Below are 144179 nucleotides of genomic sequence, written 5' to 3'. Positions count from 1 at the left end.
AAGGCCAGAAAAGCTGGTGTAAATTAAGTGTCCACCCTAACATAAACCACTTCAGTCACATCATTCTTCTAACAGCCTCACCAGATCTGAATCAAGAAGATTTCATATATTTATGTTGCTGTTGCTCATTTTGTCTTTCTGCTTTCCAGCTGTCAACACAGCAAAAAAACAGCAGCCTCAGCCACTGTCGGCGCTTTGCGGCGATCGTTTATCTTCACATTTTCTCATGTCCAACGTGTGTCTCTGTCTGCTAAACTACAGTCAGGCAAGGCTGGTGAGTAGCAAGAGGTTTCATTATGAGACACTCCGCAGAGCTCCAGCATACAGATTATAGGAGGAAGAATTGCTGCACTTTGACAGCCCACATGATGGGGGAAAATGACTCCTTGTGACAGTGATTGCAGGAACGGTGGCTGGTTTCTGCCACGATGGTAGGCCTCCCTCCAGCCAGCACTTACAGCTGCTGTGCATTTCAGAAGGACACATGGCCATCCACCAGAGTAGTGGTTGGCAAGGAAACAAAACACAGCTTCTTTGAATGAGGCTAATGCAAACAGGAGGCAAACTTTTGCCAACTCCTCAAAAACAGTGACAAGCCGACTAGTTTGTAACGCCACCTCCTGCCATGAAATCATTTTGTACAGAATTAGTTTTGGGCCTAGATAGTGAAGCCAGGGATATTTTATTTACATTTAATTTATTATTTTTTTCACATTTTTATACTGACCTTCTTCCAAGGAGCCCAGTGGTTCCTTCCCTCCTTTTGTCCTCACAACAACCCTGTGAGGTAGGCAAGGCTGAGAGAGAGAGAGAGAGAGAGAGAGAGAGAGAGAGAGAGAGAGAGAGAGAGAGAGAGACTGGCCCAAGGACACCCAGTAAGCTGCCAGGATGGATTTCTGTACTTGGGCTTAGGCTCTAAGTCAGGGGTGCCCAAATACCAGCCCGGGGGCTGTTTGCAGCCCTCAGGGACCCCCAGTCCAGCCCATGGGGAGCTCTCAGTCTTTAATGAGCCTCTGGCCCTCTGGAGACTTGCTGGAGCCTGCGCTGGCCTGGCACAACTACTCTCAGTGCAAGGACCGACTGTTCGAACTCTCGCATGAGCTGCGGGCCAAGGGCTCCCTCCACTGCTTGCTGTTTCATGTTTGTGAAGCAGCAGCGGCAGTGAAGGAAAGGCTGGTCTTGCTTTGCCCAAGGCCTTTTATAGGCCTTGAGCTATTGCGAGACCTTCATTCATTCATATAAGTTCCATCTCTAATATATTCATTTATGTAAATTGATTCTTTTTTCCCAGGCCCCAACACAGTGTCAGATGATGTGGCCCTCCTGCCAAAAAGTTTGGACACCCCTGCTCTAAGTGACGGACTTGTTTGTCTGGGGTTGGGAAGGTATTTTCACCACAGCTGAAAGAGGGGGAAACAGTTTGTTCACGCTTTGTACTTGAAAAGCAGCCTTTGAAAAAGCACTTTGTAGTTGAAAAGCATCATGGGCTCTGTGATGAATTCACAGTGACAAGACCTGCTCCCCTGATGGAGGAGGCATGCTGAGCAACAACCTGTGAGCAGCCAGTGCCCTAATGCTTCTACAAACTATCAACCAGTAAGATGGAGGGAGTCACAAGCACCCTAGTGTTGAGTCTGAAACAAGGAGAGCGGCAACAACTAGGAGGTCTGTGTCGCAAGTTGGAAAGTGACAGAGTTTATTTAAAGGAGCCCCACTCCCCAGGAATTGGGGAGGGAAAACAGTCCAAGCGATGTAAAACCCAGAGAACAAAGTCAAGGGAGAGAACATTATTAAAGCACACAGCCTGAGGGAGATTCTGAAGCAGATAGGGCTTGTCAAACATAAAATGGTCCCCTTTGAGGTGCTAGGAAGAAAGCAAGCAAGGGGAGGGCGGGAAGGGGCATGCAACATGACACCTGCAATATGTACAGGTACAGGCCTCGACAGCTGGCTTCTTTGCCCCTATTTCAGCTTCCCATCTGGTCCAAAAACTGCCAGGGAGCTTGACATGAAAGGCTGGCTTGAACAAAACACACAACCGTTTTTATTTCTGACTCATAACCCAAGAGGATGAAAACACAGTTTGAGGAGAACAGGAGGCAAATTGATCACCTCAGAATAAATTTGATGCTGAAGTACGCCATTCCCAAAAAATAATGAACAAGCACAAGAAAACAATTAAAGGTCATGTTGTCATGATTTACGGTTTTGGTAACTGAGCTGGCCACACTGTAGGTGGAACTTCTTTACAGGAATAAACATGCCGTACTACCAAGGAAGTGACACCAGAAAAAGTAGCCTATTTCAAAGCTGGGAAAAAGCAGCCTATTTCAAACCTGTTTACAGGGTAGCTAAGCTCGTGTCAAAAACAGTGCATACTAACAAGAATCCCATCAAATTCACAGCGCAATCCTAACTTGAAGCTCCGCTGTCGCGGCAGTCCCTGTGCTGGTAGAAGGTGTTGCAAATGTGCCTTACGGCATGTCATGACACCTATGGAGTAAGCAGCGCTGGTGGTGTGGTCTGTGCTGCCCTGCCAACACTGTATCCAGCCTGACAGCCAATGACAGAGGTAAGATTTGCGCCAGGTGGCAGAGGGCAATTGCAACCTGGCCCTGCTGCCGCCCAGGGCACAGGAATGCAAAATGCCACCCCTGCCCCCCCAAAATGGCACTTCTGGTTTTCTGCCAAAACTGGAAGTGAAGTTTTAATGGATTGAAGAATTTCCTCCCCAGCCCCTAAAAAGCCTTCTAAGGCTTTGAAAACACACCCAAAAATGGGCCGAAAAAAAGGCAGTGGGGAAGGGTCACAGTATTGTCCACCTGTGGGGTGCCACAGGGAGTATTTCTCCTCCCCTGACCCTCCCACGTATGCCAGTGGCTGAGGGAGTGTGGTTTAGAGGGGCATTTTAGGATAGGGGAGGGTGCAACAGAGGGTGGATCAGGCCCAGGAGGGAGCAGGACCGTCGGAGACCTCCTCCACCATAACCAAATCCCTGCCCTGGGCTTCTGAGCTTTATACTTGGCTGCTTGGACATTTGCCAGCTAAATAACTGGTGGAGATCAAGAAGCCCCAATAGGGCAGGCTGGGGCATTATTCGAGATAAGGGGGAAAATATCCCTTTACCTCAAGGAGACCTCAACTCTGCTCCCACACTGTGTTAGATGTAGTGGAGGCGATGCTGTCCCACTGTGCTAGTGTGTCTTAGGATCGGGCTGCCCATTTCATAAAAACAGTAGCTGGCCGAGGTCCCCTCCTCCCAACAAGACAATTATTATAGTTACATTTTCATTTTCCAATTGCCTGTCATGGGCGGCTGTTAAAAGCACAGGAGCCAGGCCAAGACAAAAAAGATGGAACCTACAGTGGCCAACCATGAAGCATCCTGAGCCCTATAAAGGAAAAGGCTTTGTGAAACTGGAAGCTAAAAGACCACCTTGTGAGGATAACCACAGTCAGCAAGAAGCAGTAAAATGCCAGCTAACATTTGCATGTCAATCTCCACCACTTCAATAATGAATGTACCCACTGAGGAACAGAGTGGCTAGAAATAAATCCCAAAGCTTTGCAAGCTGTTAATGCCCCCCCTCCCCGGTTAACTCTAAGGTTAAGAGCACAGTCAGATGCTCTGTCTCATGATACTGATGCAATTCTGGTTACATCATATATGACATCATATTGCTCTCTGCAAGCACCTGACACCTAGTTAAAGTAGCAAGGGAAGTGAACAAAGCCATAAAGCAGAATAAATGAATTTCATTCTTAGCTAATTACAGTATCTATGATTTTTTGTATTGGCTATAACTTGAACACATAGTTCAGCAAATGGAGGTCATAAGAGTTTATGGAGACTAATATTTGGCTTCAGCAGCAATGTAAATGTTTACTTTAAGAAGATATAAATGTGTGTATTTAATAGTCTTATGTGCAGTTTTTTTTAATTTTAATCATGAGTGTACATGAGGGTACAATCCTAACCAACTTTCCAACACTGAGGTAAGGGCAATGCAGCTCCGAAGTAAGGGAACAAACATTCCTTACCTTGAGGAGGTCTCCGTGACTGCCCCCCCCAACTGCAGGATACAGCACATGCCCCCTTTGCACAGTTATGTCAGAGCTGGACAGTTGGTTAGGATTTGGGCCTGTCACTTGAGCTAATCACATGGGTAGAACAAATGAGTTTTGACCACCTCTCTCTCCCTCTCATCTGTTGTTTTCCTTGAGGCTATCTAGCCTGTAAGCCCCCTGGGGCAGGGACTTATCTTTTCATTCTACGTTATGCAGCCTGTACATTGAAAGTACTATATGCATAATTGTGGTCAGGGCAATTGGGCCAATTGGGCCAAACTGGGCCCCGTGCCTGGAGGGGACATGCACTGGGGCAGCGAATGGAGTGCCTGCAGCCTGCACCATGCTCTGTAGCTGATGCTCCAGCATGGAACCTTCCATGCTAAGGTGTCTCAAAGAGAGCATGGCAAGCAGAGCAGTGCCGCTGGACAGCCCTTCCTCCAGCCTGCTCCTAGGACTGATAGGCTTGAAATTCTCCCCGAAGTTAACAGAGCTGCAAGCTGCCTCTCTGCCACCACTCATCCTGGTGAATAAGGGCGACCTGTGGGGTGGCGGGCACCACAAAAAAGTTTTGCATAGAGCCCCTCCGCTCCTAAGACCAGCCCTGATTGTGGTTTAACAAAATGCTATCTAATACCTGCTTTCCGTAATAGAATAATAGATTTCTTCTCCAGTCTAAGTAGAAATGAAATGCGGTATTTTCAACAACTCTGTGTAGATCTAATATATGTTAGAATTTACAACTAATGTTAATCACAACCATCTTAGTAAGGCAAGCCACCTGCAGTAATGCTTTTTGCGACTCCTGCTAGCTGATGCTTATTAATTGCACTGTGGACTGGAAGTACTAATTCCTCTGCAGATTTTCTAATTAAATCTGCAGCTGCTTAAGAAAGAATTAATTAGCATGGCCAGATATTTCCTGTGGGAATCTATTAAGCTGCCACCTTCTCCAAGAACTTAGTTGAACCCAATACTGTCCAACAGATGTTGCAAGTAGGATGAAATCATACTTATCAGCAATCATGGAGACCCACCCTCCCTATTCAGGGCAAAAGTCAAGAGAAACGTACCAGCTTGTTGATTACTGAGTAATAAAACCTTCTGGGTGTTTAAGAGAACACAACATGATTTTCTCATTCTCGTATTCCTGGACGTATTCGTATTTCCCCTGGGGGCTGGGGGATAAGAATAGGCCCTCAGTTTGGCTGTACTTGTCCTAAGAGGTGACTAAACAGCCACCGGGTAGATGGGACTCATTAGCCTGGGAAGGCAGCTCATCTGAGATAAGGAAATCTCTGATCCCAAACCTCCACTGCCTTGTGGCTACATCCAGTTATGGAAAAGGCTTCAGGAGTCAACCTCGAGGCAAAATCCGGAGCTGGAATCCCTGAGGCAGTTCATGGCTGAACACAGTCACGTTCTGGCAACTCCTGTGATGCCGCTGGAACCAACCATATTGGCCTCTGCCTTTCCATTGGACCATTTCAGTGACGTGGATAGGCGGGATTTGCTGCATGGGCAACAGTCTATCCTCCATATCTACTTTACCCAGGCTTCGCGCACTGGAGAGGACACTGTTCCAGAACACTATTCAGAGCGTGATACCACAGTCTTCCGAGACTGAAGGATGCCAACATTCCTGGACCATACCGTCTTCTATACGTACATAGTTCTCCTAATGAAGGGCTTTCTGTGGCTTAAAATGTTTTATTGGGGAATTCTGGGAACTGAAGTTCTAAGAGGCAGAAGAAGACTTTCCTGTAATAGAATTCTCAGCACCCTCATCAAACTGCAATTCTTAGGTTTCCAACAAAAAGAGCAGAATTGGGGTAATGCACTTGCAGTGTCTCTTGACTCAGTTATTTCACCTGACCTAATCGCATGAGCAAAGCAAACAAAGTCTTAGCACATGCTGGAACACGATGAAACAGAGGAACTGTAGCTCTGAAGTAGAGCACTTATTTTGCATGTAGAAGGGAAGAGGCTTCTCCAGTCCTTGGAAGGCTTTTTAAGGTCTTAAAATGTTACTTCCAGTTTTTATGAAAAGCAGAAGTGACCTCCCAAGACCTCCCAGCAGCCACAGAAGGCATTCAGAGGGCTGGGGATGTTGCGCATGGCCTCCTTGATCCTCAGAACATCCTCTGGAGGCGAAGGGAACACAGCTCCCCTCACCTCTGGAGGGTTACAGGGCCCCCCAAACCCACAGATTTTATTATCCACGTTTCTTTATCCACAGGTGGTCCTAGAAGAGAGCCCCTGTGGATAGTAAGGTTGGCCCTATACTCACTATTTGTAAGGGTGATGAAACTGATCTCTGCTCTTTCTGAATTATTTTGCTGTGGTATTTCGTGAATCTAGTATCACCCATCATATTTATCACTCTTTATTGCTGTTGCTTTTTAGGGGATGAATTGTCAGTAATGGACCAGCCCCTGGGGCAAAGGTCTGCGATGCTACCCACCCACACCACACTACCCCAATACTTACCCAGCTCAACAGAGCCTTGCTGCAGACCAGTCGGAAAACCTTGTGAAGCTTCCCACACGGTCTTGAACAGTACTTCCGGGAAACCTCACAAAGCTTTCTGACTGGTCTGCAACATCGTGTGACATGGCACTTGCCCCCCTGTTCTTCCTCTAGGCCCACCACTGTGAGCTGTTATAATCAAAAGAAAAATGAAATGAGGGGAGGAATTGCGTTATATTTCCACTGAATGTTAGATTATAGGTCTGTGTCAATATTATGCTCAGGAGTCGCTTAAAATGTATTTATGGGCTATACTGATCCCAACCATCTTCAATTCAAATTTGATAAAGGTAGCTGAAAAATCACCATAAGTTCTTATTCAGCCTTGTTCCACTGGTGATCTTAGGAGATTCTGCACAAAATTAAATCCAGAAAATATTTGGATGACTGCCTGGTTTCACATCTTGAGGCCTTTTGAAATTGTAGGAAGGGAGATGGAAAAACTTGGAGGTTAGGCAAATTGTCTTTTCTGCTCCAGTACTTCAAACTGTAGGAGTAAGCTAGGAGTTGATGAAACTGCTCTGTGAAAAAGCTCTGTCACACTATTATTTCTGTGTCATCTTCCCTTCATTTCCAATGCTTTCATCCAGGAAGGACTAATTGCATGTGTATGTTTTCAAGGTCATAGCAAGACAGAGCACCAAAACAAAGCACTTCATGTACTAGGACATTATTTTTAAAATGCTTTATTATTATGTATTTTGTATTTGTGCCTCATTAATTGCAAATAGCAGTGCACTCACATTTCTTCATAGTATGCAATTTTTGCAGAGTAAATTCATATTGTCTACTCAGAGGCTTGATTCAAAAGTACAGTTAGATGTGTAAACAAATGTAACCTGTGCAGGTTTCCGCGTAATATTTGAATCAGGTTGCTGCCAAGTTTTATGAGTGCAATATTAGTACACATACATCATGAGTGCCTTGACTGTGATTCCTGGCATGCTAATAGGGCATGCCTGATATAAATACTGGCTTGAAGCTATAATATGTGCATGATTTAAACTGGCCATTTTTTCCCCATTCTTTCTATGGGTTGGTGGTGGAATGATATGAATTCATAGTGATGTAAGTGCTACATTTGAGTAATGGTAACCCAGTAAGAGTCCCAGAAAACTAAACAAGAATGAGAAAGATATGCATGAAAGAAGAACTTGGCCACCATGTGGGACTTGCCATTTTAAAACTGAATCCAATATACAATTCTGTCACTATGGAGGTCATTTCCCCACCTAACCGTATAACATTGCATAGCAAGGCTTAAGTCTAAAATTCAAACTAATTGACTCCAGTACACGTCTGTACATACTGTACCAGCAAAAGCCTGTGTACAAGTATTTGTTTCCCTCTGATGTGGCTAAGATCCATAATGCTCTGTTCTCTATGGATCTCTTTAAAGCGTTAATCAATTGCAAACAGGCCTGACTCTGCAAATTGCGCTTACAACAAGAAACCCAGTTGGATTTGGCTGGCTTGAGACTTTGCTGAATAGACATCAAACAAAGCTACGCGCAGCTTCAGCTGGCTTCAGAAAGAAAAGCACACTGAGATCTCATGCCTTCCAGCAAATTATAAAATACGAGTTGTGGTAAACGAAATTATGAATTACAAATGCTGTGGTGAGACTTCAAGGGGAAAAACAGTAGGGCAATTTCCCTGTGTATAAAAGGTGGTCTGTTTTGGCCGAAGATGAGAAAAAAACATTGGTTATTTTTTTCTTCCAGGGTCTGAGAGGGTTTTATTCCAATCTTCTGAAGCTTGTGGATAGTTTATGACCTCTGGGTAACAACCATACTAACACTATCTCCAGCAATTCATCATACATATTATCCTCCAAAGATCAATACAATTCTAGCCATTTTATGTTATTAAGGCTGCAACCCTATACAAACTTACCTGGGAGTAAGTGCTACTGACTTTAATGGGACTTATGTTTGAGCTGACATCCATAGGGTTGGGCATGGGCAACCCAATCCTGAGCTCCCTGGTATGTGGGGCTGTAGCTACTGCTACATCCAGTGCACCCCAGGCAGTTGCTACTGCCTCCTTGGGACAAGGGGACTTTCGTCCCTCTCCCCTAGATAAGGTGAGTAGTCCTGCAATGGGGCTACTCGATTCTATGGTGACTCAAGGGTTGGTGTAGAATTTAGAGTCTCTGTGTTGGGCAAGCGGCCTGATACGGAGGCTCAGGATCCAATGGATCAAAGCTCCAACAGTCCTGCCTCCCTCCGCCTCAATCCCTCCCCTAGCATGCTTCCTCTCCCCCCTCTCCCTGCCCGCCCTCCACCTCCCCCTTCCACGGAATGCCTCCTCTCCACCTACTCCCACCCACCTCTCCACTGCCTGACGGTCTGCACGACAACTGAGTGGCGGAGCTCCAGTGCTTCACCGGCACTAGCTCAGCGCCAGCCAGCATTGGGCTAGCACCGGTGCTCCACTGGCACGAAGGGCTGCAAATGTGCCTTACGGCACTGCTGTAAGGCCGTGCTGGCTCATCGCCAGCACACACTGCATAGGATCGGCCTAAATGATTTTAGTTTCCATCAGAAATCCTTGTTCCTTCTAGGATCCATTATGATTACATAATGGTGTAATCTAGAGGTCAAGAATCTCTTGAATTTTTATTCTTTGATGATCACAATCTTGTGATCAAGATTGTGGGTGTTTCTTGTCCCATTGGAAATCCAAAGCATCTTATGGCACCTTCAAGTTTAACATATTTATTCCAGCAAAACCTTTGTGGACCACAGTGCATTTGCTGCAACAGACTAACATGACTTCCCCTTTGGAAGTCCAGTGGGGTGTCAAATGATGACAAGATGTTTCCCCTTGGCACTATATATAAAATAGTCTCTCATTATAAGAGCCTGTTTAACCTCCTTCTCTCTGACACTTTATCCAATATTAACCTATGTGCAGTTTTCTCATTTTCACAATTTTGCTACCCCTTCCTTCTTGTTCACGACACAGGATATGTATTATTTCTTTACATATTTTAGAAATGTAGGGAATGAAAAGGACCAGAAAATGTAATAACGATAAAGGTGAAGAATATTCAGCACAGCAATAAAGAAGCATTCGAAAATGACCTAGGTTTTGGCACTGGGGGCTTCAGGAGAGTATTAATGAAATAAAGGATTTTCAACAAGTCTTGGGTAGATGTAATAATCTTCTTACAGTTCAACTCTAGTTTCTAGCCCTCAGGTTGTGTAGCCTTACCGAAAAGGCACATACTGTATCCAGTGCATAGGGTGGTGGTGGAGATCAGGAGACTTCAGCAGACCCCTGCCACAATGTACGAGGTGCTTCCCACTCGTATGTGGGAAGGTTTTGGCCTTCTTGCCGGCACTTGGGCAGCACATTGCTTCATGTGCTGCCAGAAGTGCTTTTATGACAGCAATAAGCAGGTAGCACTGGTGGAACACTTGTTCTGCCAGCACTATGAGCTCCCAGAACTGGGCTATTAGACTCATGGGCAGGGCCTGAAAATATAGATCATAAACAAGATATAGATTCACTGGAACTGACTTGGGTTGGAATTCATATACAGGTTTGGACTTTGCAATCACATCTCATTTGGTTAGACACTTCCTTCACACTTACTGCACAGTACACAGTGCGCTCACTCAATAATGCAATAACACTGCCTGTCAGATTTGATATTCCAGCTCTAGTAACATTATCCTATGTTAATAAATCACATCTTTTGCTAAAAGGTAGATTTCCCCCCTTATTTCCAAACAAAAGACATGATTTATTAACACCACCTGATGGGAGGAGGATCATGTGCTACTACTTGAAGGAGAAACATTGGAAAGGGCTCATCATATATCAAACATAGTCATCTGGCCTCAATCCTATGTGCTCAGAATGATATCAAACAGAATGGGATTTCCTTGGAGTGTGTCTTGGAAATCTCGACAGTTTTCTGAGGCATCTGATGTGCATTTGCTTTGACATCTTTTATACTGTTTTATGACATCTTTCAAGGCTGTAACTTCACATAGTCATAAACCATGGATTTGAGGGTCTTTGAAAAAGATTAAACTAGTTCCCAGCAGGTAGCTGTAGACTTATATCTGACATATGGGCATTGGATAAAGTTGACAATTTGTAAGGAAGTTGGAAAGCCAGCAAATACCCTCCAGTAATGATGATGCAAGGCAAGATTCTGGCCAAAAAAAAGAAGTTTAAGAGTTTTGTTTTTTTTCCTGTTCTGGGATTACCCCACATTTTAGCTCATGTTGAGATTTTGGAAAACCTGTGAAAACATCTGGTTAATCCTTATAACACTACTACAAAGTGAGTGCATGTAAAATACAACCCCCCCATGTCTGAAGAATTCAGACGAACTATTTCTTTACGTGAAATGGGTACTCACATTCAAGCTTTTTCCCCACTGAATTGGGCAGGAAAGTATTTTTGTGGCTGGTGTAAGAGAAGCAGACAGGTGTGGGGGGATTCTTGGTCCCTGTCATATGATGGGAGTTAGGTGCTTCCAACTGTGAATGTTGCTGCATGAGACAATCAGTCAACACAAAGAAGTTTTATAGGATTTAAAGTCCTGGTGTTTTCCTTCCAGTTTTGTTTGAGCAGGACTCTTCCACTAGGAGCAACCTAAGCAATCTGCTACCTGAAATGGCCTGGATCTGCTCCCTCTTCCAGCATGCACGCCTCTGGCAATTTCCTCCTTTTTGTCTGTTTTTGCATGGACACCCTGCCACTGCTGCCGCCACTGCGTCCTCCTTGCCTATCCAGCTGTTTATTAAGGAAGCAGCCGAGCAAGCAAGGAGAAGGGCGAGCAAGAGGAAGGGAAGCTTGATTCACAAGTTAAGATTAATGAGAGGCAAATACAAACTGGATGGATCAGGAGCTAAAGAAACCTTCAGTTAAGAGGCTTTCAACAGGCTTTTAAAGTCTGTCTATGACTTTAAAAAGAGAATATAAGAAGAACCCCATTGGATTAGGCCAAAGGCCAACTCACAGTGGCCCACCAGATGCCTCAGGGAGCACTCAAGGCAACAAGATACCTGCATCTTGTGCCACTCTCTTGCAACTGGCATTCTGAAGTAGCCAACTTCTAAAACCAGGAAGTTGCATACACTCATCAATTCTTGTAACTTGAGAAGAACTTTACTTCCAGAAATATGTCAAATCCCCTTTTAAAGACATCTATGCCAGATGCTATCACCACATCCTGTGGCAAGGAGTTCCAAAGATTAATCACATAGTGGCTAAAAAATGTTTTTTTATCTGTTCTAACTCTCTTGACATTCACTTTTAGTGGATGTCTCCTGAGGGTAATAAAGAGGGTAATAAAAACTTTATATAGCAATAAATAGGGATATATGATATGTTAGAAATGTACACAATCTGCTTTCTTGTTGTGTCTTATTTATCAGTTGTAGAAATATTTTAGATAGTCTATAACCTTTTCAAGCTACTGAATTTCTCAATTGATCTTGGGCAAGTATAGAAAATTGACAAAACTGGTTCTAGGGTAATATGCTGTATTGTAAGATTCTTAATTTAAAATAAATTTGATGTAGGCTGAATAAGTGACATTAATAATAAATGACATTCACTGAATAAATGACATTCTTTCTACAATACAGAAAGGAAAGGGAGAGAGAGGGTGCTGCGGTGGCAGGAGTTTTTTTCCTCTCTCCCTATATGTTGTCAGAAGAGATCCAGAATTAATAAAGAGGGTGTTTTTTTCTTTTATGCTTTCAGAGCTAAAATAAGCCAAGCTGTTGAAAACAAGGATTTTGCTTTTGTATAGCAGGTGTGTGCACGCACGCATGTGTGCAATCTTTCTATTAATAAGATGTATAATTTTTTTTAATGACACAACAGGATTGGTTCAGAACCTTTCCTGTTCCAAATCAGAAAAAGAGCAAGCCTTAAATAAAGATGTGATGTCAGACGAGAATTTAATAACTATCTGAAGCCCCTTTTGAAATGCCATTTGTTTTAAAATGCCAGCTGATATCATCTTGCAGAATGGTTTGTTTTTATAGACGTGCGTCTGGCTCCAGTCTTTCTTTAAGTTTCCTTTTAGCAGAATTTATTCTCAGGTGTAAAGACTTCATTCACATCTCTTTCTGCCTACAGGTGCATATTCTTAGGTTTTACTGTTCTTAAGCTGCATGAGCGTCAACAGCTTGGCACCAAAGTGTCTTAAGGGCTATGTTGTGCTACCTGAACCTGCCCATCCAGTGAGATCCTATAGGGAAACCATCATGCCAATGTGATTACTCTGTCAGTTTCAATTGGCAATGACCCAGGAGAAGGCCTTCTCAGTGGTAGCCCTACACTGTGAAATTCCCTGCCTTGTGAAGTGTGGCTAACACCTTCCATGCTGGTGTTCTGGTGCATGGCTTTGCTAAAGCTGATGTTTTAACCCTCTTATGACTTCTATTTTATGTTGTTTATCACAAGTATTTATTTTATGGTTTATTCTGTTTTAATTTTTTTTTAAGTTATAAGCCCCATTTAATCTGATGACATGGACAGGATATAAATGTTTATAATAATTTATGGAGGTTGAATTGCTATGAGCTAACCAGCTTCTTCCAGCTTGTTATTTCTAGCTTATGTAGATAAGGGGGTTAAACCCATTCACATTAATCTGATTTACAGCATAATCCTATGCATGTCTACTCAGAAGTAAGTCCCACTGAGTTCAAGGGGACTTACACCTAGGTAGGTGCATATAGAGTTGCAGCCTTAAACATACTTAAGGCCCAATCCTATCCAACTTTCCAGAGCTGATGCAGCCACAACACAGAACTGAGGTAAGGGAACACATGTTGAATTAGCAATAGAAAGTTGGATAGGATTGGGCCCTGAATTTTAGTTGGTTCATGTCCTGATACTCTACTAGTACTATCTAGTTCTGGCCACCCCCTTTTCCTTGTTTGATTTGAAATTGGGAGTTATTTCCTCCCAAATTAGAAGATTATGGTATTAATTCCATGGAGCAGGATTGGAATGAACATGAGAACATTGTGGTGCGACCTTATGCATTGCATTTGTATCCCCATGGGGAGATAGGTAGGATAAAAATACAGTAGTAACAATAAATGGTATATTGCACAGTCATTATAAAAAGATTACAGTTGAAGGTTAGTATATCATATGAACTTGCATCACTGGCCTTGTGTCAGGGGTGGGGCTCCCCACTGTTGGTGGTCTGCTGCAACCTGCCAGTAGCCTGCTACCCTTGGCATGGCCTCCTACCATGGCATTTGCCCTGCGCCCACTGCTGCAAGGCAGAAGCATGAGACAGCCTCCCAGAGGTGCACCTGGGGTTCATCTAATGGATGCAGCATCTGGATCCTGGGTGGGTGGGGCCATATATGTGGGAGGAGAAGGAGGATGCATAGGCCTAGCACCAGGACATAAAGGTCTTATCATTGGTCATTGTCCTCAGCTGCCTGGGAGAGTGTGTGTGTGTGTGTGTGTGGGGGGGAGTGGCAATCCCCTGCCTCTCTCTAGGAGTAACTCAGCTGGCCCAGCTGAGTAAGCTGTGGGAAAGGACTCACTGAGTGGCAGGCTGGTCTCACACCAGGTTCCCCAATGGTTGCCCCATTTGCACTCCTTTCAAGGAGGGGATAAGGCCCTACACCTTGAAAATGATACAACACTGATGAAAGCTCCTCCTGCTGGTGCTGAAGTGAAGCATATCTGCAGGATAGTGTTGGAAAACATTTGAAAGGAACACATTGGAGCAGGATCACAGGATTCAGAGATGAGGCTGAGAAAGAACTCTTTGATGGGTTGCAGTCACATTAATTTTATTCAGAAGACTGAATGAGTGTGTACTCTTCCCTATTGTACATCAATATAACTGTTAAAGGGTTGAAAGACAGGCAATCCGGTGTGGGGTACACTAATCAGCAACAAAGTAGTAGTAATCTGGGAAAAAGTCTGAAAGCAAAACAAGTTCAAAAATGAGAACACACAATTTTTAATGCTCTCCAGATGAAACTCCTTCCTGGAATTTGGCTTTATGCTGTCTGAGACTTTCTCACCAATGATGACTGTTTCTAGAATTTTCTGGCAAATTTACAGTTCCCATCTTTGAAGCTGTGTAGGCTCCTGCAACATTCTTCCAAATCACAGTACATGGCCATAAGGGGCTCGGTATGGTCTCAGTATGGAATGTTATATCTCATTATACTTAAATGCGTACCAGTGCTGGCTTTCTAATTGGCTTGACATCCTTTAAAACCCAATCCTATCCAGATGATGGTACGATGTATATCATATCCTCAGCCCAACCAGAAAGGGTAGGGGAGAAGGGGAGACAGAGGAACTTTAGTGACATCCTACTAGTGTAGTCAACTTAGCAACAATGCTGGGAGCTCTGGCAATCATGACACCACTCAGATGCTGTCACTGGCCACGGTGTCAGAGTCACAAAGGCTATGCAACCAAGTTATGCATAAGTGTCGGACACCCAGCGACCAAGTGACGCGGCACAAACATCCTTATTACTGGGCAGTACATGTGATCACCCCAATGATCAAATAATGCTGCATGGACAACACTGTGACCTGCCCGCTAGACAGTCAAAATGCCTGCCAAGCCAGGCGTCTGTCCTATTCCCCTCCCCAAAAGCAAGCATACAAGTCATCCCAACAAAGCCAGCCGAGCTGCAGCATCCTGAAGAGGCTCTATGAGCCACGATCCCAAACTCCTGCAGCCCAGCTTGCTGATGGCTCAAAGGAACCCACATATGGCATTGACACACTTGCACATGCCATGCCCTTGCACATGTCTGCCCCATGCCACTGTGAGACTGTACATGGAATTCATGGGGGAGGGAGAAGTTAGGAGGGGAGGGAGGAAGTTAGGAGGGGAGAAGATGGAAGAGGAGCAAGGAAAGAAACAGGGAGATCATAAAAACTTCATCACTGTACTGCCCAGGTGTTCAGATAGCGGCCACCAGGCACCATCTCAAATACAGAGCAGTATCTGAAAGAGAAACAACCAATTGGTATTCCCAGAAATCTCCTCCTAGCAGGGCTATTATGCCATTGCAAGTCAAAATCCAAGACAGCAAGTGATCCAAGACAGCCACGGAACAGGTGCCAGGGAAGTCTGGTTACACCTGTTGGTTCACTGTCTACTATGGTATTTGCAAAACCACAGGGGCCTGACTGGACAGGATAGGTCAGCAACCTATTGCTGAGCAGCAGCTGAGTGGTCACTGGTCCCTGTAGGCAGGTGGGCTATAGGCATCCCTTGGGGTGTGCATGATATCTTTACATTTGGGACAGCTGCCTGTGTTGGGCTTCTCTTCCAGCAGGATTGCACTGGCCTGTAGCTGTGTCCAATTTATGGCACTTTTACATCTGTGCCATATCCATTGGTGGAGGGGGGGAATTCTGCAATATGGGTGTCATTATGTCATCATACTTGTGTATTTTATGGACGAGATTGAGTCTGTAGTGAATCAAAGAAGAAAGCTTTAGTTTTAGGACATAACAAGTTTGTGCTTCAAGCACAATGAACAGAAATTCAACATACAAAAACAAATTATGCTCTTGGACAAAACCTGATTACACCATACATATACAAGCACTTTCATTTTGATATCGTCTTCATATGTCTATTGACCATCAAACTGTTCTGGGCAGAAATTAAAAGTGCGAGTACCAGTAAGTCACATAGATGCAGTGATTTAACAAGCCACTGATTGAAGATTGTGAAACTTGGTTCTCATGTGTAGCCAACTGTATGACATCCCTTTGTATAAGATGTTCCTTTATAAAGTTTGTAGCATTCCTTTGGGTGATTTACATTACATTCGATTTCCACTTCCTCTGGTGGCTGAAAAGAGCAATCTCAGATCAGAAGAACCTGCCACAAGTAACACATAACTTTTAGTGAGTAAATGATTAACATCCTGTTTCTGACAGCTCATTCTTGCTCTGGAGCCGTGGGAGAGATTTCTCATTACAGCTTTGTGTGGTCCAGAGTTTATGATGTTAGGGGATTCCATCTGCCAGAACTTCCCATCCATTGACATCTCAACATTTCTTATGTCTGTGGACATGCTTGGTGACCTCTGAGGGTATTTTTAGCTTTGGGTGTGTTACTATAGACAGAGTCCAGTTTCTTGATCTACAAAGATCTACAAAGCAAACTGTACAACAATACAAATGACATGAGATTTGCATATGATGACAAAGAGCCAGAATAAGAACTTTGATTTGATATTTGAGAGATGTTCTACATTGCAGTGTTTCTCAAACTTTTAGCACTGGGACCCACTTCTTAGAGTGAGAATCTGTTGGGACCCACCAGAAGTGATGTCATGACTGGAAGTGACATCATCATGCAGGAAAATTTTTAACAATCGTAGGCTGCAATCCTACCCACACTTACCCAGGAGTAAGTTCCATTTACTATCATTGTTAAAAGAATATGCAGCCTGTTAAAAATACAGATCTATAACATTTCCCCAGTGCAGTCCCATGACATGGTAGCATCAAGTGTAATATATTAAAAATAAAATATTGAAATGAATGGGGACCCACCTGAACTTGGCTTGTGACCCACCAGTGTTTGAGAAACACTGAAATCCCATAGAATCTACAGGATTTCAGTAAAGACATACAGAAAATCATTGCATCTTAATATCTTTCACAATTTCTAATTACAAGAGCATAAAACAACTGTGGATTGGTTTGGATTATACTTTAAACTCTGAACTAACTGAATGAGAGTTCCCCTAATAAAATAACTTTTAAAATGGCATCTGAATAGACATAAATTGCTAAAAGCTTGTTCATGTACATAAACCAAGTTCCAAGCATGCTGTGTCATTGAGTTCAGATACATTTGGAGCCTCTCAAGCTTTTGCAAACTGCAGTGTTAAGAAGTCTCAAGATGTGCATGAATGAAAAATTCAATATTAAACAAGGAGCAATACTCCTACATACATTCTATGAGTCCAAATTAACAGTTTTGGAGTTATGCTCTCTTACCTGCCTTATAACAACTGTTGTGGAAACCTCTTAAGCTGATGACCCTGTAAGTCACAATGTGGCATTGTCACCCTGTGGCGTAGTTCAAGGGGCGCAAAGCACTAAGTTCAGCAGGGAGCCTCACCGCAGCGTGCAAACAGCCCCTTGCCTCCCCTTTGGAGCCATTCGAGCAGGGGGGAATGCCTCTGTTTTGCTCCCCCCATCCACAATGGCTCTGAAGGGGAGGGGCCACTTGCACACTGCAGTGAGGCTCATTTCAGAACTTAGTGCTTAGCACCCCTCTAGCTATGCCACTGTTGTCACCATTAAAAAAACATTTACAAGGTCACATTATTACTTTTTAAAAACAAAATATTGGAAAATACATCTCATGCTACTAATAAACTTCAGTTACTAATAGAAAATGCAGGAGTAGAAAAGCTCCACCGAGATCAGTGCAATGTAGTGAATGAAGAAAAATGGATCAATGAATAAAGCTAAACAATGACAATTCGATTGTGATTATTTCTCACCATTTAAATAATGTTTTTAATTTGTTTCTTTTTGACTGAAAGAACTAACATATATTGTTTCAGCCAAGATGTAATGGAGATACCTTCTGTTGGCAACCTTCAGTCTCAAAAGACTATGGCATCGCGCTCTGAATGGTGGTTCTGGAACAGCGTCTAGTGTGGCTGAAAAGGCCGATTCGGGAGTGACAATCCCTTCCACACCGGGAGCAAGTGCAGTCTGTCCCTGGTCTGTCTCCCTGGCTATGGGCCTTCCTTCTTTGCCTCTTTGCCTCAGACTGTTGGCCAAGTGTCTCTTCAAACTGGAAAAGGCCATGCTGCACAGCCTGCCTCCGAGCGGGCTGCTCAGAGGCCAGGGTTTCCCACCTGTTGAGGTCCACTCCTAAGGCCTTCAGATTCCTCTTGCAGATGTCCTTGTATCGCAGTTGTGGTCTACCTGTAGGGCGCTTTCCTTGCACGAGTTCACCATAGAGGAGAACCTTTGGGATCCGGCCATCATCCATTCTCACAACATGACCGAGCCAACGCAGGCGTCTCTGTTTCAGCAGTGCATACATGATAGGGATTCCAGCACGTTCCAGGACTGTGTTGTTTGGAACTTTGTCCTGCCAGGTGATGCCGAGAATGTGTCAGAAGCAGTGCATGTGGAAAGCGTTCAGTCTCCTCTCCTGTTGTGAGCGAAGAGTCCATGACTCGCTGCAGTACAGAAGTGTACTCAGGATGCAAGCTCTGTAGACCTGGATCTTTGTATGTTCCGTCAGCTTCTTGTTGGACCAGTTCATAAAAATCATCAACTTTCTTAATGTGAGGTAACCGTGAAAGAGAAACAGAGTGTTAATAAAGGAAATCGATAAGCAGGATGGCAGGCGCATGACTCAGACAATGTACGCTTATAGTACTTTTCATTCTTTACTAGTATATTTTGTGGTGGCTTTCTTTAGTCAGCTTCGTAATGGAGATTCCTGTGGATGTAAGGCTGCAATCCTATAACACTTACCTGAGTATAAGTCCCATCGTGTGTTCAGCCAGAGGTCTGATCAAAGGTGTACATAACTTTATGCCTCTGAACTTCTCACCCAGTTTATGTTGGGCCTTTGATCAGCCCATGAGTTGAACAAATCATAAGACCTAGACTTGTGTGCATGTTTGAGGTGAATGTAGAAATGACAATGCTTGTGTGAATTTTTACTTAAGACAGTTTACCACATAGTCTCACTTTTTTGTGCAGTAGATTTCAATCAACCATGAACACAGATCTAGTCAAAGGAGCTTGTTCTGGTGTTGAGGTTTGTTATCACAGCAGCATGCATGTCTGAGAACCACATCCACTGAAAACATAGAAGACACATGGCAAAGTCCTGGTTCTACACCGCTTCCCAACAGCCCTGTGCTCCAAGATCCAGGCACTGACAGAGGTGTCACTAGCGTCTGTGTCAGCCAGTACAAGAGTTCATTGCTTCATCCCCATGATGGACCTCCTCCCATACCAGACCATGCAGAATAAATTACAATATCATACACACGACCCCAATGCAGTGGAATCATTAGGGTTGGTGTAAAAAGAGTTCTAAATCAGGTGTGGGAAGACTTTAGGCTTCTGCTTATAAAAAAAAAAAAAAACACCCTTAAAACTCCTTTTTTGCCAACTTCTTGTCAGAATCATGCTACTGGCATAAAATGGTAGCTTGGGAATGTAGATCTCTTTGCAAAATGGCCATATGAGGGGTGGAGTCAGTCACAAAATGGGAAGCAACAGTACAATTTACATTTTGAGGTTGTCTTCACACCCCATCCACAATCCTCCGTAGCCGCTTTGCTCAGCATTCCACCATGCTCCAAACAAGGTTGGACTGGGATTCTTGGGAGAGGAGAAGATGCAAGTAAAACATTCAAACCATCAAGGGGCAGTATCATGTGCCCCCAAGTGGCCTGAGCACTTTCAAATGACACCTCTGAGTGCATTCACTCCCATCCGTGAAGGGGTGGATGGGCAGGCGGATGGAAGCATCCACCTTTCCCAGGGGCTGGACTCCAAATTGCTTGTCCTTGCCTATTTCAAAGCACCAAGAAAGTGAGGAAAGATGGTTCGGTGTCATGGCAGCCTCCCCACCCCATAACTCTTTCCAGCAGCCCAGGAAGAGAAAGAGGCAGCCATTGCTGCAACCTGCTTCCAACATTCTCCCAGCAAATTAGAAATGGATCAGAGAGCCCAGTGGAGCAGCAGCTTGGAGAGGGTGGCAGACAGATATGCTGGGGGCTCGTCCATTTGCTATCCTCCTAAGGGTGCCCAAGGTGCCTCACCACATGATCATTTCAGGTTGGTTCATGGCAAGTGCAGCAAGGAAAAGTTCAGTAGCAATTTAGGTCACAGTCAGGGCTACTGCTGGAGTGACCTTCTGCCCTGTGAACTTCTCCATGTTATGGCTTTGCCACTTTACGTAAACTTGGCATAACCTTATTATTTGGGGGCATGTTAGTATTGTTCCATGAATGCAACATCAGAACATCTTGGTCATTTCTTTTCCATTAGCAAAAAGAGCAGAGAATATTTACTGCCCTTGATGTATTAGAAGAACTGTTCTTAACCTAACAATATATGACACAGGCTTGTGCTGGGCTTCTTATGAGAAATGGCTCTCTTGGGAGGGGGGGGGATGTTAAAGCAGTAGTTCCTGGAAAGCAAGAGCAAATTTTTTAATGTAGGAGAGATTCAATAATCAGTAACAGTCCAATTTTCTTTGAGCTGTAATTAGCCTGTTCCTTCATTGGATTCCTTCATGTTCTCAAATATCTTACACAGCCACATGTGAAGAAAAAAATGACTGAAGTTTAGGAACTAAGAAAATACGACTGATGACGAACTCTGTTTTACTCGTTGGGTGTGTCATGGTATTTTGAAAGAGTCAAGATTATGTTCATTTGCAACAGAGAAACTCAGCTAGGAGCCCAATCCTAACTAAGGCTGCAGTCCTTTACACCTACTCCCAGGAGTAAGCCCTGTTGAATACAAAGGGGCTTACTTCTGAGTAGACATGAATGGGATTGTGCAGTAAATCTCCTCCCGCCAATGCAGCTGCACCAATGAAGCAGGCTCTGCATCTTGTGGAGGGGAAGTCCCAGAGGCCTCCTCAAGGCAAGGGAACTTTTGTTCCCTTATCCCCAGGTAAGCTTCCACTGCTCCAACAGGTCTGCTTGGATCTACAGCAGCCATTTAGCTTGTGCAGAACCGAGGTGAGGAAGGAGGAGGGAACAGTGAATGAATGTAATGAATGTAATATCGGAAGAGCTTCTGTCACTGATAACTGCCCCCTTCCCACCCTCAACACATCCCCTCTCAGTCCCAGTACTTACCTTGTTCTTCCTCCTTCCTGTCCTTTTCCACCCACTCCTCCACCTGCCCCCCATGCCAAATTACCAGTACTGGGACATCTTTGAAGGCTGCAGTCATGTGTGTTTCATAATCTGCCAGTATAATGCTGGGGTGTTGAGGAATGTGAAGTGTTGTGCCAGTTCCTAGCAGAGTGCAGGGGATTGCTAGCTCCAAGGGCATCGAAGAAGTCCCAGGAAGAAGGAACACAGACAAGGCAGATGTCCACCACCAACTATGAACAGATAAGCAGTCTCTCCAGCAGCAAAACAGCAAATGTATTTACAGCAACTCTCCAATACGGACTCCTGCTCTCTCTGACTCCACAGAACAACCCACAACAATAGGTTGTACTTGCCTTCCTTATATACCACAGTGCACCAATCACATTTAGGATGACCTCATCCTCTTGTGACTGATTGCATCGGTTCCCATGGTGCACTAGTCACACTTTTCCATTAACTTATGGACGGCTGATTTGGGGGGGGGGGGGGGGGAAAGATGGCAGCCATGATCCCCAGATCCTATTCCCCTTTCCTGGCCTGGACCCAACCCAATGGCTCCTCAACATACAACTGAGGAGCTGGCATAGGTCTGAGGAGACTCATTGGGGACCAGGCAGTCTATGGAAAAGTAAGTCACATTTTTCTTTACTTACCTCTCTGCTGCTGCCTTGTCCCTGACCAGTCAAAGACACCCAGTACATGTTGCATCAGTTGTGCTGCACACTCTGGGCCAGCCCTGCATAGGATTGCACTATACATTTTTTGTTAAAAATGCATAAGATTGTACTCTGCAGCTTAAGGCAGACTTTGTCAGTTGTCCTAGTTAAGAGTTTAGAATTTAAAACATGTACCCTACTAAACATTGATCCCAGCCTTCAGTGTTGCCTGCTGAGGTAGAAGATGGGAGCTGAAAGACAAAAGGAAAGTGTGGTGCATGGAGTTTAAGCTTTAAATGAACACAACATGTGGGACCACAGAACATGTTGACTGCTTGCACAAAAGTTAAGGTGGGCACTTTAACTTACAGTGTCCATGCTTTTTGAAATACGACTGTATTTATAAGGTCTTTAACTCTTTCAGAGTTTTAGGTTTGTTTTGTTTGGGCTTTTTAAAAAAAAGTCTGGAATGACATGTGAGGCTGCACCTTCAATATCATATGACTAAGATTCCAGGCATTAATCAGGAGTCAAAGTTTCATGTTTTGCAGTGATAATAAACATTTTTTTGTTACCACTGCAAAACATAACAACGTCAGCGTGGCTAGTTGGGTTTCCTTCTGGAGCCATTTTGACACTGGTGCGTTGCTGTAACTGGGAAGGGACTTTTGCAGCATAGATACAAAGCGATGGGAAAAATTTCACTGCTAAATTCATATATTTCACACTGCTGTTAAAGACAGAGAAACCAGGCCAGTGAAAAAGTTACCTATCCCAATAGCTGGGATAACAATGTCAGTTGTCCTGAACATTATGCCAATTTGGCACAGAAAACTCACTTGGAGCCCAATCTTATAATTACTGTGGAGAGCTGCCTGTCCTCAGTTCTTCTTATGCAATTGTGCTGACTGCCATAAAGCAGTCAGCTCCTGTCGCAAAATGCTCTGGCAGTGTGCTCTGGAAGTGCGCAACTTAGTGCACTGCTGGGAGTGACGACAGGAAGGCCTGCATCTTCCCATCCCCATCGTTGGCAGTTCTCCCACTCACCAGAGGAGGTAAGATGAAGGGAGAGGCAGGAGGGATGGCAGGAGGGCAGAATGGGGGGCTGGAAGAGGGTGAAGGGATAAGAACATAAGAACAGCCCCACTGGATCAGGCCATAGGCCCATCTAGTCCTGTATCTCCTTCCCTTTCTAAAGAATGGTGTGACATTTGCTATTCTCCAATCCTCTGGCACCGTGGCTGTTTTGAAGGACAAGTTGCATATTTTAGTCAAGAGATCAGCAACTTCATTTTTCAATTCCTTAATAACTCTTGGGTGGATGCCATCAGGGCCCAGTGACTTACTGATCTTTAATTTATCAATGAGGTCTGAAACATCTTCTCTTTTAATCTCTATCTGACATAATTCCTTGGTCAGGATGGGCCATTTGGGCAGCGGTATCTGCCCGAGGTCTTCTGCCGTGAAGACAGATGCAAAGAACTCATTTAATTTCTCTGCCATCTCTAAGTCTCCTTTTATCTCCCCTTTCCCTCCCTCACCATCCAGAGGGCCAACCGCTTCTCTGGCAGGTTTCCTGCTTCTAACATATTTGAAGAAGCTTTTATTATTTCCCTTAATGTTGCTGGCCATGCGTTCCTCATAGTCTCTCTTGGCCTCCCGTATCACCTTCTTACATTTCTTTTGCCACAGTTTATGTTCCTTTTTATTCTCCTCATTAGGGCAAGACTTCCATTTATGGAAGGAAGCTTCCTTGCCCTTTACAGCCTCTCTAACTTGGCTGGTTAGCCATGCAGGCACCCTCCTGGATTTAGTGGAGCCCTTCTTCCTTTGTGGTATACACTTCTGCTGGGCCTCTATTACTGTTGTTTTAAGCAGCATACATGCACTCTGGAGAGACTGGACTCTTTTTAACTTCTCTTTCAACCTCCTCCTAACCAGCCTCCTCATTTGAGGGGAGTCCGCCCATCGGAAGTCAAGGGTTTTTGTGAGAGATTTGCCCAGTATTCTTCCCCCGATGTGCATGTCGAAATGCATCACAGCATGATCACTGTTTCCCAATGGCTCCGTAACATTGACATCTCTAACCAGGTCCTGAGTACCACACAATATTAAATCCAGTGTCACCAGTCCTCTGGTGGGCTCCATGACTAGCTGCTCTAAGGCACAGTCATTGAGCATGTCAAGGAATCCAGTCTCCTTTTTGTGACCAGAACACAAATTGACCCAGTCAATATGAGGATAATTGAAGTCTCCCATGATTACAACCCTGTCCCTCCTTGTCACCTCCCTGATCTGTTTCCTCATTTCAAGGTTCCCTTCCGGTTTCTGGTCTGGAGGACGATAGTATGCCACCAGTATTACATCGCTCCTCAGGCCTGGTAATTTAACCCACAGAGATTCTATGGTGGAGTTGGACCCACCTTCAATCTCTACCTTGCTGGATTCTATCCCTTCCTTAACATAAATGGCCACCCCACCTCCAACACGCCCCTCCCTCTCCCTCCTGTAGAGTTTATAGCCCGGGATTGCGGTATCCCACTGATTCTCTGCATTCCACCAGGTTTCCGTTATGCCCACTATGTCAATGTTTTCCCTTGTCACCAGACATTCCAGTTCTCCTATCTTTGCTGGGAGACTTTGGGCATTTGCATAAAAGCATTTGTACATGGAATGCCCCAGGATGGGCTGCTTATTAGCTCCTTTGTCCCCACATCCTCTCATTGTGCCAAACCGTCTATCACATCCCATCATGCTACCATTTCCAATTTCTTCTCCTACTCTGCCTTTACCTTGTTGTTCTCTAACCTCCCCATCCTCATCCCATTGGGATGAGGAGTTCCGAACCATATGCCCCTTGGCTCCTGTCGGCTTTCCCTCAGGGATCAGTTTAAAAGCTGCTCTGCCACCTTTTTAATGTTATGTGCCAGCAGTCTGCTTCCATTCTGGTTCAAGTGAAACCCATCCCTCTTGTACAGGCCCTGCTTGTCCCAAAACGTTCCCCAGTGTCTAATGAATCTAAAGCCCTCCTCCCTACACCACTGTCTCATCCACGCATTGAGACCCCTGATCAATGCCTGCCTAGCTGGCCGTGCATGTGGAACAGGTAGCACTTCCAAGAATGCTACCTTTGAGGTCCTGGCTTTCAGCTTCCTACCTAGTAGCCTAAATTTGGCTTCTAGGACCTCCCGGCTACACTTGCCCACGTTGTTGGTACCGACATGCACCGCAACCACTACCTCCTCCCCAGCACTGTCTACCAGCCTGTCTAGATGAGAAGTGATGTCCAAAACCTTTGCACCAGGCAGGCAAGTCACCGTGCGGTCCTCACATTCATCACAAACCCCCCCTTTGTGTTTCTAATAATCGAATCCCCCACTACAAGAAGCCTCTCCTGCCGAGGAGTATCCTGAGTGCGTTTGGATATGGACCCGTCCCCTGGAGAAGGGGTCCCCCCTAGGGGATTGTTTCCCTCCTCTCCAGGATGATGTCCTTCTGCCCCAAGACTTCCCACCTGAGCTGCACGCCTGAGGTTGGGACAAAGGCTGATCGTCCCTGGAAGTCTCCCCATGGTCCTTCTCTGCCTGTCTCTGCTTCTCCAGGTTGGCCACCAAGGCTTCAAGGGAGCGGACGTGTTCCCTGAGTCCCTGGAGCTCCTTGCACCAAGGACACACCCATGCCTTATGCCCCAGAGGAATATAGGCACTGGGGCAATATAGGAATACATGTGGCACTCAATGCAAAACACTGGATAGCCCCCACCCTGCTGCTGGCTGTCTGATTGCATAGTTTGTTTTTGTTTGTTTGTTTAGGGGTACTTAAAAAACCCTACACTGGTTTGGTGCCCTCTTCTCAAGGGAAGAGAAGGGCAATGTCTGGGGCCCTGGCTTCCTTGCCCTGCTGCTGAACTCGCACAGAGGCTAAACTCACTGTGCCTCACCTGGCACTTTGTTCTGGAGCCACTGGGTTCCCCAGAGGCCCACGTGGTGTCAGGCACTAGCTTTATACCCCTAGCTGGTTCCTCCTCCCTCCCTCCTTGCTGATTGAAAGGGGGTTGGTCTTCCCAGGTGAGATTACAAAAGATCAGGAAGACAAAAGGCTGCTGATGGGCTTAATCTACTCTGCAGGCTCTTGAATGGGGTGTTTGGATTTGCCTAATGGGGCTCTTATCAACTCCTAAAGGACAATGACTATGCTAAATTGCCCTGGCTAGCTGGGAACGGGCTCTTCATAGGTTCTTACCCTCCTAATTCAGTTCTCTTAGGCTGGACTGTTTTTTAACCTCAGTCTGCTTTTTATTTGAGTTTAAACTGCACTGGTTGAAGTGTTTTGGGGGCTTGGCAGAACTTACACACTAAGGTTTAAATCCTGTTTTGTCCTGTTTATAAAATAGACACCAAGTGTGCTTTCTCCCCCTATTACTCTCTTCTTTGTTTAGTTTGGGCTCTCGCTCCCTATCTAAATTATACCTCCTGTTTTTATTAAGTGTTTACCTTTATTTATTATTTATTTATTTCTCTCTCCTAGATCCTGTGTCCCAATTTACTGAACCTTTAGATTATGTTCTAACTTAGATTAAGTTTAACTTGGGTTAAATATAGGGTTAATTTAAACAAAGTAGAAAAACTTGCTTTCCACTTTATCCTCCTATGTTTTATTTACTTTTCCAAGTGCCTGTACCTTGGGTCCTTACTCATGAGTAGGACTCTGCCCCTGCTCAGAGTAGACCTATGTACACACTTATGTATTTATTTTTATTACCCTCACCTAGCTCCTGTGCCTCAACTTGCTGGTCGTTAGAATCCCTCCCTCTGGTTAGATTATGTGCTAACTGAGGGAAAGCTTAGGTAAAGCTAAACTAAAGGTAAAGCTACATTTCAATGTTGATTTAAGGTTGATTTAAGGTTAGAAGACAGAGTTAGAAAGACAAAGAATTAGAGTACACGTACCTTCTCCTTGTCATCATCTTCCTCCTCCTCTCCTCTTCACAACTGAGAGAGTCCTCCTTCTTGAAAACTCAGAGGTCCACTTGCCTTCTCCTCGCACAGAGGCTAAACTTGCTGTGCCTCACCTCACACTTTGTTCCTGAGGCACTTGGTTCCCCAGAGGCCACGTGCACTTCTGAAGGCAGGGAGGGAGCGGGAGATGGGCAGATAGGTCCCAAGAGGGGGCAGGATTGGCACCACCAGTGCTACCAATATTCTAACCCCCTTCTTTGGCCTGATCCTATGGGGTGGGTCAATGTGAACTCACAACAGCTGTTTGCAGATCTGAGCAGAACTTCTGTGCTACGGAAGCTTACCTCCAAGAAAGAGAACATAAGAACAGCCCCACTGGATTAGGCCATAGGCCCATCTGGTCCAGCTTCCTATATCTCACAGTGGCCCACCAAATGCCTCAGGGAGCACACAAGACAACAAGAGACCTAATCCTGGTGCCCTCCCTTGTATCTGTTGCCTTACCTAGAGGAAACCTTTGCAACTGCCCTCCTCTGCCATCAGATGCAATAGTTTGCCATTTGGCATTGCTGCAGCAATGGGGGCTGAAAGAAAAGGACTGGGCCCTTGAAATGTTCATTCCAAGTGATTTGGTATGCTGATGCCTGTGCTGCTGGAGGAACATTTACAAACCTGGAGATGTGGCACACTTTAACAGATGGCACCATTCATTATCCGCATAACCTTACGTCACTTGTGTGCATCGTTTCAAATATTCCTGTGAAGGGAAAGCTGTCATAGTTCTGGCAGCTAAGTGAGAAATAAGTATCTTCTGCCTTAAAATCCATTTTAATTCACCAGGTGATTGTGTGAGCTCTCTTCAGCACCTGCCTGTCTGGGAGTAATCTGAAATTAATGGGTCCAGCTTGACATATGCTCCTTTCTTCATTCAGATAAGTTAAATGAACACAGATAGAGGTCCGCTTGAGTTCATTAGTCTATCTGTCCTCATTATGTTTAGCTATATAATTGAGAGTGTGGAGTGTGGACATGGAAAGAGCAATATTTGAGCTCCTGATGGGCAGCACAGTATGTTAATTGATGGTATGCTACTTTTATAACTGTTCATGTGATACATAAATGTCATTGCCTGTGCAGCCCTTTATTCATTCTGACACATTTTATAACAGATTGGCGTAGAGCTGAAGGCTCGTGCCTTTGTAAATACTTTGTGTCTCTCTTAAATATTCTGTATTTATTTTAAGTTACAAATTAATTTTTTAATGCAACCGCATAATGGATGGAGAGGGAAGTTAACAGAGGTGAGAAGGAGTTGATTATTCCACTGAGTGCCCCAGTTTTTTTTTTTTCCAATCTATGTGGTAAGGCAGATTATGATATTTCTGATAGAAAAGTGTGAGAGTTAAAATCAGAGTTGCCTGAAGTTAAAAACTAAGAAAAATCAGAACTCTGAAAGCTCAACATTTTGGTTTGTCTCCAAATTCAAATAGACATCTTGCTTTATGCAGTCAGAATGTCATTATTATTATTATACTTTTCTAGCCCATTCTACAGCTAAGGCTCATAGTAGATAATCATTCCTTAGTTCAGCGTTTCTCAAACTCTCAGGGAGAGCTTGAGAACGAGTGAAAATGTTTGTGCAGGAAGGGATAGCAACACAATCACAATTGCACCACTGCAGGGAAGGAAAGGGATTTTTAAAAACTTACCTGGGGGTTGCTATGGCTCTCTGGAGGGACTGGGGAGCTTTCGATCCCTCCTGTGGCCTTACCAGTGCCTCTAAAGTACTGTAAAAAGCAAAAAACAAGCAAGCAACCACTGCTAGTTTTTCTCATGAAACTGGAAGTGAGTTTTTTCTTTTTCTTTTTTGCTTTATACAGTACTTTGAAGGCATGGGGAGGGCTACAGAGCAGGTCACAGGCTCCCTGGACCCTCCAGGGAGCCATAGAGACCATGGGTAAGTTAAAAAAAACCCAGCACGAATATGGCAGTCATGCTGCAGACCTGTTCCAGTAAAGTAGCTGTTGCAGGTCTGAGTGGACCAGGGAAGATAGATCAATGCTGGGAAGGGGGATAGGATATTGGTGCTGCCACTGTCACCAATACTGTGCTCTTTCTGGCCTCAATTCTCCCTCCGCCTTGCCTCATTCCCCACCTGTTTCTCCCCCTGCACCATTCTGCTCACTCTGTCTCCCACCCACCCCCACATTGATTTACCAGCACTGTGCCTCATGGAAGGGCTGCTGTTAAGTGGCCACAGTCATGCACCAGTAGCGGTGGCGGCCCAGCTATGCAAAATGGCATTTCTCTGTTTGCAACAGCCAAAAGGAACATGAGTTCCAGCAGTGTATCATGCCCATACGACTAGGCTATTTGTTCTCAAATTGAAATAAGATGGATAAAGGGTTTTTTCCCCACTATCGGGTAGTTTATGATCATGTGGAAGAACTTTATCGCATCATGTGATGTACTCTCATGCCATTGCTTTCTATCAAGCAACAATTTAGGAGGAAATATTATAGGGAAAAATGAGACATTTCTTTCCAATGATTAAAAAAGTGAAGCATTAGTGAAAATTAGGCAATTTCTGTATAGTGTTTGCAGATATTCCCAACTTCGTTTGCAGCATGGGTAGCCCAATCCTTTTGTGGGCTTACAGTGGTGAAACAATCCACTGCGGTAAGTCCTGGTACAGCATTGTAAAAGGCAATCTGCTGTCATGTTCTTTGGGAAAGAGGTGCACAACAGTGGCAAGCAGAATCTTTGCTGGACCAGGTAAGGGGGTGACAGTGGCCTATGAACGTGTTCCTATGAATCCATCATAAATTGGGTTACTTCAAAAAATCCCAAGTGGAGATCACTGCAAGAATCTCTATTTGATTGGTGAAAAGGCGGTCATGTGCCTCTACCCGTTCTCTGTTCAGTAACTCTTAGGAACGCATTTTTCTCACCAGTCTGAGAAACTAAACCCAAACATCTGGAATTCCCACACCCCTGAAAGGGAGATGAATACCTGAGTATTCACAATCCAAGTTTTGTATATGCCCTTCAGCAAATGTTCTGTTGTGAACATGTATATTAGCAGGCAATGCAGATTTCAGAATTCTGCACTGAGCCTTCATCTGCTCAGTAGCCAGAAGACCTGCAATTTTGGAGTAATTTTAAATGTAAAATAAATTCTCATTTTCAGAGTGTGGGAATTTATGTTCCGACAGCATCCCACTACACGACAGCATCCTACTACAATTTGGCAAACATTTTTCTTCCCAGATGCTGAATGTCAGTAAGCTGGCAATCAAAACTGTAGGCTAATGTGTTGTTAAGTCAAAAGGAAATGAATGAAAAGGCAATTAAGTGCTCTTCTTTATTCCTGTTGCCTTCAGAATGGATGGCTTCATTTCAAGAGAATTCCTTCCAAACAGCATTGGTTGTTTTTACAGTTTCTTTAAATGCTACTCGGAGTCCATATTGCATCTGTTTGTAGAGGGACTCATAATCTTCTGTTTTTTGTAGTTCTTGGCCTGAAGTGATCCAGCTGAAAGTTATTACACAGCTATTCTGTTGGGAAGTTACCACTTTTAGCTTCTCTCCCCACTTAAAGCATTTTATTGGATTGCGAATTGTAATCAGATAACAATTGTAACACAGGCAGTACACATCTGGGAAGCTGGAAACCATTTTTTTTAAAATTAATGTTCTGGTATTTAACAAATTGTTCTCAGGCCTTTTTGAGACTCTAAAGGTATTCCCCCTCCCTTTGGCTTTTCCTTGGACTTAAGCCCAAATTCTAACCAACTTTTTCAGCACTGGCATAGCGGTGCCAATGGGCTGCATCCTGGGTGTCACTCATGGAGGCCTCCTCAAAGTAAGGGAATGCTTGTTCCCTTACCTCAGAGTGGCATTGCCCTTATATCAGTGTTGGAAAGTGGGTTAGGACTGTGCTCTTACTCATATAGTTACTCATAACACTACAGAAGGACAGCCATGGGGAAGACCATTGCTGGACAATAGAACTGTGCGTTACGTGCTGTGCGGAATCTCTTGGCCTCTAGTGTGGAAGCAGCCTCAGTCTGAAGTGGTATATAAAGCAAGTTTAAAGAAAGCTAAACATGCCTGTTTTATCTCCAGCATGCTCCTTTTGTTCCTGTGCTGAGTCACTTCCTGGGTCTTATTCCCTCATTCTGTGCTTTCCCTCTATAACACTCAGTTATCCCTCCTGTCTGTATTTCTAACTCTCTTACTCAGTCCCACCTACATTGACACATCAAGGACTTTGGTGTGCTGTGCATTGCTGAAGCTCTTCACCTCTACACTGTACTACACTGCACTAGTAGTGATACAGCGAAAACCTTGTCAGTTGTGTTCAGGTATTTCAACAAAATAAAAACAGCTTGACTCTCATGATTCAGGCAAAGATAAAACATAGTGGTTTTGCACTGTATCATCACAAAGCACAGTAATGTAGAAGACACAATTGAAAAAACTCCTACTGTATATGTTTTCAAGGAGAGACTTTTGGTCAATTGAATCAGAATTAGTTGGTTCTTGAATCATGAGCGTAGATGAAGTTTATATGGTTTCAGGGAGCCTTTTGCATATTTTATTCATATTGTAGTTGTAGTTTCGGCAGAGTTACTGAATGGGAAATTGTAGGCATTCTTTCTACTGTGGTTGGTCTGTGGAACACCCTGCCACAGGATATGGTGATGGCATCTAGCCTAGATGTCTTTAAAAGGGGATTGGACAAGTTTCTGGAGGAAAAATCCATTATGGGTTACAAGCCATGATGTGTATGTGTAACCTCCTGATTTTAGAAATGGGCTACGTCAGATGCAAGGGAGGGCACCAGGATGCAGGTCTCTTGTTATCTGGTGTGCTCCCTGGGGCATTTGGTGGGCTGCTGTGAGATACAGGAAGCTGGACTCGATGGGCCTATGGCCTGATCCAGCAGGGCTGTTTTTATGTTCTTATGTACTGGAGCTGAAGGGAACTCTGGGGACACACACGCACACACCAAAATTTACAGCTCAAACCTAAGTGGGTTATTATGACAATAGATTTTCTGCTCATGTAAATGGCCATATGACGGCACTTGCATCATGCTTCTGGTGGCCATCCTGGAACTGCTACCACAAATGGTGGCATTGTTGGAGGTTTGCTGTCACTGCCAACTATCTGCTGGAGCTCAGGAAAGCCAACATGGGCCAACATGGTCGGCCCCTCATAGCCCATGCGCCTCAGTGACAAAACTAAGAACTGGCCCTCTTTCACCCTTTTAACTCAACGGTGTCAAGGAAAGAAAGTACATCCCTACTCCCTTTTTTATTTCCTGGACAGGGGAGTGCACAACATGGGGATGTGCATAATAGGTTTATGCAACATGGGGGTCATGTAAGACCTTGCTCTAGGGTACCTAAGTACCTGCCATCAACCCTGGTGACAATTGCACACTACTTCCTCTGAGAGAAGCCCTCTTCAGACATTCAGTCTCTTATGGAGACTCTTATGGAGAGGTAATACCTACTACGTAAGGAATTCTCAGGGATGTGCCCAATAGCCCTGTCCTACCTTTGATGCATGTGATAGCTCTATCCCACCCCACCCCACCCCTACATTCAGTATTTGTCCTTGCAGGCAAGCACTTGGATGCAAGGAGAGTGAAGGGCATTGCTAGCACATGCATCACTGGGGGGTAGGGGCTGTTATGCATATTCCGAGAAATCTTCTCATGTGTTTCCTCACCACAGGAGAGTGGAATCTTTGAAGAGAACTTTCAGAATTGACTGATATCTCATTGCACAGGTCTCAACCCAGCTCTGTCCTATTCTGTTTTCTTAAAATATTCTTCTTTTCATGGACCAATATCTTGGACAAATTGTTCCAAAATCACAGTGCAACTTGTATTTCAGAGATCTTGGGGCTAAAGCAATCTGATGCAGGAGATCTTGGGTTGAGTCTTCCAACATTTCCTTTAGAACTTTCAAGACGAGAGTTGGTATCTCCCAAGTTTTATTGGGACAGCAGCACTGAGAGAAAGTGTATGCAATCTTTTCCCCCATATTAACTCCCCCTTCCCCCCCCCCAAGTAGCTTTAAGTCATGCTGGAGGAAAATGAGACACACAAGACAAATATCTGCATGTTATTTTTTGCTGTTGGGATGAGTAGCAGCTTCCAGTAGAGGTCATATCTTAGCCCTGCTGCTCTGATAAAAACATTGTCCTTTGCTTTTTTTAAAGTTTTTTTTTTTTTTTTTAAATTGGAAGAGCCTATTTTGGATTTCCTATTTTATGTCATTTTTGGCCCTGAGCCACTTTATGATGGTCTACACATTCTGCAGTGGGAGCAGCATGAAAAAGCTGTGTATGGGAAGAATGGCTGAGAAGTTCCTGCTCTAGGTTTTAGAATGTCCACCTCTTCCCTTACAGTGCACACACCCTTTGAGGGGGCAGGTACCCTCAGCTGACTACTCTGTGCATGTGCATCAGCTGACTTCTTTGAACTGAATTGCCTCCACTGAAAAGTATGTCAAAAAAAATATGAGGTCATAAGAGGTGCTATGAAATGCTACTGCCTGTAGTGTGTGATCGATGACAATTGCTTCCACACATTGACATGATCATGATGTTGCAGTTACATAGGAACTTATGTATTAAAACCATAAATCCTGAAGGCTGCTAACAAGTTTCATAAAATTCATGATGCAAGGTAAAGCAATGAACAGCAAAACAATTTTCTCAGGGCAAAAATGAATTGATTACAACTAATAATCAGCAGAAAAGGGCAAACTGTCAGACAGTGTAGAGAGAAAATTAACTGTCAGAGGGCTGGGAGGAGAGCATGAAAGCAGAATTTCACCTCCCCAGCCCTCTGGTGTAGAACACTTTCAGGCATTCTGGTATCAGGCACTTTCAACTTGGGGCCTGAGATATGAACAAATCCTAAAGTGACAGTCAGCCAAGCAAAAATTCTTGATTCTATATATCACCACCCACTCTGTTATCTTAGGGCTTAGTTTGATGCTATCTTTGCAAAATTTCCTGTAATTGGGCCTAATTTAGTCAGTGATAATATACACATTATTTGGATGGAAAACACTAATTTGCGAGCTAGTTTAAATATATCTGGATGATTCTTGAAGATAATTTCACGATAATTTCATGATATGCATCCTTCTAAGATGCTCTGTATTCATGAATTAATTTAGCACAGTGTTTCTTAAACTGTGGGTCAGGACCCACTAGATGATCACGAGCCAATTTCAGGTGGGCCCCCATTCATTTCAATGTGTATTTTATTTTTAATACATTAGACTAGATGCTTCCATGGTATGTGACTGCATTTAGGGAAATGTTACAGACCTGTACTTTTAACAATGATAGTTAATGGGATTCACTCCCTGGTAAGTGTGGATAGGACTGCAGCCTTAGGGATGTTTGGGGATTTTTTTTTTTTTAACAGATCACCAACTGTTTGAAAGGATTAGGAGTGTTCCTTATTTTAAGAATTTTTAAATAATTTTATTTTATCTTATTGTAAACTTTTAATTTATTTAAATTAATTGATTTTGTTGTATGCGGTTGTGTCAACAATTTTCCTGCTTGATGATGTAACTTCTTGCCATGACATCACTTTCAGGTTAATGACCTCACTTCCAGCAGTGAGGTCCTTTGCACACCCTTTAGCGGAGTCGGGCGCGATCGCTCTGCATTTATTTTCACTGCTGTGGGGAGCCCTGCTGCAGGTCGCGCTGGGCTCCCCGCAGCCTGGGGAGGCTGCAGGAGGCTTCGGTAAGTGCACCCAAGCCCCTGCAGCCCCCCTGGGCGGTGTGATCCTGGGAATCGCGCCGCTGCCTTCCCCCTGCCCACGCAAGTATTAGTGGCTCTCAAACTCTCCCAGAGAGCTTGAGAACCACTGAATTGGCTAACGCACAAGCTGCAGAACAAATGAGGCTTTAAGGCTTTTTTAAAGCTTCCTTTGTAGCACAGTGGTTCTGGGAAACATCAGCTAATTCTATACAAAGGTGAGCTAAACAGCCTTTGGGTCTTCAACAAAACATTGTGTACACTTTACCACCCACGCTGACCTCTCAGGGCTGATGAAATTTTTGCATATTTCCTGTAACTGAGCATAGCCTCGTGATAGGGATAATGTATATTTTATTAGATTGAAAAGGCCAGCTACCAAGCCTTTTTCAAATGTCATTATTACACTTTGGGACGCTTCATATATTATAGAAATAGTGGGGACAAGCCTGGAAATTACTTGTAACTGTGGTGTTTTCTGTAGTGTGTGATAAGCAAATTAAAGCCCAATCCTATTCATGTCCACTCAGGAGTAAGTCTCAATATAGTCAGTAGGGCTTACTCCTAGGAAGGTGTGGATAGGATTGTAGCTTTAGAGCCCAATCCTGAGCTCTGTGCGCCGGCTTACCGCTGGCGAGCACTGTCACAAACATGCCATGTTTGTGGGACTTAGCGCTGGCCCACTGCCAGGGATGGGTGGGTGCAGTGGGCTCGGCTCCACCGGATCTAGAGACCCATGTCGAGTCTCTTGGCTCGACACGGAACTCTGTTACTCTGCGCCTGATTGATAGCTGGGGCATAATTGAGTAGTCCTACTTGTGGGGCTACTTTCCTTACTTGGGGGAAGAGGACAAAAGTCGCCTTCTCCCCAGGAGGTGATTGCGGCTGCCCAGGGTGCATTGGATGCCATGACTGCCATTTTGGTGCTGTGGCAGCCTAGGCAATTTCAGGTGGGCCACCATTCATTTCAATATTTTATTTTTAATATATTAGACTTGATGCTACCATGATATGTGACTGCATTTGGGGAAATGTTATAGACCTGTACTTTTAACAAACTACTATGTATATTCTTTTAACAGTAATAGTAAATGGGACTTACTCCTGGGTAAGTGTGGATAGGATTACAGTCTAGGATAGTTAAAAATTTTCCTGCTTGATGATGTACTTCCGGTCATGACATCACTTCTGGTGGGTCCCAACAGATTCTCATTCTGTCCTGGTGGGTCCTGGTGCTAAATGTGTGAGAACCACTGCTCTTTGGCAGTAGTTCCTAAACGTTTTAGCATCAGGACCCGCCTAAAACCAAAAGTTTCACTTTACCAGCCATTCAAGCTCTGTGGCTATATTGGTGATTGGGCAGCAGTGCTCCCCCAAGTAGCAGATTGTTTAACCCTTGATGCACATAATCTGCCGTGTCAGGTTTGCGACCCACCAAAAATTTGCACAGTTGCTCTATGGGTGAAAGCAGTGTTTCTCAATGTTTGTCCTCCATTGTACCATTTCACATGGTCCACCTATTCAAAGTACCATTGGAAGGAACTGGTGACATCATCACCAGTTATTTCTGGGTTGGGAGGCCAGATGCGATGCAACAAAACACCAATAAGAGACCAGTAAGAGACTCAGGGTGGATGAGACTGCTTTTTTGAGCACGGAAAAGCATGCTTTGGAGCTCTGCCTGCCAAGTTAAGCCTCCTACTGCTGAATGTTTTGTCATGTTCCTGGTCTTGCTGCTGGGTGGCAGGAGTCCAGTGGTCCCATGAGTACCATCAGACACCACCTTAAGTACCACTGATGGTATCCATATCACTGGTTGAGAAACACTGGGTTAAAGCACTAGGCAGGTTGGCTTTAAACAAACTGAAGGAAAAGATGTATTGAGCATTAAAATGGAAGAAGGAGAAAACAGATCAAAGTCTATATTTTGTGACCAAGAGGTAACGTTCCAAAATAATGTTAAAACAGAGCCTAATTAATGGTTCAGTCTTGTCCATGAAATACACAGGTAGTTGCTCAGATGGCGGGCAAATAGCTGTCGATGGTGCTCCAGCCAATAAGCCCAGCACTGGCAGCAGACCAGCCTTCAGCACAGTTAAGTTGACGGCGGTGGCTGATCTCAGTCGCAATGTTCATGAATTCTGGAGTCCCCATTCTGAGCCTGACATGTCCCCTTCAGCCAAACAGATTTACACCAGCAAAATAGCTGGTGTAGATCTGAGTGAGCCCATTGGGGACCAGGGAGTGGTGGAGGAGGTAAATAAAACATTTATTTGCTAAGCGTTCCCCACTAGCCTGGTTGTTAGCCAGCCCATGGCATGAAGCAGAGGCTGCGTCAGTGGCTCTGCATCACAGAGGATGGCCAAGGACAGGACTGAGCCCTAAGACGTCTCTGTCTTCAGGCATCCACTGACATTTGCAGCATCCTCCTGGCACCAGAAAGATCTTTCTAAAAGTTAACTCCTTCCTAGCTGGTCAGTGTCATAGCTTGCATCTTGGCTTGACTGGCATCTTGCAAAGTCCAACTCACATCTTGCTGATTCTGACTCTGGATTTCATCTGTTCTGGATATGGATTTTTTAGATGGTAAGTTCTTTTATCCCTTTTTGGTAGCTCCACTCCCCCACTCATTCTAATAGGTTGGTTTTAAGTTAATTGACGTTCAAATTTCCCACTCCCAAGTCAGGTGAGCAACTAGACCAATGAACAGGTGTGACTTGGGTATTGGTGAAGCCCTTGTTCTCTGGTGATACAGAGAAGTAAGGGGACTTCAGTTTACATCTGAAAGATGATGGCTGCATGTGATACATGACCCAGCTCTTGTCAGAATGGAGAAAGCGACAGGCTGCTTCCTAGGTCAGCCTCAGTAACCAAAGGGAGCTGTCTTTTAGGGACAACAGGAATTTTTCTCAGGAGAGGGGTGCTTGCTCATGCCAGAGACTCTTTTTAAAGTGATTTCTCCCACTGTTTCTATCTATCCCAGCAGAGCTTCCCTCTCAGTGGCTTTTTCTGGTGTCTCCCTTGTGTCTTTTTTTTGAAAGTGTGCCCCTTTGAGACAAGGGATTGTCTTCTCATTCCTTTTGCTATGTAAACTGTTTTCTTTTTTTGGTTGAAAAATGACAAATATGCTTATGAATCCAACTGGAGGCAGTGATGTATGAAGCAGGTGGCCAGGGGGATCCTGGGCACCAGGCCGCATAGGGGTATCTGAGAGGGCACTGGCACACAAGGGAGACTGGGATGGCATGCTCCCTCTGCAGCACTCCAGGTGTTTCCTTGGCTGTCCGCAGGTGGTGAACACTGTGAAGTTAAGCCCAACTATCCACACCTCCATTTGGCTCCAAAATGGAGCCATCCTGGAAGCAGGCAGGGTGTCAGGCACAGGGGTGACACGATGACACAGAGCTGTGTGAATCATATAGATTCAGTTGTTCAAAACAGTGGTGTCCTGCTCCTAAAGAGCTCAAAGTTGTTTACCCTAACACCTGTTCCAGAGAAGACTGTGCAGGCTCCCAGCACACAGACATATATACTGCCCAATTTATATAATGTGTGAAGCAGACTTTGATCAGTATATGTGGGAGTTGGCAATGACTGACTTTAACCTCTGAGCAGGTCTAATTTAGCAGGGGCAGAGCAACTATCCCTAGTCATTCCAACACAATGCCTCTCCCTGTGGCTGGAGTTTTGTGTTTCTTTTTAAAGTGTGGGAAGAACCAGCCTCTTTTGCCTTTCACACTGGAAACTGCCTTGAGAACATTTTTGACCAAAAAATGTTGTGTAAATAACTTGGTATATAAAGTGGTACATAAATAACCTAATGCTAATACGAATAATGCTAATACTAATAATCACCATCCTGTCTAGAAGACTTTGCCTGCTTTTTTCTTTTTCCCCGTTTTTAAACATTGTGTTGCGGTTAAAATTGAATGCAGTGTCTGAACAGCTGAAGGGGTGCTAAAGAAATCTTCAGACTATCAAGCCACAGCCAACAGCCAATGAGACCTTTTTTGTGTCTCTGTAACAGTTTTTTGGGAGGAAATGACAGTAGCTGTTTACCTCCCCCGAACCCCATGGATGTGACATCCTGGCTCAAAGTGTCACCCAATCAGAGACTGGGTGAGCCTATCCCAGCGAACCCCAAGTGGTCAAGGCAGTTGGCCAGCACTGACCTGCACAGGCAAAGCCTAGAACTGGTTGTTGCTTAATCAGCCAAGGAGTTGGTGCTGTGCTAGTCCGTGCATGTGCCAGCGCTCTGGGGATCTCCAAGACTCCATGCATACACTGGCGGGGCACCCCCAAGACTCCTTTTAGGGCTCCAGAGACCAAAAAGTTTGAGTACTGTACAACAAGGGATAGAATTACAGAAAAAATTGCCTGAAAGGTGGTGTAGGAAAAGAGATTGTTTATAGCAGAGAAGGTATTAAGGATTGACACACAAGAGCCAAGAATATGTGACCCAGCTGGCAGACTGAGAAGGCAATACTCCCCCATTGGTTGGATCCAAGTTGGATCCAGGTATGCCTGCCTGGGAGAGACGGAATTCCTGGCAGGCTGCTTCAGGTTCCAAGTTTTTTTTAACTCCCGGAAAAGTTTCAGTGCTCCACACAGCTCCTTGCACAAACAGAAGCACATATCATGCAAAATAAGCATGGATCCAGTGAATACTCTATGCAAGGGGGTGTACACCAGCTTTTTGTGTCACATAATTTAGGTTGCCAGGACACAAAACTGAGATTTTTTTGTTTTGTTTTGCTTTTAAGTAGGAAACAAAAGGGCTTGTATTAAATCATTTCATTTATCTATGCCTAATAAAGGTTTATTCATTCATTTCATTTTGACTGCTTCTGTTCACACCAATTATTTACATTTACATTCTTCACGTGCCTTAATATGACTCCATCAAGAGGGAGGGTGTCCTAAGACCGTCCTTTTCTTTCTTCACAGCTTAATGTCTTTCACTGTGAATTTTAGGGTCAAATTCCAGGTGACACTAAACTCATAATGTGGCCCTGGTGGGTTGCATTTATTGCCATTCCTGAAATGGTGGCCCAGTGGAGGGAGGTTGTAAACAGAGTGGAAACATGTCGCAGGGGGTTGGGAGAGCTCTAAGTCTTGGCTCCCATTGTGGTTTTGCTCCTGATAGTGTCCCCTGCAAGCCATTTTAAAGAGAAAAAAATCTTCCATTGGAATTAAAAACAAACAGCTGGGCCACATTACATATTGAGCTAACATGTACCTCGGCATGCAAGCGGTTGAGTGTGTCTGGTATTACTCAACATCACCAATGTATACAGAACTGCATGGTACCCAGCATACAGGCAGTCTCTGGCCTTTCATCATTCACCTGGTGCCAACATGACTGATACTTCCTTTTGTTTGCTTGGTCTTGCTTTGTGTTGGGATTCGTTACCAGGCAACCATAATCAAAAGGAAATATTTGTCGTTTTTATATTGTTGAGAAAAAACTGAGAAAAAGAGAGAGAAAGTAAGGACATGTCCATGGCAGATGGCTATCCTGGGGGTTCTAATACTCTTTGGATAATTTCTAGAGTCTTTGTTTCAGCAGAGGTGGGCAAAGCTTTTTATCTGAAGGCCACGTGGCAGTATAGAAATTCTATAGAGGGCCATATTGTATGCATGTTGTAACAATTACCATCCTAACATTTATTCCTGCTTTGTAAAAACAAAACAAAACATGATATTTTTTTAAAACCAGTGACACTGTCCACTTTTCTGTTGTTGTTACAGAGGTCATTATGCTACGTGAGCAAGAGATTTTCAACTTATGGACAGGAAGCTGTCTGATACCTGGATTGGAAGCTCTCACTTTCCCTAGTGGCTTACTTTACCTTTCTCTGTTTTACAGTGATCCCTATATTGGCATTTATTTTAAATACTGAAATGGACTGGATCACATAATTCAGAATACTGGTTTCCAACGACACTTTTGATAGTTGTTCTCCAGGTATATAATATATAGGCACTCATTTTCTTTAAGAGTCTGAGGTTGATAGAGGTAAACACACTGTGTGAGCATACATTTGGTTTTACTCATCTGAATGTTTCAGTGACCTAAATAAAAATCAAGAAGAAACTTAAAAATGTCCCCCGTGTCAATATCACACAATCTGATACTTGTATTTAATTTTTAACACTGTACTCCACTGATATCCAGGAGACTATTGTCATGATCCCATACATCTATTTACATAGCCATTTTTCGTGCAGACCGAAGGATCTGCCTGTGCTTTTAAGGTTCTGCACTCATAGATGAATGGGAACAAAATACTATATGCTAAACCACACTGAACTGGTGAAGAAAAAGTCAGCGTTTTCCCATCAGCCACGACTGGTTCTGTTACATGGTTTCCTCTCTCTGATTCTAATCTTACTTTAAATCGTTTGAGGTTTTCTGCCACCGCTTGCAGATGAGAAAGGAGTAAACAAAAGTTTCATCTTTCGAGCATGATCAGTTGCTCTGCTTGAAGATATTACTCAGAGAGAGTGATAGTTATGAGGAGTTTCCCTGCTTGTTCTAGGAATAATCTGTAGCTGCGGATTTATTGACATTCTTACCAGAAAGTATTGCAGTGGGGAAAGCCGTACTAGTTGTGATACTTGGGGAGGTGGCATTTCCCCCAAAATTAGCTCTGTCTAGCAGCAGAATGTGGCAATTATACCATGGCATTGAAATAAATGAATTGTACATTGCACAGTTCTTAGGGTTCAGGCTGCCTCTGATGCTCCACAATTTGATAGGAATCCTACAATATCCTATGAATCCTACATAGGGGATATTATAATTGAGTTTGAGCAAAAAAGTAAAAGACACACACATTTTGGATCTGATTGAGGACATATTCATACATTGCTGCTAGTGGCAGCTCCAGCTTTTGGGGGGCTTTGGGGCAAAACCCCTGCAGGGGCCTTTTCAATGGTATGCTTCTTCTATGCTTTGAAAAGCAAATGCACATACCCAGTAGTGTAGCCAGAGGGGAGCGGTGCAGTAACTACTGCAGGTGCCACAATGCACTATGCCAGTGGCCTCCCACTCGCTGTCAGAGCCATTTGGGGCAGCCACAGGAGGGGACACTTACACGGCGCATTGTGACACCTGCAATACTTATTGCACTGCCCCCCATCTGGCTATGCTACCGCACAGGCCAGCTAACCCCTCATTGCCCAGAAGCTCTCCTTCATGTCACTACTTGAAGCTACAGTGATGATAAAGGAGGACTCTTGCGTACCTGCTTCCTAGTTTCTGGTTAGCTTTTTCGGCCAGGCACCCAATGGGGAGGTTTACTCTGAGGCAGTGGGGAGGCAGGCTCTCCTCATCAGGCTCTCCTCTTCCTTTCCAATTGCTACTGAACCATTTCTGGATGTTCTTGCTCCTATCACATAAATGGCGGACAGGAGATCTGGAAACTGTAAAACTCAATTGAGAGAAGAAGCTGGTCCACTGCTGCCACTACTCCCACTTATCGGGGAGTGGTTATTGGGCACCAGTTAGGAGAAGCGGTAGCAGTGGACACTTGTTGCCATAGTGGTCGGCCAGGCACGGATGTGGATCCCTGAGATGCCCTACCAGGTCTCATCTGTGGAGCTGCTCCTGGTTACTACAGTGCAACAGGAGCTGCTTTTCTGTGGTGCCATACTGTGATGCTGCAATAACAGTTGAAAGACAGAAGCCAGCCAGGTGGGAAGATGATTGGCCCTGCCTTTCAACTGTTACTACAGCCATGGGGGAAGAAGCAACTGAAAAATAGGTTACAGCAGTTGCATGTAAGACTGTGGAAGATTCTAAGAAAAGAAACTTATAGCCAAATCCTACCCAAATCCCTCCCTGCTGACAGAGCACACACGGTATCCATGGGACGGGGCAGTCAGAAAGGCCTCCTTGGGGTAAGTGAATTTTCATTTGCTTACCTCGGGGAAAGCCTCCAACACTGCCATGGCTCTCCATGAATCTATACCTACTGTTTAGCAGGAGCCAATTGAGGCATGTAATGACAGTGGTAGGGGAGCAGGTGGTGTTAGGATATCAGAACACATGAGTGCTGCCCGTGCTGCCCCTGGTCTGCCTCCCTCTCCACCCTCCGTCCCACCTGGGATGACCCCCATTCCTCTCTCTCCCTGCCCTGTTCTGGCCATGGTACCATCATACTTACCCGTGCTGGTCTGGCAGCAGGTTTCCCGTGCTGCCGCAGCTTGTGATAAGTTGCTCAGAATGGTCACTGGCAATGTGCTGCATGCATGCCAGAAGCCATTTTATTAGAGCAGAACTCTGTTTCACTGCTGTGAACCCCCCACCCCACCCCACAAGCCAGCCTGTCATGAATATGTGCAGTTCAGGCCTAGTAGCATTGCAAAGCCTGAACCAAAGTAACCCAGTAACACAGAAGGGGCTTGCAAGGGGCTTGCAGTCCTAGCTGCTAGGAATTTACAACTCAATGGAAGGTGATAATGTAGCACCTAGGCAGCCAGAAAGACGCCCATCAAGGATGGAATGCAGCTGTAGATCTCCAGGGGGGAGGGAAGAGCTGAGAGGGCTAGCATCCAGCCCCACTTCCATAGGACAGGGTCTTTGGTCTTTGTCTCTTGGTAAGATAGGTGGTGGGTGCACATCCTGCCCCGGCAGGACCATGTGGCCTCATAGGTAACTGAGGATCTACAAAAGAAGCTGACCCAGGTGAGAGTTAGGAATTAATAGAGATAGCCAGTTAGCTTTATTATTTTATGCTGATATGTTTCCTAGAAGTTTTTATGCCTCTAGCAATTGCTGCCTTTTGTAACTTTTTGTAACCCTTTGTATTTAATAAAGTAAATACCCTTTTACCATGTTGGTTCATTGTCTGCTGGGAACAAAGTTTCAGAATCCTGCCTAGCCATTCAGCAAGCTACCAAAAATCCTCATTGTGGACTAGTAACTTGAGGACTGAGACTTTAAGTAAAGAAAGTGCTCAGTGCCTACAAGGGATATAGTTAAGCCTAGAGGGTCTCAGTATCCCTGGACTGAGACACTGGCTCTTACAGGGTGGTGGCAGTACTACCCAACAGGGATCTTTGTGGGCTCTAGGGTTCAGAACCAACAACCCTGAGCACCCCAAAACCCTGGGAGTGAGACGAAGTATATGACACAGCCCAATCCTGGATAGGATTGGGCCACTTGTGATGTCACCGGACTTCAGAATTACCCAGTTTGGAGAAAAAATATAAAGCATACCTGGATTCTGAAGTTAAGAACATAAGAACAGCCCCACTGGATCAGGCCATAGGCCCGTCTAGTCCAGCTTCCTGTATCTCACAGCAGCCCACCAAATGCCCCAAGGAGCACACCAGATAACAAGAGACCTGCATCCTGGTGCCCTCCCTTGCATCTGGCATTCTGACATAACCCATTTCTAAAATCAGGAGGTTGCGCATACACATCATGGCTTGTACCCTGTAATGGATTTTTCCTCCAGAAACTTGTCCAATCCCCTTTTAAAGGCATCCAGGCCAGATGCTATCACCACATCCTGTGACAAGGAGTTTCACAGACCAACCACACGCTGAGTAAAGACATATTTTCTTTTGTCTGTTCTAACTCTCCCAACATTCAATTTTAGTAGATGTCCCCTGGTTCTGGTGTTCTGGTGTTGGCTGGAAGTTCTTCAGACTGTATTGTAATGTGAGCTAGACAGGACTGTCTCCCTTCTTCTCCCCTCTATTTACCTGGCTCTTGATGCTGAGGTGGCTGATGAAGCAGGATGAAAGGCGGGAAGTTATTTCACTCTCCTAATCCAGCTGCTCCTCTTTGCCTGAATGTTCCATGCCTCAGTCCTGTATGGCACCATTTAATATAGTTTGCAGTATCAAATATTACTTGGTAGCAGGAATGAAGCCAGTTAAAGTTTTGAGAAAAGGTCAATGTTTAAAAGAAATGATAGAGAATTGGAGAAAGTAGAAATGAGGATTTGAGTCAAATGCAGCAGATAGGAATACAAGAGAGGACATGATGGACTTGTATTTAAAAAATGACAGAATAATAGTACCAAAAAATCTAAGGAAAGAAATCCTGAATACTGTACATGGGAGTCATTTGAGAACTGAGTAATGCATAAAAGGGCTTGAGAACTTGTTTATTGGCTTGGCATGTTGTGCTCAAATTGAAGGCACGATGCAGTTATTTACCAGCTGTCAAACCTTCAGAAATAAAAATCTTCAGAAATAAAAATCAAGAAGAAACAGTTACCATCTGGCGCATCAAAATGGGGTATGGAGACCTGCAAAACTGATTGAGCAACTTAGGGCGCTATCCTAACCCACTTTCCAGCACTGACATTAGGGCAATGCAGCTCCAAGGTAAGGGAACAAACATTCCCTTACTTTGAGGAGGCCTCTGTGAGTGCCCCCCAACTGCAGGATGCAGCACACGTCCCATTGGCACTGCTATGCCAATGCTGGAAAGCACTGACATAAGGGGTTAGGATTGTACCCTCAGTTCTGTCCCCCATGCTGTTAAACATCTAAGGGTGCACTCCTAACCAACTTTCCAGCACTGAGGTAAGGGCAATGCAGCTCCAAGGTAAGGGAACAAACATTCCCTTACTTTGAGGAGGCTTCCTTGAGTGCCACTCAACTGCAGGATACAGCACGGATTCCATTGGCACAGCTTTGCCAGTGCTGGAAACTTGGTTAGGATTTGGGCCTTAGGTCCCCAAGATCGTATTTGGTTCAGATTGATGATGCAGCTGTCTCCAGTAGGAGCAGAAAGCTCTGCAGAACACTAAAAACCTTGAGTTAATAATGGATGAAAAAATGTCAGATATATCAGACATATATCAGATAAGGACAATAAAGAACAATATAGAACGTTATAGCCTGAAGTGCCAGTTGGCCTTCAGAGAAGGTTTTGCACAGTGGGACAAATCAGAAGGCAGCATGATAAGAAAATATGAGAAACTGAGAGTAAGGACTCATTTATACAGGACATTTTGGCCATAGCCAAAGTCACCTGTACAAATGTTCCAGATATGTCCTGATACAGGTATGCTTATCACTGGTGCAGGCCAAGTGGCATGCAGGCTTTTAGCATGTCAGTAGTCCATGCACTCACGTCAGTGTGCTCAAGTTACTCACACACAGGCCAATACACAGAGCACCCATGAAATACTTGCAAGGATAAGTAAAGGTCTTACCCATGGTCTTTGTCCTGGATAAGATAAATATAAATCCATCTAATATTTTCTGAAAGTAAGTGGTGATGAAGTGAACCATGTGGTCATGTTGTACCTCACACATAATCTTTGACCCAGTGAAGGTATGAAAATGTTCTGTCACATGGAACATTTGGTATAGGAATACTCACACCCATCACACAGAATCTGTGTAGCTCAGGTTTGCTTTTATTTAATGAAAAAGCAAAAGCAGCAAACTGTGCACCTTGCTCTTCTTCATTGTATTAAACTGCTTTTGGCAAGAGTCCCCAGTTTCCACAGTATCCCTATCCCATCCATAATATTCCACAAATGGAGTTAGTTTTCAACTCAATAAAGTTCTCACATCTTGGGCTCAGTCAATTGACACTAAGAAGAACAGGTTACTTTCCAGAAAATCTTTAACGTTTCCCAGATACTCCATCGAGAACCGGCAAGTGAAATAAAATACAAAACCAACCTTGTCATCTGAGAGGGTTCACTTGACATCTCTTCAGTCAAACTGCATTCCTCAAGTTTTCCCAACAACATTTGACTGTCTGCCGTCTATCTGAACATCAGGCTTCAACCCGTTGTCTGAAGTTAAGGTAATGGCTTTGGATTTCAACAAATGCCTCTTCTGAGCCTCTCTTTCCCAGAAATTCATTGATTGGCGTTTCACAGATAAGCATACTTGAGATAAGTTGCACTGAGTTATTGGCAAGTGGGGCCACTCTTATGGAATGTCTTGCTTTCTTTTGAGTCATGCTGTCTCCAAAAAAACACTGAAACTGCCAATGATCATTTGTTTGACATTTAAAAAAATATATATACATTGCCTCAGAAATGGGACATTGGACACTGAGGCCTAATCCAAGAACACACCAATCTGGGCTGTCCAGGCTAGTTTCCTCTTTCTGTTCTGCTACCACCACATGTCTCTTCCTCTTCCCATCTTTTCCTGCTCCCAGCCTCCCACCCTCTGCTTTTTGAAAACACAGAAGAGGGACCAGAGGGGAATAACTGAGACATGATCAAGTAGAGCGTCCACATCTCGATTTATTCTTCCTGGTCCCTTGTCCCATCCTCTGCCTTTACAGCAGAGGGCTGTCAGGAGTGGAGTAGAAGGGAGGAAAGCCAGGCAAGCAGTGCTGAACCACAGACTGCTTTTATGACAGGCACATATCCATTTATCTAGGCAATGTACAACATTTTCAAACAATAGCACCATAAAAACATAAAAGCATTACAGCAAGTCCCACCAACCTCAATGAAAAGGACTGGTAACTAAGGGCTGCACATGGATATGCACATGCTGTGTGTGGACATGTTGCCGACCCTGGATGAAAGGGGGAGGGAATCTGGGTGTTGTTGCTGCTGCTGTTGTTTTTACATCCAATTGCATCAGTTTTCTTATTTTATGCAATGTCATATAAAGCAGTCTATCTGATACAGGCTGATGTAATAAGACTGAGAACTCCAGAAATTGCAATAAAAGGATTGTTGACCTATCTGATAGCAGAAGTGGTCTAGTCGATACCTCAAAGCAAACTCTGCTTTTAGTTAACAGTCTGAAAACGTATTTGGTTTGGGGTCTCCGAATAATCATCATCTACTTTTTTCTTTTCCTGCAATGAAAGAAAAGCAACACATATATACATGTTGCATATGCACATTGATTTATGTATACAAATAGTATTTGAATTGATAAACTTCACAACATCCATTATGTTTTATTGCTCTGACCAGTTGGCTTTTAAAATTAGCCTTTACTGGATGTAACATGATTGAGGCATTGTGAGTTTGTGCAGGGTGCCAAAGGAGTTTATAAATCAGGTTGCTCTGTAGTTGCATAAGGAATATCACTATATGCTGCAATCCAAGAGTAAGCTGATTGCTTCCAGATGAACTTTGTCCATGGTTAGTAAAGAAGCAGAATATGCATGTGACTGAAGAAGGCAAAATGTGCCATTTTCATTGCTCTGGTCATGCTGGAAATGTTTGTTTTCTCTTAGTGTTTGTTTAAGGTCATTCTTTTAAGAGTGTCAGGCTGCTCTCCATTTCGAATGCTGAATTATAGAAGGGAAAGTTCAGAGGGACCTACATGAATGTTAGACCACCATCTGCTTTGAGAGTAATCTGTGGTATTAAAAAATTTGTGTGCCACAAGCACAGAGTGAGCTGCAACAGGAAAAGGACTTCTTTCTCATTCATTTTAGTCTGGTGCATGCTCTAAAGCAGGGGTCTCCAAACTGGCCAGAGGGTCGCATGAAATATCTGGTGGAGTGCTGAGGGCTGGAAAAAAATGTAAATATAAAGTTTAAATAAATAGATTAGGGATGGAACTTAGATGAATGAATGAGGGCGCAGGAGGCTTGCGCTGGAAGCCGCTCTGCTCACCCCGGGGACGGGGGTTGGGATCCGGCATAACCACCGGGTCCCAGCCCCACCCCAGCTCCCCGCGTGCCCGCCCTGGGGCCGCCCATCGCCCGCCCTCTCCTCACCCAGAAACGCCCCCTTCTGCCCCTTCCCCATCCCCCCACGCCTATCTTTGCCGCTTGTGTCAGCATGAGCGTTCACGACCCTCCAGGGCCTCCTATGCTGGCCTAACTGCCGGTTAGGATTGTGCCCTCAATGAATGAGTGAGCTCATTCACTCAGCCTCTCTGGCCCTCAGAACACCCTCCAGATGCAATCAGAGCACAGCTCTGGTCATGTTCAGTCAAGTGGGCCAGAGGCTTTCAGGGGACAAGAGGCTGGCTGCGGGCCAGATCGAGGCTCGCTGTGGGCCTCATCTGGCTCCTGGGCCAGGGTTTGGAGACCCCTGCTCTAAAGCAATGGCATCCAAAGTGGAGACTGCTGTGCTCCGGCAAAGGCTTCCCCAGTGTGGACGGTGCTTACTGTTCTGCTGGGAGCCTCCACAAAGCACCTCCATGAGCCCCCAGTCTTCATGCCGACCTGCTGCGACTGCCCAGAAATCCAGGTGCAAAGCCTGATGGGGTGCTGGAAGTGGCTGGCTTGTGCGAAGACTGGGGGTGCACTGAGGTGCTTTGCAGAGGCTTCCTGTGGAACGGTAAGTGCCATTCACACAGGGGAGAAGCGGCTCTGAGAGGAATTTTATTAGGAGGTACAAAGTTCCTTTTGGGCTCCTTTGAAAAGAGGGAGGGGTGAAACAGAGCCAGGGAGGGTGGTGATGGGCAAGCAGAATAGGGGCAGGGAAGGGCAAAAGGATAGGGAGAGGGTAAAGACAGCTGGAAAAGTCTTTGGAGCTCAGGTCTACCAACCCATGTGGCATCAGTAGTGTCCCCAGCATCCCGTGCAGGCAACAAGTCTGAGTAGATAGGAAAACATAACATTGCAGGAAATTTCTCGGCCCCCTCCTTTGGCTCCTGGGCCCCCCTTTGGACCCTGGGCCCAGGTACAAATTACCCCCTTTACCTCCCTCTCCTAGGCCCTGCAGGGGAGGACAGGCATGGCACCAGATCTGACCATGGGCCAGAGTCTGGCAAGCCTCAATCTAAAGCAGTGGTTCCCAAACTTACTGGGGTCATGGCAGCCCCACAGCCTCTTCTTCCTAGCTCTCCCAGTTGTTGCCATCTTGGGTTGCATGAAATCTTGAGCAATCTAAGAAGGCGGCATCCAAATCTTATAGGATCTCATGCAATCCAAGATGGCAGCAACTGGGAAAGCCAGTAGGAGGGGCCAATGGGAATATCTCACTGTTCCCGTGAGTGCACTGTGGTGCCCTCAGGTGCTATGGTGTACAGTCTGGGAACCAATGATCTAAAGGAACATTTACCTGTGCAATAGGGATTGCATTGTGGAAAAGAAAGAAAGAAAGAAAGAAAGAAAGAAAGAAAGAAAGAAAGAAAATATTCCACCTAAGAAGAAACTGTATCTGTGTATCTGGAATTCCCCATGCAATGCAATCCCATTCATAGGGCAGAAAAGGGAATCTCCTCTGCCCATGAAGCTCCACAAGTGTGTAGGAGCTGCTGCGTTGGTAGTATCATGTTTTCCATGAAGCCAGATCATTCTGGATTTCCTTTGAATCAACTCTTCTTCCACATAGTCCAACTACCCCTAATTAACAAAGATTTCCCCTTTTTTCTAGCACCTGACCCTGATAAATCACTGTTCCCATTTTAGGGTCAGGTGAGGATTGCTTTATTAAAAAGGGGGTGGAGTAAAATTAGCTGTGATATTAATGTGTACTTTGACCCGGTGTACGTTTGTATGTATGTCGGGGGTGCTCACACTTTTTTGGCTCGAGAGCTACTTTGAAACCCAGCAAGGCCCGGAGATCTACCAGAGTTTTTTTTACAATGTTCGCGCCATCATAACATATAACATTTATGTGTACAATGTATGTTGGTGTACCTTGAGCCCCACTGAGTATAACAGGACTTACTCCTGAGTAGACATGCCTAGGATTAGGCTGTGAGGCTGCAATCCTAGCCACACTTACCTGGGAGTAAGCCCCATTGAGTACAATGGGCCTTACTCCCGGCGTTTCCTCCCAGAGGCACCTGAAGGGGGGGTCAGCACTCCGCGATCTACTCATTTTGCCTCGCGATCTACCGGTAGATCGCGATCCACCTATTGAGCACCCCTGATGTATGTATTTACCGCCTTTCTCTGTTGTTTAGACAGCATTCAAAGTGGTTTACGTGGGTAGGGAGGTCTAAACCACCATTTTTCAATGGGGTTTTTACAAGTATATTCTGTGAATCACAGAATCCTAGTCATCAGGTGTTGCCTATCACAGTGTGGTTATCTCCTCTGGGTCTGTGCCATCAAGCTTCAGTAGGCAATCATAAATCAAGCCTGGACAGGTCCTCAAGGTTGTTCTCTGTTCTTTGTTGGCTGGTCTTTACACACAGTCCTCTCACTGCATAGCTAATCAGCTGAACAGCGACTCTGTCCTGCCACAACCGGTACTGCAGCTTGTCGCAGCCTGTCATTCCATCTCCCACCCAAAAACACAACCACAGATTCCCCTGCTTACCTCTTCAGGTAGTACCAGCAGCACAACCATCAGTCCACCCTCCTGTTTTAAATGCAAACAGGACTGTAGTATGCAGCAGGGTTTTTAACCCTTTGCCCCCACTGCAGTCCCAATCTGTATTCCATGCTATAGTTTGTATTTGCCTAAGGAGGAAAAGTGCCATTGGTGTCAAGGCCAGCTTTCCTTCTGGGGTGAACAGCAGCTACAGAGAGTGGATCAGGATTGGGGCCATGGTGGGGTGAAAGGGTTAAAGTATCTGTCTTCTCTTATATAATGGCCCCTGTGGTGATTGGCTCCTACTGTATGGTGGTTATTTGCATTAGAACACACACATATGCAGGGCCAAAGAACCTAATTAATGTGATGTCTGGTTTAGCCCTTAGCTGGAGTTCTCATTCTTTTGGTTTTCATCTATTTCATCACAGACCACCAGACATTAAATCTTTTTTTTTTGGGGGGGAGGGGCAGAAGCTGCACCTTGTTCAAAGTTGGCACCAAGTTTTTGGGGGGTCCCTTGGGTAAAAAACCTGCACTGGACCCCTTGATTGTATGCTGGCTGGCTGAATGGCAAGATGGCAGATGTCTGGACCACTTTGTGGTCACCATTTGGTTCAAACAACAATGCATGATGGTCAACCTATTACTGCATCACTGTCAAGTGCATTGCAGAGTGAAAAAAAAGATGGTGGCAGCCTGCCCGGTCATTGCAAGTGCTACAGATCATGCTCTGGATGTCTGCCACTGTGCAGGCTCTCAACTGAGTTGGGCACTGCACCAGGCAAGAGGGCTTCTGGTAGTTCTGGGCACCTGGCCAGTGACCCATTTGCTGGCTCTACCCCTGACCTTGGATACATGAGAATAAGGGCACAATCCTAATCAGGTCCACTTAGAAGTAAGTCCTATTTTGTTCAATGGGGCTTACTCTCAGGAAAGTGTGGTTAGGATTGCAGCCTATATGCTTACACAAACATTAAGGTGCCATATAGCACATAGCCCACAGCTTTTCATGCCATGGCTAATTCCAGCAGCGTATGACCCTGTTAGGACTGAACCATAAGCATAAATTAGTTTGAATATATCAATAATAGCCATTCATCATCATCATCATCATCATCATCATCATCATCACCACCACCTATGTTTGGGCTGGTTATATTCTACATTTCAGGATTTAACCAAGATTCTAGGAATCACAGATATACCTTTGTAGATTTTTTTTCCCCCACATCAACTTGCATCAGACTTCTTATTTTATGCAATGTCATGTGAAGCAATCCATCTGATACAGGCTGATGTAATAAGACTGAGAACTCCAGAAACTGGAATGAAATGAAACAACTGTTTGTGACATATCCTGTCAAGATATCCAAATCCAAATTACATTTTACTTCTTTCTTTTCCAGGCCTGCTACTAAAAGGGGGGGGGGGGCTATACAGATTAGCTTCATTAGCTGAGTCTTCAGGCCAAGAAAGGGAACTAGTAAAGTGAAAGTGGACAGTCAAAACTGCAGGAAGTAAATTCCATTCACAGAATTGAAAAGTTGCTGACATGCCTAGTAAGCAAAGCTGCCCAAGACTTCCCGATGCCTGAGGCAGCATGCCAAATGCTGCCACCCAGTGATGTGCCAGCCTCTGGTCCTTCCATTCTCCAATGACCTAGCTCAGCACTCTCCTCCCTGCCACATTTCCTCTTCCTCCTGTTCCCCTCTTCCATTTCCAAACCATGGAGTGGAAGAAGAAAGAAGCGCAGGAGAGGCAAGTAGGTGGACAGAGAGAGGTGGACAGGCACCTCCACTAGTCTGCCTTAGGAAAGCCCTTAATAGCCTCTTAGATGAGCCAGCCCTGCTATTAAGGGCATCATGGGACTGGTGATCAAATTATAAAACTTGTCTAAATAAAGCCACACAAGTAACTTCCAGCCATTAGCACATTGTCCATAGAAGACCAGCACTAGCTTTTTCAATTCTCCTATGATCACCAGAGAGGATTCTATTGGGTTCACACGACCTATCTGGGATTATGTGAAAGCACTGATTTTACAGACTCAGTTTTTTTGAGCTGCACATCCATCTCCTGCACAGACATGAAGGTTGATACATCTGGCTCAGTGGGTGTGGATATGTTTAACCCCACCAGTTGGGGGAGCAGTCACCTCCTCAGGTCTTAGTTTAAACATTTGTTGATTGCTCCCTCCTGCTTTGAGTAGACTTCTCATTAGTGTCTTTTCCTGTACTGACTTGGCTGAAGTGGTCATGACCGTTTGCTTCTTGTGTTTTATTTTGCAGTATATATAAAAAACACTTTGGGTAATTTAGGTCTGCTATAAATGAGCTTGTATTTACCACAGCTCTGCTAATGTGTCTTCCCCATCATTCCTTGCTATGGAAATCCTTTCCAAATGCTGGAAGGTTAGCAAGAGAGAGAAATGAATTGTGAGATATAGTGTGAAATGAGTGGGCAGTTTCAATAAATGGTAAGTTCACTGAGTGAGTGTCAGTGATGAAACTGAGGGAGTCTAGTCAGATAGAGAGTACAAGTATGAGATTTATTTATGTGTTGGGAATAACATCATAAGTGACAAAATTTACTTTCAAATTGGTTTCTCCTGTGTGGCTGCCATCATTGTCCCTGTTGAGTCTTAAGCTCAGAATGCTAGCAATGAAAGTGGGTGCAATGCTCACATTTCTAAAAAGGGAGGTGTCAACCAGGCTCAGCCTTGCTGAGGAGCCATGATAGATATCCTGCAATTTCTCCTCCTTCATTCTGTGCATGCAATTTGCTGTTGTTCAGCAACAAGGCAGAGGCACTTTCAACATGCCCAGAGGCATATTTTGTTTGCCAACACATCTGTGTTGTGTCAGAGTGTCCTCTTCACAGAACTCCCCCCCCTTTTAACTGCTCTACAGGACAGGTAACTATCTTACGCCTGGAACTCTTTCCCTTCTCCCCCCTTTTTCTCCCCTTCTCTCCCCACCTTTAGTTAGCAGCTGGAGTTGGCATAGCCAGGACCCCTAAAATCCTTCCCTACAACCCCCCTTCCTTATCTGTTTTCCTCGGATGCACCAAATACTCTTCACACGCAACCACCATGAAAGCTAGCTACCAAGAAATATATTTCTCCATGTGCATTATGTTTACCTTTGTTCTTTTGTAATAAACCATAATCTTTTATTGAAAGTTATCTTTCTCTCAGTCTCCTCTTTAAGCAAAAGGGAATTTCTCTGCATTCCGCCATCTTGTTATCCAGCCTACGATCCTAATGTTCCAATAAGGGCAGTGTAATAATTCCCCTAAACAAAACAGCCCTTTTGGTAACACTATCATGAGCCACCTCAGGTGGCGGGCACAGGGGAGCAGCTGCCCCACCCACCACTCTTTGCCCCTCTCACCCTGCCCAGGCATACCTCTCTCTCTCTCTCTCTCTCTCCAGCCCTCTCCCCTTCCACCCGCTGGCCTCCAGCTGGCTCCATCTGACACAGAAGTGTGCAAATGGCACAGCACACCAACCATCGCCAGTGATGCAATGAGGGGAGCAGCATGCACCACTGAAGGGGAAAAGTAGTGAGCTGGGGGGAGCTGCTACTGCATCACAGAATTTCAGGTGTGGGAGGGCTTGGGGACAGGATTCCATGGACAACTGTGTCCCAGTATTGGACATTTGCATCACTTCGTTTTGCATCCCAGACACTTGTGTCTCAAATACATGTATATTTCTAATATGTACAAAAGATGTATTTTTTTTTTATTTCTAAAACACAAAGGTTGGGTTCAGGCTGGGATAAGAGGTTTAGTGAATATAACATGGGGTTTGTGCCCAGTTATTGTTTGTTTGTTGATCAGTTATAGAGGGATGCAAATAACCCCTGCTAACTGGGCAAGAGGCACTTTTTAAGTGGGTGCTCTTCTTTTATTTAGCAGGGGGGGGGGGAGAGTAACTGGCCCTCCTGTGGCCCAACACTGTCTTTTCTAGTGGCTGTCTGCTGGTGTTCTTTTTAAAATCCTTTTAGATTGTGAGCCCTTTTGGGACAGGGAACCATTAGTTGTTTGTTTGTTTTTCTCTGGAAACCGCTTTGTGAACTTTCCATTGCACAGCAGTATATAAATACTGCTAATATTAATATTAATAATAATAATAATAATAATAATAATAATAATAATAATAATAATAATAATAATAATTATTATTATTATTATTATTATATTATAGTAATAATAATATAATAATAATAACTGCATCCCTCTATAATAACTGACAAACAAGCCTTGCTGAGGGAGAATCAGCCTCGCTTCTGCAAGGGTAAGTCTTGCCTCACGAACCTTATAGAATTCTTTGAAAAGGTCAACAGGCATGTGGATGCGGGAGAACCCGTGGACATTATATATCTGGACTTTCAGAAGGTGTTCGACACGGTCCCTCACCAAAGGCTGCTGAAAAAACTCCACAGTCAGGGAATTAGAGGACAGGTCCTCTCCTGGATTGAGAACTGATTGAAGACCAGGAAACAGAGAGTGGGTGTCAATGGGCAATTTTCACAATGGAGAGAGGTGAAAAGCAGTGTGCCTCAAGGATCTGTCCTGGGACCGATGCTTTTCAACCTCTTAATAAGTTCTATGCTTGGGATAGTTAGAAAAGGTATTGAGAACAAAACAGCTAATATTATAATGCTGTTGTACAAATCGATGGTAAGGCCACACCTGGAGTATTGTTTCCTGGTCGCCACATCTCAAAAAGGACATAGTGGAAATGGAAAAGGTGCAAAAGAGAGTGACTAAAATGATTACTGGACTGGAGCACCTTCCTTATGAGGAAAGGCTACGGTGTTTGGGCCTCTTCAGCCTAGAAAAGAGACGCCTGAGGAGGGACATGACTGAGACATTCAAAATTATGCATGGGAAGGATAAAGTGGATAGATCCTCTTTACACTCTCACGCAACACCAGAACCAGGGGACATCCACTAAAATTGAGTGTTGGGAGAGTTAGGACAGACAAAAAAAATATGTCTTTACTCAGCGTGTGGTTGGTCTGTGGAACTCCTTGCCACCGGATGTGGTGACAGCATCTGGCCTAGATGCCTTTAAAAGGGGTTTGGACAAGTTTCTGGAGGTAAATTCATTACGGGGTTACAATCCATGTTGTGTATGTGCAACCTCCTGATTTTAGAAATGGGCTATGTCTGATGAAAGGGAGGGCACCAGGATGCAGGTGTCATCTGGTGTGCTCCCTGGGGCATTTGGTGTTCTGCTGTGAGATACAGGAAGCTGGAATAGATGGGCCTATGGCCTGATCCCGTGGTGTTCTTATGTTCTTATGTTTATTTCATATATTTCAGTACTCAGCCTTGGCATGGAAAAGTGTTTCTAGGAGTGAGTTCTGGCACAAATCAAACACTGTGCCGAAAAATTTGCCTGGTGGGTCTGGCTGACTACATGGGTGGCAACATGAAGCAGTGCATCATATTCTCTCTGGGTTAGAGTTCCTACCATAACATCATTATACTGGACTTAAATTGTCTGTTTCTGTAAAGAAAGTGTCAGATGTGAGAAATGTACCAAATGTGGAAAGAGGTCTGGAAAGAGGTGTGAGATTCAAGATCAGTGGTGCCTATAAGTGTACCTCAGTCTGTAATATACAGTTATGCTATTTTGTTTTGGCTTTGAATCAGATGTTCTCTCTCAGTGACAATCTTGCCTCACAGCCCCAGCTCTGCATGCCTGGAGATTTGTATGGTCCAGAACACCCTAAAATATTTGAACAGTAAATATTGCTGGAAATGAATCACAAGACCACTTCAGGTTAGCCAAAGTTGAAACTCTATATTTAACCTGCTTTCTGTATGAATTGCCACCATTTCCTGGATTGTGTAAAACACCAAATAAGCAGATTAATAACTCCGCTGTATTAGATATGGCTGCCAAAACACACATACTGACTCAGTTATTTTCAGGCAGACCGTTTCTGAAGCATGCGTTTCTGAAGGTTAGGCAGAAATCTACCGCCAGCACTAGTTCTAATCAGCTCTCCTGCTTCTTGAAAGACAGAGAGTGTAATTCTTGAGCCATGTGAAGGACTTGCCCTTCTTGTGTCATCTAGTTTCATCCATTCTCAATGAGGGGCCATATGGCCTCCCTGAGGTGCCCTGGCTTATTTGAACACAGCCTGAAATCTGAAAATAATAAATGACTGTGACTGGAATCCTATGCACATTGACTGGAATCCAGTGATTGGAATTCTGGGACTAAGCCCCATTGACTATATTGAGGCTTACTTCTGAGGAGACATGCATAGAATTGGACAGTTTATCTGTTTGTGTTGCATTCTTGTTTGACAGGGGCCCTGGAGAACCTGAGAAGAGCTCCAAAAAAAATTCAGCTCCAACAGAATAGAATATTTATTCATTTGAAGGAAAATTTGATGACTTCAGGTAACCAGCAGAGTTTAGAAGAACAATCAGGGACAATCTTTTCTCCCAGCACTGCCAGAAGCTGACTGGAAAAGCTAGGAATGCCATTTGTGACCTGGTTTTTGAGAACACCTACCAGAAAAATATAGCAGTGAATCCAGAGGAGAAGCACTGACTTTGATGTTCTCCTGGAATTAAAACTTAAAAACCATTATTATTGAAGGTTAACTCAGGGCGCAATCCTAACTTGCGCTGGAAGCAGGCAGGCCGGCGGGCCTACGCTACATTCAGTGCAAGTTTGGGGCCAAAGCAGTGCAGCCCAAGGCAAAAGGAAGCCATTCCCCTTACCCTGTGTCGCACTGGCCTTAGTGGGCCTATTCAGGTCTGCGCCACCTGACGAGGTGGTGCAAATCCGAGCAGCCCAGAGTTGCGCAATGCTGCCTGGGAAGAAGGTCATGATCTGGCATAACTGCTGAATCCTGGCCCCACCTCCCGAGCCCTGCCCGCCCTGGGGATGCCTGCCACTGGCCTTCTCCCTGCCTGGAAACACCTCCCTCCCACCTCCTCTTCACCCTCTCTACACCCCCTCCCACACCTGTGAATCAGCCGAGCTTACCCATCCTCACAGGGCCTGTGTCGGCATGGGGGAGGCCTGACAGCACTTTTGCGACACTTTTAGGCTGGTGCAAATGACTTGCGTCAGCCCAAGTGAAGGGCAGGATTGCACCCTTAAAGGTTCACTTAAATTAAACCACAAGTGGTGGTCAGAATGAATTCTAGAGAGTGTTGCATAAACTTTATGTATCGTTCTGGCTAGATCTTGCTGTTTAAGCCCTATTCAGAATATTTGAGCCCTAACTAGCCAAAATTGCACATCACCAGATCTTCCCACATTTTATTTTTTTTAATGAAATGTAGCTCAGCAGTGGCTCTGGGAAAGAGTATTAACTCTGCAAAAATACCAAGGAGAGGAACTACAAAAAGTGTAGATGAAAAACATTTTATTTGTAAAAGCTCTCCAAGTGACATTAAACTCACAGTCCAATTCTATGATTGGGCTGCCCTGCTGGAACATGTTCCAGTAGTGCAGCTCAACCCACGGTGTCACAAAATGCAATGCCGTATAGCAAGTGACTGGGCTGCTGCCAGAAACGGCAAGTGGCACCGGCTGGGCAGCAGCAGCCTGCCTGGAGTGCCCAACACCCGTAAGTCAGTGGCGGGGATGGACCGTGGACAGAGAGAGGGAGAGGGAGTGGGAGGACTGCGGTGGGGAGGGGAGAGGAACTGGGAGTGAGAAGGAGGCACATCTGGTGGCCTAATTTTGTGGATCAAAATTGCCACCAGCAGCTGTTGCTTGCCTAGTGAAGAAAAATGAAGGCACCTGTATTTCCCCCCACTGGACAAACAACAGCTTGTAATACAGATCAGAAAGACAGCATGAGGGGAAAAAAAGGTTAAATACTCCCTCCTAAATGTTGTAGCTCTGATTAAATTGGCAGTCTCCTTGATGCATTTTGTGTCACGTTTTTATACGGCCCTTCCTCCAAAGCGCTCAGGGTGGTATACATGGTTCCTTCCCTCCTTTTGTCCTCAGTGCTCACAATAACCCTGTGAGGGAGGTGAGGTTGAGAGGTAGCGATTGGTCCAAGGTTCACCCAAGAAGTTTTGTGGCTGAGCAGGGATTTGAACGTGGATCTTCCAGTTCTAACTCCCGAACCACTGCAGCAGGAGTGTCAAACATAAGGCCCACACGCCAAATGGGGCCCCAGAAGCAATGTATCCAGACCCCATTCTAATTGGGCTCCCACAGCTTGATAATTGGGCTCTCTCATACCTTGAAAATATGAACTAGATTTGCACATTTTCTCTTCTGTCATTTACAGCTAATGAGTTTCTATGTGAGAACAGAATGCTTATTTCTGGCCATCATCTGCCTAATGATGTCACTTTCTGCTTAATTATGGGCGCAATCCTAACCTGCGCTGGAGCAGGCAAGCCAGGAGGTTTTAGCTGCATCCAACGTGGGATTGCAGCGAGTAGAGGCTCAGCCATGGGCAAGGGCTGCGTGCCCCTATGGGTCTCCTCAGACCTGCATCACCTCCGGAGGTGGCGCAAGTCCGAGGAGAGCAAAGCGGCTTGAAGCCACTCCGCTCACCCCAGGGATGGGGTTTGGGATCCGGCATAACTGCCAGGTTCCAGCCCCGCCCCCAGCTCTTTGCGTGCCCGCCCCTGGGCCCGCCCTCCCCCAACCTCCCCCTGCCCAGAAACACCCCCTCCTGCCCCCTTCCCACACCCCCATGCCTACTTTTGCCACTTATGTTGGCGCGCTTACGCCGACAGAAGCGGTGGTGCGGGAGCCGCGGCGGAGGCTTCTGCCTCCGTCATCTGAATGCGCCAGCACAGCTCCCGCCTAAGGAGGCGCAAACGTGTTTTACGGCATGTTTGCAACCCTCCAGGTCCACCTATACCGGCATAACCACAGGTTCAGATTGCGCCCTAAGTCACTCAGCAGGCGCCATGAATGCTAACTACGGCCCTTTATACGAAATGAGTTTGACATCCCTGCACTACACCATCCTGGTTCTCTTTTCGCTGATATAACAAATAAGATCATAACGTCTCAATGAGACCAGAGTGAACAACCCCAGTTTGGCTGAATAGAGCCAAATATTATAAAACAAATCCCCCTTGAATGCATGACTTTATTACATGATGATGCAAGACACCAGAGTAATTTCACAGCCTAGAAAGCATAATCTCATGCTCACTTATGTGCTTTATGTGAAGGGAGGCAGCAGACCTTCTGTGCTCCTGTGCAAAGATCATATACTCATCCAACTCTGCAAAAAAGAGTGAAGTCCAGCACATGACTTGGACTATGTCATGACAATTTCCTCTGTTTGTCACATAATGAAAAAGAAGATCCAATTTCCTGGAAACGTGGATAAATGTTTGCTTAGAATGACACCTGACTACTAATACCTGTACGATTCTTCACCTTTAGCCACCCAAGATTACCTTGACATGGGGTTTGCCCTGGGAAGGCAAAAGGCATCTCAGTATAATATACTCTCTTCTAATTTGTTGGAAGAAAATTATATTTATGGGAGAGAGGAGTAGCCAGCCTAGCCTAACTGCAAAATTTTATGCATGTCTACTTGGAAATGAGTCCCACTGTGTGTAATGGGACTGATTCCCAGTTGACCTTGTGCAGAACTTCAGCATCAGATATTTTAGTGGCTGAGGTGGAAAAATTCCATTGTGGAGCCTTAAATCCCAAAATCTCAACAGTAAAAACACCAAAAAAATTGTCCCCTGAAACCTGCTACCCGAGGCATTCTGCCTTTAACTGGCAAAAAGAGAGCTGTTTGTTTTTTGAATAAAAGAAGATTTGCTTATTTTCTCTTCTGTCATTTGTAACAAATGAGTTTCTATGTGAGAACAAAGTGCTTATTCTGGCCATCATTGACTTAGGGCGCAATTATAACCCCTTATGTCACTGCTTTCCAGCACTGGCATAGCGGCACGAATGGGACATATGCTGCATCCTGCAGTTGGGTGTCACTCACAGAGACCTCCTCAAAGTAAGGGAATGTTTGTTTCCTTACCTCAGAGCTGCATTGCCCTTATGTCAGTGCTGGAAAGGATTGCGCCCTTAATGACATCGCTTCTTGCTTAATGATGTCACTTCCAGTCTTCATTAGGCACTGTGAATGCTATTTGGCTGACTGTATGAAACTAATTTGATACACCTGTGTTAGGGTATTGTTGAAGAAGAGGAAGCGTTCTCCATTTATTGTAAAAGGAGGAGTACCCATCATTTGCAGAACTAAGGAAAACGGTTCATAGAGAGAAAAAAAGATAACAAAAACCACGAGGCCATGAACGTGTGTGTGACTTATCTATAATCAGTGCACAGTCAGGTAGGATCCCATGATTATCTTAGAACTGCATATGCTATTTCCTAAATGGTGGAAATGTCAATTATCCAGTGATGGGTAATTGTGTTTAAACAGCAACTCTACATTGTGGTTTGAGTACTTAGTCTTACACAACACAGGCACAGTAGGGAGGAAAAATTAGTAATGGGAAAACTCCACCTCCATTACCCTCCCTGGAGGGTTCAGAAGCCTGGAATTCTCCTCCATTATATTAGCACACTGTGCACTGGGAAATGTAGTTTTCCCAATACTACTGACATGGACCAGTAGTGCTGGAAAAACAACAAACTCCAGCACTCCTTGAATTTGGCACACAGCCACAATTGCATGCCACATCAGAAAGAAAGGGGAGACAGAGCTCTCTCCCCTTCTCCCACTGTTGGAGCAGCTAAAAAGCATTAGCAAATAGGTGGATGGGTAGGAAGCAGTGAAAGAGAAATCCTCCCTCTTTTACTTGAACACAAGAACATAAGAACAGCCCCACTGGATCAGGCCATAGGCCCATCTAGTCCAGCTTCCTGTATCTCACAGTGGCCCCAACAAATGCTCCAGGGAGCACACCTGATAACAAGAGACCTGTATCCTGGTGCCCTCCCTTGCATCTGACATATCCTTGTTGGCATCCTTCAGTCTCGGAGGACTATGGTATCGCACTCTGAAAAGTGGTTCTGGAGCAGAGTGTCCTCTCCGGTGCGCGATGCCTGGTTAAGGTAGATATGGAGGATAGACTGTTACCCATGCAGCAAATCCCCCCTCTCCACATCACTGAAATGGTCCAATGGAAAGGCAGAAGCCAATACAGCGGCGTTGCAGGAGTTGCCAGAACATGACTGTGTTCAGCCATGAACTGCCTCAGGGACTCCAGCTCCGGATTTTGCCTCGAGGTTGACTCCTGAAGCCTCTTCCATAACTGGATGTAGCCACAAGGCAGTGGAGGTTTGGGATCAGAGTCTTCCTTCTCTCAGATGAGCTGACTTCCCAGGCTAACAAGTCCCATCTACCCGGTGGCTGTTTAGTCGCATCTTATGACAAGTACAGCCAAACCGAGGGCCTATTCTTATCCCCCAGCCCCCAGGGGTTGATTGGATTTTATAATGTGTGGATTTTGTAGTCCACTTGGATTTTGTAATGCATGCCAGATGTTGAGGCATCACAGGCCCACCTGCACTCATATCTCAGCTGTGCTAAGATATCCTTTAGATCATTACTAGGGAAGATGACATATTGCAACAGTTCTCAAACTCCTTTGTTTCCGACGCCCTTTACACTTCTAAAAGGAGTCTTGAGGAGACCTGCCAGCACATGCGCAGAATTCTGGGAGGCCCCAGAGCGCCAGCATGTGTGTGGAATGGTGCAGCACAAGGCCTAACACCAAATACCTGCAGAGAGCCAGAACAGGGGATGGGGACAGGGACGAGGCAGTAGACCCATGGATAGGGGAGGGAGGGACAGATGAGCAAACCAAGCAGGGGACAGATGGTGGCCACTTATGGTATGCTCATGGAGCCTCTGAAGGGGCCTCAGAGAGCCTCAGAGCTCCTAGGAACACATTTTGAGAAATGGTGCCCTATTGCTTGAAACAAGTAATATACAAACCCTGAGTTAGAGTGGGCTGGTTTCCACAGATATCTCCCCCTGCCCATGTGGTGTATAGTCGCATGGGACCAGAATGTCCAAACCACCCCTAATTTCATGGCATATTTAGGAGTTGATTGGATGTTCCAGCCCCCATGTGACTACGCAGGAGCAGAACAATGTGCTTGGGGTGGAAGGGGAAGAGATGTGTACACGTAAGGCAGGAGGTCTGGTCTAGAGGGTAGAGCCTCCGTTTGCCTGAAGATAACAGCTGAAGGTCGAGGCCACCGGCACCGTGAACGGCGAGACCTTGAAGCAGCTGACAAGCCGAGCCGAGTTTTTCCATCTGCTCTTTGGCCGCCCTTCCAGTGAGATATGAAGGATTGTCAGCTTGTGTGGGAGGAAACTGGAGGCCAGAATGTGATACCAGATCATAAAAGGATCCATCTGAAATGTTGTAGTTCTTGAAAGACAGAACCTTTGTCAATTGTAAAAATCCCTATAAGGATTTAGTATAGCCTGCCTGTGTAAACCGCCTTGAAATAAAGTCTGAGGAGAAATCTGACGACCATGAAAGGTGATATATAAATACCTGTATTATTATTATTATTATTATTATTATTATTATTATTATTATTATTATTATAAGCTCCTCTTCACATGGGTGGCTCACATGATCTGAAATAACCACTTATCTTTTTTTTTCACTAGCCACTTAACAAGAGTACTGGAACGAACTGTATAAGGTTCCACAAGTATGCAAGAACTCTGTATAACTCCACTGGGATGCCAACAGTAAGCTAGCAAACCTGACTTTTCTTTGGCTCATCAATGCCTTGCTGATGACTTAACTAACTCACAAATTACAGCCCTCGGGTTGCTATGTTGGAGAGGGCACATAATACCCTGTCTATTTTTGGAAACTTCTGAAAAGAAATCACATACCTTGATAACTGGTCCAAAGTTTAGCTCCGCGTGTTGTTAAAACTGGAGCAAACAGAAGCAAGGGCAAAACGAAACCCTTCTATGGTATATTTAGCGGTGATGAGGGCTTGTAGGTCTGAGCTGTTGCCACAACAAAGTTCTGTTGATAAACAGCAGGCTTGGGCCTGAAAGCCTGCCAAAGCAGCACTCCCCTGCTTGCTTGGATTCAGAATTGCTTAATTTCACAGACATGACTTCTAATGGAATCCACAGTAAAATATTTCAAGGCACGTAACATGGGCTGCCTAAGAGGGTTCCCACTGATTTTGAGCAGTTATTCATCACAGCTGGTCAGTTGGTGTCCTTATGCAACCCTCCTAAATTGTCAGTCTAATTCATCTCCGGATCCTACAGTGTCATTTGCTTCAGATGTTGTGCCAGAAGTTAATGTACATATCCATATTGCAAATAGCAAGAGGCATCAAATGTTGGAAACATGCATGCAACCGCTCACCAACAGAGCTCGCAGATGTCTTTCTTCTAAGCCCTCTGTCATGCAGTTTGATCCAGATACAAAGCTTTAACATATCAAGCATACGGTTCAAGACCATGCATTGTACGGAGAAAAGCAAACATCAAATAATATCCCAAAGGTAAAATACTAAAGATAAATCAATCAACTCACACAGCTAACTAACAGTGCAAGTCTATGCACGTCTACTAAGTCCCATTGTATTCAAAGACCTTACTTCCAAGGAAGTGTGCCTAGGACTGCATCCTAATGTTCAGCCCATCTTTCACATATGCATGATCATGATCACTGTTCATATAACTTTGCAGCCCATTGTGGGCACAATCCTAACCAGGTCTACTCAGAAGTAAGTCCTATTTTGTTCAATGGGGCTTACTCTCAGGAAATTGTGGTTAGGATTGCAGCCTGTATCTAGCACCAGTCACCTTGAGTGTCTTTGTTTTTTTAATCAAAAGGCAGGGTGTCCATTTTATAAAATAATGTAGAGGTTAAATTTTCAAAGATTTTTTTTTTTAATCAGAAGAAATGTACATGCACGTCGCTGTCATAACTGTGATAGATTGTAAGAAGATATGCAGTTAAGCACTGATATAATGCTTTATTTGGATCATTGGGGAATGTTTTGTTTGTCTCAAGGAAATTTCATGTATGAGAGAATAAAGGAGGTAAAAAATGATCAGAAGAGGGCTGCAAAAGGAAACACTTGTTTTGTACCAATACCAATTGAGGGCCAAATCCAATCCAATTTTTCAGTGCTGGTGCTGCTGTGCCAATGGGGCACATGCTGCATTCTGTAGTAGGGGGGGGCAATCATGGAGACCTCCTCCAGGTAAGGGAATATTTGTTCCCTTCCCTTGGGGCTGTGGTGCGACTGCACCAGCACTGGGAAGTTGCATAGGATTGGGCCCTGAGTTGTGTGCATGTAATGAGCTCTTGGCATCAGCAGGGCTTTGGTCCCAGGTCCCCCTTCCATGGATGTCAAAACCCATGGATGGTCAAGTTCCATTTAAAAAATAGTGTTTCCTATCTGTGGGCCGTGGCCCAATGTGTGGAGCTCTGTGGACAGCATTGGCTACAGCACCATGAGACAGTATCAAGTCCTCCCAGAAGTCACTTCCAGGTTGCACTGAGACCCACAACCTGCTCCATTGACCCTGATGCCCCCCAAGTTTCATGACTTAGATGCCTTTAAAAGGGGATTGGGCAAATTTCTGGAGGAAAAATCCATCACGGGTTACAAGCCATGATGTGCAATGGCTCCTGATTTTAAAAATAGGCTATGTCAGAATGCCAGATGCAGGGGAGGGAACCAGGATGCAGGTCTCTTGTTGTCTTGTGTGCTCCCTGGGGCATTTGGTGGGCCACTATGAGATACAGGAAGCTGGACTAGATAGGCCTATGGCTGGTTCCAGGGGAGCTGTTTTTATGTTCTTATGATGCACAGTTTGGAAAACACTTCCTGGAGTAGGCTGCAGGCCTTGGCACAACCTGGCAGTGGCTTCTGGGAGCACCTGATACTGGCCTGTGGCGCATCCACAGGACTTGGTATGATTTTGCCAGCATCACAACTCTTAATCCTTGAGTGATTGAAAATGCAAGCACAGAGTGGAATTAAAAGTGATAAAATAAGAAAGCATAAGAATATTGCTGCTTGAAAACTATCCTCACAGTTCTGATTGTGTAGCTCAAAGCTACTGCCATGATTTTAGGTTTTGCTCAACATAATCCAGAGCCTAGCAAATTAAGGTGCTGTCCTATGCAGACACAAGAATGATTGCAAGGTAAATAATAAACTGCACAAAAGTGCCACCTGTTGCTCTCTTGTGCTCTACATTCCTATGTCAACACATTGCTCCACCTTGCTAATACTCAACTCTTATGGTCAATCTGTGGGTCACAATTATTTGTAACCTTCTGCTTATTAACGGGAAGTAGCCACAGAAGGCTGGAATCTTGCGTGGTGGAGCCAGAAATGGCAGGTTTGCTTTACTCTTTCTTCTCAGACCATTTTTGGCTCATAATTGCCCTCCCAAGTTGCTTTTTCCTAAAAGGAAAAAGATTGAAGTGTCTGTATCTTTTCAATGGGAAACAGCTGGGGGATGGGATGGGATGGGACACACTGACTATAAGTGGCAAGGCAACCTGAAGAGAAAGGGTTAAACAGGCACCCCCCCCCCCCGCCATCTGTGCTCTGCCAGAGAGTCCAGCCTCCTTTGACTAGTTTTCACTGAAGAAAGTAAGTGGAAAGTTACGTGCAAGAGCATGTAATGTATAGTTTGGCTGTTCTGAGACTGCACTACATTTATGCAATCTGAAATGCCTTTCAAAATGCCAAGCTGAAGAGATCTTAGTCCTTATGAAAATGACTGACAGGGTGTTATGGGAAAGCATATTGGAAATTTCCCTGAAGGCATGTGGTAACATCTTGAATCAAGACTTGGCGCTAATCTCCTCATTTAAAGAAATTTGCACTTGATTTCATGCAGGGATAACAGAAGCAAGGACCTTAGGCGCAACACATGCTTTGTAGGTACATTCATGATTGCATCTCATAGGTGCCTGAGTAAAGTTCTGGGGCAATGGCCTGTCTCCCATTTCCTCTTTTGTGAGCCTACTCCACGGATAAGAAGAATGGTGCATTGTTCCGCGCTTAATTTAAGTCCAACCTGCTCCAGTGCCTGTGTGAAACAGGTGATGTGTCCCAGAGCATGTGTAAGATGCTTTCCCCCCCACTAAATAATCACAGGCAAACCCTCTTTTATCTGAGTGAGGGCCAGGGTTTTATGTCAGAAGAAACCTGAGACATCTCAAACCTTAAGACATCAGAAGGATGAGTACATCAGAGGATGTGCCTAGTTCCCTTCCACCAGAAGCGCCAAGAAGATATTGCTTCTGTTTCTGTCAAAATTAGCACACTCTTCATTTTCCTGCTACTGCTGTTACTGTAGCATGTAAAAATAATGAAGCTCCAATGTCCAAATGGAAAACTTATGGTCAGTTGGAAAGCCATACTCATCATTGGATGTTTCTATTCAGGCTAGGAATCATTCTAACATTTTTATAAAATCTTGCAAATACTTGCCAGGAGATTTCAAGAACAGAACGGGAGACTAATCAGGGCTGGAAATGCTGAAAGTAGCTTAGGATAAATCTGAAGGGTTTGGCTGCTCGTCCATTTGCAACTAGATCTTGATGCTTGTTGAAGAAGCTCTGCAGGCACAGGGTAGAACTTCTTCGAGTGTTCGTGGTTGACCTTAATGTGCTCTATGGATTTAATTTAAAAAAAAAAAATCCCCCAGATGCACTGAACAAGGTTGGTGGTTCCCTTCCTTATGTCTGTTTTGAAATGACAGCAGAAGCCAACATTTCCCAATTGCTTTCCTGATATATTTCTACATCTCTTTTCAGGGGTGGATCTCAGTTCAACCTAAAAGTTAATTAAAACTTTTTGCCTAAATGTGCCTGTGATGCTTTACATTGCTAATACAGTTTTTTAACAACAACAAAAAAAAACTTAATGAGTTTCAGCCACAGAATTACAGGGTGGGTGTTCTTATAGTTTCTTTTAGAACTTGAATTCATTGGGGGCCCTACTATCTGATGATCTTCCTCATACAGCTGCTAGCCATGTCTTGTCCTCCAAAGACCTACAATAGATAGCTTTATTCTGACTTCTTAGATCATATCTAGGTTCCCTCTCTATGACAGGAAACTCTGCTTTTCCAAGGGTTCTCAATCACATAGTGAAAGTCCCATGCATATACCGTTGTGCACGTATAATCTCCATGTGGATGTTTTGAGTGAAGTGTGTAAATCAGGACAGGGCTGGTTGCCACTATCCAGGCCTCCCATGTTAATTAACTCATTGCATTTGCAGAACATCAAATTTGCAGACACATTGCATTTGCAGAACACTTTCTGAACACTTTACATGTATTTGCTTGATGTTTTTACAGTGATCCTGTGAAATAAGCATTATTATTCACGAATCTTGATGTTGTCCTTACAATGACCCGCTAACAGTACAATCCTCAGTGAGACTTACTCCCGCATACTTGTATATAGGATTACAGCCTAAGATAAGTATTACTATCCCCATGTTGCAGCTGAGGCTGGGAGGCAAGGTTTTAGGACTTGCCTATGACCACCTAGTGAGTTCATAGCAGAGGTGAAGATTGAACCAGGGCGATCCTGATTCTCAGTGCAGTCTCTTAGCCACTACATTACATCATCTCTCAAGGGTAATGTCCTTGTCTGTACAGTCCATGTAGTTCAGTATGCTCCTTCAGTTTTTTTTATTGTTCCCATGTTGAATGCATTAAATTAATTAGCATTGAATGAATTTAGCCAACTTTTGAACTTCTTTTCATAGTAGTTCCTGGGGATAGAGGAGTCATGGCACATTTCATATAGTAACTGTCTCCATGCAAATTGAAGGAGAATTATCATGTGGGAATAATCAGTAAGCCTTATTATGGATATGTAGCAATCGTTCTCTGTATGCATTTAGATTCTGTGTATATCCACAGCTAGCTTATACCTAGCTCTTACTCATATCATGAATTCTCTGGAAAAGAACGTTGTATTTCTCATGTGTTTTGGGGCTGGAAAAAAAAACATACACAAGAAAGAGTCCACAAGGTATCCCATGTGCTAAGATCTGCCGTCTGTAGCAGGTGCTCTGAATTTCTAGGTCAAATGGGATGAGATTAAAAGAGAGTTGCATGATGAATACACAGCTTGCTACATGCATCCACCTTCCTTCTGCTTTCTTATTATTACAAATTGCCTCTCTAAGGAGGCAATCCACGTCTCTTTGAAAGGGAAGCTGTAATTGCTTTTCATGGGACTGATCCATGCCACGAGGCACCCAAGCACTTTTAGTGTCAAGAACACAGATGACAAAACTAGGCATGAAGCGGCTGGATGTGGGGTTCACATGTGTGGCCTATTAGAAGCAAACATACATTTTTGGATCGGCAAAGAAAGAGAACACATTTCTGTGAAAGAGATTTGGAGGACATTCAAAATGACAAAATACACTCTGGAAGAGGGTCATCTCTTTGTTGCTAGTTGAGAACTAGGAAAAAAGAAAAGTTTTGACTCCAATGTTTTGACACTCCAAAGTTTTGACCATGGATAGCGTACTTTGCTTACTATTCAGCTGCTACCCCTTTCAGAGTTACAAGGCAAAGGAGGACATCCAAGTCATTTTGAGATGTTAGCTTTCTCAGGGCTGACCCATACATGATCATGTTCACCTCAGACGGCAGACTGGTGGAGGCAACTACTTCTGTCCACCCACTCGCTTCCACTGCTCTTTCTCCCATGACCTGAATTCAAAAAGGAAGAGGGGAATGGAATGGGAGTGGAAGTGTGAAGGGGAGGAGGGTGGTAGGCTTGTACATTGTGGGCTAGACTAGCACCTCACCAGGTTAGGAGGCACATTTAACATGCTACTTCAGGTGCCTGGAGATCTTTTGCTGGGTTTTCCTGAAATATATTAATAAATCAATAAGTTCAGTGCTTAGTGGTGCTAATATCACTAACAGCCCATACTATGGCAAATAGTACTTGGTCCCATTGCCATGGCGAACACTTGGCACTGCCCTCATTGACCCAAGCTAAATGGAAGTGAAGATGGCTGGGGTGGTGATGTTCCAGTGGGCAAGATGTGTCTGTGCCATTGTCCGACCCTTCAAAAGAGGCACACTTTGGGAGAAGAGCTTTGCAAACAAAACCCTAAGACATTCACTCTTGAGCACAGCTGTTGCTTCTGATGGGGGCTCTTGCAAAAATGGTACACACAAAAGGTGGTACTTGCAACAGAAAAGACTGAACAGCCGAGTTAGGTGAGCTTATTGAAAATATTGTGATTGCCTAAAATCAGATCAGAAAAAAATCAGATTTTTCAAGTTTTAAAAATTACTTTTAATACATTTACAAATAGTTATGAATGCTGCAGGTAAGAAACAGCATCCTAGATGTGGCATTCCTTATGGTGTGCATGGAAAGTAGGAATGTCTTTTCTAAGGTGGTCCCTGCTGCAACACATTTGTGCATCAACTGAAAACACAGAAGTGTTTGTTTTTCATATGCAGATGTATACGCATTTAACCTACCACTCCATTCATCAGTTACATTAAGATTTCCTGAAGAAATATTGGAAGGCAGCCCTACTGATGTACCACTTCTGCCTCTTTTATGTATCATCTTTTCTCTGCACTGACAATAATGGTGTTCCTTCTTGTTTCCTGGTGGTACATTGTGTGCTGCTACCACAGCCTACAAGGTGGGCCCCCTGATGGGTGTATGTATCAAGATGCAGTGCATGCTTGCTCACCACTGGCGCAAATGTGCCATAAGGCACATTTGCAGCTCTTAGCGCCACTAGAGCGTTGGTGCTAGTGCTGGTGGAGCACTGGAGTTCTGTCACTTTGTGGTTGCATGGACTGCTGGGCAGCAGAGAGGTAGATGGGGTGTGGAGGGAGGCGGGGACAAGGCATTCCGGGGCAGGGGATGGCGGAGGGAAGGTGGAGGGAGGGCGGGTAGGAGATGTGCCGGTGATGCTTCGCTCCTCTGGATCCCAAGCTTCCATGTCGGGCTGCCTGCCTGACATGGAGTCTCTTAATTCTACGCTGACTCTTGGGTTGCCGTAAAATCAAGTAGCCCCATTGCAGGGCTGCTTGCCCCATTGCAGGCTACTTGCCTTACCAAGGGGAATGGGCAAAAGTCCTCTTCTCCCAAGGAGGCAGCTGCCTGGGGTGTGTTGGATGCAGTGGCAACCATTTTCAGTGCCACTGCAGCCGTGCACCCAGGCAGCTCAGGATTGGGCTGCCCATCAACGTTTAAAAATTGAATCAAGTTTTGTTATTACCCTTTTAGGGTTTGTACACTGAAATTTGAACCTATTTCCTGAAATATTTAACAATCAAGACATTTCTAATATGTTCTCCTCCTGGATTTTGAATTCAGTTCCAAGATGATGATGATGATGACGATGATGATGATTTTGATACTGATGATACCAAAGTACAGTGCATGAAACACAGTTGTTAACTGGTATTGAGTAATTGATACAAGAGCAATTGATACAAATTTCAGCCTGAGACCTAAGTTTCCACTAGGTATCGGCGCATTATGTACGATGTTCCTAAAAGCACCATCTTTTGCAGATCTGATGGTGTTATTTCAGTAACACCACCAGATGCATACTGATCATATTAAAATTCAAATGATGATCATGATGATCATGATGATGATCTGGATTCTTCACATCCGGAGAGAAAATCCAAAAATATACTACGCAGAAACGCCAGCATTCCAATGCAATGATTCAGTGTAGCCTTGATTCCTCCTGACAGCCATGAGACCATGCCACACTTGGTTTATGCAGGAAATACAAGATAAGCAGGATAACACATTCTTGGACTTCTCAACTTATTGCAATTTCCAGGAACAACCCAGAACAGCCATTTGAGTGTACTGTGTGATCTACCATGTTAAAGCATGGAACGAATTCTTCACTGAGTGGTGTCAGTGGAGCAATTATAGGGTAAACAAGGACACAATCTGGTTGTACGTGCTCAAATTATTCAGCAAAAGAAAGTGCTTTTGAGTGTGTCTTGGAATGACAGTAGGTAGGTGGATTTCGATGAGTTACTCAGCTAGCCTCATAGGCAAGGCAGTCCTTTGTCTCTCAGATGTCTTTCCCCCCCAAAATCTGCATGACATTTCTTTCCATTTATGTTTAATGCAAGGTTTTGTCAGATCAATGGCCAGAAGCTAAAACATCTTGGATACTACCCAAAAAAGCAGTTTGCATGCAAAGAACCCAGAAGAAAGCTTCATGTCAGATGTTCCCAGTATGGGCTCCAATTCCCAAAGAGGGGCTTGCCTCTTTAAGTGCGGAAACTCTTGATGTCGGTCAAAGGAACTTCTGTAAATGCCAAAGAAGCTTTGTGAGTGTAGGCCAACGCAAAAGCCCCTAACAACTGGCTTCTGTGGACATAGCCTTTGAAGCAATGGTCCTGATTCTGGACAGGCCCTAGACCTCCTGGTACCTGAGGCCAGGGCCTTCGAGGAGAATTTTATTGGGGGGCACAAAGTTTCTTTTGGACCCCTTCCAAAACACAGCAAAACATAGCGTAGGAAGATGGTGGCAGGATTGGCCAAAAGGGGAGGGGGCAAAACTGGGTGAGGGAAAGGTGGCAACAGTCAGAAAAGGCTTTGGGACCCATGTTACCAGGCATGTTGTCTGGTACCTGAGGCCAGGGCCTTCGAGGAGAATTTTATTGGGGGGCACAAAGTTTCTTTTGGACCCCTTCCAAAACACAGCAAAACACAGCTGTGGTGGAAGATGGTGGCAGGATTGGCTGAAAGGGGAGGGGGCAAAACTGGGTGAGGGAAAGGTGGCAACAGCCAGAAAAGGCTTTGGAACCCATGTTACCAGGCATGTTGTCGGCAGCCAGATATGGAAAACCAAACACACTCCAAAGTCTCTCTAAAATCTTTTAAAAGTAGAAAATTATTGCGGAAATCTGGATCCTGAGCCTCCATGTCAGGCCGCCAGCCCAACACGGAGGCTCTTGATTCTATGTCTACCCTTGGGTCACCATAGAATCGAGTAGCCCCATTGCTGGGCTATTAGCCTTACCCAGGGGAAGGGGACAAAAGTTCCCTTCTCTTGAGGAGTTGCCAGTGCTACCTGGTTAGTGTGCAGGATGCAGCGGCAGCCATTTTTGGCACTGCTGGGCGCTGGGCAGCGCAGCATTGGGCTGTCAGTCAGTGGTTCCTAAACTTGTCTTTGGAAGTTTGAGGAACATTTGCAGGGTTAGGGAGAAGGCAGCAATGCAATCCCCAGGGTCACGTTGCTACCAGGGGCAGAGGGGTTTCTTCACTTATCTCTGCTTGTGCTGGCCTCCGGAGTGGTGCAAGAAGCACCACAGATGCCTCTGCAAGGCCTCCCCAAGCCTTAGAAATGTTAAAAATAGTAATTGGAAACCACTTCTGTTTTTTTATTGTGAAACCAGAAGAGGTTTCCAATCACTATTTTTAACTTTTCTAAGGCTTGGGGAGTCCTGCAGAGGTGTCTGTGGGGTGCCCCACATACCCTGGAGGCTGGCACAGGAAGAGGTAAGTGAAAACCTCTTACTGTGCCAGCAGTGGAACGATCCTGGGGATTGTGTCACTGACTCCCCCCTCCCCATCCCTTAACAGGCCAGGCACAAGTGCTTCCCAGGCTGTGGTCGCAACCCACCAGTTTGGGAACCACTGATCTAAGCGCATAGGCCTGTGGTAGCTCTTCCCACCGTGCACCTGCGGTAGTTTCCCCAGCATCCCACGCAGGTAGTGAGTTCAGGTGAGGTTGTAAAAAGTAAGACTTCAGGAAATTTCTGGGTCCTCCTTGGCTCTCCTTTTGACTCTGGACTCAGGCCCAAATTACCCCCTATACCCCTCTGTCTTGGGTCCTGCCTGAGGCAGTGTGTCAAATGCTACCCTCCTTACTTGGTGATGCTCCAGCCTCTGTTTCTCTGACTTTCTGGATTAGAAAAGGAAGGGGGGATGGAGCGCTTCATTCCCCTCTTTTCCAATCCAAGGAGTAGGAGGAGCAGTGGAGGTGAATTCCCTTTGCCAATCTGCTGCCTGAGGTGGTTGCCTCTGTCATCCTCATGGAAGGGTTACCTGTCCTGATTCAGCAAAGGAGAACACGAGGGTTTCTGTGCACAGAAAACCCTCTTGCTGGATTAGGCCTTGCATGCAGTAAGTAACAAAACCTGCACCCTTTACCCTGGGGATGCAAATGTCCTGTTATGTGCTAGACTGGATTAGCCACAGTCACATCTTGTTAAAGGAAAAGAACACTGATGAAACTCCAGAGTCATCCCTCTATGCAGGGAACATTTCCTCAAGACACCTTTCTTGGGAATGTTCCTCTAAGTCAGGGGTATCCAAACTTTTTGGCAGGAGGGCCACACAATCTCTCTGACACTGTATTGGGGGCCGGGGGGGGAAGAATTAATTCACGTTTCAAATTTGAATAAATTTACATAAATGAATATATTAAAGATGGAACTTATATGAATGAATGAAGGTCATTCATGCTGAGAGCAGTTGTGTCGGGCCAGCATGGTCTCCAGCAAGTCTCTGGAGGGCCAGAGGCTCATTGGAGACTGGGGGCTTCCTGCGGGCTGGATTAGGCGTTTCCAAGGGCCGCGAGTGTCCCCTGGGCCGGGGTTTGGGCTCTGCTCTAAGTGAACAGAAAGTCTGGCTGGACAAGTTCATCTGACAGAACCTAGCAATGATTTAACAGTCTTGAAATTAAGTGGTTATAATAATACAGTACTGTAGACTTCAAAGAGAATACCTCCCCAAACAAACAGGACAAGTTCATACCTTTTTTTTCGGATGCTAATGAGCACATATACAAAAGCACAACTGTTGATGTAAAATTACCAGGCATTATAAAAAAATATTCTTGCTCTGGAGTTTGGCAAGTTTTTAAAAATAGTGCTGATGTAACACAATACCCACAGGTCATAACTAATCTGCTTGTTCGATTTCTCATGATGAGCATAATTTACATGTAGCTGGCAATGAGCACGCAGTCTCTTGTTGCTTCCAGGCAGGTAGATTCCTGCTGCCATTTGATTATGTGGCTTCTGATAATACAGTTAAAAAAAAAAGAAAAAGAAAAGAAAAAAAAGCCTAGTATTTTCTAGCTTCTCTCTCCAAGATGGATGAAATACAGCCATGTAGTATGGTCTGAAGCAAGTTCACTCTGAACTTCAAAAGTAAGTTCCACTGAGTTCAATGGAAAAGTGTGTTCATAGGATGGTAGCCTACATTTGAAAAGGAATGCAGATGTTCATAGGTATTCTGATTGGACCACAGTTTTAAGCATGAGAACTATTAAGCAGGGCTCCCCTGAGTCAATACTAGGGTTACTTCTTTTTTCCTGACAAACATGTCTTATGGCCCAATCCTAAGTGGTGTACCGCTGGAATGTGCAGGTATGACCAGTGCAGGAGTGGAGTAATGCAGGGACAGGTGGAACAGGAGAGAGTGGTGACAGGGGTGGGGGATGGGTGGATAGGACCTGGGAAGGGGGGATTGCCAGTGCTGGTGCATGCCATATCCTATCCCCCTTCCCTGACCTGATCCACCAACACAGATCAACTTGAACTTGCGCTAGTGATATCTCTGGTGCAGGTGTGAGTTGACCCATTGTGGCTGCTGGGGCTTAGCCCAAGGGACAAATGTCCCCTTGCCCCAAAGTGACCTCCAGCAGCTGAAATTCCCCCATAGGATTCAGCAGAGCCTGCTCCGGTGCAGCTGCATCTCTGCGCAGGAATTTAGTTAGGATTGGACTGCCCAATCCAAACTAGCATGTTAATCTAAATGCATAGCTTAACCACAAGATTCTGGGTTTTTAAAAAGGTAAATAGTGCATCAAAGAGGGATAGGAGTGATACATCCTGAAATCAGGATCCTGGTACATCAGGTGCAAGTATAGTGTTTCTTGTGATACCTTTCCTTGGCTGGCAAGGCTGCACCTGTTGAATTATTCTATATCATGCTGTTGTTAAAAGTAAAGTCTTTTGGTCAGAAAAGGCGAAAACTTTTGTAGAATGATTGTTGCCATAAAACTTCCAAATATTCTGCCTTCTTCTTTAGTTCTTAGCTGGCCCTTGGAGAAGAGGTTGTCCTCTCAGCTGTAGGAGCCACCGGGATCCATGTGTCATTCATGACATGCTTCCATGCTTTACGTGAAAGACACTTCTGAATAGACATGCATGGAAAAAATATGACAGGTGTGTGTGTATGTTTCTAATTGTGAAATTCCTCTTGGTGCTAGAATGACTTTGTGAGAATAGATTTTTCAAAGGATATTCGGAACTTCAGGGTTGCCAACTTTTCAACTGGCCAGCATAGTTGTGACTTTAGTGGTAGGCTGAGGTGAGGTTTATTTCCATGCCATGAAAAGCTTTAACCATGAATTCCTACTGTTCAGGTAGTGTTGTTTAAAGCACAAAAACAGGCCAGGCCATTTTTTTCTGATCAGTTGGCAATCCTAATTTCACTGTACACAGTTGTGAAAAAATTAAGGCTATTTCTGGCCCTGCAACCTTTTCTCAAGACCAGAGTTTCTTCAATAAAAGGTGCGGCTGATGAGAACTGTGGGCACCAAAATTTCCCACTCACAGTGTCTCTAGGTGGTGAATCTTTTTTTTCCAAATAATCTGTCTGGAGCTGGTGTATATATGGCTTTGAAACTGCTTCAGACAAGCACTTCACAGAAAAAAAGAAAGAAAACAAAAACCTTCTGTAGAGTTCTGATGGGTGGAAACTGCCAAGACCTCACCTTACTCTTGGCTCACTTCCATCCAAGTGTTGCGATTCTGACACACTGTTCAGTGTTTGTTCGTTCCCTGTGGCACAGGCTGTACATGTCACAGTGTCGAAACTGCAAAATTAACTTTTTGTCCGCTCTTGTGTAATTGCATCTCTTTAAGTTTTCATGTACTTATTTCACCTGCAATGTATAATAAGCCCTGCCTTCATGTTACTCCTGCATGATTTTTGACCTATTACCAACCGCTCACACCTTCCATTCAAATTCACCTCTGTGATCTGCCTATTTTATGAGTTAGTTAAAACTAAAAGCATTGTGAGTGACTGATCCCCCCCACTACCAATGGCGGATCTCTCCTTGAGGCACCCCGGGGCAAAGGTCCACGAAGCCGCCCTCCAGGACCTACCAGAGAAGCCATCTGAGGCTTCCCCGTGGTCTTAAACTGTGCTTCCAGCAAACCAGAAACACATTTCTGACTTTGTCAGGAGGCTCATTAAGGCTTCCCGCGTGGTCCTAGAGGCGCGCGGGTTCTGCACCCAGGGTATTTGCCCGTTCAGTGAATGGGAGGTCCGCTTCTGTCCACTACTCATACTTAACTTCGTTTATGTCCAAATTCTCTTGTGCCATACTTCTGAACCAGCAGGGCTGCCACGTAGTGCCTTCAAGGATGTGGCATGTCATTCATGTGTAATAGCTCACCATGTGAGTTAGGCAATTTTTTTTCTACTCCAGTAGATAATCTTTGGCAGGTTGTGAGAAAATTGCTCAAACCATGTAGGTGAGCTGGTTTGCCAAGTATGCACCAGCTCCAACAAGGAGCTCAGTGTATATGCACATTGTGTGTATAAATGCATGTGCACAATGTGGTCATAGCTGGGGCACACACAACATCTACCAGCTGCAATGAATAATAAGATAATTTTACAGGCAGGCTGCATAAGCATATATTGTGATATATGGTCATGTGTATTTCTGTGATAGGCAAGACCAATGAGAATAGAATTAACCGGTGCTCATGTTTTAGAGTTTGCTATGCAAAAATGAAACCTAAGCTTGCAAATCTTGTCAATTTACAGAAGGAGCTTTGTGCCAAGTGGGGCCATAGTAATTCGCTTCTGATTATCAGTTGTATATTTCAGTGCAACCTATGTGCATAAGGGCATTTCCAAATCACTCAGAGGCACTCAGGCCAGGTGGTTCAGGCAAGACTCACTGGACAGGAATACTCATGGGGAAATGTGTGCAATTGTATATTTATGGTAATGAAGACAAACGCCAGCTTTTGAATACATATCAAACACATATTTCCAAAGGCTCTTCATGGCACAGGCTAGAAAAATCCCATCAGTGTTTGAACTATTTTTACCTGCACCTCATGCACTATTATGTGGCTGTTGCCTGCAAATATAGCACAGCTGCTTGGCTAACTTCTACTCTGCAGAGACGAGGCTAACAGAGGGGCTGAAGTTCACTGGTAGAGCAGATGCTTTGTATGAGAAAGCCCCATGTTCAGTCCCTGGTATCCTGATATCGAGTAGGGCTTGAAATGCCCATCCGGATCCCTGCAGAGCTCCCACCAGTCCAAGTAGGCAGGCACTACTGAACTCAACTGACCAATGCTCTCTTTGAGAAGGCAGCTTCTCACTGGAAGTAGAAAGAGTTCATTTTCAAACTGGTTCTGTTGCCAAATCCAAGCTCCTGGGCACGAAGCATTGTGATTTTGTTGCACCAATTGCACACGTGTACCTTCAATAGCAGCCTAATGTGCAGAATGTAGCAACAAAAATGTTTCCTGACATGAGGACAAGTGCGGGGAAAGTTTCATCTGTTGCTTTTCTACAGATGTGATTAGGCACAGGGTGCTTATCCCCTTCCCTGTCTATTGTTTCCTTTCTCTAGACAGCCTTGCAGGGTTCAAAATATGTTTTCCCACATAGATAAAACATAGAGTACTATGTTACTCTATCAATATGCAAGTTTCTCTGTTCTCCATCCCTTGCATGGTTGGTGTGAGAAGGGTATTCTCCACTTAGTGTCAGAGTCCTTCTGGGCCCCAGGGGAAGGGGGGGGGGTTTGCTGGCCCAACATCTGGGGTCCCTCAACTAGGTCTCAGAGTTCAGCAGTGGAGAGGGGGAGGGTCACACCACCCTTCCTGCTCTGTCTCTCTTCCATCTTCACCCTCAGCTCCATCTGGTCCAGCCCTGGGGTTAAAGGGCCAGCATCACCCCAAAGTAGGGAGGCCCTCATCTTGCAAGGAGCAGCCAACCCTGTGCCTTGATGGTCCAGGGGACAGTGGGAAGACCGGACATATAGTTAGGTGTTGGCTGTATAATGCTGGTGGCTGCTATCTTGCCAGGGTTGTGATGGAACAGCTGGAGTCCCTGAGATGGGGTGGGGCAAGTCCGAAAGTGGACACAATGGTTGCCCAACCAGTGGTTCAGACAAGCAAATAGGTTACGTAACAGGTAACCTGGGCCCATGAAACTATAGTTGAGCTACTGAAAAGGGTGAAAGGGACACAAGAGTAATGCGAGGGGCAGACTTTTGCAAATATTGAATTACAGTTGGAGTCCTCTGTTCTGCAATATTTGTGTTTATTTCAACTCCATGGGCTCTTTATGCACAGTTTATGCATCCTTCTTGTTCTGCCTGGGCTGCAACATTATGGCTGAAATGAAAGCAATACTTCTCACCAGCAGACTGTATTGTACATACGCCGGACGGGGTGGGGGGGGGAGGCATCAAGCAGTGCAGGCAAGATATTTGAGATCATGACTCAGAGCAATTTATTCTCCTCCCATGAGTAGTGGGGAATTGAGAGGAAAAAGGTGAGGACTCATGAATTTGTCTCAGTCATGAATCTTCTAGTGAAGTCATCACAGCTGTGTGAATTAGCTAATTAGCCAATATCTTACTATGGTTGAATGTATGGTTACAGTATGATTCATCTCTTCTACAGCACCGAGAATGCTCTTCAGCATAGTGTAAATGCCACACCAGCAGGCAGTCAATAGGTCTCATGATTGTATCATGTATTCTCAGCCCACCTTCCTTAGTCAGACTGCATTATGTAAAGAAGGCAAAATCTTCAAGGTCTGTTACATAACCATAAGGAATACAAGACATTTGTTTTCCCCCAAGAGGTTTAAAGGATGGTTGCGCTAACTAGCCTTTCCCCTTTAAGATGACTTCCCCCCCCCCTCCCAAAATCATGTTCTATTGGAACAGTATGGGCAAAGTGATTGCGTGAATGGGCTCAGTATGAGTTTGGATGTCATTAACCCTCATAGTTGGATGCGTTGAAATGGTACGATAGTGACGTCCTTCTGAAACGTGTGATAAATTTATTCAACGTTACTTACCTCAAACTAGATGCAATCCTGTACACGCCACTGAACACAATCAGATGTAGTTCTGAATAGATATGCATAGGACTGTGTTGCTAGTGGTTGGAAAAAAAAATGTGTCGGTCCATGCAAAAATTCTTGGAATTCAAATATGCCACATTGCATTCCAAACCATGTATATTTTTGGAGCTGTGCAGTGTAATTCAGATATTAATCAGAACTTTCTTTTTCAAATTAAACTTGATGTTTTAATGCCTGTGCACAGCTCCCACTGGTTTTAGTGTGTACAGTGCTGGCACCCTAAGAGTTGCGGAGGAATCATGCAATCACTTTGATGCCTCTTCTCATGGATTTTCCAAGTGAGGTGTTCCCGTGAGCCCACACTATGCTTGCATAATCCATCAAGAAAATAGGATAGGTTCAGCTTGCCCCATGATTTCGTATCATCCATATTTCCAAATTCAAGCCATATGACTACCTCTGGCATGGTGTCTGTTGGGGATATGCACCACTATACTGTGAGCTGCAGTGGTTCTGTGACAGCTGATGGCACATGGAGAAACTAGGTTGGCTTTAGGGGTCAGCCAGGTTTGGCAGAGGCTGTGAATGCGTGCCCAGCCGAGCTAACTAGACTAACCTCTGAACCCTCAATTCCAGTGGAAGTGGTAGCACCCAATTCACCATAAGGGGAGCACGAGGGGAGTTGCCCAAGGCCCTCAGCTACCACTGGCTGTGGTAGTACCCAATGCACCATTACGGGAGCACTGGGAGGGGGTTGCCCAAGGCTCCCAGCTACCTGGCACTAGCACTGTGCAGATCATTTTCATGCTGCTGCAAATGGAACCTGAGATCACAGTGTTGGACATATCACACATATCACAATGCACTAAAACTTGCATTTGTTGCTATGTAATGTGTGAAATGACACTTGATCCACAGTGAAGGTGGACTAGGTGTTAAAACATGATGTAGCCTTCATTGAAAACTTCATTAATTTTAACTGGAACAGCAGAATTTATACTCAAATCCTTAATAGCACATTTATTTGGGAATATGCATCAGTCTTCCTCAAGACTCAGTATTGTATGGGGGGGTGCGCAAAACGGTAAGTACTGCAGGTGCTGCAATGCACCATGTAAACGGCCCCTCCCACTCACCACTGGAACCATTCCAGACAGCAATGGCAATGCACAGGACATTTGGTTCAGCGATAATCTGTGCATTGCAACCACCACCCGTAATAGCTCTGATGGTGAGTGGGAGGGGCAGCTTACACAACGTGGCAGCACCTGCGGTACTTACCGTTTTTCCTCCTCTAGCTATGCTACTGCAACATCAGTAATAACTATTGCATGTCATAATAACAGAGGAGCATTTCTGTCCCACCCTGTTGCGCATTGTGAAAATCGAGCTGCAGAGACTCACTGTGGTTTGCAGTTATGATGAGTTCAATTTGGGGGGGTCCGTGTATGCACCTGTTTGGGCCAATGCCTGCATAGCAGTTGTTCTTCTTTGATTCATGGAGTAGGTTCTTCAAAAGGAAAAACAACTTGTGGCATGAAAATATAATATGAAATATAATATAATACGATAATAAGATTATAAAAATATAATCAGAAAATGACTACCCATGTATTTATATCATCTGCGACTGAAATTTGTATTTCATTTATTATTGTTGTTTTCCTAACATTGTCCTAGAACCTTTTCTTCCTTCTCCTATGGCCCTGTAATGAGACATGTGGCTCCTGAGGCAATCTGAACACAAACCCTCTCCAAAACAATCCCTCTGAAAAGACAACAAAGGCAGAAACCTCCTCAAAGGAACTCAGCGCCCTTTACAGCGGGGTTCTAAGAGGCTCTGTTGTTTCATGTCCATATTGCTTTTTAGCCCTTTGTTTTATGGCACTAACAAGTGAAGGGGTTTTGTGTGTGTGTGTGTGTGTCTTTCCTTGGCTGTCTGGGAGATCAGGGAAGGTTCGTGTGGGTTAATCACATGGTGAGATTTTAATTCCTGCTTCAAACAAAAGCCAGGATTGGCACAATGTCTCTGCTCCAAGACGGTGACCCAGTAATTCTGAAGCACTCCAGGGCTGTTGTGAGGCAGCAACATCTGAGGCAGCTTCTGTCTCACCCAGTTACTTCTCCAGTAAAAGGCCAAGGATGTAAGTTGCTAGGGCTTTGGTTCCCCTCCCCTTTTGGTTCCCCTTGGGTTATTTAGGGGGAAAAAAGAGGGGGGAGCAGTAATATTACTAAAGTACATTTTTCATCTACCTTTGCTAATCCCGAAGAATATAAAGAGCACATCTGAAGGCCGCTAGTTCATATTTTGCTCTGATTTTCTTCTGTATCTGTTTACAAAGTGCTTCTTCACTGCTTCCTTTCACTGGTGTTTTTTTTTTCCAACAAAGGCACTAGGTGAGCTTTCCTACCCGTTCCATCATACATGGATTGAAAAATTATTAGCATGCATATGCATTGTGAAGGATCCAAAAACCATTTACCACCAGCTACCAACAAACTGATAATTGGACCATTTATTGGCTATTTCTACTAGTAACCATAGTACTGATAGTTATCAAATTTACAGTCTTAATTTGCCCATTTTTGTAACAATGCCAGAAGTGCTATTTGGGTGGGTTCATTTTTGAAAATAGTGCAGTTACAGTCCAATCCTAAGTTGCATGGACAAGCAGTGGCACCAAAATAACTACCACTGCCATGCTATGGATGCTGCTGCAGCCGCTGGAGTCTCCTCAGGGGAAGGAGATGCAAGCCCTGCAATAGGTCTCCTCCAGTCTGCAGCAGCTATTTTGCAGACCGGAGGAGCTCTGCGTCAGGTTTTTCAGCCAAGATGGAGCATGGGATTCAGCAGAGCAAGTCTCTTCCAGTCCCACACCCTCCTGTCCTGGTTCCTCCCCCACTCCAATCTTCCCTGCTCTCTACCCACCCCAGAATGCCTCCCCTCACCCCAACAAACCTTACAACCACCTGGAGCTCTTTCCTTGCTCTGGGTGGCATCAGCGAATGCCTCCATTTTTTTCCTCTCACCCAAAATGGCTCCAAAGGGGAGGGTGAGGGGCCACTTGCACACTGCAGTAAGTCTCCCTGCAGAATTAATTGCTTTGCACCCCCTCTAGCTCTGCCACTGCCTCATAGGATTCTTCTGAGGATAATGGGAAACCCAGGAGGTCTTTGATGATGATGATGATGATGATGATGATGATGATGATAATAATAATAATAATAATAATAATAATAATAATAATAAAAAACCGGTATTTATATACCGCCTTTCTTGGTCATCAGATTTCTCCTCAGTCTTTAATTCAAGGCAGTTTACATAGGCAGGTTGTTCTAAATCCCCGTAGGGATTTTTACAATTGAAGAAAGGTTCTATCTTTCAAGAACCACAACTTTTCCAATGGATCTTTTCTGATCTGGTATCACATTCTGGCCTCCAGTTTCCTCCCACACAGGCTGACAAGCAGCTCCTTCATCTCTCACTTGAAGGGCTGCCAAGAAGCTTCTTCGCGCACACACCAAAGAGCAGGTGGAATAACTTGGCTCATCAATTGCTTCAAGGTCTCGCCATTTACGGTGCCGGTGGCCTCGAACTGGCAACCTTCGGATGTTATCTTCAGGCAAACGGAGGCTCTACCCTCTAAATGCAAGTAACAATAACATGAGATATTTCGGAGAGCAAGGTTTCAAGTCTTGTAAAATTCGGAAGACAAATAACTGTTATGTTTAGTATCTAATATGATCAATGATATGTGCCCTCTAATAGTAGGTGGCCTTGTTTCCTCAGCAGAGCAGCAAAATGGAACCACCTACTGACAGGGGAGATTCTGCCACCCAAGAAAAACCCCAAGCATACAGAAAAGATTGGTTTCGAAGAAGTGCCCCATTGGGAAAACTGAGGACTGCACAAGCGCACTGTACTCAAACTGCCATGAAACCCTGAAGCAGCCATTTTCAACCTTTTTCAGCTCACGGCACACTGACAAGGCACTAAAGTTGTCAAGGCACACTACTACTTTTTAATTACACTATTATGTTACAATTAATTTAATTAATATAACTAAGGGCACAAGCCTAACCAGGTCTACTCAGAAGTAAGTCCTATTTTGTTCAATGGGGCTTACTCTCAGGAAAGTGTGATTAGGATGACAGCCTTAGAACATTACATGACAATGAAAGAAATTCCCCAGAAGCTTGGAGAGGGAGGTGTATGCGGTTTCTGGAAAGGTTTTGAAGCAGGTCTGTTCAAACTGTTATCAATTGATGTGCTCTGATATGCCAGGAAGTGGCAAAGAGAGATGAGACATCCACTAAAATTGAGTGTTGGGAGAGTTAGAACAGACAAGAGAAAATATTTCTTTACTCAGTGTGTGGTTGGTCTGTGGAACTCCTTGCCACAGGATGTGGTGACGGCATCTGGCCTGGACGCCTTTAAAAGGGGATTGGACAAGTTTCTGGAGTTAAAATCCATTCCGGGTTACAAGTCATGATGTGTATGCGCAGCCTCCTGATTTTAGAAATGGGCTATGTCAGAATGCCAGATACAAGGGAGGGCACCAGGATGAGGTCTCTTGTTATCTGGTGTGCTCCTTGGGGCATTTGGTGGGCTGCTGTGAGATACAGGAAGCTGGACTAGATGGGCCTATGGCCTGATCCAGTGGGGCTGTTCTTATGTTCTTATGAGACTGAGCACACTGGAGAAATAGAAATGTGCTGTGAGGGACAGTGAGGAGATGTGGCTGAAACAAGTGCAGGATTCACTGGGGTGGGGGGGAGAGAGGGAGAGAGAGAGAGAGAGAAAGGGAATGGGAGGCACCTTCTGAACTTTGGCAACACAGGCAGGGTCACTTTGGGGCATTGCAGACAAGGAAAACAGTCTCTCCAGGATCCTTGCCAGCCAGCTGCTTCTGGCTCCTACCTGCCTCCACCTTCAGGTTCGCTTTCACTCTCACTCCCTCCTTCTTCTCGCTGCTCGCCCTCACTCCCTCCACGTTCCGCCCACTGGGAGCTCTTCCAGGCTTCTCTAGCTGCCTGGCTGGCTGCCCAATCAGTGTGCGGGGCAGGCACCTGCAACAGCATGAGTGTTCAAGCCCCTGCACGGCTGCCCCTTTCTCTCCTGCTGCCGCGCGAGGCTCCAAGCCACCACTTCTCCCCCGTGCACAGCTGCTGCCGCTGCCACCAGACTCCTTGGACCTGCGGCACGCCTGAGGCAGCCTCACGGCACACCGGTGTGCCGTGCCACAGCGGTTGAAAACTGCTGCCCTGAAGGGTAGAGCTCAGTGTGCCTGCCCCTTGACACCGCTTCTCCTTGCAATCTCATTCCAGCCTTTTGAAATAGCAATGTGACAGAAGCTATGAACGAAAGGTATAACGGTCAACAATTAAGCATATAAATTAAATATATATCCCAATGATATCCTGGTACATTTTACAGATCTAAACATCTGCAAAGGAGTTGGATGAATTTATTAATAATTTTAGTCTTATGTTAAGCTATAAATTACGTTTAGACAAGATATGTCGACTTTCCATATTCAAAAGATGGAAGTAACAAGGTGCAGCTATGTAGGCTGGATTGGGGGAGGAAATTGGGTATGAGGTATTAGGATATAAAAATAGGATAGTATCATAGGAAATTATATGAAGATAATTATGCTCCTTTGAGAAGAAAAGTTCAAACAGATATACGAGTAAAGGTTTGGAGTAGTTTTTATCTATCATTGTTTGGTAGAATTAATACAATTAAATGAACTTCTTGCCAAAGTTGAATTTTCTATCGCAAATGTACTTTATTATAAGGATTGTTTTGTTTTTTGTTATTCATTTAGCTATGTTAACTGGTTTTGTGTGTGTGTATGAAGAAATAAATAACAGAATCACAGAAGATTATGTGTAGGAAATGAGGAAGTCCAAGATAAATCTAAGAGTTGCCAGACAGTTTAAAAGTAAAGGAGATTTGGGATTATCTGATGCTATACATGTTGCAACCGTGTTATGGTATTGGTGGACCTGTATAATTTTGAAGAAGTGGATTTTTCATTTTCTTTACTTTTACAGGAGAACTATTTTATGATGGTTTTTCTTTTTATAATGCATTTTACACCCTGAAAGATATACAAAACTTTAGATCAAGGGAGGGAAAATGTTGGGACTCTGAGACAAAACTGACTTTTTTCCCTATGTGGTAGGTATGTATGAGAGCACAGTAATTTGGGGTAATGGTTTGTAACAAATTGAGCAGAATTTTTCACCCTATAGCTAGAGATGGTGTCCATCCCCCCCCTCTGATAACAAAATAAAAACACATAATCAGTGGCATAGCTAGTGGGGGGTGGGGGTGGTACCACCCTTGGGGAGGTGTAACACCACAAATACCCCAACATCGCTAACATTGTGAAGGTTAGGAATAACTCCATCATGCTATATACCGTTGGATGTGGAATTTCCAGCGGAATGCAATGCGAAAAACTGGATTGAAATATCTCCTTTCCATCAAAAGTTATGGCCAAAAAACCAGAAACCAAAAAAATGCATGGAACCCTATGGAAAATGAAACTGAGCCATATCGTGCATTTACTTGTGAGTAGGCAAACTTGCCATAGTCCGTTAGAAAGGGCAGGCTGAGAGGAATCCAATGACACCAAAATGGTTCCTATCCAGTGAAAGCAGCCCCCAAAAAACACCCAAGAAGGAAGTCCCTCCCTCCAAGCAGAGGAATGTATTGAGCCCTATGGAAAGTGAAAGTAAGCCACACAGTTGTGTTTAGTCGCGAGTAAGCAAATGTGCCTTGGCTCCTGGTCAAGTCAGGCAAAGAGGAATGCAAGGCTAGCTGCATGGTCCCCATCTAATGAGAGTGGAGCTCAACAAATGCTCCAGAAGACAGCCCCCCTCCAAAGAATAAACCAGAGGCTTGAGCTGGTAAGGTAGGCACTGGGGAGCACTGAAAATCTCACTGATTTATTTGTGTGTGTGTGTGGGGGGGGTGTTATTGCAGGCAGCAGCCCCCCCCCCCTGAAAGAATAAAACAGAGGCTTGAGCTGTTAAGGTGGGCACTGGGGAGGGCTGAAAATCTCACTTGGTGAAACAGGGCTGGCTTCCCCTTATTTATCTGTTTTTCTTTAATTTAATTATTTATAATTATTTTATTTTGCTTGATGATGTCACTTCCAGCCATGACATCACTTCTGGTGGTTCCCGGACAGATTATCATTCTAAAAAGTGGGTCCCAGTGTTAAAAGTTTGAAAACCACTGCCTTAACTCAAAACAGGCCAATGAGACATTGGGGGGGGGGGTGACACCCTAGTGACCAAAATTCTGGAAATCATGGCTTTTAGGAATAATACCATCATGTTATATACCATTTGATGCAGAATTTCATCCATTACTTGTGGGTAAATATTCACTGCATTTATTTTTCTGGTCATTATTATTATTCATTCCATGTCATGACTATTACTATCTCTGTCTCACCTACCTCACAGGGTTGTTGTGAGCACAAAATAAGGGAAGGAAGCATGTACACCACCCTGAGCTGCCTAGAGGAAGGGTGGAATAAAAAGTGAATTAAATAAGTAATTAAAGTCATATGGGGTGACAAAAATTTATGGGCCCCGGGTGTCAAATGACCTAGCTACGCCTCTGCACATAATACTGCTTTCTGCACTTCTCATTTTTGTAAAACAAAATTTGTGAAATTGTCATGAGTAAACAGAAAAGGTTGTAAATTATTTGTTGTAAAGTATTGTTTACATGTTACATTTCCATGTAAAGTAAAGGTTGTAAAGTATTTAATAGTCTTTTTTCAGGCTAGTAATTTGTATGCATGGCCTGCATTGGCAGGGGGTTGGACTCAACCATCTTGTAGGTCCTATTCAACTCTATAATCTTGACCTTCCAGAGAATTACTAGGAAATAAACACATTGAATAGGGCTTATTTCCAAGTAAACATGTTAACCCAAACTCTTAAGAATTAGTCATGCTTTCAAGCTCTTTTGCCAGGCATTTCTGGAAACGTTTCCCTTTTTTTTTGTTAACTAGATTTGGTTTGAGAATCAGAAGGTAGGACTGAAAGGGAAATTATATACGCATTCTCTGGGGGAAAAAAGGCTTTGGTGATCAGCTGTAACTGTAACTACGTATGTCATGAAATGATAGAAAGATATGGCTAAGCTAATTTGAAAGGAAGGAAGCATTTGAAATGGTAGCTTCTTCCGCTGTCCTAGAAATTGACCTCCCCTGCAGGGTTTTGTCCTATTTTTCAGTAGCCCTTTTTTCAACTACAAAGACATCCATACGCAAAAGGAAGTAGAAAGCAAAAGGGACAATATCTCCTCTGCCTGAATTTCTTCTGTAAATGCTTCATTGTGACAAATATTTGGCAGTTCTACACCTGTGGGACAATGCTGGATCCAAATCAAGATGTGCAAAGTAAATGCATTTTACTTTCCTGAACTGCACTGGTAGATTTGATTACAAACACTACAACTTCCTGTTCCCAACAGCTCAATCCTGTGGGCTTGTAGCAGAGTGCAACTTCCTTTACTTTTATGGTAAAAGCACTTCCTGCTGTGCATGAAGTAGCACATTGCCAAAAAACTGGCGGGAAGATGGGTCAGGGGATTGCTGACCACCTACTGGAAAAGGTAAGACAGTGGGGGAGGTGGGACAGGGTGGTGGGAGGTGGAATGGGGGTGGGGAGGGGGCAGTATTTCCCAGACTGTGAGTTGTGACCCACTAGTGGATCACAGCCTGATTTGCGGTGGGTTGTGAAGCAATGCTCTCTGTCACACTGCTGAATATTACTGGGAGCCTCCGGAGGCTGCTTCCAACTAACTCTGTTCCCATGACCCACTCCATTTGCTTTCTGCGGGTTCCAGAATGCCCTATGGAAGTGACTGGAAGCAACTTCTGGTTTGCACCTGTTGCTTCCAGTTTGCTGAGGACATTGTGAGTCATGGCACTAAAAAGTTTGGGAACCGATGAAGTAGCATGTCTTTTGCCAGAGATCCTGGGAGTTGGTTATAAAGCAGCATTTACATATACTGCACCCCTCTACTGTTGTTTTTGGCTGTACTTCTTAATACAACTTTCGCATGAGGTTACTGCGTCCTTTGAAAGGGGATACCCTTACCTTGGTTTACGGGGTGCTATATGCCTCAGTTGTCATAGCGTGACCACTGGTGAAATCCACAGAAGGAAATAATTCTTAAATCAGTTACGTAGAACATTGAATTCAGCCAAATGTACTTCCTCATTTCCTTGTCTTGGCTGTATCTGCCAAATCCTCATAACTATTAAAGGGAGTGAAAGTTCATTTCCTGGTTTTACTATGCCTGTAGTTAGGGAGGTAGTGGGAATAGTGAGTTATTGGGGGGGGGAGGTGAGTAATGGGTGGGAGGTGGAGGACAGTGAGTTATGTGGGATTACCTGGTTGCCAGCTGCCATATTAAGTTCATGGAGTTGCCTCCAATGTGGAATGCTGTCACAGTATGTGAGAAATCTGCTTGGTGGTACAGTACATCATTTTTTTTTTTTGAGCTAGCATCTGTTTAAAATATGCAATAAAATATGCAAATGATTCTTTTGAATACTGCAATTTTTCCCCCCCAGGCAAAGAAACTATTACTTTTGTTCTGAACTTAGTGCAAAAGACCTCCACATTAAACACACATTAAGCAGTTATCGGGTCAGATACAAACCTTATTCCTCTCTATCTCCTTGCAACTCTCATTTTGTGGTAGGAATAAGGCTATAAACTCCCTGATTAAATCAAGCAAAATCCTGGTGTTGAGCCACCTCTTCTGATCTTTTCACAGGCTCCCAATCCCATGTCTCCTGCCAAATGGTATGCACAGGCCTTCACATGTGCTTTGAGAACATGCTTGAGACCATAGAACCAGTTTACCAGATTAGCAATGTTTGATAAGTGTGTGAAAATTCAATCATGCCTTAAATCACACATATTCTCAATGACAGATGATAATCCAACACTCTTCTATCTTCTTCATTGGCACAAATATGAGTAGTGTAAGAAGCGCATCCTCTTTTGCTCCTTGACAGATGCACAGGGCAATTTTACAAGTAGGAAAAGATGGGTACCTCTGTGCCAGAGTGGGCAGCTACTTGGTATCTTATGCTCCTGAAGAATCAGTGTAAAAAAAAAGAAAAGAAAAGAAAACCACCACAATTATAGAACAAGAATCAATGTTGCAACAATGACAGTCATCCCTGCAGTGCTACTGGCCACACCATCACCATGCACTCTTTGCTCCTAAGGATGCCCCACATTGCTTGTGCATGGAAGCCATCAACCAGCAAGTGGTGAAAGCAAGAATGCCATGACCATGTTATGAAATCCTTTCATCTCCCCCCCCCCCCCCACACACACAGTGCACAAGCATATTTGCAGGAGACATCCACAATGCCTCCAAACAGAGCTAATGCCACAGCTCATTGGTGAGGTGGGCAGCAACCTCTGCCTTGAATAATACTTGTCATTATTTGTATAGCACATCATAAGTGTACAAAGTACTTTGCATGTGTTGATTTTGATGGAAACCTTCTGTAGGGTAAGGAGTATGATTATCCCCATATCACATCTGGGGAGTGGAGGCTGCCTAACACTATCTACTGAGTTCATGGCAGTAAACCCTGCTTCACAGCTCAGTCTCTTAGCCGCTACATTACACAGGCTTCAAGCATCTGTTTTCTGCTTAGGCAGGGAGGGCTGGATTCCCTGGCAGCCCAAATGCAGCCAGCATTAAACCGCCCTTTTGCCAGGGAAATATCCATGACAAAACAGAAAAGAAAGCCAGAGAAGTGTAGGCCAGTGAAAGAGATGGGAACTTGGCCCTAGGAGTGGATGAGAGCCTCCCTAAGCTGGCAATTCCTCTGCTTCTCCCCCACCCACCCCAGCTCCTTCCATTTCCTCTCCTTTCATCTTCCTTATGACTATGATAATGATGTCACCATACTATCAGATCCAGTACTACATCATGCAGTGCTGCCAGAAAGGATCTAGTCTCAACCCTATGGTTATTCCATGGATAGCACTACACCATGGAGTGGTAATCTCCTGCATGCTTACCTAGGAGCAAACCCTTTGAACACAACTGGACTGATTTCTGACTGTGTTTTGAATCAAGTTGCTAAAGTGCATCTCACTCAGAGAAGGTTACCAGGACTAGCAGCCACTCTGCAAGAAAATCAGGTGAGAGCATCACAGACTGATGAATATTGGAGCTCAGCCCCGGGAGAAGAAGTATTTTTTCCCCTTCTCTAGTATTTGTGCAGCCAGGCAGTGCTTGCAATTCTGATGCCAAATGCTTTTAGGCTCAAGCTCATGCCAGCCACAATGAAGATGACTGCATTTCAAGGCAGGTGGAAAAACAGTAGTGTAACTCACTCTTCTCATGAGTTCAAAGGGCGAAAGTGGCAGCCATTGGACAGTTTTGAAGTGAGGGATCTCTGTACCCTGCTGATGTACATCATTCACCAAGACCCCAGGGGTCTCTCTGGAATGACAAGCACATTTGCAGTGGAATGATCTTATATGCATGTTGCAACGAAAGGAAGGGAAAGGACTGTGGTTGAGACAGAGGAGGGCACCAGGACGCAAGTTGTGCCTGTTGTCTTGTGTGCTCCCTGGGGCATTTGGTGGGTCACTGTGAGATACAGGAAGCTGGACTAGATGGGCCTTTGGCCTGATCCAGTGAGGCTCTTATGTTCTTAGGGTATCCAAAAAGCCAGGAATGGTCCAACTGAATCCACATTCTTTATCAATTGCCAGGAACTGAAAGACTGCCATACATTTCCAATAGAGTTTTGTTTTTTTTTTAATTGTGAAAAAGAGTTATATGCAGCATTAGAGTACATGCTTTGCAGAAAGTTCTGAATGAAATCCTTGGCAAGACCCTTCTCCAACAGAATCCCGGTGTTACCAATCAGCACAGAACATATTGCACTAGATGGACCAATGACCTGACTCTGTACAAGGCAGCTTCATAGGGATGCCATTTTAACGGACAGCCTCTTGGGGAGCCTACCTTGGCTGAAAAAAGGGGCTTATAATCACAATAAAATAAAGATATTGGAAACTTTGCAAGTATTGCCAGAATGGTGGCGGGGTTTTTTCTGAAACCATATTCCTTCTCAGAGGCATCACTAGGCTTACTGCTTCACCCCCACGATGGATCTCTTCCCTTACCAGACCATACAGAATAAATTACAATATTATACACACAACCTCAATGCAGTGGCATCAGTAGAGTTGGTGTAAACCCCCCCCCCAACTTTATGTATTTATTTTAATATATAATGGTATAGGTCACCCAACTATCAGTAACCGGCAAAAAACCCAAGGCCAATTTGATCAAACTCACACAACTGAATAAGAGTTCTAGTGTTAGCTCTGATATGTGGAAATGAGAAATGGAAATGAGAGCTGACTCACACAAACACCTTATTGGTTCCCTGCTATGTCATAATAGCACTTCATTGACTTTTGGAACTATCAGTCACATTGGTCAGTACTGAATCAAGCAAATCCACTTTTTGTTTTGTAAGGCAGTTGTGTTTTCCTTCTTTGGTTATTTGGGCATAATATTTGATGGAATACAGATATTTACACATGGTTTGTTTCATTGCATTCTGCATGTAATTCCACATCGAATGATATATAACATGATGGGCTTATTAAAAAAAACCCAAAATTTTCACTATTTTGGCCAATAGTGATGACACCCCCCGCAAGTGTGTCACCCAATGCAGCCCCCTACAGATGCCACAGTTCCTTCCTTTAAGACAGGGGTGCCCAAACCCCGGCCCTGGGGCCACCTGCGGCCCTCGAGGACTCCTAATCTGGCCCCGCGGGGAGCCCCCAGTCTCCAATGAGTCTCTGGCCCTCCGGAGACTTGCTGGAGCCCGCGCTGGCCCAATGCAACTGCTCTCAGCATGATGGCCAACTGTTCGACCTCTTGCATAAGCTGTGGGATGAGGGTTCCCTCCACTGCTTGCTGTTTCACATCTGTGATGCAGCAGCGGCAGCAAAGGAAAGGCTGGCCTTGCTTTGTGCAAGGCCTTTTATAGGCCTTGAGTTATTGCAAGACCTTCATTCATTCATAAAAGTTCCATCTCTAATATATTAATTTATGTAAATTTATTCAAATTTGAAATGTAAATTAATTCTTTTTTTTTCCCCCTGGCACAGTGTCAGAGAGATGATGCTGCCCTCCTGCCAAAAAGTTTGGACACCACTGCTTTAAGAGAATGATAGTGTACTTATTGTTGTCGTAATCAACTTCATCTTTAAGAACTATTCCTACTATTGCAGCTGTATTCCAATTATGCTGTTTGGTAGTTATTATCAGTAGCTATTCCACTGTGGCTGGTGGGATTTCTTTTCCCCACGAAGGTCATTGCAAAACTGTTCTTCTGGCCTGCGAGTAGACCGTGATTAATTCAGCTGGAGCTTTCAGGGCTTATCAGTGGGCTGTCTGCAAGTGGGAAGGGTGATGAGCAGCCTCCCTGTCATTTGGGTACTGAACACTCCAGCAGGAATCAAAGTGGGCTGTGGCTGCAGCTTGGGAACAGGAGGGGGTGAGGTGGGTGACTGTGAGGGTTGTAATGGGCTCATGAGGAGCAAGGCAGCCAGACTGACAGGAGGAGTGAGCCATGTTCTTACTCATGCCTTGAACAAGAGAGAGAGAGAGAGCTGGCAAAAGAGAGGCTGCAGGCTTCATGCTGTTGCTTAGGGATAACTTCCTCCAAAAAGAAGCAGACCTTTTTCCCCATCTCCTGCTCAATGGGGATATCAGTCACCACTATATCCTGAAAATGTGACAGTTGAACAGCATGTGTTATCTGGAACATTCCATTTTTATGCTGTTGTATTAAACAAAAATTGAATCGTATAGGAAAAGAAAAGCAATGTACTGATATTACTGACTTGCTGATATTTGCCTCACACCTTTCCCTCATTTTCTCCCCCCCCCCCCCGCACCGAACACCAGGGCTAAAATTAAAAATCAGCCTTCAGGCCAACAAATTTTGTACCAGGAAAAGCTGGATACTGTATAAATTATGCAAATTTGCATAAGTACTCTTCTGTCACATCATTCTGAATGTTAGTATTTTGCATGATTCTGATTCAGCTCAGAATCAGAATCAGTTTGAGTTGGCATCCTTCAGTCTCGGAAGACTATGGTGTCACGCTCTGAATGGTGGTTCTGGAACAGAGTGTCCTCTCCAGTGCGCGAAGCCTGGGTAAGGTAGATATGGAGGATAGACTGTTACCCATGCAGCAAATCCCCCCTCTCCACGTCGCTGAAATGGTCCAATGGAAAGGCAGAGGCCAATACAGTTGGTTCCAGCGGCGTCGCAGGAGTTGCCAGAATGTGACTGTGTTCAGCCATGAACTGCCTCAGGGACTGCGGCTCCGGATTTTGCCTCGAGGTTGACTCCTGAAGCCTTTTCCATAACTGGATGTAGCCACAAGGCAGTGGAGGTTTGGGATCAGAGTTTTCCTTCTCTCAGATGAGCTGCCTTCCCAGGCTAACAAGTCCCATCTACCCGGTGGCTGTTTAGTCGCCTCTTATGACAAGTACAGCCAAACTGATCAGAATCAGTACACAGCAAACAAACCTTCTCTTCTAACCATGGCTGCTCTTTATTCAGCAGTGGTGGACCTCCCCAGCCCCACACCCAGGGCAAAGGTTCGCGATGGTGCCCTCCTTGCTGGCTGTCATTGTCGTCGTCCCCCACGAAAATCTACCCCACCTCTCACCTGAGGCTCATGGAGCCTCGTGCGGCCCAGGACTGCATTGGGGAAGCCTCTCTGAGGTTCCGTGATGCTATAAATTGTGTTTCCAGGAAACCAGAAACATAGTTGCCAACCCTGTCTGGAGCCTCAAAGAGGCTTCTGCAGGGTTCTAGTGCCTCGTGTCTCAGGTATTTGCCCTATCAAATTCAATGGCAGGTCTGCAACTGTTATTCAGGCACTTCCCAGGTAATCTTGACCACAAACTTTTGAGCATAGCTTTGCAGCCAACACAGTTAAAATGTTCTTTCTTTCTTTCTTTCTTTCTTTCTTTCTTTCTTTCTTTCTTTCTTTCTTTCTTTCTTTCTTTCTTTCTTTCTTTCTTTCTTTCTTTCTTTCTTTCTAATCTTACACAGGCTGCAAAGGCAGAAAAATAAACATATCAATCAATATCTGTAATACTTATTAACCCATTCCTGCCAGACCCACAGCTGTACACATTTGGTCCCTGTTGCATATATGCAATGTTGGGCAGAAATGGCTTAAGTAGCATGTATATAGGTCATATTTAAAAGCTAGTGCAGAATTCTACATTGCGACTATTGCCATTCCTTGGAAAGTCAGATATGAGCAGGTCTACCTGCTCATAAGAACATAAGAACATAAGAACAGCCCCACTGGATCAGGCCATAGGCCCATCTAGTCCAGCTTCCTGTATCTCATAGCGGCCCACCAAATGCCCCAAGGAGCATGCCAGATAACAAGAGACCTGCATCCTGGTGCCCTCCCTTGCATCTGGCATTCTGACAAAATCCATTTCTAAAATCAGGAGGTTGTACATACACATCATGGCTTGTACCCCGTAATGGATTTTTCCTCCGGAAACTTGTCCAATCCCCTCTTAAAGGCGTCCAGGCCAGACGCCATCACTACATCCTGTGGCAAGGAGTTCCACAGACCAACCACACGCTGAGTAAAGAAATATTTTCTTTTGTCTGTTCTAACTCTCCCAACACTCAATTTTAGTGGATATCCCCTGGTTCTGGTGTTATGTGAGAGTGTAAAGAGCATCTCTCTATCCACTCTGTCCATCCCCTGCATAATTTTGTATGTCTCAATCATGTGTCCCCCCCCCAGGCGTCTCTTTTCTAGGCTGAAGAGGCCCAAACGCCATAGCCTTTCCTCATAAGGAAGGTGCCCCAGCCCAGTAATCATCTTAGTCACTCTCTTTTGCACCTTTTCCATTTCCACTATGTCTTTTTAGAGATGCGGCGACCAGAACTGGGCACAATACTCCAGGTGTGGCCTTACCATCGATTTGTACAACGGCATTATAATATTAGCAGTTTTGTTCTCAATACCTTTTCTAATGATCCCAAGCATAGAATTGGCCTTCTTCACTGCTGCCGCACATTGAGTCGACACTTTCATCGACCTGTCCACCACCACCCCGAGATCTCTCTCCTGATCTGTCACAGACAGCTCAGAACCCATCAGCCTATATGTGAAGTTTTGATTTTTTGCCCCAATGTGCATGACCTTACACTTACTGACATTGAAACCCATCTGCCATTTTGCTGGCCATTCTGCCAGTCTGGAGAGATCCTTCTGGAGCTTCTCACAATCACTTCTGGTCCTCACTACTCGGAAAACTTTGGTGTCGTCCGCAAACTTAGCCACCTCACTGCTCAACCCTGCCTCCAGGTCATTTATGAAGAGTTTGAAGACTTGGGGCACACCGCTTTTCACTTCTCTCCATTGTGAAAATTGCCCATTGACACCCACTCTCTGTTTCCTGGCCTTCAACCAGTTCTCAATCCATGAGAGGACCTGTCCTCTAATTCCCTGACTGTGGAGTTTTTTCAGTAGCCTTTGGTGAGGGACCGTGTCGAACGCCTTCTGAAAGTCCATATATACGTCTACAGGTTCTCCCGCATCCACATGCCTGTTGACCTTTTCAAAGAATTCTATAAGGTTTGTGAGGCAAGACTTGCTCTCTCATATCTGTAGAGAAGACATAGGAAGCCGATCACAGACACTTGTTAATGAAGTAGATTACAGAGATTCTGAGCAATTATCCCGCATCTTCCCTCTAGGGTGCACTTTTGTTGCAAAGATATCACACTTTCCGAATATTCAAATAACTGTATCATGCATTAGAACATATTATTCTTCCCCAAAGCAATTTTTTTTTTTTTGCTATTATTATTGCTGCATAGGCAGAGGTGTGTGAAAACTGTTTTATTTTTCCGTGGGTTTCGGTATTTTCCAAAGTTAGAAGTGCAGAAAGCAGGGTCATTCCAAGGCATATTTTTATATATTATAATTATAAAATATAATTCCTTTGGATGATATAGGTGGTATAATGTCAGCAGATGAAGCCACACGCATGTAGAGGTGTTAGAGAATGGTTTCATTTTTTCATAGATTTTGGTTTTTTTGTTTTTGTTTTACAAAAATGAAAAGTGCAGAAAGCCGTGTGATGTTTTTTAGTGAATTCCTTCAAGATACAGGGCCCAGTCCTATACAACTTTCCAGCTCCGGTGTAGCCGCAATGCAGCCCTATGGCAAGGGAACATGTTCCCATACCTTGAGAAGGCCCCAGTGATTGCCCGTCCACCACAGGATGCAGAGGACACCCCACTGACACAACTGCATCAGCACTGGAAAATTGGATAGGATTGGGCCCACAGTCATTGACAAGTGAAACTCGTCATCCCTGATACTCGTACTGTGCAGTGACCTTTCTAGTTTTCTTTTTGACTAGCTTATTTGGAAGCTGCTCATTTACTCAATTTCATGCATGGATAGACCAACCGTGAATGCATGGAGAAATGCTAAAACATATGAGTCCTGACCTCTAAGGAAAATATAGTTTCAAGTTTCTCAGGCCTCTACAGAAGCTGCAGCTTTCACGCTTAGCCATGACTACTTGGTTTGAAAAGAAAGCCATGGAATGCTAAGGGTCATATAAATGTCTAAATCTGAGCAGAGATGCAACATTAGTGGATGAGCACCCTTGGGAGAGAACAGCCAAGTCAGAATATGGGGCTGTAGTTCTGTGGTACAGCGCATACTTTGAATGCAGACAGTTCCAAGTTCAATACCTGACATCTATAGGAAAAGATCCTGGTGTGAAACCTTGGAAAGCTACTACCAGTCAGGCCAGAACAGCGCCAAACTGGATGGTCTGATTAGTATAAGACAGTTTCATGTGCTCATAGGAAGGAGCATTGCCTCTGACACAGCAGCCCACTGTCTAATCCTGACCCCGTGTAATGCAAAAGTCAAACTAAGAGCCTATTGAAACTAAAGCTGTCTTCATACCACTTAGTAGAGTTTGTGGGGGACAACGACTTCTTTTTTCTGGCCCAACTATTCTCATGAAAGGCTCATGATTAAAGACTCATCAGAACTATTGAGCATGGACTGTTTGCCAAGCACAATTTTGTGTTGCATTCAGGGTTGGATCCGGGGGGTGGGGTGGGGTGGGCATGTGCCCCCCCCAACTGTCGTACCAGTGGGAAGGACACATGGGGAGCAGCCCAAGCCAGATGGGGAGCAAATAAGATGGGGAGCAGCCCAAGCACGGCCAGGAACCCAGATCTACTGGGCTGGTAGACCAGGTTTAACTGCCTAGTAAATCTTGGACAAGAAGGCAAGTAGATCTGAGCTCCAAGTTAGTGTGGGAGCCCAGGTCTACCCACCCAGCAAACCTCAGCCACAGAGACCAGGAGTCCAGGTCTACCTGCCTTGAATCTAGAGTTAAGGTAGTGCTGATACCCCCCCCCCCCCAACACAAACACTGCATCCATCCCTGGTTGCATTGCCAACCTTTTAAACTTAAGCTGAATGGTAGCAAGCAACGTGGACTTTTGCACATCAAACAAAGCAATGCATTACCCATAAAGATGGTCTTGTCTATCACTATTACATTGTTACAAACTGTTCTTCCTCAAAAGAACTCAAAGCCATGTACATTTCCCCACTGTCTGTCTTTACAGCAAGTCTGTGTGATAGAGCAGCCATTTTCAACCACTATGCCCTGGCACACTGGTGTGCCGCGAATGGTCTGCAGGTGTGCTGCAGGAGTTTGAAGGAGGGTCATTTATTAGTAGGGCCATTGGGGGAAGTAAGCCCCTCATCAACAGCATGGTGTGCCTTGTCAATTGTCAAAAGACTGATGTTGTGCCTTGACAAATTTAGTACCTTGTCAGTGTGCCATGAGAAGAAAAAGGTTGAAAATCACTGGGTTAGAGGGAGTGGCTGGCCCAGGGTTACCCAGTGACCTTCTTAGCTAAGCAGAGATGTTGTTCCATTTCCCTTGCCCAAGTCAATATTTTATCATAAGAACATAAGAACATAAGAATAGCCCCACTGGATCAGGCCATAGGCCCATCTAGTCCAGCTTCCTGTAGCTCACAGCGGCCCACCAAATGCCCCAGGGAGCACACCAGATGACAAGTGACCTGCATCCTGGTGCCCTCCCTTGCACCTGACATAGCCCATTTCTAAAATCAGGAGGTTGCACATACACATCATGGCTTGTAACCCGTAATAGATTTTTCCTCCAGAAACTTGTCCAATCCCCTTTAAAGGCATCTAGGCCGGATGCTGTCACCACATCCTGTGGCAAGGAGTTCCACAGTCCAATTGTAGACCAAAATCTACTGAATTTCATCTAAAGTGTCTTTAGGATGGTAGTCTGTGGCCATGTGAATGATTTTTATTTTTAATATAGCCTTTGGCCTAAAATACGATGCATTATGAAAACTAGGAAGGTAGACCACAATAGTGGAGGATAACTTTGACTGGCAATGCAATTTTTTTAAAATGACTCTTTCCTTGTAAAGAATTGGCTCACACCCTATTCTATTATTATTATTATTCAGAATAATACGTTCTGTGGGATGTCAAGGGGCAGGTTCTGTAGTCAATGTTTGATTTTGGATCTTGTAGTTGGCAAGGTGTTCTTGAGCTTTGGGAAGTTGTTATTCATAAGGTAAGGTTGATCCGGTTCTGTGAATTCCTCTAAGAACAGTCAATAAACTGTGACGGCTTTTAACGATTTGCCAACGGAACATGTTACTACAATGCTAGCAATGGCAGCATCTGCCCTAGTTCAGCTCAGCTGCAGTCTGCTGTGCTTATTGCCAGAGACATTTAAATGCTGCAGTTATAAAAGGCTTTTGAGAATCACACGATTCTCTTTTACGAGGCAAAATTCAAATTATGATTACTGTAAGGTAGTCTGATAGAGAAATGAGGCATTCCAAGAAGAGCTTGATTTTTGCTCTGAGACCATGTTTATTAGGAGACTCCAGTAAAAAAAAAAAATTAATGGGAAAGGGCCACGGTCAGTATGGCCTAATCTTTTAAAGCTGACATCTCCATGCAATTAGTGGTAACCTTTATGGAGAACCTGGAAAGCTTGGGGCACAATTTATCATCCAAACAAAATGGCACTTGAGGCTAAGCAAACAATTTATATGATAACTGGCTTTGGACCAAGAAGAAGCACACAGCTGAACTGCCCCAGGGTCAATCTAAGGATGCACTTCCCAGGCTGTTCTCTGAGAGAGGAAATAAATTGACCTGGACCCAAACTTAGTAACAGATTGTGCTGTCTGTTTTGGCATGGAACCAGCTCCCACACAATAGACAGAGTCATCCATCTGATGTGTGCTTTCATCTGCCCTGCAAGATGCAGCTTGGGTCAAGGACAGCGGCATTAAAAGACATGAAGGTCCCAGGTTGAACCCCAAAAATGTAAACGTTGGTTTGAAAAATGGGTGCTTCCAGGTGAACATAGGAATTGCTTGGCTGTTCAGATGAAAGGTATAGTCTATAGAGCACCCTGACTCTCAGTAGGTACAATCTGACCCGCCCCCCCCCCCCCAAAGAAAAGAAAAACTCTCAGCAAAAATCAGCCAGGGAATGAATATGGCTAACTTAATTGTAGGATGACTTGTGTGTGTTGAAGAGCTAGATCAGAAATTTTCAACCTTTTTCATCTCATGACACACTGACAAAGGCACTACAATTTTCAGGGCACACCATCAGTTTTTTTTTTTTTTGACAATTTACAATTGATCACACTGCCTATGGGGAGCTAACATTCCCCAATGGCCCTACTGATAAATGAGTTTTCCCCAAACTCCTGTGACACACTAGTGGTAGAACGAGTTAAAATGTATCAACCACTGAAATTCCATCATACTTTTAACTCTACAGCAATCGGTTTGTAATACTTGAACAAGGATGACCTTCCCAAGGTTTCCCTTGACCTGCCTGTTGACCCAAATGATGCAAAACTAAGGGCAATTAATTTACCTCTGACACAATGCACATTAAGGCTGATGAAAGATAGCCATGTAAACATCTGGGATCAACTCTTGGAAAATAATTTTAGTTTCATATGGCTGCATTTTTGTTTGTGTGTGGTAATTCACATGATTTGTTCTTGTGAGGGCACATGCATTTGAACTTTCCTGAATTTCAAACAACTCCTTGTAAACTGAAGGATTGGAAGCCATATACAGGTGTCCTGTGCTCATTTCACAGGTTAGGGACTGAAGCAGTGATGAAAAATGGAAATGGTTCAAAAGTGGAACCTGGTCTTTTTTTTAGTTTACAAATGTTGCTTCCAATACTTTTTAAGCTATCACATTGCAAATTTCTGTGAATGGACTCTCATTCACACCTTTGGGAATGGGAATAGACTCCCAGTTAAAGTTAGCCTGCACACTCTCTCTCTCACACACACATACCCACACACACGCCAAAACAGCTTGAATCACCATGGGGGAGGGCGGTTTTAGCCCTTAGAACAGCAGAGATAGGTTGAAAGAGCAGGGCATGCACTGAATGAATGACTTCTGGGTATAATTGAGATGTGTTGATGTCAAAAATTGAACCCTCAGAAAGCGGGGGATATCTGTAATAACAGTAATATGTAGTCATGTTTGCTCACTTTAGTTGGTCTCTTGCTACGCTTAGTGATACCTTGGGCTGTATGCTAAAGCCTTACCACTAATAATCTGAACGGTATTTTCATGATCCCAAACTGCAAGGCAAAATATGCAGAGCTGACCCAAGATGTCTTGAGACAGCATTCCAAATGCTACTCTCCTTTACCTGGTGATGTGCCAGCCCCTGCTTCTCCCACACTCTGGATTGGAAAAGGAAGAGGGGAATGCAGTGGAAGTGGAATGGAGGAGAGGAAATTGGTGGGCCTGATCATCATCACCTCTACACGTCCCTGTCTATTCTCATCTTCCTTTTCCAATCTAGAAGGTGGGAAAAAGAGAAGGAGCAGTGGAGGTGAATGCGCAGATGCAGGTGGACACTCCCTGCCAGTCTACTGCCTGAGACAATCCCATCAGTCAGCCTCATGGATGGGCTGGCCCTGTTGATATGCAACCTTATGCTGTGCTGTCACTCTCTTGGGGAAGAGCCATAGCTTAGTGCAAGGGTGCCCAAACCCCGGGTGCCCAAACCCCGGTGCCCAAACCACTTGTGGCCTTCGAGGACCCTCAATCTGGTCCATGGGGAGCTCTCAGTCTCCTGAGCCTCTGGCCCTCCAGAGAGTTGCTGGAGCCCACACTGGCCCAATGCAACTGCTCTCAGCATGACGGCCAACTGTTTGACCTCTTGCATGAGCTGTGGGACGAGGGCTCCCTCTGCTTGCTGTTTCATGTCTGTGATGCAGCAGTGGCAGCAAAGGAAAGGCCAGCCTTGCTTTGTGCAAGGCCTTTTATAGGCCTTGAGTTATTGCAAGACCTTCATTCATTCATATAAGTTCCATCTCTAATATATTCATTTATGTAAATTTATTCAAATTTGAAATGTAAATTCTTTTTTCCCCGGCCCCCGGCACAGTGTCAGAGAGATGATGTGGCCCTCCTGCCAAAAAGTTTGGACACCCCTGGTTTAGTGGGAAAGTACATCCTTGCATGCAGGGTTACATAAGAACATAAGAACAGCCCCACTGGATCAGGCCACAGGCCCATCTAGTCCAGCTTCCTGTATCTCACAGCGGCCCACCAAATGCCCCAGTTTCCAGGTCCAGTCCCTGGCATCTGGCACTATTGAACTATTATTTTATTTATTTATTTATTTATTTATTTATTTATAGAATTTTTATCCCACCTTTCTTCCACTCCAGAGGAGACTCAAGGCGGCTAGATGAACTTTTACTGGTCTGACTCAGTAAAAGGCCTCACCCTATGCTCTAAGGCCTGTGTGGGTCAGCCTTTTATTCATCTTTGGATGTTCAGCCCTGACCGTTGTTCATATCACATTTCATAGTGAATGGGAAACCTTTAGCTAAGATTTCCAGGTCATAGCAAACACTGTACAAACCCCTTTTCTTTCCACACCACTGCCACGCAGCTGAAAATTCCCAATTTGGTACGCCTGCCTAACTTGTGTCCATTGAAATCAAACAAATGCAGGAGGCAGGTTGGATTGTAGTGCTGGAATGAAAGATGTCATGTCTCTTGGCAACGGCTCTGGACTCTTCACCTACATTCCTGTTCTCCAAAGCATCCAAGGATCTAACTTGTGTTTATGGAATTTTTTATTTACAAAAAAATGTCTGGGCCTTCCCTTATTGAGACTACAAGGGAGGCAGTAAAAAAAAAACTCAATTAAAAAAAAGTAAAATGTAAAATGAGGTATAAAATATATAATCAGTGCAAGCTCATGGTTTGAAACAAGAGGCCCTAGATGCCAGGGCCAAGCAGTACCTGTGCTAATTTGAGGTAGGAGCCCTTGGCTTATTGTGGCACAACTCTCCAGCCTTCATACCATTCTGACCTTTCAGAGAAATCTATTTGCCACTAGATTGAATTAAAGTCCTCAGTCTTTTCTTTTTTTAATTGTATGACATATGTTGCAATCCCGCCTCCTCTGAATTTGTTCTGCTTATAATTATTTTCTGTGAAATTGTACTGAGTTTGTGTTTTATGCCAAGTTCTTCATTTGCTGCCACATTGGGCTTCTATGCATTATATTCTAAAGGGGGAAAAAAAGGCATCATTAAAATGAGAAAGTGGGCAATTCAAGGAAAATACCAACTTAAAAAAAAAGATTACATGGAATGACTGTCAACTTGTTTATTTCTCAGAGTGTTGTGTTAGTCAGCAGGGGCACAAAATGTCAAGAATTAGAGGGCTACTACTCTCTTTCAAAGTCGGCTAGTGGGTTTGAGTGGTGAGTTATAATTGAGGCAATTGAGGCTAGTTCAGGGTCACAGGTAAGAATAATGCAACCCAGGTAAAAATCAATCCCCAGGGAACAGTAGCCTGTATGAAACTTGAGTGTGAATCTGGATGACATGCACTGCACGCACACTGGATAAGGTCACAGCTGTTCAAAAAGTACTGTTGTCTTTCAATGTTGCATTATTTCCATAGACCTTGCCTTATACTGTTACTCAACTCTACCCGGCTTTTTTTTTTTCTGGAAAAATGGGAAGCAGTAGTATTTGATAAGGTTGTCAGAGTTCTAGAAACATTTAACCTTTTAAAAAACTGAAACAAAACACCACTGAACCCTGTCAAGGACTGACATGTGTAAGTCATGGTTCTGTACACTGAGATCCAGGAGTGCAAAGGTGAAGGAGGAAAGCGTGTTTTGCTGGGGAAGGCGATCCAGCAGTACTTCTAGTTGTCCCCAGTCTTCTGACCCAGAATGAGCACTGGGCTTTGGAACTGATGTGGTGACAAGTGTCAAACTCTTATGTTTGAGTAGGTTGCTAAATGACTAGATTCTGGAGCATGGCTGTGAAATGGGTGACAGTGGTGTCAATGAAGACAAGGACCAGTGTTAGAAAGGGATTTCATAAGCCTTTAATTCTATGCTTCCTACTTCCTATGCTAACTGGGCAAAGAAGCATCCTTTCAGTCGTGATTCTCTTATATATTGCAGGGGTACAGCAATTGTTCAGCATAGAATCTTGCACAGTGAGTGTTTGCTGGTGTCTCTTTCTTCTGTGTACTTTAGAGTGTGACCCCTTTTAGAAATTATCTTGTAGACTTGACTGGGAGATGGCTGTATGGGACCTCTGTGTTCAATGTCTATTCAAGTTTGATTCCTGAGGAGCGAACTCAGGACAGAGCTATTGTCATCATGCCATGCTTCTGAGCTTCTTGATAGCATCAGACTGGCCATGCAGGAAACTGGACCAGCAACCCAATCCTACCTGGGCCGTCTGTCATCTGAGTTCCTCTTCTGCTGGCGTTGGCTGCCATAAAGCAGTCAGTGCCAGTCACAAAAGGAGTTCTGGCAGCACACAAAGTTGCACACTGCTGGAGTGCCAGCAAGAAGGCTGGAGTGTTCCTGTGCGCTCAGAGTAGCGCAAAGATGCCACTGACAGAGGTAAGGTGACAGGGAAGGTGGGAGGGGAGAAGAGGGCAGAACACAGGCAGGGGAAGGCAGAAAGAGGCAGTGACAGGAGCAAGGAATGAGCAGATCAAGTCCAGGAAAGGGGTATGTTCAGCAGCGGTGGCTGAATCCTAACACTCTTCCTGGACCCAATCTTGCAGTGTGGGTCCATGAAGACCTGCAGCAGTTTCTTAGCTAGTGCAGGTTCAGGTAGACACCCTTGTGCTGCAGAGGTTTACCACCAGGTAAGGAACAATTGTTCCCTTGCCCAGAGGAGACCTCTGTAACTGCCCCCCCCCCCGATGCAGTGGTAGCCATTTTGGTGCCACTGCATTGGCGGGGGAAAGAGTATGATCGGGCTGTAGGTGGTCATGATGGGCAGAAGTTAATGTACAAGTCATTAAGCAACTTTTCATGGAGCTGAATGGTAATTACAAGTATTGTGTGGAAAGACCTTCAAGATACATAATTGAACAACTTTTTGCTGGCAGCTAATTTCCATAGTTCACCTGCTAACCATAATAATTACTTTGATCCACTAGGGAAATATATTACTTAAATAATTTATTCTCATTATGATTGCACTGAAAATGCCATATCAATGTTCTATTATATTCAAATAAAATATTTATTTGCCATTTTTCAATACCAAAAAAGTGAACAAAGTGGGGAACACAGCAAAAGAAATTTGAAAATGTTTCCTTGTCCCAAAGCGGCTCACAATCTTAAACAAGACACAGAAGCAAGCAGCCACTGGAGAAGATGCTATCCTGGGCTGAAGATGGACAGTTAACAATTCGAATAGAAATAATGTTTGAGTCAATAAAATTGGCCCAGCTATCAATTATATGCTGAAACTCTGCTTTCTGCAGACCTGCAGGCAGACGTATTGCCCTTTTGAACATTTAACTCAACTCAGAAAAAGCATGAAGTCTTTGCTGCTGGGGGATGGGGGTGGGGTGGTGGTGGTGAGGGGAAAGCCAGGCTCTGGTGCCTAGTCAAAACTATGCTAACATCCTGAATGTCATTGTATTTGGCAAGCAGCTCTCACTTCCTCCCCAGGGAAGATAATGAAATCCCCAAATCGATAGCTCCATAAAGGAAAAAAGAAATTCCATCCTCAGGCAATTGAACTGTGGCTGTAGCCATTTCTTATCTCTATGGGTTGTAAGTGTGAGAGAAAATGACATAACAATACTACCCTTTCACTTATGTGTCATGCCTAGTTCTGCCTCTACTCACTGGTCATCAAAACGTAAGGTAGGAACAAGCTCCTTTCTCAGACAATGGACCTCTAAACCGCCTGCATGTTTTGGCTCATATCTTGGCTTCCAGAGCACCTGGGAACTTATCTTTTTTTTTTTTTTAATGGAAGCTAGCATTCCAGGCCAGTGAATGGGTTAAGAGTCCAATCCTGAGCTCCGCACACCGGCTTACTGCCAGCGCGCACTGTTGCAAACGTGCCAAAAGGCACATTTGTGAGCCCTAACGCTGGGTGAGCGCCTGTGCTATCCCAGTGCTGGCTGGTGCCACTGGCAGGACCGATGGACCACGCACCCAAGCATCTCCAGATTGGAGATCACGCACCGAGGATTGGGCTCCAGATGGGTAAGGGTAGGTGAGATGCTAAAATCTTGGTAAAATCCAGCAATCTGGTCACTACGGTAACTCAAATGGGAGTAGTTATAAAAATGTAATTGAATCTACTTAACTATGTCAAATGGTTTTCTATCTTAATGTATTTATATTTTAGTGTATTAATAGTATATAATAAATAATAATTTTTTATTTAATTCATGTAATAATTAATTATTTACTGTGAGCCTTCCTGGGCATCCCAATTACAGGAGGAAAAGTGGCATAGAAATAAATAAAATAAATTTACTAAAATTTATGGCCCAATCTTAACAGGCTTCTGCGTTGGTGGTGCAGCAGCACACCATCCACACCTCACCATCCACACCTGTCACAGGGAAGGTTGGAGCTTTCCTATGCACACTGGCAGAAGGAGCGGCAAGGAGAAGGTGAGATTTGTACTGAGTAGCGAGGGCGGAGTGGGGTGGGGGAGGGTAGAAACGGGAGGGGGGTGGGCAGATCAGGCCCGGGAGGGGGAAGGATTGGTGGCATCGGTGCACACTGTATCCTGTTCCCTTTCTTGGTCCTGATCTGCCAACATGAATCAATACAACTTGTGCCAGCGATATAGCTGGCATGAATTTGAACCATAGTGGCACCTAGGGCAAAGGGATGAATGTCCCTTACCCCGAGGAGACTTTCTGCCAGCCAAATTCCCCTGCAGAATGCAGTGCAAGCCATGCCAGCACTGCTGTATCAGCTTGGGGGAATTTAGGACTGCCCATTAACTGTTACCTGGTTGGGAAGTAGTAGTAGTTAAATGATGCTTAAAATAGCTAGCACTTAGCAATGTTAGATAGACCTTGGCTCTTCTTATGTCCATATATATTCGTGCACCATATGTATAGATTCCCCTGTATGTAAGTGTGTGTATGCAAAGGTCTAAGTCCAGACCTAAGTCCAGAACAACAACACCAGCCTGGCTCTTGTTAAAGAAAAAAAAATCAGATCAAGGCACAAATCAAACAGTATTAGATTAGAACCATGCAAGTGACTAACAGCACAGATTGGGCAGCTGTGTAGGGAAAATCAGGATTTCTAATTTTTGGACTGTGTTTTTTATTCAGCTTCCACTCAGCATATTTCAGAAGTGGGATAAATTTCCAGCATCACAAACAGCTGCATTTCCTCTTTAATACAGCCGAGCTAAGCAAAATGCCAGAAGGCAGCAGGTAATTTAATCAGGCTAGGCCTGTAAGACAGAGAGGAGGCCTGCCACAGAGATGTGAATGATGCTATTGTGTTACACTGCTGCTTCGAAAACCGGGCCGCTCTTTCAAAGGAGGCAAAATTGGACTGCTTGGGCCTGATAAAAGAGTTTTCCAAGCAAAGATTAACAGGAGCAATTGCTAGCATTGACTTACTGTTTCTTCCAAAGGAAATTAAATCATTTTAGCGCTAACAAAGGAGTAGATCCAGGCAGTGTCAAGGCACCTCATTCTTTCCCTTTCACTTCCAAACCACTCAAAGATTGTGCATGGTGGAATGAAGTGTTTAGTATTGTGGTGGAAGGTAAAGAGGGTAGCGACTGTGGTGTTTCCACAGTAATCAACTCAAAACACTGGAGTGCCATGGTAACTTTGTCCCAATGATTTTGGAACACAGTCTTGGAACTGGTGAGTCAATGGGCAGGCACCTATTAGTTCTATTCTTCTGCAGCACCCCCTGTGAGTTGAGGTGCTTTCATAAATAATAGGTGATGATGAGAAGCCATGTTACTGCTTCTGTTGCACTTTTCAGGAGAAACAAACATTTCAGAATGGAGTCAGAAGGAGATAAGAGGAATATAATGGGTGTGCAGAATCATCATATGTCCCATCACCTTAAGATACAGTCATTTGTTTCAATTCAACATTACCAAATGCAGGTTGTTAGTGCCAGTAATGTGCTGAGTGGATCAAAACACTTCGCACTCACTAGCGAAGATGCATACCAAGACGGAACATACCAAGATCCAGGTCTACAGAGCTTGCGTCCTGAGTACACTTCTGTACTGCAGCGAGTCATGGACTCTTCGCTCACAACAGGAGAGGAAACTGAGCGCTTTCCACATGCGCTGCCTCCGACGCATCCTCGGCATCACCTGGCAGGACAAAGTTCCAAACAACACAGTCCTGGAACGTGCTGGAATCCCTAGCATGTATGCACTGCTGAAACAGAGACGCCTGCGTTGGCTTGGTCATGTCGTGAGAATGGATGATGGCCGGATCCCAAAGGATCTCCTCTATGGAGAACTCGTGCAAGGAAAGCGCCCTACAGGTAGACCACAGCTGCGATACAAGGACATCTGCAAGAGGGATCTGAAGGCCTTAGGGATGGACCTCAACAAGTGGGAAACCCTGGCCTCTGAGCGGCCCGCTTGGAGGCAGGCTGTGCAGCATGGCCTTTCCCAGTTTGAAGAGACACTTGGCCAACAGTCTGAGGCTAAGAGGCAAAGAAGGAAGGCCCATAGCCAGGGAGACAGACCAGGGACAGACTGCACTTGCTCCCGGTGTGGAAGGGATTGTCACTCCCGGATTGGCCTTTTCAGCCACACTAGACGCTGTGCCAGAACCACCTTTCAGAGCGCGATACCATAGTCTTTCGAGACTGAAGGTTGCCAATACTAGCGAAGATGCATGACCAAGAATATAAAGGAATCAGAGCTGATCCAGAATGAAGCAGCTCTGAAATGCTGCAAACCTGAACATACTATAGCTACTTTGAGGGCATGGGCAGCCCAGTCCTATCCTTGGTGGGACCACTGGGCATAGCAGCAGCAAAATGGTGATTGCTGTATCCAGCAGCACTGCCAAGGCTGCTGGAAATCTCCTCAGGGAAAGGGGACTTTCTTTCCCTTCCCCCAAAGAAAACCCCAGGCCCACAATGAGGCTTCTCAAGTCTGCACCAGCTATTTTGCTGGGGCAGATTAGTTAATCTCTGCAGTGGTGTTCCTGGGGGTCCCAGTGCCCAGGGCAAACCCCCGTTTTCCAGGCCCCACACCCCGTTTTCACCCCCCACCCCTGACCTGGAAGTATTGTGGTGATGCCATCATCACCGCAATTACTTCCGCGCAGCTACCTCCTCCATTCCCCCTTTTAAAAAAGGTGCCTGTTATATTGTGGGTCCATGCGAATAAAGGAAGGCATAGAGATAACAGCTCAATATGCTTATTCCATCTTCAGAACAGAACCTGGCAATGAAACACAAGACAGACACCCCTGGCTTTTTATAGCCTTTAGCTCCGCCCAGACTTCCCATGATTGGTGCAGTTGAAACCTCAACTAGAGGGCCAATCGGATGGTATGATTTCAATTCATCACCCAATTGGCCAGCCATAAGTCTGGGCCAATCAGTTATGCAGGATTTTGATCCTGCATAACTTACATACATAACAGTGCCACTTCCAACAACCCCAGACCATTGCAATGGAGACCTCTGCACCACTTACAAGCAGCACAGAAGGCTCTGTTGGGGCCTTGGAAGCAGCATGTGTCTCCTCCAAAATTGGAGGAGGTGCACACTGCTTCCCCTCCACCTCTGAGGGACACCCTCAGACACAGAGGAGGGATGCCCAAGATCGCAATGATATAACGCCGGACTTTATAGGGGGAGAGGAAAGGGGCGCCTTAGAGAGGCAGCATGTTGGGAGGTGCGACTTCCGCTTCGCTGACTCTCTAGGGCACCCATTTCCTCTCCTCCAGAGGAGAAGAGAGGGTGCCCTAGAGTGGCTGTGTGCTGGGAGTTATGATGCTGCCTCTCTAGGGCACCCTCTCTCCTCCTCCAGAGGATAGGAAATGGGCACCTTAGAGCGTCAGTGCACCAGGATTCGCATCTCCCGATGTGCTGCCTCTCTAGGGTGCCCCTTTCCTCCTAACAGTGGGGGGGGGTGGCCCAGTCCGATGCTGAATCGCTGCTGAAGAGGCAGCTTTTTGCTGCCTCTCCAGGAGCGATCCTGGGTGCCCCTCCTCTGTCTGGAGGAGGACTTTTTTTAAAAGGGACTGAAGCTGGCAGAGCTGCCGGCTTCTCTCCTTTTAAAGACAAAAGGCAAGTGGGGGACAAGCCTTGAGGAGGCACCCCCAGAGGGTCGGCGCCCGGGCTTTTGCCCCCCTTGCTCCCCTCCAGGTACGCCTCTGATCTGTGTTGGTTTTTCAGCCTGACATGGAGGATAGGATTTGGTGGAGCAGGGCCACCTCCCACCTGGGTCAATTCTTCCCCCTGCCCCACCTTCTGCCCACCCAGGAACACCTCTCTCTTTGCCCTGAAAACCAGCACTGCTGTCTGGTCATGTGACTTACCTCTGGGTGCGCCTGTGGCATCCTCCATCTGGTGCTGGCCCAGTATTTGGAGGGTGCCGTAAATGTACTTTACAGCGTGCTTCCAGTGCGCAGTGCTGGTGCTGGAGCTCTGCACTGGCACAAAAATTCCATTGGATTGGCACCTAACTGGTGGCCAGACTGTCTTTGGGTTTAATTCAAAATGCTGGTATGGACCTTTAAAGCAGTGGTGGGTGCTTGATCCGTGGACTTGATCCGTGCTTGATCCGTGGATCCATGGACTTGATCCGTAATTGGATTGAGTGGAGCTTTTTCAAAACCATTAGAGAATAACTCCTAGTCCAATTACAATCCATTTGAGGAACTATGATGAAATTGGAATAGCAATGGAGTCCGAATCCCTTCTCCAGCTCCCAACTCCAATAAGTCCCATTCCCCCACTAATGAGCCCCACAGACCAGCTGGGGACATTGGTCCAGTGTCACTTATTGAGTATGGCTGGTACTTGTTCCTCCCATTGAGGGGCTGGCTGGAGTCATAAGCCTGGCATTCCTTCTTGGTTTGAGGTTCAATGTTTTATTTAAGTATTAAACAATTTAGAAAAAAAGTTAAAGACCTTTAGATATGTATTTACAGATGCAGGGCATAAAATGTCTAGCTGATCAGTGTGTAGAAAAGAACTAACATAAGAAACATAAGAACAGCCCCACTGGATCAGGCCATAGGCCCATCTAGTCCAGCTTCCTGTATCTCAACAGCAGCCCACCCCAGGGAGCACACCAGATAACAAGAGACCTGCATCCCGGTGCCCTCCCTTGCATCTGGCATTCTGACATAGCCCATTTCTAAAATCAGGAGGTTGCACATACACATCATGGCTTGTAACTCATAATGGATTTTTCCTTCAGAAACTTGTCCAATCCCCTTTTAAAGGCATCCAGGCCAGATTCCGTCACCACATCCAGTGGCAAGGAGTTCCACAGATGGAACACATGCCGAGTAAAGAAATATTTTCTTTTTTCTGTCCTAACCCTCCCAACACTCAATTTTAGTGGATGTCCCCTGGTTCTGGTGTTATGTGAGAGTGTAAAGAGCATTTCTCTATCCACTTTATCCTTCCCATGCATAATTTTGTATGTCTCAGTCATGTCCCTCCTCAGGTGTATCTTTTCTGGGCTGAAGAGGCCCAAACGCCGTAGCCTTTCCTCATAAGGAAGGTGCCCCAGCCCAGTAATCATCTTAGTCGCTCTCTTTTGCACATTTTCCATTTCCACTATGTCCTTTTTGAGATGTGGTGACCAGAACTGAACACAATACTCCATGTGTGGCCTTACCATCGATTTGTACAACGGCATTATAATATTAGCCGTTTTGTTCTCAATACCTTTCCTAATGATCCCAAGCATAGAACTGGCCTTCTTCACTGCCGCCGCACATTGGGTCGACACTTTCATTGACCTGTCTACCACCACCACCAGATCTCTCTCCTGATCTGTCACAGACAGCTCAGAACCAATCAGCCTATATCTAAAGTTTTGATTTTTTGCCCCAATGTGCATGACTTTACACTTACTGACATTGAAACGCATCTGCCATTTTGCTGCCCATTCTGCCAGTTTGGAGAGATCCTTCTGGAGCTCCTCACAATCACTTCTGGTCTTCACCACTTGGAAAAGTTTGGTGTCATCTGCAAACTTAACCACCTCACTGCTCAACCCTGTCTCCAGGGTTGAGACAACTGATTAGTTGACCTCAACTAATGAACCCAATGGTTGCAGCATGACTATTTTTAAACCACTCCTCTATAGTCTTTTTATAATAAATCCACTTTGATTCTTTTGCTATGGCAGAAGGAATGAAGGCCTCACACTTCTGAAGTGAAGGCTAGAGAAGGGTTTCATAAGCTCAAGTTGATTGCTGTTGGATAATAAAACAGCACTGTGAACAGCTCTCCTTTGTCCACCAAACAACTAATTTTAGCACAGTAACCATAGGAAATAAAACACCTATCTATTGGAAAAATAAATTGTGATCTAATGGAAAGAATTATGTAGCTTGAAACTGCTCCATGTCATTCCACACGCATAGTACATGGCCAAGCCTTGTGTATGTGAGGGAGAAGGAGGACAGGAGGGGCAAAAGGGGACCTCAAGCAAGAATACAAAAGGTAACCTTAGTTAGAATTGTGAGATGAAAAGATGCAGGCTTGTTGTTGAAGTTCTAAGTTGCCCCATTCTAGGCATTTGGATAACAGTGTATTACACAACAGCAAGGACAAAGAATGAATTGGGTGTTGTAGAATATCGAACATATTTGATGTGGCTTCATAATCTGGTGAAGTAGTTACTGTTGTGGCATAAAATACTTCAGGATCTTACATTCATTCCACTCGCCACATCTCCCTGAGGTGGTTTTTTTTTTGGGGGGGGGGCGGCCTTCATGCTTAAATGAAGCAGTCATGTCAGCGGTCCTCTGTGTCTACTTGTGCATGCTACATTACTGCCAAGAACCATGGCTCTTTGGGAACTAAAACAAACCCTCTTCCAGAGGAATAATATCCATGTCCTCATCATCTCTGCTTAGGACAATGGCTAAATGTGAGGAGAGCCCAAGGTAAACATGTGAGGATTGCTTTAAAACCCACAAGATTAGAGTCTGTCCCTTCTTGCTGTGGCAGTGAAAATGCTGCTTGTTCTGACTCAATGTGTGTGTTCAGGTACTAGCTCCAGGAGTGAACTAGTCTGTTCACACTGCTTTGGAGGATGTTGCTACACCACTGCTGTTGTTGCTGCAGCTGCTGTACATGTTATATAGCAGGGGTGGCCAGACTTGCTTAATGTTAAGAGCCACATACTTCAGGCCTTGGAGAGCCGCAATATTTAAAAAGCATTTAAATTCTTAAGTATATTTATTCACCATATTAATCCAGTGAACTTTCAGTTTATACCCAGTAAATAACTATAAAGCTTGAAAAACATTGTAATCATCTTAGTCGCTCTCTTTTGCACCTTTTCCATTTCCACTATGTCTTTTTTGAGATGTGGCGACCAGAACTGAACACAATTTTTTAATGATCCCAAGCATAGAAATGGCCTTCTTTACTGCCACCGCACATTGAGTCGACACTTTCATCGACCTGTCCACCACCACCCCAAGATCTCTCTCCTGATCTGTCACAGACAGCTCAGAACCCATCAGCCTATATCTAAAGTTTTGATTTTTTGCCCCAATGTGCTTTCTTACCTTTAAAGCCCTAAATCAGGGGTTTCCAAACATTTTGCCCAGAGGGCCGCATCAGATATCTGGCATGGTGTTGAGGGCCGGAAAAAAAATTTAAATATAAAATTTATATAAATAAATAAGAGATGGAACTTAGATGAGTGAATAAATGAATGAATTGACTCATTCATTCAAACTCTCTGACCCTTAGAACACCCTCCAGATGCAACCAGAGCACAGTTCCAGTCATGTTTGGCCAAGTGGACCACAGGCTTTCAGGGGATAAGAGCCTCTAAGTCCAACATTTACTTTGATCAGGACAACATGCCTTTCCTGTTGAGTTCTGTTGCACAGATGTAACTAGTCTTAGGATCAAGGCGGATTCAAACTCAACCCCTTTGGAAGCCATCAATTGAAGGGGAGGTAGTTCTTGCCGGCTCTTTTTCTTCTTATCATCATCTCCAGGGGAGGCAGCTGCCAGTTGTGGATCTACCATTGGGTCTGATGGGGCAAATGCCCCAGGTGCAATCCTCTAGGACCCCGTGGAAGCTTCTCTGAGGCTCCCGATGGGGTCGGAAACTGTGCTTCTGGTTTTCCAGAACCACAGTTTATCGCAGCAGTTTTCAACTGCTGTGCCGCGGCACATTGGTGTGCCGTGAGGCTGCCTCAGGTGTGCTGCAGGGCCAAGGAGTCAAGCAGCAGCAGCTGCGGGAGAAGCAGTTGCTTGGAGCCTCGCGCGGCAGCAGGAGAAAAAGGGGCAGCCGCGCAGGGGCTTGGACGCTCCTGCTGTTGCTGGTGCCTGCCATGCACGCTGATTGGGCAGGCAGCCCGAGGAGCCTGGAAGAGCTCCCGGCAGGTGGGAACATGGAGGGCGTGAGGGTGAGCAGCGAGGAGGGAGTGAGTGAGAGCGAGCGAGCCTGAAAGTGGAAGCAGGGACTGAGCCAGAAGCAGCTGGCTGGAAAGGATCCTGGAGAGACCCTTTTCTTTGTCTGCAATACCTCAAAGTAACCCTGCCTGCGTTGCCTCCCCTGGCAAGGCTTTGGTAGGAAGGGCACTGGGTCACAGTCCTATCCACACTTACCTAGGAGTAAGCCCCATTGACTACAAAGGGGCTTACTTCTGAGTAGACGTAGAGAGGCTTGGTCACACTCTTTCTTGAATACATTAAAACAACAGTAATACATTGAATACTTTCTTGAATACATTAAAACAACAGTAATAGAGGCCCAGCAGAGGTGTATACCGCAAAGAAAGAAGGGTTCCACTAAATCCAGGAGAGTGCCCGCATGGCTAACCAGCCAAGTTAGAGAGGCTGTGAAGGGCAAGGAAGCTTCCTTCCATAAATGGAAGTCTTGCCCTAATGAAGAGAATAAAAAGGAACATAAACTGTGGCAAAAGAAATGTAAGAAGGTGATAGGGGAGGCCAAGCGAGACTATGAGGAACGCATGGCCAGCAACATTAAGGGGAATAATAAAAGCTTCTTCAAATATGTTAGAAGCAGGAAACCCGCCAGAGAAGCGGTTGGCCCTCTGGATGGTGAGGGAGGGAAAGGGGAGATAAAAGGAGACTTAGAGATGGCAGAGAAATTAAATGAGTTCTTTGCATCTGTCTTCACGGCAGAAGACCTCGGGCAGATACCGCTGCCCGAACGGCCCCTCCTAACCGAGGAGTTAAGTCAGATAGAGGTTAAAAGAGAAGATGTTTCAGACCTCATTGATAAATTAAAGATCAATAAGTCACCGGGCCCTGATGGCATACACCCAAGGGTTATTAAGGAATTGAAGAATGAAGTTGCAGATCTCTTGACTAAGGTATGCAACTTGTCCCTCAAAACGGCCACGGTACCAGAAGATTGGAGGATAGCAAATGTCACGCCTATTTTTAAAAAGGGAAAGAGGGGGGACCCGGGAAACTATAGGCCGGTCAGCCTAACATCCATACCGGGTAAGATGGTGGAATGCCTCATCAAAGATAGGATCTCAAAACACATAGACGAACAGGCCTTGCTGAGGGAGAGTCAGCATGGCTTCTGTAAGGGTAAGTCTTGCCTCACAAACCTTATAGAATTCTTTGAAAAGGTCAACAGGCATGTGGATGCGGGAGAACCCGTGGACATTATATATCTGGACTTTGAGAAGGCGTTTGACACGGTCCCTCACCAAAGGCTACTGAAAAAACTCCACAGTCAGGGAATTAGAGGACAGGTCCTCTCGTGGATTGAGAACTGGTTGGAGGCCAGGAAGCAGAGAGTGGGTGTCAATGGGCAATTTTCACAATGGAGAGAGGTGAAAAGCGGTGTGCCCCAAGGATCTGTCCTGGGACCGGTGCTTTTCAACCTCTTCATAAATAACCTGGAGACAGGGTTGAGCAGTGAAGTGGCTAAGTTTGCAGACGACACCAAACTTTTCCGAGTGGTAAAGACCAGAAGTGATTGTGAGGAGCTCCAGAAGGATCTCTCCAGACTGGCAGAATGGGCAGCAAAATGGCAGATGCGCTTCAATGTCAGTAAGTGTAAAGTCATGCACATTGGGGCAAAAAATCAAAACTTTAGATATAGGCTGATGGGTTCTGAGCTGTCTGTGACAGATCAGGAGAGAGATCTTGGGGTGGTGGTGGACAGGTCGATGAAAGTGTCGACCCAATGTGCGGCGGCAGTGAAGAAGGCCAATTCTATGCTTGGGATCATTAGGAAAGGTATTGAGAACAAAACGGTTAGTATTATAATGCCGTTGTACAAATTGATGGTAAGGCCACACCTGGAGTATTGTGTCCAGTTCTGGTCGCCGCATCTCAAAAAAGACATAGTGGAAATGGAAAAGGTGCAAAAGAGAGCGACTAAGATGATTACTGGGCTGGGGCACCTTCCTTATGAGGAAAGGCTACGGCGTATGGGCCTCTTCAGCCTAGAAAAGAGACGCTTGAGGGGGGACATGATTGAGACATACAAAATTATGCAGGGGATGGGCAGAGTGGATAGGGAGATGCTCTTTACACTCTCACATAATACCAGAACCAGGGGACATCCACTAAAATTGAGTGTTGGGCGGGTTAGGACAGACAAAAGAAAATATTTCTTTACTCAGCGTGTGGTCAGTCTGTGGAACTCCTTGCCACAGGATGTGGTGCTGGCGTCTAGCCTAGATGCCTTTAAAAGGGGATTGGACGAGTTTCTGGAGGAAAAATCCATTATGGGGTACAAGCCATGATGTGTATGCGCAACCTCCTGATTTTAGGAATGGGTTAAGTCAGAATGCCAGATGCAAGGGAGGGCACCAGGATGAGGTCTCTTGTTATCTGGTGTGCTCCCTGGGGCATTTGGTGGGCCGCTGTGAGATACAGGTAGCTGGACTAGATGGGCCTATGGCCTGATCCAGTGGGGCTGTTCTTATGTTCTTATGTTCTTACATGAGCAGGCAAGTGATGCTTATCTTTCCCCCCCACCTCCTCCCCTCCTGCACACACATCCCCCCATCATATTTGCAGTTAACCCCTTTTTCTGCCCCTCCCCTCCCTCTTCCTCACCTTCCAAAGTTCAAAACCAGTTGCCTCCCATTCTCTTTCTCTCTCTCTCTCCCACCCTAAGTGAATCCTGCACTTGTTTCAGCTCCTCACTGCCCCTCACCCCCCCCCTTTTTCCAGCATGCTCAGTCTCATCTCTCTTTGCCAACACCTCCTGGCATATCAGAGCATATCAACTGATAACAGTTTGAACAGACCTGCTTCAAAACATTGCTCTTCCTTTCCAGAAACCACATACACCACCCTCTCCAGGCTAAGCTTCTGGGGAATTTCTTTCATTGTCATGTAATGATCTAAGACTGCAATCCTAACCACACTTTCCTGAGAGTAAGCCCTATTGAACAAAATAGGACTTACTTCTGAGTAGACCTGGTGAGGATTGTGCCCTTATTCATATTAATTAAATTAATTGTAACATACTAATGCAATTAGAAACTAATAGTGTGCCTTGACAACTTTAGTGCCTTGCCAGTCTGCTGTGAGCTGAAAAAGGTTGAAAATGGCTGGTTTATAGTGTTGGGAAACCTCAGAGAGGCTTCCCCGACATGGGCTCAGATAGACTCAAACTAGCACTTGTATTTTTCGCTTCCTCTCCTTCCTGCTGTCCTATTGTTAAATCTGTTTCAGCACAATCCTGGTCATGTCTACTCAGAATTAAGCCCCATTGATTTCAGTGGGACTTACTCCTGTGTAAATTTATATAGGATTACAGCCTTAGTGGCATAATCTTGATTAAGGCTGCATAGCCACTATATATTGAATCAGACCTATAGTTCATCTGAGAGCCCAATCCTATTGCTCTCCCCCCCCCCCGCCATCACTGGTGCAGCCATGCAAAAAAGGAAGTGCAATGTATCCAGTGGGGAAGCAGATCAGGAGGCTTTGGAGGGGAAAGGGTATGCCACACAGCTAGGCCACTGTTGCAAGGGGCAAGCAGCCATGACCATGTGTCAGCAGTCTGCAAAGATGCCCTGGCACCAGTAAGTCAGTGCAAGGGTTGGGTGATGAGTGGAATAGGGCAGGGGAGGACACAGGCAGAGACCCCGGTGAGGAGGGGTGTGTGTCAGAACTGGGATGATATTAGCGGTAGCAGCATTGCCAATATCCTAAGCCCTTTCCTGGCCTTGATCCATCTTTCCAGGTTTGCTTGAACTGACACTACCAAAATCTCTGGGACATGTCTGAATAAACCCACTGCAGCACAGAGGCCTACCCCCGGGCAAGGGAACAAATGGTCCCTTACCCAGAGGAAACTTCCAGGACTGCCACACCCACAGGATGCAGCACACACTCTGGTGGCATGGTTGCTTTGGCTGTGGGGAGTTAGATATGGCTGGGCTGTAAGTTCCCTTCCTCCTCCCATTACTCTGACCTGGATTGGATCCTGTGCGGCTGTCATTTTACACTTAAAGAAGCAAACGAGCAGACCAAATCCCACTATGGACACATTGCTTAATTTGGCCATTACCCTTGCCATCCTGCCCTGCCGGTGGGGAATAAATCAGTTGGTAAGTTTCTTAGGTTAGCCTTGAACTGAGCTTGCACATTGGTGACAAGAAATCTAAGAAATAAGCACAGCACTTAGTGTAATCTTCTTTGACTCTCAAAATAAAATTAAAATGGAAAGAAAGATAACCTCAGATGACCTCTTATTTGCCATTCTGTACTGTTCTGGCATTCTAGATATCTTTCCTTTGAACATAGGAAGCTGTCTTGTCCAGAGTCAAACTACTGATCCATTTTTCTCAGTATTGTTGACACAACCTGGGAGCTGCTCTACAGGGTTTCAGAAAGGAATTTTTTTCTCTGCTAGAGATTCTGAGGATTGAAACTGGGACCATCTGCATGCAAATCCAGTGTGCCCCCATTGAGATATGGTCCCTCCCTCTGGGATATTTGAATGATGTCTAAGGTGATAAAGAGCCCAATCGTATGCACGTCTACTCAGAAGTAAGTCCCATTATAGTCAATGGGGCTTACGCCCAGTTAAGTGTGGATAGGATTGCAGCCTGAGACATGTTCAAAGTTACTTTGCCATTTTGTAAATGGAAATGCCTTATAAGGTCTTTGACCATTGTTTAGTCAATGCAGTTCAAGAACGTTATGACAACATTCTAGCTGGAAGGTCAGAGTAACACAGTTCTGGTCTTCTCTTTCCCTCAACATCTGTCTTCTGACACAACTCCAACATGTTACTTTTAGGCTACAACCAATATTTCAAATGATGAGTGATGCCAAGTTACAGCTTTATATACACACACACATATGTATGTATTTATTTGCGGGGAGAGAGCGAGAGAGAGAGAGAGAGCAAGCTAGGAAGTGGTGGTTTCTTGCCAAAGAAATTGAACTTCAAGGGAGAATGTGGAAGCTCATGATATGAGAAAGTAGCTCTGCGCTGTTTTTCCTAAGAGAGCCTATAACAAAGAATCTTCAGCACCTGCACTGAATACCATACCTGTGGCTCTTTGAAGGAAGTAATCACAGATGAACCAATGGATGTAAATTTGTCATGCAGTGTCCTTTGGGTTGGTGCCTAAGTCTGGTGCAGCGTCCTAGTTGGCTGGTGCCAGGTCACATGGGCGTGGGGGGGTCCCATACACATGCATGCAAACTGCTCAGGTAAGCAGTATCCTGTACAGGCCTACCCTGACCCCATACTTGCTCCTTCAGCTTGTTCTACCTCTTATAGGGCAGGAAGGTGGGGGCTTGGTGGCATCCAAGAAGAAGAGGAGGAGGATATTGAAAGCAGCAGGCATGAACTATTCTCTGCCATTGCTGGAGCATCCCAGTTTCATTGCCACTGAAGGAAAAGGAGGAGAAAATGTCTGGTCAAGGAGCCTCCCAGTTCACTTAAGAAATCTAGAGTTGTTGCAGCCAATAAGGTGGTTCTCTGGCAGTCATGGGACCTTGGTATATGCCAGGCAGACCTGCCCTGGCAAAAATTTCTATCTTGAGCATACTTATTCCTCATTTGCAACTGCCATGACACTGCCTGAAGACTTGGGAGCACAGTGGCCATTTGTGAGAAGTGAGAGTTCATATCTGGCACATTTTAAAAGAGTGGGAGAAAATACAAAGAGATACTGGGGCTGGGGCTGTAGCTCTGTGGTACAACACATGCTCTGCATGCAGAAAGCCCCCATTTCAATAATACGACTGGAAAGGCCCTTTTTCTGAAACCCTGGAGAGTTGCAATGTAGGCAATGCTGAGATAGATGGACCAATGGCCTGACAGCATCAGGCAGCTTCATATGGTCAGATGGCGACACTGCCACCAAGACTGAATATTTGATTTTATGAACGTGTTTGTATGACTGACCCCAGTACTACCCAACTCCCCAGGTGGCAATGCAGCAGTGCCAACACAGCATCTCCTGCATACAGTGGGAGTGTTTTGATCTCAAGAAGCCTCCTTGTGTAAGGGAATGTTTGTTCCCTTAGCCCTGAGGTAAGCCCATGCCTGGCCACAAGATCTCCTTGGATCTACACCAGCAACGTCACTGGCACAAGTCTGCATGGACCGGTGAAGGCAGATTGGGCCTGGGAAGGGGGTCAGGATTCAGCAGGCACCACTGCCACCAAACCAACCCCCTTGGCATGAGCCACCCACCTTCCCACCCATGTTGCCTCCCCATTTCGGCCTCCCCCATCCTGCCTCCTTCCTGTCCCTGAGCAGCCTTGCCCCAGTAGGTGGGCATCAACAGCCGGACCGCACTCTCCATCATTGTCGTGTTTGTGACAACCTGAAAGCACATTTTGCCGCCAGAACACATGTTCCAGTGGCATAGCAGCTCAATAAGATTGGGTCCTGAGGCTGTAATCCTTTACACGTTTACCTGGGAGTCAGACTCACTGAACAGTGTGACTTAATTGTCAGTAAAACTTGCACAGGATTGTGCTACAGTATTCTTATCCATCATTACTTGGAAATAAGTTTCACTGAACTATATGGAATTGATTTCTGAGTAACCATACTGTGAGGCACCTGAGGCTAACAGTTTTAATTCTCAGAGCTGTCAGACCAAGGATATAGGCTGCCAAGAAATTATGCTGAGAAAGAGGGAGAGAGAGAGAGAGGGAGAGAGAGAGAGAGAGAGAGAGAGCGCCACATTTTGATAAATGCAAAGCTTTAGAAAGCCTGAAAGAATACCCGTTTAATAACACAAAATCCATTCATGTCTGCTGAGAAGTCTCACTGAGTTCAGGCGTGCATCAAAAGCATCCTGGAGTCTAATGGTTACCTGGGCTGGGTGATGCAGTGACATGGTGACATCACCCCCCATGTCATTGTGTCACTCCCGCGCCTGTGCTTGACACCCTCCCCCACTTCCGAAATGGCACCATTTTGCAGTCAAACAAAGGTGATGAAAGGCTGGTGGGCCCAACTTCACAATGCTCACCACCTTAAGTGCTGTGCCTCTCCCTCTCCCTTGGAGTGCCCAGGAAACACCTGGAGCACTGCAGCCAGCACTGTCACAGTCACCTCCCAGCATGCCGCTGGCCTCTTGGACACTCCCCTGTGGCCTGGCACCTGGAGCCTGCCCTGGTCACCCACCACCTGCCCTGACCACCTGCTTCATAGACCACTGGCATGTATAGGATTGCAGCCTCAGTTGGTGGTCAAGCCTACAATAGCCACTTTCTTTCAATGTTCAGTAGAAGAACAAAAACCGCTTTTGAAGCAATGTAAGACTAAATATATTTGAAAAGTAACCCGAAGGACTACAGGCTCAAATTCAGCTGATGCTCATTTGTTGGTGCAGAGTAGGCATACCAGCTCTCAACCTGAGAGGTGCTGAAGCTGCCAAGTTCCACCTGTCTTCTCCATCTGGGGAGCAAATGACAAGAGGGGGCAGATGCCTCTTGGGCTTTCTTGGAGTTGGTTGAGCAGCTTGGTAGGTGGCCAGCGGAGGTAGTGGACAAAGTGTGTGGTGTGCACAAGACCACCTTCCAACAGTTGCTTCCATAGCCTGCCACCTGAGGCTGTTGCTTCACCTGACCTCATGAGCACATCAGCCCTGCTGCTGATAGCCTTACAGTTCCACATTTACACTGGTACTCTGTTTCAATCTTGATGCCAGTAAGGAAGGGACTTGAAAAGGTGTTAAAAGTGACCAGACTTGTGTCAAGATGTGGACAAAAGCCTTTTCTTTTTCATTCTTCACACCCAGTGGCATATTTTCAGACTGCCTAGAGACTTTTGCAGGGGCCAGTTCAGAGGGCTGCTGGCAAATTTCCCTTCATTGGTCACCTTCCACCTAAATGGAACCTGAGAGAATCATTCCATCTCTATTCCATGAAGGATATGGGGACAGAGGTAGGGATCAATAATAGGCCCTTTTGATACACATTCTGACAGCTGGTCAAAGAAGTCAGTCCCTGGACATTAGCCACTTCCAACATGCATGACCCTGGCCTAGTTGCCAGGATAAATTTATGTAGGGTCCATCACAGGTTACAATCCGTGATCACTATATGCAACCTCCAGGTTTGAGAGGTAGCCTTTGGGCCATTGTGAGATACAGGAAGCTGGACTAGATGGGCCTTTGGCCTGATCCAGCGGGGCTCTTCTTATTCTTCATTACTCAAAATTTGATAACTCATAGCTGAATATGTGAACTGGCTCTTTTTATGCCTTGTGTGTGAGGTGATGCAATTATGTTTATTTTACAGAAAGGGTAGGAAGTCTTCCTCCAAAGGCAAAATGAACAACAAAGATTGAAGCTTGGATTAGGTGAGTGCGATGGTTAAGAGGATTAATGTGTAATACCACTAATTATCTGAGGTGCCTCCAGCAACAGCACTGCTACATTCAGGGCTAATAGGCTTATAAACAGGAAATGTCCAACCAATCAATGATTATCCCAGTATCCTGCTCCATCCTTTCTCTGCAACAGTTTTCAGATGGACATCGAACAGATTTACAGTTCAAGATGCTGTGACACAGTCAAACTTGGGGCCAAATGTAAAAAAAGGTATTGAACAACATACTTCCTAATGCAAATTTTTTTTCATAATTTCATTTAATAAGCATCTAATACAGTGGTTCCCAAACTGTCAGCCATGGTTCCTGGGGAACCACAGAAACCAGCCAGGGGAGCTGCAGAATCCTCATTAAAAACACACCACTCCATGCAATGTATAGGATTGTAGTCCTAATGGGGAGCCACAGCCAATGGCCCAGTAGATCAAAGGAGCTTCCCGTTGAAAATGTTTAGGGCATTGTGACCTAGTGTGCTGTTCCAAGTCATTGTAAGTATCTTTCACTGAAGGTTGAAACAACTGAAGACTCATACTACAGCAGGATGAATCCAAAGTAGGATTCTCTGGGGCTTGACACTTCGCCACACACCCAGTGGAGCTTAGATTAGACAATGGGTAGTATCTTGAGGCTGCAATCCTATGCACCTTTACTGGGAAGTAAGCCCCATTAAACATTGTTGGAGATGAGAAATTACATGAGGGTAAAATGCCCTCCCCACACACACCCCCAGATCCCTGCACTGGCTAGGCAAATTTAGTTATTTTTCCATTTACATAAGAAGGTGATTTGCACTTATTCCACCTTCCTGCCACATTCCATGTTGTTTCAGAGGTTCCCTCCAGGGATCATGTGGAACTGCAAAGGGAGTGAAGTTTGATTAAAACTGACTCACACACCCCACATGCATGGAAGTGCCTTCCATTACTGGAGGAACGACTTGGGAAATAACCCAATCTATGTCCAAATACCTTTGAGTCAGGTCTAGTAAATGCTCTCTCGATTTCAAAGAGATTCTGTGTTTAGTCAATAAGCTTGTCTGGCTGCAGGCTTAAAATGAGCCCAGTGAAGAATCAGATTGGCAGTCCTACTTTTATTCTAGGAAGACATGTTTTCCTCCATCATTTCTTTCCACCCTAAAGTTATCAAACATTCTTTTAAATACCTTCTGCTAAACACATGCGTTGTCTGCAAAGGATTTATTAACAATAAAAAACACACACAGGCACACAATCATTTTGGTGCATTTGTGTGAAACTTACATTTCCACTGTATCGTGTGGTTGTGCACAAGGCATGTGAACAAAGTAGCTGCTGTAGAACCCACATGTCACACATGTTCAAAGAAGCTGTGTCAGCTCTAGTTATGCCTTATGCAAGGGCAGAAACCTACTGCTAGAGCTCTGCGCCAGTGTCCACAGTGTTCCTTGTCCAATTTAATGTCAAACATATTGATTCAGCAAAGTCAGTCACTTTTCAACACACGCACCTAAAACAAAACATTGCCCGGTTGGGAACAATTTGTTATATGTCTGACAAAGGAATTTCTTTTGAAAGTCCTTGACATGCAGACCTTTGTGGCGACGCCCTCTGGGTCCCAGCTTTGTAAATACCACTGCTGTTATCACAGCTATTTTGGCCTATTGACACAGATATGCTCTGGAAAAAGCAACCCAAAGTACCTGGAAATGTTTAAAAATTGCCAGAACAAAAAAGCCAAAAGACATAACATGCCCCAGGGCCAGTGGCATAGCTAGAGGAGGTGCTACACACTAAGTTTTGCAGGGAGCCTCATTGCAGCGTGCAAATGGCCCTTCCCCCTTCCTTTCAGAGCCATTTAAGATGGACCATCCAGAATGGCTCCAAATGGGCTGCTTGCATGCTGCAGTGAGGCTCCCTGCAATTTGCACCCCCTCTAGATACAACACTGAACAGAGCATTATCCAAATGACACTGTTTTATGACTTCACTATTTAAGGTGACATTTTATAGTGCTATTTTGTTCTCGCAAAATACACTTCTGAATGTTGCTGGGCTTCTTAGAATTGAGCTCAGTGGCTAGAGTACATATGAAAAAGAGATTGGCATGAAGGAAAGGACTGCACAACTTTCCAGAATATCAATTTTTTTTTTTTTTTTGCATGAAATGGAACTTCACATTAAATTGTAAGAGGCAACAAATTCTCTGTTACAAGGTTAATTGATACCAGTGCCTTGACTTTAACACCAATTGTTATATAGGCATAAGTTGGAGCTAATGTCAATAACTTTCTTAGAATATTTTGAGTATTTTCTAAAACATGCATGGTGGAATCTAGGGAGCTGTAATGTGATAAGGGCTCCAATACACAGATGGCCGGATCCCAAAGGATCTCCTCTATGGAGAACTCGTGCAAGGAAAGCGCCCTACAGGTAGACCACAGCTGCGATACAAGGACATCTGCAAGAGGGATCTGAAGGCCTTAGGAGTGGACCTCAACAGGTGGGAAACCCTGGCCTATGAGCAGCCCGCTTGGAGGCAGGCTGTGCAGCATGGCCTTTCCCAGTTTGAAGAGACACTTTGCCAACAGTCTGAGGCAAAGAGGCAAAGAAGGCCCATAGCCAGGGAGACAGACCAGGGACAGACTGCACTTGCTCCCGGTGTGGAAGGGATTGTCACTCCCGAATCGGCCTTTTCAGCCACACTAGATGCTGTTCCAGAACCACCTTTCAGAGCGCGATACCATAGTCTTTCGAGACTGAAGGTTGCCAACATGACACAGTGGCCAGCATGTGTGGTCATCATGATTTCAGCAAATCAGATTATAGAAATACTGGGGGTGGGGTTCAGATCTCTCAAACAACTAGTATGGTGGTGTGGTAAAGTTATTGGGGTTTGGGGTAGGAAATTAACAGCACAATCCAAACTGGGTGCTCAGCTGGCGCAAGTCCCTTGCACTGGCCTAGGAGGGTCACAAACTTACTGTAAAGCACATTTGCACCTCCTCAGGTGTAAACTGGGCCAGCAAAGGACATGCACCGGCCTGCAGAGGCTGTATTCAACTGTGCTGACAACAGGCAGGTTTGCGCGGCCGAGCTTGGCCAGTGCGCAGGTCTGGAGGGAGCATGGGGAAGGCGGGGAGGAGACGTTTTGGGGTGGGAGGAGGGAAGGTGGCGGATGGGCCTGTAGGTGGGCAGCAGGAGATTGGGGGTTGGGGCCAGCATTTGTTCCGGATACTGACCCCATTCCCGGGCAGTGCGGTGTTGGCTCCATGCTGCTTGGATCTGCGCTACCTCTTTAGCTGGCACAGATCCGAGTAGACCCATTGAGGCTACAGAGGCTCTCTCTGGGGTAAGGGGAAGTGTTTCCCCTTGCCCCGGGCTGAGCTGCTTGCAGCCCTAGACTTGTGCAGGGCCTCCCTGTTCCATTGCAAGTTAGGATTGGGCTGTAAGACTCCTATGTGTTCGCTGTAAAGCTTATTGGGCAGCCTTGAGTAAACTGCTTTTCAGATGTGCAAAGATGTCTTCTGTTTTTTGTCCATGAGTAAAAACACCTTCAATGTCAAATTAAACAGAAGACATTATTGACCATGAGTAAAAACACCTTCAATGTCATCTTAAAGTGTGGAAATTGGAATTCAAGATTATCCCTTTAAGTTCCACACCGTGTACTTTGTACAATTCTTCTCTATTAATCTGGCTTCATAAATTAGGCTCTGTGCGTCTTGGAGCTCAACTGTGAACTGGGGAGGTATGCATTCAGGTAGGATTTCATGAAACTTCCCAATAACTTGCTAGAAATGTACCTGATACATCTTTATAAGGCACAATGTGTCCCCAAATGCCACCAACAATAATAAATGTCTAGGCATAGCCCAGTAGTCTCAACTGTGACTTGGGCCCCCTAGTGCAGATCATAGATCCCCATGATCTCCAGCCACATGGTGCTAGCACTAAACATGGTGCTAGAACTGACATCTGCTTAGCAGGCCTCATTTCCTGCAGCATGACACAATGATGACAGTTTTGGACCTATTGCAAACCAACAGGGGGAGTGTGAGGTGAAGAGCTCAGGAGATGCTTGACGTAATATAGAAAAGAGGAGCTTTCCAGTTTCAAATATTTGAGCACAGGTGTTAGGGGAGTAGTAGAGCATGTAACTCATTCGCAGGTGTATGTGTTTTTTTTTTTCCTTACCATTGTCGTGCAATGTGACCTTTAATGAACTCATGTGCCTCCATCAGAGGCTCGGCCAAAACTAATATTTGTGTATGTGTGCTTTACTCACCACCATACAGCATCACTTTCCTTGCAGCACAAATAATTAAAAGAAAGCTGATGTTTTGACAAATTGGGAATGGAAGGCAGAGAAAGGGCTTTCCAAAGGATCCCTGACCCCAAGGTGAGCTGTGATTTTCCACAGCTTTGTTTTCATGCAATGAGAAGTAGTGAGCCTAATTCTCACTGAGGCAGTAAATCTACACATCAGTTGTACCACTTCTGCCTGCAGATCCCCTGGCAGGATGGCTCTCTCTCTCTCTCTCTCTCTCTCTCTCTCTCTCTCTCTCTCTCTCTGACGCACATACACAAGGAAATGGAGCATGTTAAGGAAAAGACTTGGCTAGAACATTTCTCTCTGACATATGGTTTCTTGTAGGATTTGTTTTTGTTTCTGTATAATGGACTGTTCAATCACCTGGTACAGTCCAGACCAGGCTGTGCTACTCCCTCCTTAGAGATCATTGGAGATCACGATTGCTCACATGCAACTGGTCTTCAGAGGCATGCTGTCATTGGAAGCAACAGGCAGCCACCCTGTCGCCTGTTTTCAAACCAAAAGGTTTTTGTTTTTAAGAAACTGGTGAATGTCTCATTCTTGAATGGATTGCAAAGTGTCTCAAAGGTACTATTTGGCACCAAAGTGTCCCCCCCAAAAAACACACCTCTCCCCAGTATATACACAATAAGCCCCGAATAAGGGTGGCATCAGGGTTGACCAGGTTGGACACTGGCTGGGGACCCATGCTCCACAGACCCCTGCACACTGAGTGCAGCAGCACTGCCCGATGGACCATCGAGGCAGGGGAGGAAAGTACCATCAGGGTCCTATGCAGGGTTTTGCCCCAGAGTCCCCAGCAGCCTGGTACCAAAACTGCTTCTGAACTTCCTGTTCCCTCCTCATGCACCCTGATTGCCCTGCTTTGTGTGGTGCACTCGGTGCTTGATTGGGGGTTCCAATGTTCCACCTCACATGGTGCTGCCCTCTGCAGAGAAGGACCAACCATATGGAGCCCTGGGTCTGGGACCAGCAAGTGTAGCCAGCCCACGCTTACTTCCCTTCTCCCCATATGCATCAAGTGCAGGGAGAGAACCTCTGAACAGGGCTGCTGCTCCTTTGGCTTGCTGTTCATGTCACTCTTGCTGAAGCCCACAGTGTTTTGCACAGCCATTCATTACCCCTCTTGCTATCCACAGCATCCTTCTCTGAGGCACATGGGCCCACATAGTTCTGTTAAGGGAAACCCCCTTTTTCAAATTTCCAACAGCAGCATTAGCATGACTCCCTCCAGACAGTTACCTACCATCAACTATTATTTGCTGTAGATGAGATCTTTGCCCTTTAAGTAGTCAGAGAGGTTGTACTCCGTCCATTAACCCCCCCCCCCAAGCTCCAGATGTCATTTGGGTGTTTATATTCTTTCCTGACTGTTTGGATGAAACAAATGATTCAGCACTCTGCCCGGTCAGCGAGCCTTTTTTTCTTGCTGATGCCACTTGGAGCTTATTATAACATCTGGCAATTTCCTGCCTTATTGCTATACAATACATTTTTAGAGCCCTGAGGATTATTTTACTTTTTAATTACTGCCTGACATTCTCTCTCTCTCTCTCTCTCCCCCCAACTTTCCTGCATGGCCGTAGGAAGGAATGGATGGTGAGTTCCTAGAATGTACCCAAGAGAAATGCTTCGTCATCTCAAGACTGATTGCTCAAGGTGCTTCATGGAAAAGGCATTGGCTCTGCACTGAGTAAGCACTACCAGCTTCTTGTCTGCAGCTGCGGCTACTTGCTCCACCTCTCTGTATTTTCCCACCACTAAGAGGCTTTCCAGGAAAGGTAACAGCTAACAAGCAGGCTGCAGAAACCTCACCACTTTTTTTTTTCTTCTTTCCCCTCCTTTCACGTGAGATTTCTCGTAAGCAGACTGTTTGAGTTCCTCTCTCTATTCACGTCAAAGCCCCCGCCAGGGACAGAGCAGTGTTTGAGAAGCAAAAGACTTTCAGGTGACCTCTGGCATTCTGTTTGTCCTCCTCACTGAAAACAAAATCAGGCTTCAAACATGCCAGGTAGCAGGAGCTTGGGCTACGGTGCTCGACCTGCATGAGTCACTCTTTCTATGTTTTGAAATCCTCTGAAAATACCAAAGACCTCTTTCTACATTTGCACTAAGACAAGGTGCACCTTTGCCAGAAGGAAACAGACTGTTAATTTTCCCCTGTGAATTCTATCCTCTCATTGCACCCCTGAAAGCCTCTTCCTCCGTAGCTCACACCATGTCAACATAAAAATATAATAAATTAATATAATCATCTAAAATGAGAGCTGGTGTAGCATAAAGCTTTGAGACTGAGCTACAAACCACGACCCCCCCCCGCCCCCCCCTGTTTGAATCTTGCCTCTGCCATGAACTCATGAGGCACCCTGGGCAAGCTGCTGCTTCTCAGCCTCACCTGCAATATGGGGGATTTGGATCTGCTACCTTGCAGAGTTGTTATAAAAACAGTAGCATACTGTAGTTAGAGGTTGGGCAAAATGTTAAGTACTGCAGGTGCCGCAATGTGCCGTGTAAGCAGTTCCTCCCACTCACCATCAAAGACATTCCTGACAGCAACAGTGATGCACAGGCATTTGCCAAGCCAAACAGTGTCTCCTGCACATTGCCACTGTTGCCCAGAATGGCTCCTATGGCAACAGGCCACTTACCAGGTGTGTTGCAGCCCCTGCAGTACTTACATTTTGCTAGCTATACTACTGAAAGACAATATCCTGCTCATACATGTGAAGCATTTTGCACGCTCAGGGAGCAAGTGTTACATCCTTACAATCATCTGATTAAAAATGCAATAAATCTAAAAAACATGCTAAAAATAAAAACCAATTAAACACTAAGATAATAAAAATAAAAGCAGGCTAGAGAGAGAAATTGTAAAGCTAAGTTGTAGAGTTATTATTTCACCTGGAAGTACCATCCTATTTTATCATTATTAATAAGAATATAATGTGCCCCTTTCAACAAAAGGTAGTTCACAAAGCCATTTACATAGCTAAACAAATACATAATCCTGTTTTGTCCCAAAGGGTTAAAGTATAATCTTGGGCATACTACTATACCCAAGTAGCACACCAACTTCATCATATCCTAAGTCCATCCAACATAAAGGGCAGATGGAAACATGAATCCAGGCAATTCCACAGTGGCACAACCCTTCCAGTAACTTCTCCAGGGTCTGTGGAACCCTGACACCACCCAACATTCAAGGGGTAGTGGCCTGATTTTGACCTGATTTACAAGGAGCCAATCACTGCTGACAGACAGAAAAACACTGCCCAGGTGAACCAAGCAGGAGGTGATGGCAGGCAGAGATCCAATGAGTAAGCACCACTGGGTTGATGCACCCCTAGCAGCCCCCCATGATGGCACACCAGGAAAAGTTGCCCCCATGACCCCTCACATGACACAAAGATGCCACAGCACCTTCTGCTTCCATATGAGCTATTAAGGCAAAGAGAGCAAGGAGGCAAAAGTAGAGCACAGAGTTCAAGTCCCTTCTACAGACATATTTTTCCAAGAAATACATTTTTGATTACAGCCCAATCCAAAATGGTGATCTTTGTACCCAGCAGCCCCACTGGGGCCACTGGAGGCCTTCTACGGAGAGGGGGACTTTCGTCCCCTTCCCCGAGGAAAGCCCCAGACTCTGCAATGGGGCTTCTTAAGTCTGCGCCAGCTATTTTGCCAGCACAGACAAGAGAACCTCCATGTCGGACTTTGCAGCTCAACATGGAGAATAGGATTCGGCTGAGCAGGGCTCTGCTGGTCCCAAGCCCCCTCCCAGGCCGGTGACAGGGATGTCATTGCATTGGCCTAGCGATTGTTGTGCAGGCACCTGAGGGCATGTCCCATATCATGAACCTCCCAGAACATTGTTTCTGAGGTCTAGGCAGTGGCGTCGCTAGGAGGTGTGGGGGGTGCGGGCTGCACCAGGTGACGCACTGGGGGCTGACGCGCCCTGGGGGGGTGACGCATTAAAATCACAGCATTAGGAGCTACCGGGTCATGCCATACAAAAGTTTTGGCCAAAAAACCGGAAGGAAAAATGAATGGATCCCTATGGAAAGTGAAAGTGAGCCGTATCGCGTGATTACTCGTGAGTAGGTGTACTTGCCATAGTCCTCAACGGCAGGCTGAGAGGACTCCAAGGACATCAGAATCATCCTCATCCAATGAATGCAGTCCCCCAAAACACCCCCCCCCCGCGAGTCTATGGAGCCCTATGGAAAGCAAACTCAGTCACATGGTCATTTTTACTCGCGAGTAGGCAGACGTGCCTTGGCTGGTCAGGTCAGTTCAGGCAAAGGGGAATGTGAAGACACCAGAATGGTCCCAATCTAATGGAGCTGTAGTGCGACAAATGCTCCAGTAGGCAGCCTACCCCCCCCCCCACCACTATAAAGGACAAAAAGGAGGCTTGAACTGGTAAGGGGCATGTTTTCTGTTTTGCACTTGCAAAGCCACGTGGGTCTTTGCACTGATATACTTTCAAAAGAAGAACTTTACTGGGCACTGGGGAGGACTGGAAATCTCACTGATTCTTTTTGGGGGGTTGTTATTGCAGGCAGACTACAGAGTAAGCTCCATTGTCCACTGTGGGACTTACTTCTGAGTAGACATGCATAAGCTTGAGCTCACAGGCTGCAATTCCACCCACACTTTCCTGAGAGTAAGCCCCACTGACCACTGTGGGACTTACTTCAGAGTAGACATGCATTGGCTTGGGCTCACAGGCTACAATCCTACACACACCTTCCTCAAAGTAAGCCCCATTGACCACAATAGGACTTACTTCAGAGTAGATTCACTTGGTGGAACAGGACTGGCTCCCCCTTATTTAATTATTTATTTTAATTTAATTTAATTTATTTATAATTATTAATTTTAATTTGCTTGATGATGTCACTTCTGGCCATGACATCACTTCCAATGGGTCCTGGAAAGAATGTCATTCTAAAAAGTGGGTCCCAGTGCTAAAAGTTTGAGAAATGCTGCAATTAGTTGTTAGTAAGTTGACACAGGGGTTTGTGTGTGACTCTACAAGTTTTCAAAATCACTAAAATCAGAATTTGGAGGAATAATACTGTCACGTTATATATCAATCAATGCGTAATTTCGTGCAGAATGCAATGAAACAAACCACATTGAAATATCTGTGTTCTTACAAAAGGTACAGCCAAAAAAACAGTGGGGGTGGTGCGATGGTACATCACCACACCCACCACCTGGGGCGTTGCCCCACCCACTGCATGGGGTGACGCGCAGGCCTCCCGCACTGGGTGATGCGAATTCTAGTGACGCCATTGGATCTAGGATAGGGCTGTCTAATAATTTAGTGTTTTATTCTCCTGCCCCCCCCCCCCAATAACTTCTATGCACACAATTCCTAGAGTGGCTTTTTAATGCTTCTGTCTTTACAAGTCATTCCATGAATCTTTCCTATTATATAACTAGATGACTGGCATCCTCTGATTCTCCTTACAACACCTTCTTCTTTGTCATTAAAGCCAAAGGAAAATGAATTTTTCAGAGGCCCATTAACAGTGACCTTCTGCCTGGTGCTGCCCTTACGGATGCCAAATGTTTCCCGCTGTTACTCTTCCTTTTTGTGAAGGAATGAAGCCTCTTTTACACTGGGCGAGCAGGAGGTATATCGACAATTTGCTCCTGCTTTTTCTTCCGCTGATTATACTGTGCCACTCAAGGTGCAGAAGTGGAACAGCAGAGTATTGAAATGGGATTGCATGATGGGACAACAATCATTTTACATAAGCAAGCTTTATGCTGTGGTTCGAGAATAAAATGACTTCCTTCAGATTGACCTACAATTGCAAAACAGAACATTTCTATAGGCCCCCTTTGGCTAGCCTGACTTGGGACGCTGTCCAGGGCTGGTGTGCTGATGAGAAGGCCAGCCATTTTGAGCCCCTGCAAGGTAAGCTTGGTTTCCGTGGTGGAGCCTGATTTTGAAAGCATGGTCGAAAAATTTATTTGATTATTTTATGTAAAATATTTTCCTTTCACCCTTTGTCCCTGAGGGGACCACCAGGGTGGCTAACAACATAACTTCAAGCAACTTAACAATCGTTAAATAAAATAGAAAAGAGAACAAAATAAAAAAAGACAGGGAGTAAACAAATATGGAACTGCCCCAGTGGCTAAGGTCTTGTAACTATCATGTAGATTTCTAATTAGGTCAGTGAACTCTAGTGATTTAACCTTGGCTGACGGGCAGCCAAATCCTTAGTTGCCTGGTGCCCAGAGGAGCAGAGGCGCTAAAATGGGGGTCTGGATCTGGTGGAGCTCCACCAGTCCTGTCCCAGCCTCTATTTCCCCCTGGCCTTGCTCCACTCAGCACGGATGGGTGCTGAGCCGCTCCAGCGCTGTTGGCGGTGAGTGTCACAGGTGTGCTTACCGCACTCAGCACTGACAGAGGGCCAGCGCTAGCAGCATTGGGCTCTGAGGCACTTGCTTAAGGTGGCAATTTGGAGAGGTTGCTCCCATCCACTTCCACTACTGCCTCTCGCCACTGTTCCACTTCCTTCTGTTCCAGTGACTTTGACATTGCCCATCTACTCTTCTCCCTAAGACCGCTTCTTTGACTCTGCTCCCCTCAAGGCTCAAAACTGGGACAGCCAGTTAGATCTTGGGCCAGCTTGAATTTGACGCACCTGGAAGTAAGCAAAATGCTTGAGAACCTAACCTCCACTGCTTAGTCCTATGGAGGAAAATCAATATACCAAAAAAAAAAAAAATGTCCTTTAATAGTGTTATAACTGAATTGTATTGTAGTTTATTCATGTTTTTATTATTTATTATGTGGGTGTTGGCTTTCCATGCAAAAAAATGCTCTGCAGGGCTCCCCGATGCTTGGAATGTTCAGACATAAGTGTGCACAAAGCACTTCCTCTTTGCAATGCAATGCAGAAGTGCTTTGCACATGCTTATGTTTCAACATTCCAAGCATTGGGGAGCCCTGTGGAAGTCTGCCTGAGGCTCCTTACAGCTCCTGGAGGCTGCAAAAAGCCTGTGTTAGTGAAAGTAAGTAAAAAGCACCCCCTTTGCCCTCCTTAGTGATGTGATCCTGGGAATCGCCTCGTTACCCTCCCCCTTCCCCTGCCCCTTAAAGAGATGGGGGAACCTTTACAGGAACTGTTGAGTCACGACCCACCAGTTTGAGAACCACTATCCTAACTGAAGATTGGCCTAACTGAAGCTTTTCAAAATTGATAAATAACCAACTGTTTCGCATCCCTTACATTGTTTTTCTCACTGTCTTTGTATTGGCTAAATAAATCTCCTTTCCTGAACTGCTCCTTCTGTCAATATTTAAAGTGTCAATAATTTCAGTATTAGGAACAAAACCTGGCTCAACACATCAAGCTTGACCCAAAATGATACTATGGTTGGCCAGGCATGGCCTACAATAACAGATATCCTGGAACAGATTTGTGCAGAACTATGTGGATGAGAGGAAAGGACGTCACCCTGGTCTGGATTTGTTTGCATGCTGTGTATCACTGATCTTGAAGCAAACGGTACAGCAAAATGTGCACTTAACTAGCCTGTCTCACAGTAACTGAAAGGCACTTCTGCACACAAGGACAACCCTGCAGTTAAGTCAAGTAAAGCAACTTTCTGGGGCAGCACATTTGATACAGTAAGAAATGAAAAGAGAGTTCCTTTCTTAGCAGCGCTTTGGTTCGCATACCTCTGCTGGCCAAGAACACCTGGGACCAAGAAAGGTCAACTTGAAGCCTAGTTCCCTGCAGCAATCCAATTCCATTTGCAGAATCAGAATCTAGATTCAAGATCTAAGAAAACAACAACAAAATGTTATTCTGGATTAGATCACAAATCTATCTAGTCCATTGTGTTTTGTCTGTAGCCTGCCAGATGTCCCTGGAAAGGCCAAAGGAGATGATGGAGATAGCCAGCTCTTAATTTGTGGCCCCAGTTTCTGATCATCAAAGGTTTTCTGCCTTCAAATAGTGTTCCATTTTTAGCTAACTTGGCTATCTGTAGCACAGTGATTTTCAACCTTTTCTTTTTAAAAAAATCTCACAACACACTGACAATGTGCTAAAATCATCAAGGCACACTATCAGCTTTTTGACAATTGACAAGGCTCACATCCCCAATGGCCCTACTAATAAATGACCCTTCCCCAAACTCCCATGGCGCACCTGTGGACCATTAATGGCACACCAGTGTGCCATGGCACATTAGTTGAAAATTGCTGCTATCACTTATGGATAGGAGTATCCATTTGGGAGATGAGACCATGGACAGTGCAAGCAATTCCCTAACCTGCACCGCTCCAATCCCCTTACCTTCTTTACCTTCCTCTGCTGCACAGTTCTTTTTCCAAATCAGGAAGTGCTGGACTTCCTAGTTCAGGGGTGTTAAACATAAGGCCCAGGGGCCGGATGTGGCCTATGGAAGCTTTTTATCCGGCCCTCAGGGTCTCAGCTGCTGAGCAGTGCTGAGGTGTTACTGCTGAAAGGGTAGCCCACATGAAAATTGGCCTCTCCCATGTCTTGAAATATGATCAAGATTTGTGTCTTTTCTCTTCTGTCATTTGCAGCTAATGAGTTTCTAAGTGACAGAAAGTGTGTATTTTTGGTTAAGACCTGTTTAATGACATCACTTCCTGCCTAATGACATCACTTCCGGTCCTCAGCAGGTATCATGAATCCTGTTCGGCCCTTGGTATGAAACGAGTTTGACACCCCTGACCTAGTTGATTTAAAGGTACCATATGAAGAAGGAGCAAGGTCCCTTTCAATAGACCAGAAATTCCTATATTTCCTGGTTTTGGAAAAGAACTGTGTGATGGAGGAAGGAATCAGATCAATGTGGTTCACATCCACAGCACGTTGGAAGGAGGTGGTAGCAGAGGCAACTTGGAGTGAATGATACCCTGAATCTACCATTCATCCTTCCACCTGCCCTGCATTGTTTGATTTGTGGCTGGGCTGGCCCTGGCTGAGTCTAGAAGTAGGGCTCTCTGAGAGATACCAGAGAAAGGGGTGAGCCATGGATTCTATGATGTGGTAGATAGTGGGGGCAGTTAGCTACTGCAGCTGTGAGAAGTAGTGGTTAGTAAAAGCTTAAAAACCATAAAATTTGTTAGGTTAGATTAAAAAAAAATGAGGGTCATCAGGCCCAGGAACATCCGCATCTTGTTCATTGTATGTATTCCTCTCCCTGATTGTTCAGATAATAGACATCATAGAGCTTTGTTAGGTGAGAGTAAGCCAAAGATCATCTTGTTCTACTTGGATGGCCTGAAATAGTCCTGATGAAACCGGTCTCCAACACACTCTTGGGCAACTTCACTCACCCACAAGTGGCAAGTTAGTGTGGTTTGGTTGGAATGAGCTTTGGTTGGTGTTAACCTTTTCCACAGAGACACAGATAATACAAATGGGGAAGATGTGTAATTTCCTTTTTTGGACTGATAAGAAGTGTACGTAGGTTGGTGCAAATATTAAAAGTTGGTGCATATGCTGTTACAGCATATGCAAAAGCAATTTTTGCATTCCATGGTGTTGGGTAAGAAATAAAGAGACCAGTTGCTTAGCTTGCTCAGCAGTGCAATCACAGGCATGTTTACTTAGAACTAAGCTCCACTGTGTTCACTCAAGCTTATGCCCTGGTAACTGTGCTGATGGACTTGGCTTGCTTGCAGCCATTATGTTTCATTGGCTTGGGAGGAACATTTACTTGAATGCCTTGCAGGTTGTAATCATCTTTTTTAGACTAGTAATCCGAATGCTGTCATCTTTGCAGACATCAAAAAAGGTTGAGTTCATTGGTGCAAGCCGGGTTTCCAGTACATACCGCTACCTTGTGTTGCAATTTTACTCTTCTTGCAACAGGTGATTTATTTTGTTGCAATTTCTCTCTTAGGAGTCAGTAACCCAGTTTACAAATGAAACATCCCTCAGAAATAGAGCAGCACTTCTCTAGATGCAAGCACTGAACTTTCTCCACTACTTTACCTTCCATGCGCTCTAGTATCTGCCCTTGCTTGCATCCAGTGCCAAGCTCAAAATGATGCCCCAGAAGTGATGTCACAACCGGAAGTGATGTCTCACCCAGGTTTTTTAAAAAGTGAAAATCAGGGGAAACTCATCCCCCCCAGCAGCTCGCCACCCATTTGCTCCTTCCTCCCCAGTCAGTGGCATAGCTAAGGCATCTAACTGCTACCTGGGGTCAAAGAAGATTTGTAGCCCTCCTCCAAGACAAAATCAAATTTAATTTATAACATAATAAAAAGTGTTCCCCTGATTGGTTCGACTGTTTGGTCGCCGATAAAGTAAAGGCACTCGTGTAGGGCGAGCAGCCCTGCCCGAGCACCTTGGATCCTGCGGAGCTTGGCTCCACGGATCTGCCTCTCCCCTGCCCCAACACGCCCCAACACGCCTCCCCCATGCCCCTGGCCACACATCCCCCCTCTCCGGAACTTCTCCCCCACGCCCCCAACCATGCCCCCATCTCCCGTTCTGCAGCCCGGCGGTCATGGAGACCGCCAAAAGCAGGGGAAAGGTGTGGGGGAGGGAAGATCTCTGTATAGACATCACAGCAAGACCAGTGCAAAACCCCTTGCACACAGAACCACACAGAACCATCAGGTGCTCACTCCCTGGGCTCCCTGGACTCACTCCCTAGGCTCCCTCCCTGGGCTCACAAGCCTGCCAGGGGCTCACTCCTAGGGATGCTTGGATGGGAGAGAAGCCTGCGATTGACTCATTTTGCCTGGAGATCGACTGGTAGCTCTCAATCGACATAATGAACACCCCTGCTCTAGGGGCTTGCTCAGCAAGACTGCCACCCCACCCACGCTTTCCTGGGAGTGAGCCCCAGTGACTCTGAGACTTACTTCTGAGTAGACAGGAGGGCTTGCTCAGCAAGACTGCCATCCCACCCACGCTTTCCTGGGAAGCCGAGCAGAGCTGAGTGGGCAGGGGGCGGGGCCGGTTTTTTTTTTTTTTGCAGTATTTGCTCCATAAGATGCACATACTTTTCCCCCCACTTTTTTTGGGGGGGAAAAGTGTGTCTTATGGAACGAAAAATACGGTAATTGCGGTGATGAGATGACACCACCGCAATTACTTCTGGAGTGCTTGGGGCCAGGCCGTCTGCTTCAGAATACAACCACACCAATGTGGGGTGGGCAGGAGATCCTACCTGCCCCCACAGCCATTCTCAGCATGTTTGTGAGTCGCTCAGAGTGAAGCTAGCCACTTTGGAAGAAACAGCTGGCTTTGCTCCAAGCGATCACACTGAGACTGGCTGTGATGGGGGCAGATTATCCTGCCTGCACCAACAGTCATTCTTGGCATGGTTCCTCAAAGGGAGGTTGCTTCATCTGCGGGCGACCTCTTGGGCGCAAGTGGCTTGGCTGAGATGGGGGGGGGCAGGACCACAGCAACTGGATCACCATGACAGGGTAGTATTGCCGCTCTTGGAAAAACGCTTCCCGGGGTTACAGTATCCCTGTGACCCCCCCCTCCCTTAGCTACACAATTTAAGATTGGCTCAGTTTTTTGAGGGATTATCCCTGTATATTTTTAATTCTTGTTCATTGAGCCACTTGATCTTCAGCTTCTGCCTTTGCTCATATCTTTCACTGTTTTGCTTTGCATAGATTTTGAGGGCTGTGCCACGACTCCATTGATCATCCTTTAGAGAAAAAACCCTTGACCTCAACTTTTTCCAGGCCACTTGTCATGTTCTATATTTTAGATGCTGCTTTTTCTATAGTTTTAAGTTTTGAGATTGTGGTGGATCTTGCATTTTTAAAATTATTGTTGTAATATTTTCTAAACCACGCTGAGACAGTAGTTGAAGATTTGGCACAGAAGTGTTTTAAGCCATTTCTGCCTAATGTTGCATATACGCAACAGGGACCAAACATGTACACATGTTGGCTGGACAAAAATAGGTTAAATCAATCAATTAAGTGTGCATGGCTACAGGAGCCTGGTGCATAAAATCTTGCTTATACATTTACAGCATTTTTATAGAAACCAATCATCATCATACTGTTGATAGTATTTCAAATGAAAGAACCTTGTAAAGATTGTTGACAAAAGTGGGCGAAGAACCTGTTCCCTATAACCTGTGGGACTGCAGGCTAATATTGTTGCAAGAGCCAGTTTTTTGTGTGTGTAAGAAAACACTGCATTGCCTGAAGAATAGTGTAAGTTTTTTTGGAAGCATAAATTCACATACTGGGGAACTGATGGGCAACCATCTGTCCAAATGGTGTTCTGACAAATAAAAATTAAAAATTAAAAAGTCTTCTCCATTGGGTTACAGGAGCATTTTGCTAATTGGGATTTACCCAACTCAAGCTTGTGAATTGTATACAAGCAAAACAAAGCCATACAGATGTTGTTAACTCTGATCCTCATGCCATAACATCATCCCACAATTCATAACAAGGCTTTGTGCATTGCAGATAAAAACCCCTACCCCCGTGAGCTTCTCCTTCCCCCAAGTTTTCAGGCAAAGGCAGATGGAGTCACTTTACAGACTCAAACTGTGCCTGTGCTTCCTACAGTCTTGCCATGTGATCAAGTGTGATCCAAAAATATACCTGTTTATTCAGCGAGGAAAAATTAACTTGAACGACTTGTTTTAAAAAGCATATGAAAAACCATTTCAGTATCAAATGGCACCATTTTCAGAGCGTAATGTGAATTTTATCTGCATTGAAGAGAATGTAGCACCTGGTTTCCAGCTGGTTGCTTAGTTGGAAACTCTTTAACTACTTCAATTTAGAACTGAGTCATGAAGATGCTATTACGAAGAGGCTTTTAAATGTTGGATTCTCAGGTGCTGTGATATAGATGCCAACCTGGACTTTCTAGACTGCATTTACAGCTGAAAGCAAAATGCTTCTGAAATTATTCTGTTTCATCAGGTCGAAGTATTACCTACTTCTGCCCCCCTTATGCACTTGATGACAAATTTGAGGCCAAGTGCAGCAGTTCCTGCACTCTTTGCTCTGCCCTAAGTTACTCTGAAACTGTAATTTATCACAGCATTCTGAACTTGACTCAAGAAACTGTAAACACCTTTATTATATAAACCCTCTGCATGTATTACCCCCAATGCATTTCTGTGCCTATGGGGTGGTTGAGATCAGAATGAGTGCCAATCCCTGCCCCCAATGATGATATACCAATGGATTCCCACCTCAAGGAGAGGTCCATGTTTGCAGCTTCCCCTTGTCTTTCTTGTTTCAAAAAAGCAGCCATGAGTCAGAGAATCCCTGTGGATTAGGATTATGGTGTCAGGATAGATTTAGCCATGTGCCCCCTACTGGTTCCCTGATGTGTGTTGCTCCCCAAAGCCTTTCCCAAAGGAAAAAAGCATACCGTACTGCAGATATGAGAAGATTTCCATGGAGGAATCATCATAGGGCCAAAAGGGTCTCTCCCCCTATCTTCACACCATGCTCCTCATGCACATTTCTAGAAGATGTTTTCAGCATAGCTTATTCAGAAGCATCTCAAAATCTTTGCCAAGATCTAAAGAGCTGTTGCCTCTTCCTTAGGTCCTGTCGAAGGACTTTGCAGGTTTTCTTTTCTCTCTGCAGCTGTTGGAAACAACACCATCTGCAGGACACTAGGGGGCATTGTATTGTCCAGGACGCAGATGACTCAGAGACTACCTGTCACAACCTTTACTTTTGTCCTCTTTTACCTGTGGGGTTGTGTCCCTACTTGCTCTCTCTCTCTCTCTCTCTCTCTCTCTCCCCTGATCTTCCAATATTCAAGATCTCTCTCTCCATAAGCTCTGACCAGCTGCATGGTTAACCTTGCCATGAGGTCGCATGCATCCATGCAAAAGGAACAGCTCTAGGATTCCCTGTTCAAGTCAGAGTTAAGGACCTGCACCATCAACAGAGATGCACATGTTTGTGGATAGAGTATTTTGCTTTGAAAGCATTTCGTGTAAGTAAAGTAGTTTTCTTTTAATGCTTTTTACTGCCTCTGTTTTAGCAGCAAACTAGTTGGAGTTAAAGGGGAGCAACTGGAAAAGGGTCTTCCACTACATCCCTCTGTTTGATTTAGACCTCTTTTTCCGACAGCGGAAACCCCTCATACCGTACTGGCAATACCATTACTGTCTTTAGCAGCGGTTTTCAAACTCTTGGGAAGAGTTTGAGCCACTCTAAGTTCTTGTGGGGGTGGGAGGGGAGGGGTAGGGAGAAGGCAGCAGCATGATCCCCAGGATTGCGCCGCTCAGGAGGGCTGCAGGGGCTTGGCTGCACATACCTGAGCCTCCTGCAGCATCCTGGGGGTGCGGGGAGCCCTGTGCAACCTTCTGCAGGGTTCCCCGCAGCTTCAGAAGTGAAAGTGGAGCGATCGCACTCCACTTCCACTTTAGCAGAGGCAGGACGCGATCACTCCACTTTCGCTTTCAAAGTTGTAGGGAGCCCTGCAGAAGGTCACACAGGGCTCTCCGCCCCCTCCTCCCTGCCTCCTGGCTGCCCCCACCCCTTAAGGGGGCAGAGGCCAGGGCCCACAGGCTGGGGCGTCGCAACACCCCAGTCTGAAAAGCCCTGGTCTTAGGGGAGATACAAGAGTCTGTAGTCAGAGAGCTGGCCTCCAAAAGACTCAGGGCCTGGACAGAAGGCCATATACAATGCTTTGGAAGCCCCTCCCCTGTACACCCCATCATATACTATCATGATGGCAAATTCTACTTTTCTTACCCGTTTGGGGTTTTGGGAACTAGGACTGTAATCCTATCCACTCTTACCTGTAAATCACATGGATTAACTTCTGACTAGACAGAATTACATCTGAGTAGACATGCATGAATGCATAGAGACAGCCTATCATCTCTATACAAGTCTAACTTGCTACTTAGTCTGTTCCTTGTTATTAAGGGTATCACTTTTGATATTTGCAGGAGGTAAATTCAAGCTAGGCTCCCCTCCTGTTTTTTTGAAGGGCTGTGTGACAATCTGTGTGGCAGACAATGCTGCATGACAGTCAGAAATTCAGCCGGTGGTGTTTTTCCAATCACTGCAGCTCCATTTTGGGAAAAAGCTGCATCTGTGAATTTTGGCTACTGTCGAAGGCACAGAATCTCTGCCAGAAATCAAGATGGGCAAGCCTAGTTGACAGCATACAAAGTGACTCCAACAGATGCACTAGGAATTTGCGGGCAATTCAGAAGCACTGCTTCTGTAGATTACAGAACCTTACGCTTGTAGGTTCTCACAGGTAAAAAAGACGTAAAAAAACAAAGCTTGCAAAAATATGTCCTTCTGCTCTCCAAGTGAACTGGGTATGTAGAAGGTTCCCAGCATGGAAGATGACATTGCTCGTTCTCCTTCCCTTCCTTCCATATGTCTGGAATGTAGGGGGATAAATGACATCCGCAGTGCAGAATGCAGAAATGTGCGACTCTGGAGTACAGCTGTGTCATCACAAGGCTGGAATGTACAGTATTGCTCAGCCCGTGAACATAGCTTTGGGCAGAGACATGTGTATAAGATCAACAGCACCTGCCTCCCAGTGGAACAGCTCAGCTGTTGTGATAGCTGATGATCTAAATTTATGCTCGCACATGCTTGATTCTATTTAATACCTTGCAAATAACATTCGGAAAGGAGGGAGGGGGAAATACGTGAGCCCCATTCCAAATGGACTGTTTTTCTCTTGGATTTCCTTCCGATAAGTTGTGCATGATGACGACGTCTTGGCTGACAGTAAACCTTTTCCGTTTCAGTAATGCTTGCATTGTGGCATGTGTAAATCAATGGAAAAAGCAACCAAAGAGCACTGCCAACCTGTAGGCTGGAGGTCCTTGAAGGAGACTGTTCAGCACTAAGTAGTAATATGATCCAAATCAGTGTTTCTCAAACTGTGGGTCAGTATCCACTAGGTGGGTCGTGGGCCAATTTCAGGTGGGTCCCCATTCATTTCAATATTTTATTTTTAATAGATTAGACTTGATACTACCATGTTATGAGGCTGCATTTGGGGAAATGTTAGAGATCTGTACTTTGAACAGGCTATTGCAGTGGTATTCAAACTGGGGCGTCATGGCGCCCCAGCCTATGGGTCAGGAAAAGTGAGAGCGGAGCTCAAGTAGCCAAAACCGCTCTCCCTT

Source organism: Tiliqua scincoides, chromosome 2 (assembly GCF_035046505.1).
Source record: "Tiliqua scincoides isolate rTilSci1 chromosome 2, rTilSci1.hap2, whole genome shotgun sequence".
NCBI classification, from domain to species: domain Eukaryota; kingdom Metazoa; phylum Chordata; class Lepidosauria; order Squamata; family Scincidae; genus Tiliqua; species Tiliqua scincoides.
Note: the sequence above shows the minus strand (reverse complement) of the source record.